This window comes from Hemiscyllium ocellatum, chromosome 2 (genome assembly GCF_020745735.1).
Source record: "Hemiscyllium ocellatum isolate sHemOce1 chromosome 2, sHemOce1.pat.X.cur, whole genome shotgun sequence".
Classification (NCBI taxonomy): Eukaryota; Metazoa; Chordata; class Chondrichthyes; order Orectolobiformes; family Hemiscylliidae; genus Hemiscyllium; species Hemiscyllium ocellatum.
In genome coordinates, this window is record NC_083402.1 from 5,366,303 (window position 1) to 5,496,658 (window position 130,356).

General features: G+C 47.0%; 2 protein-coding genes across 5 annotated transcripts; both read left to right on the forward strand.

The window, feature by feature from the left end:
• The first annotated feature begins 10,858 nt into the window (after positions 1-10,858).
• Positions 10,859-56,148, forward strand: dab2 (DAB adaptor protein 2). Of its 4 annotated transcripts, XM_060834252.1 has the most exons (16): positions 10,890-10,915; positions 29,181-29,265; positions 33,878-34,050; positions 42,518-42,657; positions 43,530-43,628; positions 44,037-44,168; positions 45,327-45,413; positions 46,079-46,096; positions 46,859-46,909; positions 47,902-47,964; positions 49,927-50,487; positions 50,891-50,999; positions 52,172-52,813; positions 53,470-53,537; positions 54,599-54,672; positions 55,578-56,148. In XM_060834252.1, exons 3-15 carry the CDS (start codon positions 33,954-33,956, stop codon positions 54,653-54,655), a joined length of 2,124 nt encoding a protein of 707 aa, XP_060690235.1. In that variant the 5' UTR covers positions 10,890-10,915; positions 29,181-29,265; positions 33,878-33,953; the 3' UTR covers positions 54,656-54,672; positions 55,578-56,148. The 4 variants fall into 4 exon arrangements, with proteins under 4 accessions (XP_060690219.1, XP_060690243.1, XP_060690235.1 ...); XM_060834236.1 differs by lacking the exon at positions 29,181-29,265 and having other exon boundaries at positions 10,859-10,915; XM_060834243.1 differs by lacking the exons at positions 10,890-10,915; positions 29,181-29,265 and adding an exon at positions 18,021-18,118.
• An 11,494-nt stretch (positions 56,149-67,642) lies between these two features.
• c9 (complement component 9) lies at positions 67,643-115,174 on the forward strand. The gene is made up of 13 exons (XM_060842339.1): positions 67,643-67,728; positions 73,303-73,429; positions 76,148-76,292; positions 80,939-81,080; positions 85,828-85,966; positions 86,556-86,762; positions 89,835-90,075; positions 102,471-102,623; positions 104,651-104,829; positions 111,370-111,601; positions 112,467-112,487; positions 113,553-113,674; positions 115,093-115,174. The coding sequence occupies exons 1-13, from the start codon at positions 67,643-67,645 to the stop codon at positions 115,120-115,122; spliced, it is 1,824 nt and encodes a 607-aa protein (XP_060698322.1). The 3' UTR covers positions 115,123-115,174.
• The last annotated feature ends 15,182 nt before the right edge of the window (positions 115,175-130,356 follow it).

Genomic DNA, 130,356 nt, shown 5'->3' on the forward strand with positions numbered 1-130,356 from the left:
TATTACCCCTCTGTTGGAATATTGCATACAATTCTGGTCTCCTTCCTATCGGAAAGATGTTGTGAAACTTGAAAGGGTTCAGAAAAGATTTACAAGGATGTTGCCAGGGTTGGAGGATTTGAGTTACAGGGAGAGGCTGAACAGGCTGGGGCTGTTTTCCCTGGAGCGTCGGAGGCTGAGGGGTGACCTTATAGAGGTTTACAAAATTATGAGGGGCATGGCTAGGATAAATAGACAAAGTCTTTTCCCTGGGGTTGGGGAGTCCAGAACTAGAGGGGCATAGGTTTAGGGTGAGAGGGGAAAGATATAAAAGAGACCTAAGGGGCAACTTTTACACACAGAGGGTGGTACGTGTATGGAATGAGCTGCCAGAGGATGTGGTGGAGGCTGGTACAATTGCAACATTTAAGACACATTTGGATGGGTATATGAATAGGAAGGGTTTGGAGGGATATAGGCTGGGCACTGGCAGGTGGGACTGAATTGGGTTGGGATATCTGGTTGGCATGGACGGGTTGGACCGAAGGGTCTGTTTCTATGACTCTGAAAATGGTCAAGGATAGAGTCTCCTTGAGTCATGGAACAGCTTTTAGAAAAAAAGGGACTAGTTTTGTGACAAAACAAAGGACGTGGAGGCTTTGGAGAGGATCCAGAAGATGTTTACCAGGATGTTTTAGCTAGAAGGAGAGGTTGGACAAAGTTGGATTGTATTCGTGGGAATGTTAGGGACTAAGGGGTGACCTGATAAAAGCATATAAAATTATGAGAGGTATGCCCCTATTCTTACTTTCTCTCCATAACCTTTGATCCCTTTAGTTCTAAGAAGTATATCTATATCTTTCTTTGGCTTCAACGGCTTCCTTGGGCAGAGAATTCCACAGATTCCCCACTCTCTGAGTGAAGACATTTCACCTCATAGAGTCATGGAATTATAGAGATGTACAGCACGGAAAACAGACCCTTTGGTCCAACTTGTCCATGTCCATCACTTTTCCTAAATTAATCGAGTCCCCTTGCTGTCCACTACACCTCCAATTTTGATGTAATCTGCAAACTTACTAACTGTACCTCCTATGTTCACATCTAAATCCTTTATATAAATGACAAAAAGCAGTAGACCCAGCACCGATTCTTGTAGCACTCCACAGGTCACAGGCTTCCAGTCTGAAAAGCAACCCTCCCTCACTACCCTCTGTCTTCTACCTTTGAGCCAGTTGGCTAGTTTGGCAGCATTATGTAAAGAAAGAACATAGAATAGTACAGCACAGTACAGGCCCTTCGGCCCTCGATATTGTGCTGGCCTTTTATCCTACTCTAAGAACTGACTAACCTACATACCCTACATTTTACTATCATCCATGCACCTGTCCAAGAGTCACTTAAATGTCCCTAATGTCTCTGACTCTACTTCCATTGCTGGCAGAGCATTCCACATACCCACCACCCTCTGTGTAAAGAACTTACCTTCCTTCAATCACCTTAAAATTATGCCCCTTCGTGATAGTCTCTAGCTATCCACTCTATCTATGCCTCTCAACATCTTGTACACCTCAATTGAGTCACTTCTCCCTGGATTCCATGAGATCTAACCTTGCTAACCAGTCTCCCATGGGGAACCTTGTCGAATGCCTTACTGAAGTCCATACAGATCACGTCCACTGCACTGCCCTCATCAATCCACTTCATTACTTCTTCAAAAAACACAATCAAGTTAGGGAGACATGATTTAGATGCATTAACCATGTTGACTATCCCTAATCAGTTCTTGCCTATCTAAATATATGTAAATCCTGTCTCTCAAGTTTCCCTCCAACAACTGTGGGCGGCACGGTGGCACAGTGGTTAGCACTGCTGCCTCACAGCGCCTGTAGATCCGGGTTCAATTCCCGACTCAGGCGACTGACTGTGTGGAGTTTGCATGTTCTCCCCGTGTCTGTGTGGGTTTCCTCCGGGTGCTCCGGTTTCCTCCCACAGTCACAAAGATGTGCGGGTCAGGTGAATTGGCCAAGCTAAATTGCCCGTAGTGTTAGGTAAGGGGTAAATGTAGGGGTATGGGTGGGTTGCGCTTCGGCGGGTCGGTGTGGACTTGTTGGGCCGAAGGGCCTGTTTCCACACTGTAAGTCTAATCTAATCTAAAACTCACCCACCACTGATGTCAGGCTCAGCTGACATAGTGGTCTATAGTTCCCAGGCTTGTCCTTACCGCCCTTCTTAAACAGTGGCACCACATTAGCCAACCTCCAGTCTTCTGGCACCTCACCTGTGACTATCTCAGCAAGAGGCCCAGCAATCACTTCTCTAGCTACCTACAGAGTTCTGGGGTACACCTGATCAGGTCCTGGGGATTTATCCACCTTTAACCGTTTCAAGACATCCAGCACTTCCTCCTCTGTAATCTGGACATTTTGCAAGATGTCACCATCTATTTCCCTACAGTCTATATCGTCCATATCCTTTTCCACAGTAAATACTAATGCAAAATACTCGTTTAGTATCTCCTCCAGTTTCTGTGGCTCTACACAAAGGCTGCCTTGCTGATCTCCCCCTAGTTACCCTTTTGTCCTTAATGTATTTGTAAAAACCCTTTGGATTCTCCTTAATTCTATTTGCCAAAATTATCTCATGCCCCCTTTTTGCCCTCCTGATTTCCCTCTTAAGTATACTCCCACTGCCTTTATACTCTTCGAAGGATTCACTCGATCTATCCTGTCTATACCTGACATATGCTTCCTTCTTTTTCTTAACCAAAATCTCAATTTCTTTAGTCATCCAGCATTCCCTATACCTACCAGCCTTCCCTTTCACCCTGACATGAATATACTTTCTCTGGATTCTTGTTATCTCATTTCTGAAGGCTTCCCATTTTCCTGCCGTCCCTTTACCTGCGAACATCTGCCCCCAATCAGCTTTTGAAAGTTCTTGCCTAATATTGTCAAAATCAGCCTTCCTCCAATTTAGAATTTCAACTTTTGGATCTGGTCTATCCTTTTCCATCACTATTTTAAAACTAATAGAACTATAGTCACTGGCCCCAAAGTGCTCCCCCACTGACACCTCAGTCACCTGCCCTGCCTTATTTCCCAAGAGTAGGTTAAGTTTTCTACCTTCTCTAGTAGGTACATCCACATACTGAATCAGAAAATTGTCTTGTACACAATTAACAAATTCCTCTCCAACTAAAGCCTTAACACTATGGCAGTCCCAGTCTATGTTTGGAAAGTTAAAATCCCCTACAATAACCACCCTATTATTCTTACAGATAGCTGAGATCGCCTTACAAATTTGTTTCTCAATTTCAATCTGATTATTAGGGGATCCATAATACAATCCCAATTAAGATGATCATCTTTTCTTATTTCCCAGTTTCACCCAAATAACTTCCCTGGATGTATTCCTAGGAATATCCTCCCTCAGCACAGCTGTAATGCTATCCCTTATCAAAAACACCACTCCCCCTCCTCTCTTGCCTCCCTTTCTATCCTTCCTGTAGCAGTTGTATCCTAGAACATTAAGTTGCCAGTCCTGCCCATCCCTGAGCCATGTTACTGTAATTGCTATGATATCCCAGTCCAATGTCCCTAACCATGCCCTGAGTTCATCTGCCTTCCCTGTTAGGCCCCTTGCATTGAAATAAATGCAGTTTAATTTATTAGTCCTACCTTGTCCCTGCCTGCCCTGGCTGTTTGACTCACTTCTGTTCTCAGCTGCACCAGTCTCAGATTGATCTCTTCCCTCACTATCTCCCTGGGTCCCACCCCCCCACCTTACTAGTTTAAATCCTCCCTGAGCAGCTCAGGCAAATCTCCTGAATCCCCTTCCAATTTAGGTGCAATCTGTCCTTCTTGTACAGGTCACTTCTACCCCAGAAGAGATTCCAATGATCCAAAAATGTGAATCCTTCTCCCATACACCAGCTCCTCAGCCATGCATTCATCTGCTCTATCCTCCTATTCCTGCCCTCTCTAGCTCGTAGCACTGGGAGTAATCCAGACATTACTACCCTTGAGGACCTCCTTTTTAAATTCCTGCCTAACTCTCTGTAATCTCCCTTCAGAATCTTAACCTTACTTACTATCTGAAATGGTACCCTTGAACTGTGACCTCTGGACTTGGGAAGATGGCAGCGATTCAGTAGAACTACTGGGGATGGCTCTGCCTAACATACTGGTGTTTTTTTTTAACCATGGAGGAATTATATGGAGGAATTGTCCATTTAAAAACTTGGAGAACACATATTTGTCGATAATCTGGAGTGGGAAGGATGCCCAAAGGAAAAGGAGCAAGAAAATTGCAGCATGGAGTGGCTGGAGCAGGTGGAGGGTCAAACCAAGGCCTTGGAAGCGGTGATGGAGCCCTCATCCGGTCGGACCCAGGTACTGGAGTGGGAAGCGCGGGCCTTGCGAGATCAGGTCGACGACCCCCTCGAAAACCGAGGCCGGAAGACAAATCTTCGGGTTGTCGGAGGGTGAAGAAGGTGGCCAGCCAGTCGGCTTCTTTGAACGCTGGCTGCCGCAGTACTTGGGCCCTCCAATCGAGTCTGGCAGGTTGCACATTGAAAGGCCCTATCGGGTCGCTGTGCACAGGTCTGGGCCGGTACAGCACTCCCCCCCGGTCCTAGTGCACTTCCACACATACAGGGGCAAGCAAAGAGTGATGTAGCCTCCAGATCCCTGGGAAAAGATCCACAGGCACTGCTGTGCAAGGGGTCAAAAATCATGTTTTTCCAGCATTTCTTGGCTGAAGTTAAAAAGAGGCTGAGGAACCTGGGCATCCAGTACTCCATGAGATACTCCGCAGTGCTCCATTTCAGACACAAGGATTCAGTTTATATGTTTGACTCAGCAGATAAAGAAAGCAAAAAACTTTGTGAACACTTTAAAATAGACCAATTGGTCTGAAGAATATGGTTAATGTTCATCCTTTACTCCTTCATTCCCTGTGTTTTCCTTTTCCCTTTTTTTCTTCTTTCCTAAATAATTTTTTAATACATCTTAGAATATGTAGTTCCGATTATATTTTGGAACTGGATTTGGTCATGGGAAACTTTTTTAAGGGTTCCCTTTTTTAATTTGTTCTTTTTCTGTTTTAGTCACTAGGAGGGGCTGGGCAGAGTGCTTATCCTGACTTTGTTAAAAATCACACAACACCAGGTTATAGTCCAACAGGTTTAACTGGAAGCACACTAGCTTTCGGAGCGACGCTCCTTCATCAGGTGATATCGCTCCGAAAGCTAGTGTGCTTCCAATTAAACCTGTTGGACTATAACGTGGCGTTGTCTGATTTTTAACTTTGTACACCCCAGTCCAAATCATATCCTGACTTTGTCTTCTTTAGTTGACTGAAGGATCATCTCCTCGTTTATTTACATTGTTTTTGCCTCAGGCAGTCCAGGCCTGAAGGAGCTGCACAGAAGGGGATGGGTAGGGTGAGTTCATCTATGGACAGAGGGGGTAAGAGTCTCCCATTCAAGGTTTTATAGTTGGTTTTCTTCGTAGCTTTTTGGTAACAATAGTCATTTGTAGTTATGATAGAGTAGTTTTTGTACACATAATTCTGCGACTCTATGAGTCTCCAGTTAACTTGTGCTCGGCGCATTACAGGCAGGATTCTCCCTCCAGCGGGTTCAGGGGTCTCTGGAAGAGGATATGGCTAAGTGTCTTGTTAAATGGTGCACCTGCAACATCATCTTGACACCAAGAACAGCTACGTAAGAATCCTACTCATTGACCCCAGTTCAGTCTTCAACACCATTATCCCCTCGAGGCTGATTACTAAACTTAGTGATCTCGGACTAAGCCCCACTCTCTGCAACTGGATCCTCAGTTTTCTAACCCACAGGCCACAATCAGTGAATATTGGGCTCAATATTTCATCCTCACTAACACTCAACACTGGAGCCCCCCAGGGGTGCGTACTCAGCCCCCTACTGTGCTCACTGTATACCCATGGCTGTGTCACCAAATACCAGACTAATGCCATTTACAAGTTCGCTGACGACATCACCATAGTTGGTCGAATCTCAGATGGTGATGAAACAAACTAAAGGAGGGAGGTGGAAGACCTGGAAAAATGGTACACTGAGAACAACCTAGCTCTCAATGTCGGCAAAACCAGGGAACTCATTATTGACTTTCAGCGGGATGTTACTCATGCCTCCATCCACATTAAGAGCACAGAGGTGGGACGAGTGGAGAGTGTGAAGCTCCTGGGAGTGGTCATCCACAACAAGCTTTCTTGGACTCTTCATGTGGACGCACTGGTTACAAAGGCCCAACAACATCTCTTCTTCCCCAGGCAGCTGAGGAAATTTGGCATGATGGTGAATATCCTTGCCAACTTTTATAGGTGCGCCATCGAGAGCATTCTGTCTGGATGTATCACTACCTGGTATGGCAACTGTAACATTCAAGATCGGAGATGGTTACAGAGAGTGGGGAACTCAGCCCAGACAATCACAAAGGCCAACCTCCCGTCTACAGAATCCATCCACCAGGCCCGCTGTCAGGGAAAGGCCGCCAGCATTCTCAAAGATCCATCCCACCCTGGCAATGTTTTTCTACAACCTCTACCATTGGGGAGAAGGTACAGAAACCTGAACACACACACCAGCCGGTTTCAAAACAGTTTCTACCCGACTGTTGTTAGAATACTGAATGGACTCACAAACTCTTAACATTCACCTGTGTTTTTGTGTTTGCTGCTGTTTACCTATTATTTACTATCGATGCTCCTTAACTCTGTGATCTGCCTGTATTGCTCACAAGACAAAACTTTTCACTGTGCCTCGGTACATGTGACAATAAATTCAATTCAATTCAAGGGAAGTCATTAGTCTGTTTAAAAAGGAAAAAAGTGCTCTCTGGCCTTAAGAGGGAAAGGGTTGATATCGCTTTGTTGCAGGAAACCCATCTTGATGATGGGTTACAATTAGGGGGTTATGACTGGGTATTCTTTTCATCCTTTATGACTAAAAGTAGGGGAGTGGCGGTACTTATCCAGAAAAATCTGCCATTCATATTATTAGAGCAGGTGAAAGATGAGCAGGGACAGTTTGTGATACTTAAAGCCCTGATACATGGGGAGGAATATGGCATTTTAAATGTCTACTGTCCTCAGGCACATCCCCTCAAATTTTTGATTAGTGCCTTTTCTAAGTTGAGTACTTTTGGAACACGGCACATTATTATAGGGGGGGAATTTTAATTGTCTTTTGGATCTGACAGTGGACAGGGTGAGCTGAAAATGCGTTGCTGGTTAAAGCACAGCAGGTCAGGCAGCATCCAAGGAACAGGAAATTCGACGTTTCAGGCCAGAGCCCTTCATCAGGAATGCCTAGGATGCCTAGTGGGCCCTCACTATCTCTTCGCAGGCCAAGCAGGTGACTGACTGATGTGAGCAGTTGGGGCTGGTGGATGTTTGGAGATGTCTTCACCCTACTGGCAGGGACTTCACTTTTTTTTCAAACCCACATAAATGTCACACGAGGATTGACCTCTTTCTGACTCCCTTGGCCCTTCTGGATTCGATTATGGGTTGTAAAATTGGGAATATAGCTATCTCTGATCACGCAGCAGTATAGTTGGAGGTTAAGGCCAAGAGTGAGAGGCTGGGTTTGCGGCATTGGCATTTGGACCCTTTTCTCCTTAAGGATTCCAAATTTGTGGAATATATTTTGAAGGAGTTTCAGGAATTCTTGACAATCAACTCAACGGCTAGTAGTCCATCCATGCTATGGGAGACCGCTAAGGCCTTTGCTTGGGGATTAGCTATTTCGTATCTGCCTAGCTGGAGACGACAGAAGGAGAAACAGCAGCGTCTACTTGAGACGCGGTTGAAAGCCGCTGTGGTGGCACATTTTGCGCGGCCTTCGGTGACAAAGCTACAGTGGATCACTGCCCTCCGGGCTGCCTTGAATTCAATACTGACACAAAACGCAAAGAAAACACTTGCTTTTGCTCGACTAAGGCTGTTCGAATATGGGGATAGGCCAGGGAAGTATTTAGCGTACCTGACTAGGAAAAAACGTGCTCCCCAATCCATTACTGCAATCAGAGACAGCGCTGGGGTCCTTACATACGATGCTTTTATGATGATTAATGAGGCTTTTTGAAGCTTTTACTCTGAATTTTATCGGTCTGAAGGTTACGAAGACAGGAGGGCTAAAGTGGAGACCTTTGTTAAGAACCTGGACCTCCCAGGGGTAAACTTGGAACAGGCCTCTCTCCTTAATGCCCCCTTGACAGTTCAGGAAATACAGGAGGCAGCTGGGCAACTTCAGAGTGGGGAAGCTCTTGGCCCTGACGGTCTCTCGGGTGAGTTTTATAAGGAGTTTATAGGGATTCTGTCAGGGCTGATGTTGAAGATGTACAATCACTCCTATATGCATGAATGCCTACCACCTTTGAGAGAAGCTAATATTTCCTTAATTCTTAAGAAGGGGAAGGTTCCTGAGGATTATGCCTCATACAGGCCCATCTCTCTATTAAATTCAGACTTCAAGATTCTGTCTAAGATCCCAGCGCTGAGGTTGGAAAGGGTGTTTATAAGGGGCCATAGGTCCTCTAATAATATTAGAAGGTTGCTGAATATGGTCCAAGTTTGTCAGCAATGATCGATTCAGGGGTTGGTGATTTCCTTAGATGCAGAGAAAGCATTTGACCGGGTGGAATGGCCGTATCTTTTTTATGTCTTAGAACAATTTGGGTTGGGTGGAGTCTTTGCTAGGTGGGTGGAGGTTTTATATCGCCACTCTCTGGCCGCGGTCATCACCAATGAGGTGAAGTCGGGAATTTTAGGATTGGTAAGGGTGGTCAGTAAGGCAGCCCCCTCTCACCTGGGTAAAAACAAGGACTGCAGATGCTGGAAACCAGAGTCTAGATTAGAGTGGTGCTGGAAAAGCACAGCAGGTCAGGTAGCATCCTGCTCCTCGGATGCTGCCTGACCTGCTGTGCTTTTCTGAAAGTCAATAATGAGTTCCTTGGTTTTGCCAGCATTGAGAGCTAGGTTGTTCTCAGTGTACCATTTTTCCAGGTCTTCCACCTCCCATCTGTAGTCTGTTTCATCGCCATCTGAGATTTGACCAATTATGGTGGTATCATCAGCGAACTTGTAAATGGCATTAGTCTGGTACTTGGCAATGCAGTCATGGGTATACAGCGAGTACAGTAGGGGGCTGTGTACACACTCCTGAGGGGCTCCAGTGTTGAGTGTTAGTGAGGATGAAATATTGTCCCCAATCCTCACTGATTGTGGCCTGTGGGTCAGGAAACTGAGGGTCCAGTTGCAGAGAGTGGGGCTTAGTCCGAGATCACAAAGCTTAGTGATCAGTCTCGAGGGGATAATGGTGTTGAAGGCTGAACTGTAGTCAATGAGTAGGATTTTTACATAGCTGTACTTGGTGTCAAGATGTTCTAGGGAGGAGTGAAGGACAAGTGATACGGCATCTGATGTGGATCTGTTGGTCTGATAGGCAAATTGGAATGGGCCAAGAGTAATGGGGAAATGTCTTTACCCAGAGAGTGGGGAGCCTCTGGGAATCTCTGCTACAGAACGTATTTCAGGTCAAACCATTAAACCATTAGTGGACGGCACGGTGGCACAGTGGTTAGCTGCCTCACAGCGCCAGAGACCCGGGTTCAATTCCTGCCTCAGGCGACTGACTGTGTGGAGTTTGCACATTCTCCCCGTGTCTGCGTGGGTTTCCTCCGGGTGCTCCGGTTTCCTCCCACAGTCCAAAGATGTGCAGGTTAGGTGAATTGGCCACGCTAAATTGCCTGTAGTGTTAGGTGTAGGGGAATGGGTCTGAGTGGGTGCGCTTCGGCGGGTCGGTGTGGACTTGTTGGGCCGAAGGGCCTGTTTCCACACTGTAAGTAATCTAATCTAATCTAAACATTTCCACGAAAAAGTTAGATCCAATTCATAAGGATAAAAGGATCAAAGGCCATGGGGAAAAAGCAGGAACAGATAAGGTGTCAGGAACAGGAGTAGGGCATTCATTCCTCTAGCCTGTTCCATCATTCAAATAAATCATGGCCAATCCGTGGCCTAACTCTATATATGCTTAACACCTTTGCTTAACAAAAGCTTCTCTCTCTCTCTCTCTCTCTCTCTCTAGGGTTTAAAATTAACAACCGATCCAGCATTCACTGTTGTTTTGGAAGAGAGTCCCAAACTCCTCCCACACTTTCTGTGGAAGTGATTCCTAACATCTGGACCTCATTGTCAGACTATTCCTCTATTTCTGGAATCCCCAACCAGTAGGAATAGTTTATTACTCTGTCTTCGTCTCCTGTTAATTGGACAGTTAGTCATGACAGGGGAGGATCAGAGAATGGAATGGCCTATTCCTATTTTCTAACATTTGTTCTCGATTTGTCCGTTGACACTGTGGATCGTTTTAAAACAGTACTATAGACTTGAACAAGAGGATCATTTGTGATCAGGAGCAGGAACCCTGGCTAATTTCCCTTAATTAAATGCCCCCTTAGCTGCCATAGACAAACTGTAATATTCACTAACTGTGGGTGCGGACCAGGGAACATGGTCAGTGGATACCATGTGACTGTACAATGCACTCTTGGTATTGACAGAGATTTCTTGAGGTAACATTGTGACTTAAAAAGACGTCAATCGGAAGGGAAATCACACACGAGCAAAACAGAAAGGACAGACATGTTGCGTTGGTGATAAGGTAGAAAAGAATTGTGGAAGCCTAATGCTGACAGGGAGATAACACTCTGGGCCTCACTGCAGGATACAAATCAATGAAGGAAAGGAAGTGGTACTTGCTGACACTGCAGTCATGTGACCTCTCATAGGAAATGGAGTTGATTGGTCACCTGACTCAATTGGACCAAGACAGGATTTAGAGGCAGCTGTGGGCATTGTGAGGTATGGTCAGTTGGACAAGGGTCTGGTAAGTTGTGCTTCTCTGAGCTGAAGGCTGTGCTATCTTGTTGGGTCACTGATGTAGGAATGTGTTTTTGTCTTGTATCTTAAGAAAGGATTCCTCTCTTTCCCCCTCCCCTCCCCTATGCTGTAGTTAACCCATTAGCTGTAGGAATGAAATTTAGTTACTGACTTGTGAGCTAATATGGTGAGTAGTTTTCTGACTGTTGTATCACTCTGATACTCCAACTGCAGTCTACTCCATATCTTTTCAATGACTCATCCTGTTGTTTCCAAAGCACTTAAATGACTTGTCTTACACAAGCTAAAGTAGCAAATGCCATCTTTTCACATGGTGGTCTATGGTAGTAGACTGACCTTGTAATTAATAACTTTCCTCTCTCTCTCTATGCATCTGAGTGCACTTTACAAATGACTTGATGTAGTCCTCCCAGTATGGCTTTTTCTTTTACACTTTAAAGAGCCTAACTCTTATTCCTAATCTTACCTAAATATGGTGGGATTCTGCTAGTGACCACCTGTTTAAGAATGTAAAACCACTGAACTCCTGTCTCTTTCTATCACAAGAGATGGGTAGTGAATGTATCAACAGAAGATGTGGTTGAGAGTTTAGAAGGCCGGGGCTCTGTGTCAATAATCAGCATTGAGGCCTAGATAATCTCTCTATGGAGAGGCTTTTCTCTCCTTTTAGAGAAACCAGTTATAGCTATTTGCCAGAAGATAGTGAATCTAGGACTTTCCATGGAGGAACACATCATTGTGTCCCAAGGCAGGCTCTTGACTTATGGGTGTCAAGCCTTCTGGGAAGCAGGTAACTCAATGGAGTGGAATAACATCTGCCATGACTGAATGGTAGAGCAGACTTATGGGTTGAAAACACTACCAGGACAAGGAAATATCATCCAAATGAAATGGTACTCTCTCTGTAACCTTCCCTGAGGATGTTCCTTGCATCCCTGATGGTCAGATATGCATAAATTCTTAGTACTCTAATACTAACAAATTTAGCTTGAGCTGGCTTCCATTGGAAGGACTGTCGATTTTGCCTTATCTTATCACTCAGGAATGTGAACTTTATGAAGCTTTCTTTATAAAATTGGATTGTTAGTCTTTCCAATCTCCTCCTGTTTAAAAATACTGAAGTGTTTTGTCTGGAGTTCAGCAAAGTCAACTGTTCACTTGACACTCAGCTAAGATTTTGTAAGTAGTTTTGTTCACTTTGAATCTTGGTCAAGTGCTACATTAAGAGGCTAAGATTAAAGACTGGATAGTTAATCACTCCTTCAGGCTGACAGACTGAAGTGGTTTTAGTTTGAACTTTGTAATATTTTAGTCCAGTGTTCTGTCACTAGCCAGAATCTAATTTGATTAGACTTAGTGTGGAAACAGGCCCTCCGGCCCAACAAGTCCACACCGACCCGCCGAAGCGCAACCCACCCATACCCCTACATTTACCCCTTACCTAACACTACGGGCAATTTAGCATGGCCAATTCACCTGAGCCGCACATCTTTGGACTGTGGGAGGAAACCAGAGCACCCGGAGGAAACCCACGCAGACACGGGGAGAACGTGCAAACTCCACACAGTCAGTCGCCTGAGTCGGGAATTGAACCCGGGTCTGCAGGCGCTGTGAGGCAGCAGTGCTAACCACTGTGCCACCGTGCCACCATTATTTCAATAATGAACTCTTTAAATCACTTGAAAATTGAGCTAAAGGTTGGCCACTTGATCCCAATCAGTTGAGAATCACTGTTCACGAGTCTCTCTCCAAAATTTAGATCTGGCCAAGAAAGCATAACTTCATTGACCTTCTCCCACCTAATCTAGTTAGAGGTAGGGCAGTGAATTCTGGCCTAGACAATGACATATGTTTATGAACTAAGTTATTAATCTCTCTCCTAGAGCCCTATCACATGCAGCTCGTGTCCTGACTTCACTTTGCAGGCACCCTTCTGTCCAAACAGACACTAGGCCACCCTCCTAGGACCTGCAATAGGCCTAACTTGCTTATTGAAGTTAAATTAACTCCTCACCTATCTCTAGGTTGGTTTCAAGTGTACTTAACACCAATGTTTGAATATACTAACTCCAGTCTTATGAAGTTTGAATACAATTGACTTTAGCTAGCTAGCATCCCTAGTTTTGCACAGGATCTCAACTTGACAAAATTCTAGATCCCCTCCTTTCTGATTCTAGCTGTTGCCTGGATACTAGTCAATCTTGACCAGATCCTCTTTTTTTTTTTCCCCCCCCCCTCCCTTCCATGGTGCAAGCTAGTATAGATCACTGAATAAAGTAACCTGCAGCCAATGGCTATAGAAAAATAGATCTGTTGCTCCAGCTTTCCTTGCCTCTTTGCCTGAGGCAATAGCAATTCATCAATCTAAGGGGCATTGTCAAAGGACTGTCCACTTCTAGTGAAACTAGATCTAGACTCCTCCCCTCCCTGGGGGATGTTCACTCATGAATTGCTAACTTATTACAATTTGCCAGCTTTTATGGTCATACTTTGAACTTGAAGTCTGAGTTTTGGTATCCATTTCACAACCCTCTTAAGAGATTTGAATAATCACGCTGGATAGTCTGTCATTAGACTTGTTTATTGCCCCTTTGGGTTTTAACCCACCTGAAATGTCCTCGTTACAAGAGAACCTATCTGTTAGGGCCAACAGCATTTTTGCTGTTCTTTACACTCCTGAAGTGCAGCCTAACATTGGGGTTATAAGTCAGCACACTCATAATCCTGAATATCTTCAGGCATGGGAAAATGTGCATTCCTAACACTGAACTGTAAGCACTGTTAAAGACAGTGGAGCCAGTAGTCTCTATTTGCTTTTTTGCCAAATCATGTCTTACCCCCCCCCCCCCCCCCCTCAATTCTCAAGGGGTATGGACCCACAATATTTTTACATAAGTCTTTACTGGGGACCCCTTCAGAATGTGTGGTGATAGAAACCACTTCCTATCATCTCAACTAGATACTGCTAGAACATCCAACTCTGTCAGTTTAACAAAGAATTCTCAATGTCAAACCATCCCATGGTCCTAGGCACTGACCCTCACCTGCACGGATTGTACCACTGCTGAGGAGTAGACTTTGGCCTGTGATTTATCAACTGCAAATACAATCAGCCCACTATTGCTGCATCTCAAAGATATAACTTGTCAGATTTCCAGCATGGAAACAGACCCTCTGGTCCAATATGTCCATGCTGACCAAATCTAGTCCCACCTGCCAGCCCCTGCCCATATCCCTCCAAATGCTTCCCATTCATATACCCTTCCAGATGTCTCAAATGTTGCAATTGCTTCATCTAGTTTAAAACTGCAACTTTAAAAGGCATCTGGAAGGGTATATGTACTAGAGGGATACAGGCTGGGTACTGGCAAATGGGACTAGATTAGGTAGGGATATCACATCAGCATGATGTGGTGGACTGAAGGGTTTGTTTGTGCTGTAAGTGCCTGACACTCTGACTCTGCTAGCACAATGGTTTCCATCTCCCTTCTGAGGAGACAACACTAAGTGGTGTATTGGTTGGGTGCATCTCATTCGTCTCTCTATATTCCAGTGTTCTATACAATAGGCTGTTGCATCTTTCAAACTGAAGTGTCCATAAGTGTTTCCTGGTCATGCTGTACCACAGCAAATGTGGCTGTTATTTCTTATACAATCGCTTGGCATGCTGCTATTTAATCTGAACACTGCAAATTAAAGTGGTAACTTGATCTCCTATTGAATGGGTAATCTGCAATTTGAATTCTAGTCTTGCTGCCTCACACCTTTTGGATATATGGTGTGACTTTCCTGTCTCTTTGCCAGGTTCTCAATTCAAACCAGATCTTCATATTTCAGAAAGACATCAACTTCCCTCTCCAGGTGCTCCAGCTCCTGAAGGGGCTGACCAGGTCTAGGCACAAATCGTCCATCTCAGTTCCCCACCTGGAAGTGATGGTGACACTGTGATCTGCCCCAGATGAATACTGCATGGCTGCTGAGCTCAAGTGAGCTTCGTAGCAGGATTTCTCATCTGGCTGGAGACAGTTACCTTGACCGAGGTTAACTCTGGGTAGCCACCAGAACCCCATTCTCCCCACCCCAGCACACAAGGATCTTTTGAATCTGGATGTTTTAATGGGTGACTTAACCTAAGGTGAGCCTTCAGTAATGTGGGTCAGTCAGAATTAACTGATTTGAGATCACACGACTTGATGTAACCTCTAAAGACAATCCTGCAAGTGGCTTTTGTCCAGTTATCTGCCTCTCGCCAACACTCCTTTCCTCATCATAACTGAACAGGCACTACCCCCATTCAGTCCTATAACTTACCCCACCCTCAATGATCATGTCAGTCCCTGGTTCTAATTTATTCCCATGCTCTTGAGCCCTTGGCCCCAAGTTAATCTAACTAAAACAGCTAATGTTTCTTTCATCCTATCACCTTGCGGAATTCCAAGTTCACTTCTCCCCAGGTGAATGAACTTGTCCTAAATAGCCTGCTCAAGATCATTAAACTGAGCTTGACTAATACTTGCCAACATGTTACTGACAGGGTTAACATAACTTTACAGTAACTCATTCCTTTGAATAATTCAAAGCAAGGAATGCTGGGGGAAGGGCCTCACTACTGCATTCCCCTGTTCTGTCAAAAGTACAAATAGTTATGAAACCAGACCATGCTAGGCCCCACTTAATTAGTTTCCAGATGAAAGCTGGAGCTGATACCAGTGTCAAAAGCACAGCACACCATGGCATGTGCTACAAGGCTTGCACTGTGTGCTTGTGGCTGCACTCCAGTTTCCTGTACCTATTCTGCAGGAACAGGATACAAACCCTCCTTTGTAAAGACTTAGTTTCTGTAACTGGAAACTGGAGTCTGGGCTGTTTAAAACAGCCATCCATGCTCAAATTCTTCTGGGAGAATCCCTGAGTTCCTACAGCTATCGGGACAGATCGGGAAGTCTTTGTTCATCCAGCTCCAGTTTTAAATTGAAGCAGGGGCTGCAGGCTTAGCTTCTCCAAGCTAACCTTCACTTAAGGGCAAGTCTCCAGTGCATGGCTAGTGTAGTCTCTTCTCCTTCCCCACCCCCCCTCGCCCATTCCTAAAACAAGAGTCCAACAGGATCTGAGGGATGACCACTCTTGATACACAAAGAGCCCATATCCCATTCTCTATCCACAATGGGCGGCACGGTGGCACAGTGGTTAGCACTGCTGCCTCACAGCGCCTGTAGACCTGGGTTCAATTCCCGACTCAGGTGACTGACTGTGTGGAGTTTGCACGTTCTCCCCGTGTCAGCGTGGGTTTCCTCCAGGTGCTCCGGTTTCCTCCCACAGTCACAAAGACGTGCGGGTCAGGTGAATTGGCCAAGCTAAATTGCCCATAGTGTTAGGTAAAGGGGTAAATGTAGGGGTATGGGTGGGTTGCGCTTCGGCGGGTCGGTGTGGACTTGTTGGGCTGAAGGGCCTGTTTCCACACTGTAAGTCTAATCTAATCTAATGTGGATACTAGTGCCCAGGGCAAAATTACTTCTCATTCCTAATCTCAGACAGCTGAGGCCAGTCCATTACAATGGGTCTGGAGTTGCATCTCTTCCCAGACCAGAAGGATGGCAGATTTTTCTTAGATATGCCAGTCATTGACATGTTAGTGACACATTGTCACTGCAGTTTTTTTCACTTCAGTGAAATCAACCTCTTTCCAGAATAGGATTTAACCTGGCATTCTAGGATACTAGGAGAAAGTGAGGACTGCAGATGCTAGAGATCAGGGCTGAAAATGTGTTGCTAGAAAAACACAGCAGGTCAGGCAGCATCCAAGGAACAGGAGAATCGACATTTTGGGCAGAAGCCCTTCAGGAAGATGAACAGGCTTATGCCTGAAATGTTGATTCTCCTGTTCCTTGGATGCTGTCTGACCTGTGCTTTTCCAGCAACACTTTACATTCTAGGATACTAGTCTAATGACAACCAATACCCTTGCTAAGTAAACATCCCCTGGATATAGCCAGTGAGTGACAGGTCACATTCCAATTTGGAAACTTCTCCAGGGAGGGATTCTGTCATCAGTCTGCCACTTAAGCTGAAAGCTCTTTCAGGAATTCCCCTTGGGACTGAAGTTACCCCCTGGAAATGTTGACTCTTTCGTTCACTAATGTCTGTCCTGCTGTTTTTTTTGTCCAGCACCCCACTGAACTGACTCTGCAGTACTCACCTTCTCCCAGTCTGCACCCTGACTATAGAAACAGTGGTAGGAGCTAGAGTAAACCATTAGACCTTCACCTGCTTTCTCCTCTTCCCTTCCTTTCTTCCCCGAACAATTGTCCCCAGTATGACCCTGTAACATCCTTGCTCAAGGTCACCTGAGCTGTATCAGTGTCATCTGCTGTTTAGATTCCAGTTGGGTGTGGACACTGGCAAGAACTCTGCCAGGTAAGAAATCCCAGCTGAAGTTGGGATATATTGGAGTTGGCAGGACCCCTCCCTGCAAAGGGAGATGCTGTTTCTGGTCTACTCCACCTTGCTTCTACACCTTAAACACAAACTGATCATAGCAATGGAGGGTTGGAATGTACTGCCTGGAAATAGGGAGGCAGGTTGAACTCTTACATTAGATGGAAATGTGCAGGATATGGGGATGGCAGGAGTGGCACTGGATGGAACAGGTACTGGCATTATGGGCTGAATGGCCTCTGCTGTAACAATTCCTTCAGGGAACCGGGGGGTATGCTAGCTGGACAGTTTCCAGAATCGGCTAGTTATAACCATCTCCTCCCCCCTTTCCCCCCCCATCCCCCCCCATAGACCAGCTCCCAGCCTGACTCCCCTCCCTCCCAGCTGAACTAAGTCACCCCTTGCCTTGTTGTGACTTAAACCGAGCTGCATGGGAGGAGAGCAGAGCACATACCAGCTGTTTTAATCCTGAAATCCCCGAGAGTTGAGGGTCCCTGTTACCCAGGGGGTTCCCTCCTCCAGGAGTGGGGGTACTCGGGCTGCACTGGCAGTGCAGGGGTTAATGCTGAAGGCAGGGTTAACACAGGAGGGATGTTCCTGCTCGGACTCTAGTACATCCTCCTGAGCTGCTGGAGCCCTTCTGGGGGCTCAGTAATCTCTCTCACCCCCTTCCCTCCTGCAAACCTCCCGGAGCTGTCTGTTTCTCCCACCCCCTGGGAGATGGGGGTCATTCCCAGGGACTCGGGGCTGGCTGGTAAGATCTGTTCTCTGACCCTCTTCCCGATGCATTAGCCGGAGGAGTTTGACCCCCTCTCTTGTGTCTCCGAGCTGTGTCGACGTGGGGGTTTTGGCTAGTGCTTACACTCTAGAAAGTGTTTGCTGCTGTCGCTAAGTGCGTGGAGGAGTTGGAGCGGTTCCTAGTGCCCGGCCAGTCAGTGCCTGGCTGCAGTAACTGTGTTCCTGCTTTTACATTCAGCTTTAGGACTTGTGCTCAGTGGGGTGGTCCCCCTTGGTGTGACCTGTCCCCCCTCTGGGCGGGGGAAGGATGTGAAGGACAGTCGCCCCCCCCCCCCCCCCCCAGTTTTAAGGGTTGTCTCTCTATTGAGCATTGCTGTTCCCCCTCTGCACTACTGGGTCCAGGCACCTCAGTCAATGCAGCTCTCCTCGAACTGTAAAACTCTGGCTGCTGTTATGAAATCATCCACTCGGTCCTTCAGGAATTTTCAAGCCTTCTCCTCACAATCGGGGAGGGGGAGAAACGTGAGGGCTGCAGGGTAGTCGTGTGGTGCTGGAAAAGCACAGCAGGTCAGGCAGCATCTGAGGGAGGTTAGGTGTTTTGAGCAAAACTCCATGTTTTCCACTGCCCAGAATGTTCCTACATCCATCCTATGGATGAATGAACGTTCCATTTTTCCCTTTAAGATTCTGCTGTTTTGTCTGACTTTTCTAACTAAGTGACAGACTTGGCTAGTCCACTTCCCCTGGTGTAGGTGTTAACTTCTAGTCTAGGCAGCAACTTCAACACCTGTTAAATCTTCTGAACCCCTCCAAGTTTACAAGTGTGCTAGAACTGGAGGGTTTGAGCTAGAGGGATAGCCTAAGGCATTTTGCCACCTCCATTGGAGGTTGAATGGGTGACCTTTTTAGTCTAGATAAAATCATGAGGGGCATGTATGGGACAAATACCCAGGTCTTTCCCCTGGGGTGGGAAACCAGTCTAGAGAAGAGGGTCTAAATTTAGGGGGAGGGCAAAGATGAGACCTCACTCTGGCTCATGCATGGAATGAGCTGCCAGAGGAAGTAGAGGCTGGTACAACTACATTCAAAAATTCATGTTCATTCAAATGAACAGGAAGAGTTGAGGGATATGGGCCACATGATGGCAAATGGGATTAGGTTAGGATAACTGGCATGGGTGAGTTGGACTGAATCTCTGTGCTATGTGATTCCATAAAAACCAGCCACAACAATCCAATGGGGGGCATAACACCTAACCCTGTTCTAGGCTCAATGTTAGGTTTAAAAAAAGTTATACTTGACTTCAAATGCTGGTATTACTAAGCAGGCAGCAATATTTAAATTAATCTGAAGACTAACTGGACTCCTAACTTTGCTTTCTCTCCTTGGAAGCTCAGACCTGAGTATCTTCAGTTAATGAGCTGAAAATGTGCTGCTGGTAAAAGCACAGCAGGTCAGGCAGCATCCATGGAACAGGAAATTTGATGTTTTGGGCAAAAGCCCTTCATCAGGAATGAGGAAAGTGTCCAGCAGGCTAAGATAAAAGGTAGGGGGGGGGGGGGGGTGATGGAGATGTGATAGGTGGGAGGAGGTCAAGGTGATGGTGATAGGCCAGTGTGGGGGCAGAGGTCAGGAAGAAAATTGCAGGTTAGGAGGGCAGTGCTCGATTTGAGGGAATCGACTGAGACAAGGTGGGGGGAGGGGAAATGAGGAAACTGGAGAAATGAGTTCATCTTGTGGTTGGAGGGTTCCCAGGTGGAAGATGAGGCACTCTTCCTCCGACCATCGTGTTATGTTCTGTTAATGCAAGCCCTATAATGGGTTCAACTCAAAGTTGAATCTTGTGGGATTCAAGCTGAGCTTGCCAAGTTCCTACAAATGTTTCCCAGTAGGAGACAGAGCAGGGTGGTGGAGGGATGTTTGCCAGACTGAAGGCCTATGACCAGTGGTGTTCCACAGGGATCAGTGCTGGGTCCATCTGTCACTTGTATTGTCAAATCGCTATTAGTTTGCAGATGACCTTGATTGGTGTAGGGGGCAGTGAAGGTTAGCCCTGATTTTTAAAAACACTGATCAATGGGCTGAGTGACAGATGGAGTTTGGGTTAATGTGAGGCATTGCACTCTCCTCTCCTCCTTTTTAAAAAAAGGACTTCTACAGTTAGTGGTAGGGTCCCAGGTCGTGTTGTACCTGAAACCCCAGGTCTCTGTTCCTGCCCTAGTGAACCTTCCTGCCCATGTTATCAAAACGGAGGCATAAGCTCCCACTTCAAGCCATGCCAACTATTCCGAATCAAACCCTAACTTTCTAAATGCATCTATCTCCATCTAGAGTAACTCCCCACAAATGTTACACTTACTGGTCTATAGTTCCCAGGGTTTTCTTTGCAGCCCTTGATGGCACAGCATTCACTACCACCACCTCTGTCTGGGACCTCCCTTGTGGTTAATGATCCATAAATTATGGGGCCTAGCTAATTTTTTGCCTGTTGATGTTATCTGGTCAGGATCAAGGGACCTCTCCACCTTCATGTATTTTAATATATCCAATACCTGTGGACTGTTCACACTTACAATTAACTTCCCAGTTATCTTTCACATGAGAAATTTATTGAGAACTTCATATCTCCTGTTTCTATACATGTCTATTGTGGTCCAGAGGGGTCCTTTTTCTCAAGTTTTTCCTCTTTTAATATACTTGAACCACTTTGAACTTGCTCTTCTCAACCAAGGCTCTAATGTCCCTTTCACCATCTTGATTTCCTTCGATGAACACTTTCCCCTACACCTCCAGGGATTCCCTTGATCCCAGCTCCCTATACTGAGCCATGCCCCTCTTGTGGTCAAAGCCTCACTACCATCAAAGGATCCCTACTCCTGTCAACTTTGCCCTTCACCCCCTCAGGAACATCTAAAGTGAGATGCTAGAGTTAAGGTCTAGAAGGCCTCCCATTGGTGGAGATTTCTAAGAATTCACATGGGGTAGGATCAGGTGTTGCCAAAGATTCCTCTAATGGCACAAGGGGTAGTCCCCAGGGAAGCTACTGGAGTGAGTTCAGAGCTCTATTACTTGAGGCTGATACAGCTTCATGTTAATTTGTTGGATCTGCTTGGATTCACACTGCTCCCATGGGTACTTCTACTGGGCTTGCACTCTTGTGAATCAAATTCTCAGCCTGGTCAGGTCAGCAGTGCTGAGCTGAACTTCAACACCCCAATCTCCAGTGCTGTTCCACTGTGCTCCAGTATGCTTATTTATAGCAGTCCCCCTCATTTTGACTATCTGCAAATTAGTCATGGACTAAAATAGTTTGTCTTAAAAATAGGTTAAGATGTCAGCAGTAACTGTGGTTAAATGATGTCATTGGAACAAATCCTTGTCCTGCCCCTCCCTTCCTTCTGAACTAACACAAACCTGGAAAGTCAAAATACAAATCCATTCACTGTATCCCTGTTTCAGAAAGGAGCTAAATATCCTTCTAAATGTCCATGGTAGCTTTACCCTACTTTGCAAGACTGACCACCTCAGCCACCTGTTAACAATCACCTGGTTTACATTCCACTCCACACTATGGTGCTGGTCTCTACAATGTACTTCCAGTCCTTCACCAACTTTTAATCCTGTTGACTGGTGGTTAGTCTTTAGAGGCTTAGTCTAGCCATAACCAGACTAGGGCAAATTTCTGATCATGGGTTCTAGTTGGCACCTGGCCTCCTGATACAAAGGAGGGATGATGTAATACGCCACTTCTGGAGAGCAACAGATTCTAAGCCCTTACTCCAATATTATCAGATTGTTTCACTGCAGATACTTTAGTTGAGGTGATAGTATCTGCTTTCTCAGTCGGAAATCTTTAACTACCAACTTAGTCACCACCTGTGCAGAGGTCAGTCCTGGCTCCAGGAGTTCCCAAAGATTCTGCTACAGCTGATCATTCAGCTATTTGATATTTTTTCTTTTTTTTCTTCCCCCCCCCCCCCCCACCTGAACTGCAGATTGCACTCAGTGCAACGTGACAATTCTGACACTGAAGCAATAAATGTCTGAATGCAGCACGACCCAGAATTAATGCTTGGGGTTGAAGTAGAGGAAAAGGCCACAAAATGGCTGTAAGCATCTAACCACGTCCCTTGGCATTAACATCACTGAATTCCCCTGTCAACATCCCAGGGTTGTCACCTTTTCCACAAACTCAACTGGTCCCAAGAGCAGGTCAGAAGTTAAGAATATTGCAGTAAATAACTTGCACTCGCCTCTGAAGGTGTTTGGTATGCTTTCCTTTATTGGTCAGTGAGTACAGGAGTTGGGAGGTCATGTTGCAGCTGTACAAGAAATCAGTTAGGCCACTGTTGGAATATTGCATGCAATTCTAGTCTCCTTCCTATTGGAAAGATGTTGTGAAACTTAAGTCTTTTCTGAATCCTCTCAAGGATGTTGCCAGGGTTGGAGGATTTGGGCTATAGGGAGAGGCTGAACAGGCTGGGGCTGTTTTTTCCCTGGAGTCAGGCTGAGGGGTGACCTCTATGAGGCTTACAAAAGTGAGAGGTATGGATAGGATAAATAGGCAGTCTTTTTCCCTGGGGCCAGGGAGTCCAGAGCTAGAGGGCATAGGTTTAGGGTGAGAAGATGAGACCAACAGGGCAACTTGTTCAGAGGGTTGTGCATGTATGGAATGAGCTGCCAGAGGATGTGGTGGAGGCTGGTACTATGGCAACATTATAGCCATTTGGATTCCTCCAAACCCTTCCTATTCCTATAGGGATATCTGGACAGGTTGGACCAAAAAGTCTGTTTCCGTGCTGTACACTACTCTCCAAGCCTGTCCACTATCTACAAGCACCTACCAGGAGTGTGATAGAATATGGCCAACCTGTCTGGATGGGTGCAGCTTTAAGCACCATACAAAGTAGCCCAATTGAATAGCATTAATTTTCTGTTCAGTAGCAAAGTTGCATCTCCAAGATACACTAAAGGAATCCAAAGATCTTTGGACAGACCATTTCCCAACTCCTGAAATGCCATCTAGAATAGCATGTGGGAACACTACCTGCATTATGCCTCCTTGAAGGTAGCTAGGATTGGAATAGTTGCTGAAACAACCAGTAGTGCCTGACATTTCCATGAATTGGTTTAACTAAGTTGGCTCAAGACTTCAAGCTGAATGACTCTTGTGCCCATCTTTAAGGCTTGATTCTCACTAGATATATTGGATCATTCTGATAGTTCACAATGTGAACTGCTGGTCCTGTTAACTTCAATGACTAGACATTAGTGAAACAGGACTGATGGAAGAGATTTAAACTTTGAATTGTTGAAAAGGGACAGTTTTCCTATCACAAGATGTGGTTAAAGTGAATAGCCTACATTAACTGAAGGGGGAGACTAAATTGAGCCAGTTACAATGGTCTCCTCCCTCCCTCTCTCCAGTAGAGCTGAATGACCTGCCACCAGACAGGCCTTCAGCTATTTCCCCCACTTCCCACAATGCAGTAAAACTAGTTTTAATTCCATCTTTGTCCAGTCCAGATAGCGGACATTCACATGTTGGAGTGTGAACTCCCTTTAACATGAAAGGATAGGGTCAGTCTTTGCTCTAGATCAGTGGTGCTGGAAAAGCAGCAAAATCAACGTTTCAGGCACAACCCCTTTATTCTGAATCAGATGCTGCCTGACCTGTGCTTTTCTAGCACCACTCTAATCTAACTGATCTGCAGCCCTCCCTTTTTGCTCAGTCTGTACCTTAACTGGTCCTTGCATGAACAATCATCCCCTGTATCACAGGCACTGTTACACTTCGTGTTTCTCCCCTAAATCGATCCCTGCTGGGGTGAATGCTAGGAGTAATGCAAACCACTGGCACTAAAGGCCTCTAGTTTTCCAGATGTCAATCCCCTCCAGTGTCCTATCCCTCTGATAGGGATTCCAGGATCTGGAATTTGATGGGTTGACAGATGGAGTCAACCAGCTTGTGGCTGAACTAGCCATTCATAAATCAGTGGGGTCAGACTGACAAACAAATTTGACATGCTAGTTTAGTGACAAACATGGAATAAATAACCTGTGCTTGTTACTAGCTTCAACTTACTGGTCCTTGACCTGGAAACCTGGCCTAACCTCGGTGCTATCAACTTGCTTTAAGTCTGTACTTTACTCACTTGCCTGCATTTTGAAAAATGCACTGACATTGAGCCATTATCTTTTCATAGTCAGTGTTTTGACTCCCTAATATGCTGGTTGATTTGAAAGGGTTATAGCCAGCATCACTTGCAGTACGCTTTTTGGAACTTTCTGGAGTGTGGTTTCTCAAAGCTATTAAGTGGGACTTTCTGATCAATATCAAGGGACTAGTGATGCAGAATCCCCAACCCTGGAGACATCGCCTTGGTGGGTTCAAACCAGAAACTTCCAGTCTTAATAGAAGTTCACCTTTTTTCTAATCACTAGTTTGAAGTAGATGGTGTCATAGTCCCTTCCCCATAAACTGCCCTTGCAAGTCTGGAGCCAGATCTGGGCCTAGCCAGGGGGGCCCATTACCATGGCTATAAATCATAAATGGATGGGATTGTACCCCATCCTGGTTTCTCTAGTTGGCAATACTGAATTGGACACCAGGTGAGTTGTTTAACTTCCTTTCCCTAAAACTTTCATGACTCAAGATCTAATCTAGTGATTAGTACTACAGACCTAAGACTCCACTACTGGAGGCACAAGATGGACACTTCCTAGTCCACCTGAACAGGCTGACATTACCCAGCCTCCTGCCCCTGCTTGGAGCATGGCCAGGATGCACAAGCTGACAGTTCCTCATGTTCCTATCCCAACCATCCCCATGCTTCAGTCTTGAGGTCTGAAATAGGGATGTCCACCAAAACAGTCACTTTGCAACTCCTAGTGAAGTAGCACATGTCCCAATACAAGTGGCCAGCTTATTAGATGTACAGCATGAACAGACCCTTCAGTCCAAGTGGCCAGGCCTCTGCCACTTTAAAACTGGGACAATAACACATGCCCCACAAATACCAATGCATGCTGGCTAGATTATCTACAGACACTGGCATTACTGCCACTACTGACATTCAGTTACCACTGATTAAAACTAGACTCACCACTGCTACAAGAGCAGTTAAGAATACAGCAAGTAGCTCTCCATCTGGCTCCCCAGAGTCTGGCCACCTACCTGGCACAAGTCAAGGAGTGTCATAGAATACTCTCTGCTTATTGACTTGAGTGCCACTTCAAGAAATTAGGACAAAGCAGTCTGCTTGATTGTAACACATCCTGAAGGACTTATGCCCAAAATGTCAATTTTCCAGCTCCTTTGCTGCCTGACCTGCTGCACTTTTCCAGCATCACATTTTTAAAATCCACTCTTTCCCCACTACTGTGGTAGCAATACCATCTGCAAAATACAATGCAGGAATTCATCCCCTATCTCTGCAGATGTCCTCACCATGACTGATCTCCAGTCCATCTCCCAGCTAGGATTCTAGTCAGATTCCAACTTTTCAGGGCTCCTTTGTCTGACTGTCATATGTTGCCATCATATCAAAGGGAACACAATGAACACTCACCCCTCATACTGGCTCAATCAGCCCTGAATATCAAATGTGCTGACAAATAACAGCCAGTGAAGTGTTTGCTATCTTCTCTGGGTGAAGGTGTATGCAGTCAGCACCATAAGATCTGTACTTTCAGGACAGGGCTGTTCAACCCTCTTAACCAGCAACTTTTGAAATCCGATCTGACTGTATGTCCCACTTTTCCCACCAAGATTCTAATCTTGTAGCTTTCATGCATCTGTTTGCCTTGCTGCCATCTTTATCCAGGCAAAATTCTTCTAGTTTCTGTTGCAGTTAATTTGACTGACTGGAAGGGCTGAAATGGTGTTCAAATCAGGTGCTAAAGCAATCCTAGGGTCTGGCAGTTTGAAGAGTCCTCCCTCCCTGATTAAAATCTCAACAGTATTTGAAAATTCAAATACTGTTTAAGCTTGCAACCCCCTCAGTGCAACATTGCAGTAAATTTCTATTGTAGAGCAGGGTTGTCTATGGGATGTGGCTGGAGCTGCTGAAACTCCATGTTATCTAAATCTGATTAGCAGGACTTCCATTACCTTGTCTTCAAGTCCTCAACACTAATCTCTTGGCAGAATAGATCTGGTTAGCACTGCCTCAGCACCAGGGATCTGGGGTCAGGTCAAGTGTTGGATGACTGCAGACTGATGGATTGACCATGCTAAACTGCCTATTTGACTTGCCAGACCTGTTGGGGAAAGGTCAGTTTAGAATTTTCACCCTCACAGCCAATGCCAACTCACTAAACATGCAAGAAGACTAGCTGTTTAATGTGGTCAGTCCACCTGCACTCAGCGGTGGTGATCTTTGTGTCCATGAATCTATAATGGCGTTCTCCTCCTGATCCAGTAATCTCTCTGGGGTGAGTCAGTGCTGGTCAGATTAGCTGCATTCCTTGGGCTCCCTATACCTAGGCAGTCTAGCCTGAATCAATGATTCAGCTCACCATTCCCCTCCTAGTTAATGTATAACCAGCATCATTGTTACTTTTCCTAGCACTATTAACCAAGTGATTTCAAATCACTGTCCTTCGTCAGCTCTTATAATTTAAAGTCTGAGTGAGTGTCTGTACAAAGTCCACCCCTCAAGAGGCATGTACTATACCATTAAATGGTCTATTCCTAGCTGCTACACTTGAGGGATATGTGCCAAGTGCTAGCAGATAGGACTAATTAGGTTTGGATATCTCATCAGGTAAGGATTAGTTAATCCAAAGGATCTGTCTCTTTGGCTCTAGTTTGTAGAGTAACTCCCTCCTTAGACCCAGCTCAGTCTAGCATATTAAGATCTCACTCACAGGATGACTTTGCCAAACCTGCAAGCAGTCACCCTTGGTGTAAAACCACCAGCCCTCTTTCCAATCTCATATCTTGAAAGGTATGTCTACAGTTCCCATGTTCCTGGGTGTGCTGATCCTGGTGATTGTCAAGATGACTGTAAATTGAGTCTGGCATTCTCCTCCTGCAGTCAGTGTGGTGCTGGAAAAGCACAGCAGGTCAGGCAGCATCTGGAGCAGGAGAATCAATGCTTCAGGCATGAGCCCTTCATTCTCACTAACTTTTGGCAAACACGAGTACTTCTAGTCTGTTCTGTGACAAGTCAATTCAATATCCTTTTTTTTACCCTGGTTACTCAATCCACTCTATTGAAATGTAATTGAGGTTCATTAGTCTAGACCATGTCAATTCTTGGCTGTAAACATTCTCCAAGAGCTGCTCCATGCCTCCATCTCAGCCACTTGAGATGATGGCTGATCAGGGTTGGTCTTGCCTCTCCACTCCTGTATCTACACTTCCCCCAATTAGATCATCCTTTCTCAGTGTTCCAACTGAGTAAGTGGACAAAATCTTAAATGGGAGATTTGATTTACAACTTCCTAGGGGACCTAAGCAAGATGCTCATTTAGCACAAGGTATTACCCATTGAGTCTTCACTTGACTGATTTCAAGTGAACCTCCAAAGGACTGATTCAGGAGGCCAAGTGGACAATGACAAATCTGGCCTTGATGCTCAAACATCACTATCTCTCAGCAATAACCAGTCCTGGGAAGGCAGTGGTGCTGTTACTGGACTATAATCCCAGACACTCTCTTTTTGTGTAGGGTCTTGGATAAGAATTGAACATCGCTAGGGAGACTAATGCCAGAATTGAATTTGTCACTAGCCTAAGTCTAGTTGCATCTGGCTCCTTGAAGGAAATCTGCAGTCCCCACCTGGTTTGACTTGCATGTGACTCTAGCCCCATAGTAATGGGCAAAAGTGAGGACTGCAGATGCTGGAAGCCAGAGTTGAGTGGTACTAGAAAAGCATAGCAGGTCAGGCAGCATCTGAGGAGCAGAAACATCCCCATTTTGGACCAAACCCCTTTTTGGGGTTGACTTTGTTAACCCTCTAGCTATTCACTGCTCGCTCTCTCCATCACATAGCCAACAATGGCCAAATCCCAAGCCTCACTGACTAGGCCTGGGTTAACTGTAATCAAAAAATTCATCCTCTTATACTTCAGTTCAAGAACTACAATTTGTTACTTTTCTGTTCTCATTCTATCTGCCAATTCTCTACACCAATTGGTGTATTCCCATTAAGTGCTTTAGATAGTGACAATCTAGTAGTAGTGTTGAATGACAACTAACATTGTCCCATGTGCTTATATTAAAGTAACATCTGAGCCATCGTAAAGGTGGATAATGGTACACTAGGATTAACTTTTTCAAATACTGTGCAACTTGGTCTCCCTTCTATCAGGATGCTCTGACCCTTGAAAGGGTTCAGAAAACACTTGAAAGGATGTTGCTGGACTTGAGCTCTAGGGAGAGGCTGGGGCTGCTTTCCCTGGGGTAAGGGGTGACCTTTTATAGAGGTCTATAAAAATCATTAGATGGCATGGATAGGATAAATAGACCAAGGCCTTCCCCTTGGGATGGGAGTGTAGACCTAGAGGGCATAGCTTTAGGGTGAGGAGAACAATGAGACCCAAAGGGCAACCTTTTCTTGCAGAAGGTGGTGTAGGAATGAATAAGCTACCAGAGGAAAGGCTGGAACTGGTACAATTACAGCATTTAAAAAGACCTCTCAATAGGTACATGGATAGGAAGGACTTAGACATATGGGCCAAGTGCTGGTAAGTTTCCCTACATTGAGTTGGGATATCTGATTTGGCATGGATAAGTTGGACCAAAGGGCCTGTTTCCATGCTGTATGAGTGAAACACTTCCTTTTAACATCAGTCTTCAATGAAACTTTAAAACATTCTGTTACTGTGGTTTGTGGGGATCAGTAGAATCACTGACTAATTTCCTGCTTCTGTATCCTCGCCTTCCCCCCCCCCCCCCCCCCCCCCCCCCCCCCAGCTGCTTGTCAGCCCTTACTGCCCTTATCTCCAGGTGCTGTCTATGCACTTTCCCCTCTCTCAGCAGCTATTAATCAGAACTACTCAACAAAGTTAATGTTTTTTAACTTTAGAAGCTATTGGCTTAAACTTCATGGTTTAACCTTTGAACACAGCCTCATCCACTTGCTCTGCCTCAGTTTCTATCCTCTGCAGAAGAAACAGGAGCTTTACCAGGAGCAGCTAGTTTTGAGACTTGAGGTAAGTAAGTGAATTAGACTTTATTTCTGTGCCTGCAGGCTACTTGACTACCCTGATCAGCTTGTGGTGATTTCTCTTCCCACAGCAGTTCCTACTCAAAGGTCACAAAGACCTGGTTAGCTTTGGGTTTCCAAATGTCTTGACTTTTGCCAGCAGCTTCTATTGCCCTCAGGTGAATGGAAGTTGTAATAACCTGGGAGCTGCTCCTAGCTGTGGGTAGCATTGATCAGATACCTGCCCTGCATTTAGCTTCGTCCAAGGCTCCACTGTAGTGGTCACTGGGTGGCTCACACTCTGTCCCTAGTTCACCTTGAAGGTGGGATGAGCTGCTATCTTGAACCACCGTAGTCCAGGGGCTGTAAGTAGACCCACAATGCCCTTGGGGTATTTAGGGATTTGACCCAGAAATAGTGAGGAATGGCAGTTATTGCAAGTTCCCCTCACCCTGACTTGCAGGTGAGGGCATTCTCTACCTGCTGCACCCTAGATGGAAGTGGTCATGGGTTTGGAAGGTGCTGTGTAAGGATCTTTGAATTTTCTGCAGTTCACCTTGTAGTTGGTACACTGCTCAGCAATGGTAGATGTTGTCAGCAAGCAGGCTGCTTTGTCCTGGATGCAGTTAGTGCTGCATCTAAGCAAGTGGGAGGAGTTTCACCAACTTCTGCCATAGATTTTGGGCTATTCCTCACTTCTGACCTTTGAAAGGTGTCCTACTTTCAACCTTTCCAAGCAGAAGATACTGGAAAAGCTCGGGTCTGGCACTGTGTGGGGTGAGTTAATGCTTCAGGTCCACAGATGCTGCTGATCTTTTCCAGCAGTTAGTGCAAATCAAAACAAGCAGAATCTACAACTTGCATTCTTTTGAGTCATTAAGCATGCAGACTCTTTCTGGTGTCCATGACTTCCTGTTTCTCCTTGGCACATGCTACCCAAGACCCTATAACTCCAGGCAAGTTTTCTGACTCTCACTGGCTAGTGTTGCTCTGGCTCCTTTCTCTGTCTACCATGGTCAAAATAACACTTAGTAATTACTGTCTCTTCCCTTCAGTCCTAGTGCTGAACACCAATGCAGCTCCTTCCTGACCATCTCCAGGCCTGGAGACAGTTGCCTTCAGGAATGCAGAACTAGGACATAACCAGGAAAGGTGTCTACAGCAATACACTCCAGAGTCAGACCTCACTAGGCTGACCACCAATCTATGGTTAGCCAGGTCCCCATTTGTCCCCAGATCCTAAGAAAGAACACTCCAAAGATCAATGGAACAATCCTTTGTTGACACCAATTCCATCCAGGACAGGTTCTGTCTGGTTTCATACTTCCTGAAACTGGATTTCTAATCCACTTCAGTTTAGTTGGAGCACTAACTGAACTCATTGGTTCCCAACTGACCATGGTCCTTAACCATTAGTGTACATATCTAGCATTAACTTCTAATCACTGAGGTATTCAAACCAGCTCCCCAGTCATGCTTGGCTTTAGGTAGCCCTGTTGCCTGACAATACTAGAATCCACTCCCAGTAGGATGTGGCAGTATTGGGAAGGGAGTAGAGATTCTAACAGATACTGTATGGACTGAAGATTCAGCAAAACTATCACCTTGCCATAGAGGTGATATCATGAACCATTAAGGGTTATTGACAGGAAAATATCCCCCCCCCCCTCAGAATTGATGACTGGGGCATACAGTGAAGAACAGGAATGTTTGGAAGGTGGGAATCACTCATTGAGAGGCAGGAACCATTTTCTATGTACTTGGATCTACATTTGTGAAGCTAACATAGACAATGAAGTGTTACAGAATGGCATTAGAATCAACTGGCTTTTGACCAGTATGGATCTTGGAGGCTATTCAGAGCATGTAGAGCTGAGTCATCAGCTGATTGTAGGTAGTCAGCTGTTGACTGACATATCTTGGGATTAAATTTTTTTTCCTTTTGAAAGGAAAAGCACTATGGCAAAAGATTGCCAATGTCATGATGTGGCACCCCTTCCTCCTTTCTCCTCTCTTCTCCTCCCACCCTCCCCCCTCCCCACCCCCATCCTTTTCCAATCCCATGCCTTTGTACTAAGAACAAAACATGACCCATCTGGATGGGTTTCAATGAACACCTATGTACTACTCAGATCTGTCCCTCAAGGATGGGATTGGATTCAATGACAACTGGGGCACAGCACAAAGTCAAAGCTTCAAATTTGACTTGAATCTAATAGTCAGACTTGAGGCACCCAATTTACTAACTTCACCTGATCTTCAAGCAATGATGCTTTGTGACCAACTTTGTTCCTTAACTTGCAATCCTAATTGCTAAGTCTTCACCTTAGATGCTGAGCGTGAGACAGCCCATGCCCTAACTAGGGCGGGGACTACATCTGCTCAGATGATCACTGGGTCCATCAGTTTGGTCCTGCCTGGCCCTCTGTCTTGCAAACCAGTATAAGCTGCCATGCTGAGACTTTGCACTGACCTGTGCAAATTGTAGTACAGATCAGACATGTGTTCTGCTGATTACATTGAAAGCTTGTTTTCTAAAGTTCTGATCTTTATCACTGACAATCCTGGTGTCTTGATCAGCTTATGTACTGGAAGTGGGTTTATAACTAACTGCTGATTTCTCCGATACTAAGTTCTTGCTGCTTAATAGCTTTTTCCACTTACTGAGGCCAGGCAGTAATAAGGCTTCAGCACCGGAGTTGGACTCTGGTCTCTGACCCCTATCAGATTGTCTGTAAACAGACTGCCCTCAATACTGCTATTGCTAGGCATTCTGACATGGAACAGAAGGCTCTCTGCCAAGGTGCACTCATGCACCTAATTGGCAAACTAGGCTAACAAAGCCAGGTACAATGCTAATGAATCTACAAATTTGTTTTATTGCAATTTTCCACCTGGTGTGTAATAGCCAAGGCCTGACTCTAGACTATTAGCCAGAGTCCTTGTTCCTTTTATCAGCTTTGCTAATGATGTCTACAGCAGGTGGAATCTCAACACCCCCTCCCCCAAAGGTAGAGACACTACCTCTATTCCTTTAAATTTCCTTGCACAATGGATTTCTATCTGGAACATCAGGCTCACTAATCTCTTTAGTGAGGAAACATCTGCAGCTTTGTGGTCTGGCCTGTATGACTTAGTCCTATCCTTTATTGCATAATCGCAATAAAGATGTGACTAAGGTCTCATGCATCCCATAATTTAACAAACTCCACCAATCAACATTATCTCTTATCTTGACCCCCCCCCCTCTGCTTGACCACTATACAGCACTTTGCTTACCTCTAGCAAAAAACCAGGGTGATTGTACCCTGGCCAACATCAGATTTCCCCAAGTGACACCTTCACTTTAGACACCAGTCCTATTTCCATCTTGCTGCATAATACCAGCTGATGGCACACCTGGGCACATCCCCCCGATGAAATTTGACTTCCATTAGTTAATGGAAGAAGATGAGACACCAGTATAAATATATACCTTAGCATCAACAATCAGGACTGCAAATGTGTTGCTGGTCAAAGCACAGCAGGCCAGGCAGCATCTCAGGAATAGAGAATTCAACGATTCGAGCATAAGCCCTTCATCAGGAAAGTTAGGGTACTCGAAGATTTCAACAATCAGGAAGCCAGCTAACTTGTGGTTTGTTTTTAAAATCTTGCTCCTGTTAAATTGAATTATCCTGATTTGTTCTCTAGTGCTCTTAAACTTCTCTGGCCTGAAGACTTTAGAATCCTTGCACCTGAATGGGTGGCATGGTAGCTAGCATTGCTGCCTCAACACCCTAGACCCAGGCTTGATTCCAGTCTCTGCCTGTCTGGGTTTCCTCCTACAATCCAAGGAGATGCAGGTCAGGTGAATTGGCTGTGCTAAATAGCCCATATTGGGTGCATTAGTTAGGATAAATATAGGGTGTGGGTGGGTTAGTCTTCAGAGGGTCAGTGTGGACTTATTGGGCCAAAGGGCCTGTTTTTGCACTAAGGAATCTAATCTAAATGAACACCATCACTCAACTTACAGATGTCCACCCAAATTTAAAGTTAAAGCTTCAGGAGTTTGAAGCCATTGGACAGAATAATACTTTGAGCCATGCCAAATTTAGAATAAAGCAATTAAGTTCTTAACTGAGCATTAAGATGTGTTTACTGTTAACAGTACAACATTTTTCCACTGAATACTCATGCCTAAATTTAAAATGCTAGATTTGAAGTTAGTCCCTCCAGATGTAATAAACACCTACCCTAACTTGAAATCCAAGTCAAAATTGCAAATATTTACAAGTTAAAAAATGAGGTCTGCAGATGCTGGAGATAACAGCTGCAAATGTGTTGCTGGTCAAAGCACAGCAGGTTAGGCAGCATCTCAGGAATAGAGAATTCGACATTTTGAGCATAAGCCCTTCAGGAATAGTATTCCTGAAGGGCTTATGCTCGAAATGTCAAATTCTCTATTCCTGAGATGCTGCCTAACCTGCTGTGCTTTGACCAGCAACACATTTGCAAATATTTACAAGTGGCATACCTAATCTCAGTCTTAATGGTGTCTAAAATAGTTGAGCTCTAGCTATCCAATTAGCCCTGTGCTACCAGCCCAGTTTCTAAAACACTCTGCTCTCTCTCTCCAGGCTGAACTGACATGTCTTGATTGACTCAACCACTTCAGGACACCTTTTTATCAAAGGTGAAGGAACTTGGATTTGAATGCAGATGGCAGCCATGTCTGAAACAGCTGAGATCAACAGTCCCAGCCAATTGGAGACTTCACCTACAAAGGGATCAAAGAAGGATAAAAAGAAAGGTAACCTGAACTGAGCTTAAACATTCTACAAAACTAAATCTGGCAGAACCTTCAACCAAAATGGTTGGTTGAGTCATCCAGTGACCTGGATGATCTGAAATGCTTCATGGTGATTGAGTTGTTGCTCAGCCCTGTAACTTTAGTCTAAATTGGAACAACATTTTGAAGAAAAACAAGCTACACTACTAGCAAGTAGTACAATAAAGCATCATCCTGGAGTGTTAAACTTGTCCCCAGTCTGTGCTGTTGCTAATGAGGATTTATTTGATTACATCTGGCACTAACTTGTACCTCTTCACTTTAAAGCTTCCATCAGTCACCTTTTTTTCTTCCAAGGAAACCAGCCTACCTTCTGACCTTTCAATTGTCCAACCTCCCAAATTACCAACTGGACCCAGGCTAATATGGGTCACTTCTGAGTCCTAGAGATGTACAGCATGGATACAGGCCCTTTAGTCCAACTCATCTATGCTAACTACATATCCCAATCTAGTCCCACCTGCCATCACCTAGCCCATATCCTCCCAACCCTTCCTATTCATATACCCATCCAGATGCCTCTTAAATGTTGCAATTGTACCAGCCCCCACCACATCCTCTGACAGCTCATTCCATACATGTACCACCCTGTACATGGCAGAAGTTGCCCCTTGGGTCTCTTGTATATCTTCCCCTCTCATCATAAACCTGTGCCCTCTAGTTCTTTCCCTGGTGTGGGAAGTCCAGACTGTCTGTCTACCCTATCCATGCCCCTCATGATTTTACAAGCCTTGACAAGGTTACCCCTCAGCCTCTGATGCTCCAGGGAAAACAGCCCCAGCCTGTTCAGCCTCCCTGTAGCTCAAATTCTCCAACCCTGGTAACATCCTTGAAAGGGTTCAGAAAAGATTTAAGTTTCACAACATCCTGCTGATAGGAAGGAGACCAGAATTGCACACAATATTCCAACAGTGGCTTAACCAATGTCCTGTCCAGCCACAACATAACCTCCCAACTCCTGTACTCCGTACTCTGACCAATAAAGGAAAGCATACCAAACATCTACCTGCAACTCCTCTGTCAAGGAGCTATGATCTTGCACTCTAAGGTCTTTGTTCAGCAACACTCTAGGACCTTACCATTAAGTGTATAAGTCCTGCTAAGATTTGATTTTCCCAAAATGCAGCACCTCACATTTATCTGAATTAAACTCATCTGCTACTTCTCAGCCCATTGGCCCATCTGGTGAAGATCTCATTGTAATCTTCACTGTCCTCTAAACCTTCAATTGTGGTGTCTTGCAAAATTGTCACATTTTAGCCATACTCCTAACTTAATATTTTAACTTTTAAAGAGTTCATCCTCTCAAAGCACCTGAACATACAGACTCACAGGCAAGACATCAGCTATAAATTGAGAATGAAACTGCAGGGATTCAATGATCTGTTACAGGATCAGCTCAGCTAATCCTAAGACTTGCCATTCCCCTCTGCAGTGTTTATAGATCTTGACCCAACCATCAGCTGCTTCATTGACACCTTTCTGGGTCCCAACTGATCTGCTGTAATCTGTTTAGCACAATTTGCAAGAGCTAATACTGATCAGGCTGTCCAAATAGCAAAGTATAGACTCAAATTCCAGTGCAAATATTACAAGTGACTACTGTCCATACTGACCCCAGGAGATCTGGGTTCAAGCCCCAAATACTCCAGGAATGTTACAATACATTCCTGAACAGCTTTTGGAGGGTCTTGCCCAATTAACAGAATGCCAACAAACCACTAACTATCAATCCTGGGGCTGCCACTGAACTCTACACCAGGGCAAGTCAAAGATCACAAATCCTAGAGCAAATAGCTCTCCACCTGACTCTTCCAAAGCCTGCCCAAGATCTAAAACAAGTGATTTGAATAATCTACCGCTCAATGAAATACCTTGAGGACAAAGCAGCCCATTTTATTGCAGTATGACCACCAATTCAGTCCTACTCCAACACCCGGTGTAGCTTAGCTAGCAGCGTACAAGAAGCACCTTCCAAGTCCACACCCTCCCCTTCCCAGAGGACAAGCAAGGTGTGGTTCTCATTCTCTCCCCCCCCCCCCCCCCCCCCCCTTTACCACCCGGACTTGGGAATGTGTTGCCAGATCAATCCTGGGGTTCCCTTCCTAAGGCTCCTCTAGCTGTTGGAAGGTTCTGGTCTCCATTGAAAGTTTGATATTACTTAACCATTGACCTCTAAGCAGGCTGGTTATTCTAATATGGGTAGAATTGTCATGCAATCATTTAAATTTTTGATCTGGATTAAATCAAGTGACTGGACTGAACCAGAGGACAGTAAAAGGAATGTATAATTTAAGAAATGCTGCTTTGAAGAATTATCTACCTGCAAGGGTTCTTAATTTCACTGGACATTCACATTGTCCTGTAGCTGCAGCGTACCACCTGGGTCAGTTAGAACTTTGTAATCAGGTTTTTCAAAACTGTTGTCCATTTTCCCCCTAGGATTGTGAGGGAGGAATGGGTGGATTTGAAATGTTCCAGTTTAACTCTTATCAATTTTTGCACTTAGCATTTAACCATTTGGAGGAATAATAAGTCCAACTTCCAATTAACTTGAAACTAAAACCGTATGCTGACTGGCCTGTTTATGTCCACCCAGTGGACACATGGAGAGTTGCAGTGAATAACTTTTTTTATATATATCTGGGACTGCTCCAGTGCACAGACCAATCCTTGTCTCAAAGGGTTCCACTTCCAGGGGGATGTGAATGGTGCTTGGGATGCAATAGCTTAATGACCCAGGCTTGGCTAATCGACCAGATTTTTGACAGATCTGGTTCAAAGTAACCACTCTATGCCCTAAAGAATAGGGCAGGCATGAAACCAGGATTTGACTGGTAAGGTGGTTCATTTCCTGGATCACCCTTTCAGGTTTGAATCAGAATTCATTCCTGTAGGAGCATGCCACAATATGGAAAATGAAGGCCCATCTGGCCTCTATGGTGACTAGTAGAGCTGCAGCTAGACAGTGTATATCTTTGACTCTTAGAGCTGTGGATGAAGCCCTTATCCAGCATCCATGAGGCAGGGGATGTCTGTTTTAGAAAGCTGGTACCTCTGAGGGTGACCACAGGACAAGCGCAGCAGTCCACGATCACTTCTAATCAGTATCTATACTTAGATACTGGAGGAGGGGGGGACTGAAAATGCTGCCATCTATCTACCCCAGCCAAAGATTTATTTGCTCCTCCTCCTCCTCCTCCTGTATAAGGAGAGTTGAAGTGTAGGTGAACCAGTCATGGCAGGGGCCCTAAAATAGGCAGGTATTTCTGTGGCTGCAAGTTCAGAATGGTGTTAAACATCCTTGGCACCAGGGAGGCTGCTGAGCAGGTACAGGATATTCTGAAGGGGATCATGAGCAGCCAGAGACTGGTCCATATTGGTGGTACTCCTCAAAGGATGAGGTCCCAGAGTTGTCCCAAGCAGGATCTTGAGGGTTGTAAGTCCCACAAACACCTTTGTTTCAACTCAACCACCCCCCCCGCCCCAAACCAAACAATCTGACCTGTCCCACTTGCCAGCATTTGGCCCATGCCCCTAACTCTATTGTAAAAACCAAAAGAGCTGCTGATGCTATGGATGAAATGAGTCAAAGCTCAGCAGGTCTAGCAGCATCTGGGGTAACATCAGTTAGTCTAGTCTAGTGATCTCCCCAGAAGGAAGGTTAACAGAGATGCTAACTCATCTTGGATGCTGCTTGGCCTGAGCTCTTTTGGTAAATTGTTTTTGCTGTCTAAATGTGTGGTACCTGTATCCAACTCTTCTGATGCATTCCACATGCAATCCTATGTGTAATGTTCCCCTTAGTCACTTTTTAAAATCTTTCCTCCTTTGCCTAAACCTATGCCTTCTGGTTGTAGAATCTCCCACCCTGGGCATTGGCAGACCTTAGCTAATCATTTTATCCATGACCCTCTGGTTACACTGTCATCTCCACTCTAGGAGCAGTGGGAGAATAACTCCAAGCTAAGCCTCCCTACAGCTCAAACACGAGTCTCAGCAACAAACTAAATCTTTTTGCATCCCCATAACCCCTTACCTGTAGAAGGGTGACCAAGTGGCCATGCCAGTGTCCTGTACAGCCACAACATCCTGCTCCATGGTCCATTCACTGACTAATGAAGGCAAGCATACAAAATACCCCCTTAACCACTGTCTACCTGTGATTTCACTAAGTAACTATAGATCTGTCCACTTACCATTTTCCTGAGGGTCTACCATTAAGTGTATAAGTCCTGCCTTGGTTCAAATATAAATCTCTATCTAAATGATGACAGTCTACTGTCTCAGCTCAAGTCATGTTATGCTCTTGGATAACTTTCACTCCAACAGCACCTAGTAAGTATGCAGACAACACCATTAAAACTGATCCTGATGTGCATGGATTCATGACTATAGCCCCAGTGCTGCTCCTTGTGGGCTTTTTTAACAAGGGGCTCAGCTACTGAGGCTTTCCAGATCAGTTGGATCATTCCTTGGGACAGTAATTGCTTTAAGTTTTACTTAATGGTAAACTTAAAACCACTTCCTGTGCCCCACATCACTGGAGCTGAGTTGGAAGATACACTTGCTTTTCACAATAAAAGCATGAAGAGGGAGGGCTTCTGGTATGGGATCACTGGGTTGCCTTCAGGGCAGATGGAACTGGTCTTGTACAGAGCCCATCTAAAATAGCTAGGCTTCCATATCCTAGCAGGAAGATGGCTAAAACTAGTATGGCAGGGTGGTGGGACCCTGAGCAGTTGGTCAGCAAGTGAAATGACTAGGAAAAAGCCACTAAGGCAGAGGCTGATTACACATGGCAGGGCTGGTCTGAGGCCCAATTTTGAGTATGATGGGTAAGGCAGATGAACTTTGTCACATGCATTAACCCCCAACTCTGATGCAGATATTGCTGAGACTTGGTTGAGAGGGACAAAACTGGCAGCCTGGGATTGTCCTGGGATTTGAATTTCAGCTCTCCAGTTGGGGTAGAGTCCCTTACCAATCTCTTAGCACCAGGGGCTTGGTGTGGGGCCCAGAGACAGTTTAGAAACAATATCTAACTATTTCAACTAAATGATTAGAGCTGGTAATGGGAATGAGACCAGCCAAGTGATCGCCCCAGTGAGGGAGCACTTTTTTTAACAGTAATTCTGTTATGTTCTTGGAAAACTTAAGTCTCCAGTTGAAGGTAACAAACCAACACCAGGCAGGACTGGGTGCAGCTGTTTTGGAGGGTAAAGCCACATATGGGAATCTTCCAACTGGTAGTGTTCAGCACCAGCACTCTGTCAGGGGAGGGTGAATACAGGGTAGGGAGCCTTCATTTTTCTCCCCAAGGGGAACTTAATTTTAAAAAGCTTACATGGGGCTTAGAAACTGAAGAGATAGCAGGGAAGAATCTAACTAGTGAAGGATTAAAAAGGTATGAAATGTCTTTGGCAAACAGGATTAACAAATTAGGGAAGGGTAGGGCCACTCAAGGGCAAGAGGAATTTACATATGGGGCTTAGACTATACCTGTGGACACAGCATTAGAATTAGAGGGTAAATTCAGAACAGAAATGCAGAGACATTTCTTCCAGAGTGGTGGGCCTGTGGAATTCATTGCCACAGAGTGCAGTGGAAGCCAGGACGCTAAATGTCTTCAAGGCAGGGATTGAGAATTCCTTGTGACATCAAGAATTTAAGGGCTATGGGGAGAATGCAGGTAAGTGGAGTTGGAATGCCCATCTGCCATGATTAAATGGTGGCGTGGACTCAATGGGCTGAATGGCCTTACTTCCACTCTTATGGTCTTGATTTGCATTAAAGGACTTCTCAGCAAATATTGATAAATGGGTGAAAGATATAATGGGCAGGGAGTCTCCAAATGGGTGTATTAGGTAATGGGCAACACAGTGGCAGTGGTTAGCACTGCTGCTTCACAGTGCCTGAGACCTGGGTTCAATTCCTGACTCAGGCGACTGACTGGAGTTTGCACGTTCTCTCCGTGTCTGCATGGGTTTCCTCCGGGTGCTCAGGTTTCCTCCCCACAGTCCAAAGATGTGCAGGTGAATTGGCCATGCTAAATTGCCCGTAGTTAGGTGAAGGGGTAAACGTATGGGTGGGTTGTGCTTTGGCAGGTCGGTGTGGACTTGTTGGGCTGAAGGGCCTGTTTCCACACGAAGTCTTTTTTTTTTTCTTAAGCATTAAGATAAGATTATCTTCCCTGCCCCCCCCCCCCCATCTCCTAGAATGCTGAGGGAGCCAGGTGAGGAAATTGATTTTGGAATGTCACTAGAGGATGCAGCAGGCTAGAGTAGCCAAAGGAACAGGAATGACAGACCGGTGAGGTTTGCACTATTAGTAGGGAAATTACCCAAGCAAATATCTTAGCATGTTCCCAGATAGATCTATTAGCAATAAGGTTTTTCTCAATCTGATTTTATGCAATAAAGGACCAGGTGGTAGATATTTCCTAAATGGATTTCAGCAAGGCCTTTTTTATTAAAATTAAAAAGTGAGGCCACTTGAGACCAGTGAGCTGTTCAGATGTTTACACTGCCTAGTAGCAGTGGAAGGGTCTCTTTCTGCCTAGAGATGACCTGTGATCAACAGGATCAGTTGAGACCCTAGCTTCCAAATGTGTACATGGGTAGTCTGAACCTGATTGGGAAGGTACAGCAAGGTAGGGGCTGGAAACTCTGCCAGAGAAATGGCAGATGGAGCTTTCTCTGGGCAAACTTGGGTGATCTCTCTTTCTTCCAATGCAGAGGAAAGTGTACAGTAAATAGCAAAACACTTGGAAGCATTTAATAGAGGGATCTGTGTATACAAGTCCACACCAGTGGAAGTGGCAACATTGGGTAAGGTGGTTGAGTATGGCTGGCATGCTTTTAGACAGGTATAATTTGATTCAGTCTATTTAAAGGTCACTTTTGGAATACTTGTTCCAGTTGACACTGCACCTGTTTTGTTTTCACTAAACTCTGGCTGTTCCTTTCAAGATTTCCAAGTGAGGAATGAAGTCTGTTTCCAAGGTAGAAACATCCAATACTATGATCTAATTAAGAGGATGAGGTAGTTGTAAGCTGGGTGTTTGGAATGTGTTGCTCGAAGGTGAAGCAGATCCAGAATGTCAGTGACTGGCCCATGTCTCACCCTTGGGGTGAAGGGCCTGTTTCTGTGCTGTATTTGATTCTTGACTGAAGTTGGTGGAAAGCAGCGGAGGCAAACTGTGGAATCCAATTGGAGGTGGATTTTCATCCTGTCCTGCATTCTGACGGGATCAGTGAATTGCTCAACTCTTTTGAAGTAAGAGTAATGGTTTTGCCTCTGGCTGGAGGGTGACCAAATCTGAACTGGCTACTTAAGTGGCCTTTCATTGAGACGGGCAAAATGGACTGCCATTACTGAGGATCTAGGAGTGTTTGACCAACCAGCACATTTTGTCAAGAAACAAGTGAAGCAATATTCACTTTGAAAAGCTCCCCATGGGACAGTGACAGTAAACAAAATTGCCTGCAATTCCATGCACTCCAATATACTGTCATGGATGGGCTACAAAGTGGGGTATGGTGAAGAGACTCACTCTCTCAATTTGCCTGCCTTACCTATGGGCAACAAAGGATCAGTGCTTGGGTTCCCAGTTTGTAATTTTAACAATTGGCTCGGACATCCCAACTTATTCCAGCCAATATTAAAAATAGTACTCTAAAGGGACTTGGACTCCACAAAAGCTGAGGTTGTTTGTAGGGTCATCCACCTTTTTTTTTCTAGGTATGAAGGGGAAGTAAATGTCATTGAGTCAGCTCTTAGTCACTGAGCCAATGCCAGGAACAGAACATATAGCCTCTTTCAAATGTTCTGTACAAACTGAAGCCACCTGCTAGTAATTCTCCAAGGCTTAATCTTATAGCTGTTTTCTTTTAAAAACAGGTTGTAAAGAAATGTTATCCCTCTAAGTCACTTTGCTGGACATTCACTAGCATTTTTCCTCCTGTGGATCTTGCTAGCAAGATGACTAATTGCCCAACTTCCCTACCCAAACCCTGACCCAGGGAGGGGAAGTGGCAGGTAACTCGGATATGCTTGCCTTTTGAGTGTAGAGGTCGCTGCAGTGCATCTTGGTCAATCATGTCCTTTAAATTTTGGCCCAGACAATGTCCAGCTACTTGTGTTCTTGGGAACTGCACACTCCATGTCTTTCGAGAGCGTGTCTCACTACCCACTGTAGTGTTCGAGCTTTGGGACCTGGAGATTGTAGTGAGTGAGTGACTATATATTGGATATGATTATGGCTTGGTCTAATGACCTGAGCAGACTGAGGCTCTTAATATCATTGAACTGCCATCTCTGGGGGGGGGGGGGGGGAGGTGGGGAGAGAGAAAGAGGGAGGGAAGGAGAAAAGAGAGAAGGAAAAAGTAATACGTGCTGAAGTTAATGACTTGATGTCTTCACCCAGGATCAGAGAAGACTGAAGAATATCTATTAGCAAGATTTAAAGCTGATGGAGTTCGCTATAAAGCCAAGATAATTGGTGTTGACGATGTTCCAGATGCCAGAGGAGATCAGATGTGCCAGGATTCAATGATGAAACTGAAGGTAATGCCTAGGCTTTGGCACTTCCTAGACCCTGTATCACCAAGTTACTCCAAGGTAACCCTGAGCTGGAGCAATCTTAGTTTCCTTAGTCTTGACCCAGGGTTTATTCTAGTAATTCTCTCCCCCTGAGATCCTTTCCAATGTCCACTCTTGTCTTGGTATAAACATCAAATCTTGACACTCTCTAACCCCAATTCACCAGGTCTCTAGCCTAATCTCAGTACAATGGACTTTATGAACATCGAGAGCTTACTGTAATTCTGTGGGGATATGGCTTCAGAAAGCAAAACAAATTATCCAGGTTTTACAGCATTGGGCATGAAGTCCTCCAGGCCACTCTCTCAATCATTAAGAGTCTGATCTAATTGGCCAATAGCCTTGTAAATACTACCACATGTTCATCTCCATACAATGTCTTGGTGGTTCCTACTTCTGCCACCCTGTAATCTGGGTTCCTGATACCCCATGGAAAAATTCCTTTAATCCTCATGCTCCTTGCCTAAAATGGCACCAGCTTACCCAGGGGCATCCCCCCCCCCCCCCCCCCCCCCCCCCCAAATCTGTCCTTAAACTCTGCACCTCAATTGGCACCCCCTCTAGGAAAACACTCAGCCTGTCTACACCCCCTCCAATAGCCAAACCAGTTTAATGCGATCTGTTCATATGCATGCACCTCACTAAGCAGGAACTGTACACGCTGTCTAACTGCCTATATTGCATCTTGTTGCTGAATTCACTTCCAAATAACCTGGTCCTTAGTCAATCTTGAACAGAATTGAACCATTAAACTCTAGAGCAGAGTCCTCCATCCAGTTTTTTTGAACTAGTTCTTGTGTGCATGTCTAACAGAATTGTTCTAATCCCTTTTTTAGGGTATAGCAATAGCTGCCCGTGCACAGGGTCAACACAAGCAGAGGATTTGGGTCACCATCTCTCTATCAGGAATCAAGCTAATTGATGAGAAGACAGGAGTAAGTAACAACACTGTAGACCCAGTGGAATGGGAGTCTCTCCAGCTTAAGCTGGGCATAGACCAGAAAGCTTCCCTTAAAGTTTAAACCCAGATGATCCCATTTGAGATACTTTGGTCAGTCTGCCATAGCAAAGCCTTTCCTCAAGTAAGGAACCCAGCTGTTCTGTCAACAGATCTTTCATACCCTAAAAGTATTTGTGGCTGAATTTATATTGTCAAACAGCACTTTGCAATGTAAATGATAACAACATTCCTACAAAAACCTTTATCTTCTGAACTGACAGTTCCCATTTGGGACATTGGTTTGAACTGAATTGTAGCTAATCTGGTTAAACTTCCCACAGATCCCTATTCCTTCCAACCAGCGGGTAATTTTAACTTGCACTTTGGGTTTTTTCCTCTTCAGGTGATTGAGTATGAGCATACAGTCAACAGGATCTCCTTCATTGCCAGAGATGTCACAGATAACCGAGCATTTGGATATGTCTGTGGTGCAGAAGGACAGCATCAATTCTTTGCCATCAAGACTGCCCAGCAGGTAGGGCAACCGAACCCAAGAGTGCTAGACACCCAAAACCCAGTTGCCATGGCCCAGTCAGCTGGCTCGGATGTCAACACCATGGTTCAGTCACTAGCCTTGTTCACTTGCTTGTGGCAGTCTCTACAAACTGTTTTGTAGCAATCCCATTGAAATGGGGAACAATGTCAGCTGTCCACATTCTCTTCCTGGAGATAACAGGAATGACATTTCCATAGCCCTGGTTGAGTTTGAGGTTTAAAACTTGATTAGACTGATGCCCCTTCAATGAGGGGCAGACCTCCTTACTATTATGGGATTGGACCACGTATGTTCTGGTTCCCATGTGACCAACCCACTGGCTGGGAGTGTTGCATTAAACTACATTATAATTCCTGAGATTGGGTGACTTGATGTCACTAGGTATATTTAACCAGGACTTTATGGTCCCATGTGGAAAATGGGGTGAAGACATGGAATGCTGTGTAACCAACAAGTGAGATCCAAAACTGGTGCTCAGTGCACCATGGAGTCAGTCCCTCCATCTGACAAATCACTGATTCATATTGGTTTACTGGTGAGGAGCAAGGTCCTTACAAGAATATGAAAGGGCTGGACAGATCAGTGACAGAATTTCTCGGCTGAAGTGATTCCCTCAGCCTAATCAATGGCACCCTGGGGGCTGAAGGATAGGGTTCTCGGGTGTTGTCACCCTATAAACTGCTGCCCAAAAGGTAACTAAGGAATAAGATGCTTGCTTTTACCAGTCTAAGGATTATCAGAGCAAGATCTATTGGAGCTGGATTGACTTTGGCTAGCTCACAGTTGGAGTGCTGTAGTTCTGTTTGCAGTGGGGAGGAGATTCTCACCTCTCCAGTTAGAACACCTTCTCAGAGGGTAGGAAAGCTCCTGATCTAGAGTAGATCACTGAGGTGGCCAGAGATGTAAGATCGAAAGAGCATGGGTAGGGTGACTAGAATGCAGCTGCTTCCCTTTTATCAAGGGGACACTTCCAAGTGAGGCAGAGGGCAGTGGGATTCTTTACCAGGAGGGTAATTAAGGTAGCAAACACCTAGTACTTAATTTTATGACCAGGTCTCCTATTCCTAACACCAGAGTTGCGATCAACTTCCTTGGAATCTGACTGCAGTCAGAAATGTGATTTTCTTCTGTCCATAGGCTGAGGCACTAGTTGTGGATCTGAAGGATCTCTTTCAATTGATCTACAATCTGAAGAAAAAGGAAGAAGCTGAGAATCAGTCTAAGGTGAGGAATATGCATCTTCCTTTGAAGACTATCCTTTGCTCCAATGACTAATGTGGGGCCTGCATAGAATGTGCTTGGGGAAGGGAACAAGTGAGGTGGTTCAGGCAGTGAGGCACCTCCAGACCTATTGGCCTGGTGGATTAGGGAGATCTAACTTGGACTAATCAGTAAGTGCTAGATCACATTGAATTTAATGAGGTGCATTGATCACTGGTCTCCCCCAATCCTCTTCCTATGAAGTTCCTAAATTGTCACAACAGCATCCAGACCACAGGTTTTTTCAGCAAACTTCACTTCAGGAGCTGGCTGCTTTAAACCTTGCTGGTTCTTGTGGGCTGACTCCTAGCAGGATAGCCCTGAGGCTGTACAAATTCCACTGGCTCAAGCTACTACCTAATATCCAATGGGATCAACTCAGCAAATCACTTCCACTTCTGTAATTCAAAGCCATTCAGCTCCTCAAAGCTGCTCTGTCCCTAATCTATAACTAAACCTGTTCCTGCCTGCCCATGAACTGTTGCTGATAAATTATCCTCCTATGCAAGGTGTAAGTAAATGTATTCTCCCCTCACTCCTCCACCTGTTTGTTCCCTCTCTTGCCAAATATTTAACAGGCCACATACTGACTCCAGCATAAGTCTAATTGTTTTTTTTGCCTCTTGCAGGAGGGCCAACCCACAGAGGTAAGATCACTGGCAGGTAGTACTGCTCTTCCTCCCCAGAGGAAGCTTATCCCCTTGGTAGAGGGATACCTAGTGGTATCGGTGTTTAATCCAGAGACTGCAATAGTCTGGAGACTCTGGTTCAAATCTGGCAAATGGTGGGTGTTTTAATCTAATGAATCTACTAAGCCTAATCCAACCTTTGCTTAAAACCCACCTAGTTCACTCATCTCCTCAGTCTGTCGATACCAGACCCCACCATGAGTGACTCTGCCCAGTCTTGCCCAGGTTATTGGTAGGGGTAATAAAAGCTGGCCTACCTGGTGATGCTCCATTTCCCTATTTGATATCTAGCTCATTCTGCAGCAGGCCTGTGAATGGTCAACTCTGCAAGTGACTGCAGATGCTGGCAGAAGTCTAGATTAGTGGTGCTAGAAAAACATAGCAGCAGCAGGTCAGGCAGCATCAGAAGAGCAAATTTAACTAGGCTTCTGCCCAAAATGTCAATTTTTCCTGCTCCTTGGATGTTGTCTGACCTGTTTTCCTACCACTCTAATCTAGACCGAGGTGGTGGTCACCCACCCTCTCTGCTGCTTAAAGGTATGAGTTAAAAGTGCAATACTGGCTCTTCCCATATCTTGGGGGGTGAGTTGATTTGTCTGATCCAATTGCACCACCTGAAATTCCAGTAAACTCCCAGGTTTTGGATCACTGTCTTGTTTAACTGGGAAACTCTAGCTAACCTAGAGCTTGTGTCTAATGCTTGTTCCTTGTTTCAACCAGAATGGGAGTCCACTGCTGAACTTTGATGACCAGGTATCTCAAATTAAAAGTGTAAGTATTCAGCTTAAACAGAACTGTTGCTAGGGTGGGTGACGAGAGTTAATATAATTGAAACCCCCAATGTAATTTAATACAACTGCATGGATGGTAAAGGCAAAGAGCCCTTCGTATCTACTCTAAGCTGACCATACCCTTACCTGAGGGCTTACCTTTTGGTGCAGCACTTAAATGAAAGAGCTGAGGTGTTTAATTGATGCCAGTACTGGCATGATCTGACTAATCTTGAATATACTTAATGGTCTAATTCTGTTCCTGCAAGTGCTTTTTGAAATAGCAACAAAGGGCTACAGGGCAGAGACAGTGAAGATTCAGATTGCTCATGATTTTACTGACAGGAGCGTTCCTGAGACTGGAAACTCCACAATGTAACTGGTAGTGTTTTGAAACCTGGAGGGTCAATACTTGGTCAAGGTCAAGAGGGTGGGATCTTTGTGGGTGGTCTTAGCTGGTACATGAATCAGTCATTCTGCCATATAAACACAGGCTGCCAGCTAAGCTGACCAACTCTTCTTGAACATGTGGGTTGAAAGGCCTACCTCCCTTTAATGCACCTATTGGGATTCATCTCCGCTTTTTGATAGCTAAAGCTGGGTGGGCAGCAACTGGCAATCATACTGTAGCTAGGTTGATCTGTTTTGTTTAGCAGGTCGAGTAGAGACTCCAGTGCAACAGTTTGAACAATAAGCATGGTCTGTATTTGAGATGTAGTAGTCACTGGATACTATTCAGCCAGTAGCTGCAATACTTCCCTCTACTTGAGGGAAACATCTCAGGTCTCCCTGGATTTTTTTCTGACCTTTAGCCACTTCTGGAATCAGTTGTGGTTATATGTTGAATGTTCCCACTGACTTAGCCCAGCCCCTCTCCTCATCTTTTACTAGCATTAAAGTAAAAGTCCAATTCCTGAGGGTGGCTGAAATCTCCCTCTTAGAGAATCTTTCTAACTCACATCTTTTTGAAACTGTCTTTCTGCTTTTAAACAGGATATTGATCAGATGCAGCTGTTTGGAGACATGTCAACACCTCCTGACATCACTTCCCCAGCAGTAAGTTAACTTGTTTAGATCATCTCTACCACTAGCAGACAAGACTGTCTCAATAGAAACATATATTTTACCAAGCTGCGAATCTGTTTTAGATCTCCAAAGCAGACTGAAGAACTGACTTAGATATTTCCAGGGTCTACATCTGATCCCTTGCAGACTTAATGGAGTTTGGGTTGCTGACATCTCATGTTTCCAGTGAGGCTGTATTAGCCCTCTAATGCCAATTCTAACAATGCTGGCAGTACTTGGAAGTTAGCTTTTAGTAAAATCTCTTGTGCAAGTAGCTAGCCAGCAGGTCTCTTTCTGGCCTCCCCACTTGTTTTTAAACCTCTTCACCCTGAGACATTTGGATTACATTGAAGAGTGTACTTGTGGTTTATGTTCCTAGGTTAGTGCTGTTTAAAGTGGGAAATAGTCCAGTTTTGGCAGTCACCAAATATATTTACCTGTTCTTGGCTCTTGCCCAACCCAACTTGAGAATTACTAAATGATTAACTGGAGCAATGTCTGTAGTTTGGTTTTCCTCTTAATCCAATGTGACCTGCAGCAGCTAAACCTGTAACTGTTGCATCAGGTCCCTAACCTTGCAAGGCTTAATGGATTAAAATCACTACCAAGATCATGGTGGGTCAACCTACAGCACTTGGCTGCAGTAGCTCAAGGTGATAAACTGCCTTAAGGGCACAGTGGCTCATGGTTAGCACTGTTGCCTCACAGCACCAGGGACCCAGGTTCAATTCCCACCTTCTGCAAACTCCAGAGTTGACCATTCTGGTGTCTGAATGGGTCACCTCCCACAGTCCAATGATATGCAGGTTAGATAAATTGGCCATGCCAAATTGTTCAGGGATATATAGGTTAGGTGCATTTACAGGGTGAAATGTAGGGGAATAGGTTTGGGTGGGTCCCTCTTTGGAGGGTTGGTGTGGACTTGTTGGGCTGAAGGGCCTGTTATTCTACACTGTAGGAATCTAAACTAACTACCAGCAATAAATGCTAGTTCAGTCATAACACTTTCCTGAAAGTGAATCCAACCCTAAACCTGGGGGTTTTAGCTTGTACGAAGCTGCATTCTCTGGTGCAGAAGAGACTTATCAGGATGCTGCCTAGACTGCAGGGAATGTCTTTAAAGGCTGAGGGAACAAAAGGCTTTCCTTGCTCTCCAAGGCTGAGATGTACAAAATAGGGATAGCTTTTTCCACTGAGGAAAGTCTGACTATCAAAGGATAGGATATGTGGTTTAAGGCAGATGTCAGGTTTTCTCCTCACTGCCAATGGTAGTCAGATACACTAGGGATGCTGACTCTTGGATAGGCACATGGAAGCTAGTACAAAAGTTAGCACCTGAGGGCTGAAGGGCCTGTGCTATTCTGTTCTATTCATGGCTACAAAGATTCAGGATATTCAGCTATCTGCAACATTTGGTGTAAATGGCATGTTTGACATCTGGCAAGTCTTCAACTTTGGCTTTCATACACTCAGTTAGGAGTTTGAAGATATCACTTCACTGATCACTAATTGGGTGCATGTCATCTAAGTGGAGTCTTTCAAATGGCCTGAGGCCTGGTCAATTATGGCCTGGCTCTTCAATCACTTTCTGGGTGCCAACCAATCACTAATTGCAGCACCCTACACTTGTTTGCTTTAATAGCTTAACTTTCAAAACCTCAATCTATTTCTAAATCCATGGCATCTAAAGAATATTTAGCTGATGCTCCAAGTTTTAAGTTCTAAATTCCACAATTGCAGGAATTGTGGCTAGACTGACCAGGCTGAGATGTGAGGGCAAACTCTCTCGCTTGCCAGCATTTACCAGTTTCAGGGTTGACATTAAAATCAGCAAAGAATTTTCTTTCCAAGAGTATTGTTCACTAGGAAAAGATGGTATTCTTATCCTGCTAACTGTCAAATAATTCACTTTTTTGTATTGATTAAAATTTTTCTTTTCTGTCAATGATTTAGGAATCAAATGGCTGTTTGCTAGACTTGTCTTCTCCTGAAATGGATCCTTTGAACACCTGCATGAAAGATCATCTCCAGGAAGTGACTCCTGCTTCCTCACTTCACTTCTTCCCTGCACCTGATCCTAACCCTTTTGGGAATGACCCCTTTTCTGAACTTAACCAATCAGCACCACCTAAACCAGTTGATTCTGTAAAACCTGCTGATCAGAAAGATGGAGCTCTCCCCTTCCTAGCCGATCAGGGTGGAGCCCACCTTGGCCATGACTCTGACCAGCCCCCTAGCCAGGTTGCCACTGGTGTGAAGGTTGATGCTCCATCCTGGGGACTGAATGGAGCAGTGGGGCAGGACCAAGCTGAATTGGGTGTCAAAGTGACCACTGACCCCTTTGCTGAGATCTCAGGGGCCACACCTCCAGCACAGAATGGGTTAAAACCAGACTCCCTGGGTGCTGCAAACATCAAGCAAGTGGACTCCCTCCTGATGCAGAACTTTGATGCAGTGACCTTGTCCCCTCCACCACAAAATGTAAAAGGAGCCCGAGGCAGGAGGAATAATCAGGTGACCAGCATGATCTCTCTCCCCCTTTTCTAACAGGCTTCTTTTATACTTGCCCTCTTGCTGAACAACTAGATCCCAATTTTCCAGCTTTGGGGATTCTTGAGGCATGGCTTTTTTCAACAGTCCGGTCAGCATGGCATCAACTAACCAGGCTGATGCTATGCTGTCAACTTCCATTGGCATGTACCTTGGATACTCCTGGGGGAGTTTTGGGAGGCCTTTAATGAATCATGAGGTGAGGTACCAGCTCCTGCTATTAATAGAGAACGTAGAGTGAGGTTACTAACTCCAGATTTAAAGGCATCCTGAGCAAGACCCTTGTGCACTAAGCCAGGAGGAGTTGGGTTATCTGGTGTCACTTCGAATGAAATGACTTTTTTTTTCTCTTGGCTTTTCTCTTCAGCTGGCCGGTGAGAACTTTGGACCCAGCCCACCTGCTTCCAGTATTCCACCTTCAGGCCAGATCCCTCTGGATCTGTTCAATGTGCCAAGTTCATCTCACGTCCACCCAGGTAACTCTCTTTTCTAGAACTGAACTACAATATTTGCAAATTGGAGAGCTTGTTTGAACCAGTACACTTGTAAAAGCTGATACTTGATTTAATTGCAGTCTGTTCATGCTCAATAGCTATTAACCCCATGCTGTTAATGGTTTTTTTTTCTGTTCTAACATCCATTGTACCTTCAGTTCATCAATTCTTCTACTCTCATTTATCTAGCACTCCAGTCTGTAGACTTACTCTGATTTCAAAGTGTCACTTAATGTTGAGCCCTGTCCCTCGAGTAGATTATTTTCTCTCCCTGCTCTGAACTTCTCATTCCTGGCAACCTCCTGATCCACCTATTCCCTTCCAAGGGAAATGTGTCCATGCTCTTTTCTCATCCTGCCCTATCTCAAACACCTGGCTGACTTACCTCTCTCCCCACAGCTGAGCCACTGGCCCTGGTCAATCCACCCTGCAGTTTTGGTTCCCTTCATCTGACTGTTATGAGGGCTTACCAGATTGAGTCCTGATGAGACTCCATCAGTTTTACTGTAATCCAGCAGATACTAGATCTGACATTGCTTTCTGCCCACAGTCTACAGTACTGGCACCAAGTCCAGTGACTCTTCAGAGCTGAAAGTGTTGCTGGTTAAAGCACAGCAGGTTAGGCAGCATCCAAGGAACAGGAAAGTTGATGTTTCGGGCCAGAGCCCTTCATCAGGCCTGAAACGTCGAATTTCCTGTTCCTTGGATGCTGCCTAACCTGTGCTTTAACCAGCAACACTTTCGGCTCTGATCTCCAGCATCTGCAGACCTCACTTTTTACTCAGTGACTCTTCAGAACTAAAGTGATCTAGTAGAAGCACTTACTGTTGAGCCTATTGAAGTTTTTCCAAAGCTATTGGAAATACGAAGTCCATTCAAGAATACAGCATAGGCCATTTTTAGAACTTTTGTTTTGTCAATTCTCTGCATAAAAGCATTGTGGGTTTGCACCTGATCCCAGCAGGTGGACAACAGTTCAAAGCAGCTCCACTCAAGCAACTAAAGACCACTAGTCCAGCCTATAAACACCTAGAGGCTACAAACAAATGTTACTATTGTACTTGAGCTAAGCTCTTGCTTCCAGATTGTCCACTGTTGCTTGTCACCACTGAGCTGCTAATTTCAGCATCACTGAATGTCACTTTTTTTTCTAGGTTTATCTGGACCACCTCCTGCTGGACCTTCTCACCCAACGCCATGGGGACAGCAGCCTCCAGTTCTTCCTCAGTCTGGCTCCATGCCCCCAAGACCTATCCTTGGCCCACAACCTCCCTTTGGACAGCCCAATGTCTTTGGACAGCCAGCTGCAGCCTGGAGCCAGCCAGCTCCATTTGGAGCCCCACCTGTACCCTCCACTTGGGGGCAACGTGGCCTAGCCCCACCCAATGTCTGGGGTCAGCCTGTTCTGCAGACCACTCCTTTTGGCACCAACCCTTTTGCTGCCTCCCTTTCTATGGTGCCACCCACTGTAGGCCTGGTCCCTTCTGCTGGGACCTCACTGTCCCCACCTCCCCCACCACCAAGACCCAGCCTGCAAGAATCCTCCAAGCCTCATTCCAGTGCCTTCACTGCCTTGGACCCACTAGGAGAGAAGGAAGAGAAAAGTGTCAAGGAACTGTTTAAAGACTTCCAGATCGCCAAGCCCCCAACTATTCCTGCTCGGAAAAGCGAGCAGCCAACTGTTGCTGGGGTATCAGGAGCATTTGGCCAATATTTCACCAGCAAAGTAGGTGTTCCCCAGGAAACTGCTGACCATGATGACTTTGACATCAATCAACTCTCATCTACAACAAATGGTAAGTTTGTTTTTGTAGGGAGGGGTGAATAGTTCTCCATGAAGGCTTTAATGTTAACTCCATTCCAGCAGTCAATCTCCCCTGCCTATTTCACTTACCTTACTACAGCCTGTCAGAACAAAGACATGCATTTCCCATTCTCCCTCTAATCTGGTAAACTACATGTTGCTACTTTAGCTCCCAGAAAGAGTAATCCTGGTCCATGTCTAGCCTAGAGTTGGCCAATGTAGCTCAAGGATGAGCTGCCAGAGAGGTAAGACTTGAACCAACAGCTAAAGAGCAATGGAGGTTCTTAGATTGTGGCAGATTGGAATTGTCATCTGCACTTCCTGTCTTGCTGCTTAATAGTGGTTGAACAGACTCAATGGGCTGAATGACTTCAGCTCCTTTTTATGGTCCTGACCAGAAGGAAGGAGTAATTGAGGTTAAATGCAGATCGGCATGGTGGCCAGAGGCCTGAGTGGTTATGAATTTCCTCAATTCTGAAGCTGCTCAAGATACTGCAGGCTGCAAGTGTACTTCTGCCCTGAGTTGATGGGTATTGTTTGAGACCGATCCCTTCCTGGTGAGGGAACAATAGTCTCCATGTGCCTCTCCAAATCTACTAATACACTGACCTATGTCAAAGGGCACTAATTCTGACCCTTTGCTTTCAGAAGCTCCAGCAGCACCTAGCCAGAGTTCGACACTGAATCCTTTTAATGCCAGTGGAGATTCAGCACCAGTGAGTACAAATTGTTAACTTGTGGAATGATCTTGGTAAATCACCTGCAGTGACATCAAATGTACGTACTAGCACAGGCAATGGGCCAATGGAAACCCCATGCTGTATAAACTCCTTTGAACAACTCCCTGACTGCCCATCCAATGCTAGGTGGACTTTAAGCCTGGCATATTCCCCTCCAGTCTGGGTAGTCAATTGAATTGTAAAGCATTCATTTCTTTCCTATACTACTGACCCAAATACTTGGCCCTGAGATGGCACTAAAGACTGTTCACTTCTGTTCTGCCCCCCCTCAGTCCAATGACTGAAGATTTTGGACTTGCTGTTGAATCTAATATCCCCATCACCTATGACCTGCCTGCATCATGCTCTTCATTACCAAGAGCACCGTGTCTCCAGCTCTCACTGTTCAGCATTCTCTCATCCCTTACCCCTGACATCCTACAGACCTTAGTCTCTAATTCCTGTTTCATGTATATTCATGACTGAGCAATGCTGGCCACACCTTACCTAAACCCCCAAGTCTGCTCGTTCTCCCTGCCTCCCCACATCCATCAGATGGGGCTAGAAGCCACCAGGTGAACAGTGCAGGGAAGAATTGTCTATCTGTGGACTCTGGGTAGTGTTTTGTGTGCATTCTTATTGCCTGATCACAGCAACTTCTCCAAGAATGCCACCTGGTGCCTATTGTAGAACTTAACTCTCTCCTTTAGACTAGTGAAGCACTCTTGGCACCTCTCCATCTCACTCCCAGGACAGGGTTAGAGTAAACTTTCCTGTCTCAATCATACATATCAGGTCCACTAACTACAAATGTAAAAACAGGAAGCAATTTACCTGAGCTGAAAGCAGTTGACCAGTGCTATTTTTTAATGTAAAAGCATCACTGCTACACCTCCCCTGAAGGTTTCTTTGGTAGATGGAGTAGGTCATAATCAATGTTCACTAAAGTGGAGCATCTAGTGCCTTGCTAGTCTTGTCTCCATTATTCTAAACAATCTCTACTCATGCCAACTGGAATTGAATGCTTTGTTCTAACTACAAACTGCCTCTTATTTAAGGCTGTTCCTGTTCCATCTGACCCATTTGGAGATCCCTTTGGAAACCCATTTGTGTAACATTCTCTACATGGTCTGTAAGTATCGCTGCTAATACTGACTTTCAACCCTGTCACTTCTCTGGATCTCTGCACGCAGAATCTTCAGTCATGACCAACCCTGGAAAGAGTTGGTATAAACTGTTCAGCTATTCAATAGGATCACAGCTGACCATAAACTCAGTCCCCTGTTCCTGCTTTCTCTAGGTCCTTTGAACTCTAGGCATTTGAAGTCTGTATGGCCCTATTCCCTGCCTGGTCTATACTTTAAGTGACCCTCCAGTATCTTGTGGCAGAATTCCATAGACTCACCACTCTGAAGAAATGGCCTACCCTGTGTCCATAACAACAGGGTCTAAGTCCTAGTGTGACCAGCTGATGCCTGATCAGCAGTAAATGCAGTCTATAAAAATGTTGGAATCCTTCACTAGGTTAATGAAAATGTTTTACTCAGCAATTAGTTGGCTCAATTGCTTGATGTCTCTGCCAGAAACTCCCAATTCTGATTACCTGATGCTGCTACTTGAGTTATAATTGGGCAGAACACACAGATTCCATTTTGGATCAGCCTATACAGGATTCCTCAATCTAAAACTTCTGTTCAGCATTAGCTATCGTAACCATCTAGTTCAGTAGCACCTAGAGAAAGATGCCCACTGATTCTTGATTCATATCAGACCTGGTGTGACTTGCTGCATTACTGAATCAGCAACATTGTGCTTTAATCCATTAACTAACTAGTTTAATATGATCAAACTGGCTTGCTTTGATTCACCTAACTAACTGGATTTTCTCCATTAAACTAGTTTGACCTGGTCAAAGGATCTGACCAATGGGTTTCCTGACTGAGCTGGGACTAGGAGATCACTAACCAGTGTCTGTGGTATCTAACCTGGCAGTAGATTTAACCTCCTTTTAAAATGGCAAACTTTTTTCCTTCTCAGGTATTCCAAATTTGATCATCTGGCTTTGACTACCAGCAGCCTTTGCACACAGAACGGAAGGGTTAATGATTGTACCAGGTTTCCAATAAGTGGGCCTTTGTCTTCAAGGTTTTCTGACTTGCTACAGTGTCATTGAATTTTAATCCTGTGACCAGGAAGCAAAACTCAAATGTTTCTGTAAAGGCAGCTCTACTGTCTAGTTTCTACAAGCCTGTGAATCCTTCCCTTGAAGCCAATGCTTGTGACTGGTGTTTAAGTTTTTTAGGCAGTTTAATTCTCACTTGTCTTGCTGTTGTAACTGGGTGATCTTTCATTTTTGACTCCCATCCTGGACCGGTCTGGTCACCCTCTTTTATACACCAGTGCCTTGATTAGACAGTGTCTAATCCCTGTTTTGAGGGATCAGTATAACATGAGTAAAGTCTGATTTCTAAATGTCAGATACTAGTTTTTTACTGACTTGTGACTGTATGCTGGCACTTTTTTTTTTCAGGAGTGTTAAGGTATCTTACAGTGGCATCCTAGAATTGCAGCTCCTGGGAAAACCAACACTTTTTTTTGGGGGGGGGGGGGGGGGGAGAGCTCTTTGAAACCAAGAAATGTAATTTTGCACATTATACCAAACCTTCCATTTGAAGGAAGCTTAATGAATTCCTAAGCTGAATGAGTACTTGTACTCTTGGCTTCATCAATGTCACTATGTAATTGGGATAAAACTCTCTGGCTCCTGAAATCTCCTGTCCTCCAGATGGAGCAGTATTCCTGTGCCAGTTAGATCCTCTGCAATGCACTTGCCCCCCACAGGCCACTAGTTAATGTAGCACACTGCACTAAATATTTTTAATGTTTTTATAGTTCACAATGACACTAACAGCATGGTTTAGTCAGCTCCTGCAATGTTTTGTCCTTGTGATCTTTTTATCCTGAAGCATACACCACCCTGAGCTGGCCACTGAGTGCACTAAGTATTATCTTGCATCTCAATACAGATCACATGTCAGCCTTTAAGGCGTAAAGGCTTTGAGATGATCTTTAATTGTATTAGACAATGTTTCAACAATCCTTGTCAAATCACCAGCAAAAGAGCATTGTAAGTTACTGCAGGTCCTTTATTACCTGATCTCATTAATCCCCTCCTCTGTCCATCTAAATAGTAGCTCACCTGGAAAGTTAAGCTGTAACTATTTCAAATGTAATCTCTGTACTGTGGTCTTTTAATAAACCATTAATGCATTATTCTGACTTCACATTCAATTGTGATCACCTGTACAACTCCATTGAACTAGTTGAATGGAGAATCCAATGCTATTGGACACTGCTCTTTCAGAGCAGGTGAGAAGGGACAAATTCTGTCACTGCTATACCTGAAGTGAATACAGACCAAGAGCACAAAGGAACAAGAAACTTCTAAGAACTGGGCAATTCTTTACAGATCAGTGAATACAAAGCCAAAACCTGGTTACCTTGATATTCAGGGTAGTGAGATTGAACTTCCAGATTGGAGATTCTGGAAGTGGATTGGAATCTGGTAAATAACTGCTTCCAGGCTGGCCAGTGTATCAGCCCAATCCATGTAAGTACCAGTCCAAATAACCTGTCAAAAGGGCAGCATTAGTTCCTTAACTGAGGCTGTCATCCATACAATGGACTGGGAAGTTTTACAGCCACTAAATCTCCCACTCAAATGGGGAGAAAATTCACATTGCTCATGTGGAAGCAGGCCACTTAGCCTGTCGTTCTGTATCCACTCCAAGCATCCTAACCAAATCCACTCCCACATCTGGGAAATAAGGCAGGGCAGGTGACAGGTCAGTGGGGGAGCACTCTAGAGCCAGTGACCATAATTCTAAGTGATTTGGAAAAACATCAGCTCAAAATTGAAAGGCAACTTAGGTTCTGACAGTATTAGGAAAGAACTCCGATTGGGGGCATCCCTTTGCAGGTAAAAGCATGGCTAGAATATGGAAACCCCTCAGATTGAGCCCAGAGACACTTAGTGACAAAGGCTGGTAAGTGTAGGGAATGCTGGATGTGTAGAGGAATCTTCCCTTAAAGGATGCAGATCTTAGACCAGATCAAGTGAATTTCTAAAGGTAGGAGTAGACTGAAGAGTGGGGGCAAAAAGTGCTGTTTTATAGTACAGGATTAAGGAGAATCAAAGTATTAAATCCAGAAGGGTAACCAGATAATAGGACCCCCTCTAAGACACTGCAGTTCCCCACAGGCTGCAGGAACTGGGAGATATTGAAGTTTTTTTTTGGCATCAGTTTAATATGGGGCAACCGTATCAGCTTAGACTATAGAGGTGGTGCTGCTGGATGTCTTGAGGCACTTCTGGAATACTGCATGTAACTTTTCATCTCTTATTAGAAAGATGTTGTGAAACCTGAAAGGGTTCACAACAGGCTTGCAAGGATGTTACCAGGGTTGGAGGCTGAGCTATAGGGAGAGATGGAATAGGCTGGAGCTGGCCTCCCTAGAGCACTGGAGGCTGAAGGGGTGACCTTTGATTTACAAAATCAGGAGGGGCATGGATGGGGTAAATGAGTCTTTCCCTGGGGTGGGGGATCCAGAACTAAAGGCTTACCCTTTTTTTTAAAAAGGGTAAGGGGCTGAGGGAGAAGGGAAACCATTTGACTGGAAGCTATCCTCTTAAAGGAGCTAAACCAGCTGGCTGTCCAGCCAACTCCTGGGAATGGCTTTGGTTGAGCAGGGTTGATGGGAAAGACTTTAAAGGATCTAAAGCATTGCTTTCTGTGCAGTGAGCTAACAGGAAGTGATTGTGCCTTTAAAAGGCAGCTAGATGGGTATATGAATACAAAGGGTTGAGGGATGAGCTGGGTGTTGGTAAATGAGGCTAGATTTAGGTTGAGGCATCTCATTGGCAAGAATGAGTTGGACTGAAGAGTCTATTTTCCACATTGTGCATCCGAGACCATCTCTTCTCTGATCTAGCCCTTCTGCATCCCAAACCAGCACATCTCTGGACTGTGGGAGGGAGCCAGGTTAAATAGACTCCTCCCCACAGACAGGGAAAATGTGTAGAGCTGGTTTGGTTTCCTGAGGCTGGAATCTAGCCTAGGTCTCTGGTGCTGTGAGGCAACAGCTAACCACAGCCTTCATACTGCTATTATAGATTCAGTCATTGCCACCTACTGTATCCATTGCACCTGATGTGGTCTCATCTACAGTGGAGATGGCACCAACTTGCAGATCTTTTCAGAACATCTCTGGGGCACCCAAAGAAACAAATTCCTTTGCCCTGTGGCTGAACACTTTAACTTCCCCTCCCCCACCCAAAGGGCATGCCAGTCCTAGGCTGCCACCTCTGCCAAACCTGTCAGTTGGTCAGGAGAACATCATCTCGTGCCTTGATGCCATGTGGTTGAAGGGCTCCAATGTGGATTTCAGTTTCCTCATTTCTAATCCCAGATCCAACCTTCCCAGTGAGGACTGCTGATGCTGGATCAGTTGTGCTGGAAAAGCATAGCAGGTCAGGCAGCTTCTGAGGAGCTGGAAAATCAACATTTTGGGCATAAGCTAGTCAGGAATTCCTGACAAAGGACTTGTGCCTAAAATGTTGCATCCCTGTTTCTTGGGTGATACCTGACACTGTGCTTGTCCAGCACTACTCTTGACTTCCCAATCAACAGCCCCTTTGTGACCTATCTGCTCCACTCTGACTTAGACTCTTTCTCATTCCCAGCTACCTTCCCCACTGTCTCTCATTTACCCCTCAGCCCCCTTGGCTCACAGCCTCATTCCTGATTGCAGAGGAATCAACTATTGTCCTCCTTGGATGTTGCCAGACTGGCTGTTTCGTTCCAACTACACTCTTCGATTCTGCTCTCCAGTCCTTGCCTCCTATTATTGGTAAAGGATTGGTGAGGGCCAAGTGTAGAGTGAGGTTAAACCTGAATTGATTGACATGTTTTTTTTTGGGGGTGCTACAACGGTCTGTGTCAAGCATAGGTCATACCTACCTCAGCATCACTCTATTCAATATCTGGTTCAAACTAGCTGAGTGTAATTCAGGAGACTGAGTGAGTAAGGTGCCAGTTAACTCACTCTCCTACATACTTGGTTCTTTTTAACCAAGAATAGAATTCTTTCCAGTGGCAGCTCTGAATGACCAGGATGTGGTCAGTGCTTGTAAGAGTTAACGCCCTGCCATGCAGTTACAGCTTTTATGTTGGAATAGATAACGAGCATCTGTTCAAGGTCTGGTTGTGAGGTAGTGTTGGCTATTGGGTGAAGCAGAATACACTGGGCACCAGTGTCTAGGGGTTAATGGGGAGGGTATGGAATGGAAAGACCAAATTCTATCCCTGCCAAAGCATTTTGGAATTAAAGGCCAATCTGATTAGAATAGGGAAGCTTTATCAAAAAGGGGCAGAGTTGGAGTTCTGCTGAGGGTGGAGGCTGCCTTTTTGGTTGGATCATGGTGGAAGTGAGGGATATACTATTGGCTGTTTGTTTGAGTAGGCTTGACTTGGCCGTACACCATGCTCTCCCTTTGGAAGGAAGAATTAAGACAAACTGTGAAGAGACCAGAAGGATGCATGGTTGAAGACATTGCAATGAACTGCCAGTTATGGGCCGATCAGCCTGAAAGGCCTTCAAAAAGGCTTTTAACCAAAGTATAAGCCCTATTAGAAACCTGTGCCTTTGAACGGTTTAAGGTTACAGGTACAAAATTGCAACCCTGATGATGGGCCATAACTGGCTATGACTTTCAGTGCACTATTATCTTTAACTGGAAAAACATACAACATTGACCAGAAACTCAACTGGACTTGCCCCACATAGAGGCTATAAAAGTAAATCAAGTTAGGAATACTGCAGCAAGTAACTTCCTCTCCTGCCTCCCTGGATATCATCTCCAGGACACAGGTCAGGAGTGTGATGGAATACTCCCCACTTGCCCTGGATGGGTGCAGCTCCAACAACACTCTCAGCTTGACATGATTCAGCCCACTTGATGTGCACTGCCTCTGTCCTCTCCTCCAATGTTCAGTAGCAGCAGTGTGTACCATCTGCAAGATGCATTATTGAAATTCAATAAGGCTCCTTTAGCCAACCCCTTTTACATGTACACCTGCTACCATATAAGGGCTGAGTGACCTGCTCATCTGACTCTAACCTATTCCTGCTGTTCCCCATATCCTTTGAGTGCTTTAGCCCCAAGTGCTGCATCCAATTTAATCTTTCAATGTTTTGACCTCAACGTTTTGATGGAAATTCCACAGCCTCACCACTCTCCAGGTGAAGAAATTTCTCCTCATCTCAGTCAGATGCAGCCTACCTGGATCATTAGATTGTGACCCTGGTGCTAGTCTCCTTGGTCATTGGGGAAAACTCTCCCTCCATCTGCCCTGGATCATCCTGTTAAAAGGACAAGCCATGCAGTTTCACTCCAAGACACTTTCAGAATCCCAGGATGGTCACCTGCTGGAGGTCATTCCGTCCTCGGTGTTAGTATTGGTTCTATTCCCTAAACATGGTCGCTGGTTTTGCAGATGTCATCAATTTAGGTGAGATGGGATGAGAGGTTGTGAAGGAAATGGGTTTGCACGTTAATTTGATTTCTAGATCAGTTGAGTGAACGAACAGAAATCTGGCAGGTGAGGTATAATGTGGGATAAATGTAAAGTTGTTCACTTTGACAGGAAAATGAAAAGGCACTATTTAAATGGAGAACAACTGCAGAATTCTGATGTGCGGGGAGATTTTGATGTTCCAGTGCATGACTCACACCATGTTAGTCTACAGTTCTTGAAAAGGAAGGTTAGGCTTTTGGACAGAACAGCCCTGAGAGACAATGGTGGTTCAAGTCCCAGTCTGACTGTGTTTCTTGTGGGGCTGTGGAATGGATGTTAGTTGGAGGTGGCTGAAGCCGTTGTTGGTGGGTCAAAGAAATTGCTTGTTGTTCTTTTGGCTGTGTATTAGTCCCATGCAGGGTGGGCAGCTAAGTGGGTTAGAGGAGCAGGGCCTGGTGAAAGGGCCATGGAGAGGTCCAGGTATTGGGCTGTGAAGGTGGGTCTCGCTCTCGCGCTCGCTCTCGCTCTCACTCGCTCGCTCTCTCTAGTTTCCTCCCCCCCCACCATCCAGCAATGTCCATGCCTGGGTGCCCTTGGAGAGGGCACAGGTGGTCTCCTTAAAGCATTGAGAGACAGGTGACCACCACTGGGACTGACATTCATTATCTCTTTCCTCCAACACAATTTTGATGTAACTCCCTGCCTTGTGTTGTTATTGCACAGCTCCTGGTGGGCTGGATTTTTTGTTACTTGTTTTACTGGTTTAATGGGTGATTTTGGTGGTTGCTTTCACAAAAAAAAACTCACTTCCTGAGTTCTTGTCTCAGGATAATGTCCACATTTCTGAGCCAGGAGGCCAGCAGCTCCAGTGAACAGGTTGGTTCAAAAGTGACTGAGCTTGGGTTTTAGTTAATTGAGTGATTTGACAGTAGGATCTCCAAAATAAAAACAGCTTGCTGGTTCCTCCTCCAACACTAAAGAAAACGTTCATGCACCAACATGATGTCTCGAGCTGGATATCAATGTGCTTTCTGTTGTTACTGTGTGGTGTAGCCACACTGTCTCGGTTTCCCCTCGCTCTGTTCATTCAGCTCCTCTGTGTAGACTCCGGACCTGAACTCCTCAAAGGTCAGATTTGTTAAATATTTAGGCTGTGTTGACTCGTACAAAAGGTAAACATTGCAGGCAATGCTTGAACAAATCAAATTTTCCCAATCCAATATTTAATCTGTTAAATTCTGATCTTCCCGGAAACCATCTGCTTTTTGGGAGGTGAGTACAATGCTGTTGTCACTGGGTATTTATCAGGAGACCAGCTGATGCTTTGGGCAATTATATGGTGGATTTTAATTGAAAACAAAATATCCTGAATTAATCAACTTAATGGTTTTTCACAATCATCATTTAGGGAGCGAATCTGTCATCCTTACCTGGTCTGGCCTACATGTGACTGTGGACCAACAGAGATCTGACTGACTTTCAACTGCTCTGTGAAATGGTCTATCAAGTCACTTAGCAATTGATCTAATTATGAAGTCTGCGCAACAAAATGAAACCAAACAGACCATCTGTTATGGACCAAGGCACTGGAAAAAGATGACAACAGAAACAGTCCTATCGCCCCTGCAAAGTTCCCCTCACTAACACCTGGGGCCAGTGCCAAGATTGGGAGAGCTGTCACTATATTCAATTCTGGTCTCCCTGCTATACAAGAGAGGTTTATAAAAGACTTACTTACAAAGGTGTTGAGTTAAAGGGAGAGGCTGAATAGGCTGGGCTGTTTTCCCTGGAGCATTGGAGGTTGAGGGTTGACCTTCTAGAGGTTTATAAAATCATGAGAGGCAAAGGGTGGATAGGCAATGTACTTTCCCCTGGGTAGGGTTGTCCAGAACTAGAGGGCATTGGTTTAGGGTGAGATGAAAAATTTAAGAGAGACCTAAGGGGCAACTTTTTCTCACAGAGGGTGGTGAGTGTATGGAATGAGCTGCCAGAGGGAGTGGTGGAGGTTGGTACAATTGTAGCATTTAAAAGGCATCTGGTTGGGTACATGGAAAGGAAGCGTTCAGAGAGATATTGACCAAGTGTTGGCAAATGGGACTAGGTTAGGTTAGGATATCTAGTAAATATGGACAAGTTGGACCAAAGGTTCTGTTTACATGCCGTACAGCGCTGACTAGTCAAACAAAAACCAAGCGTGGTCATTCTCACAGAATCACACCTTACAGATAATGTCTCAGACCCCACCATCACCGTCCCTGGGTATGTCCCGAGCCACCAGCAGAACAGACCCAGCAGAGTGGGATACAGTGGGATACAGTCAGGAGGGAGTTACCCTGAGAGGCCTCAACATTGACTTCGGACCCCGTGAAGTCTCATGTCCTCAGGTTAAGTATGGGCAAGGAAACATCCTGCTGATTACCACATATCGTCCTCCCTCAGTTGATGTACAGTACTTGGAGGAGGCACTGAGGGTGGGAAGGACACGGCACGGCAACTCAGTGGTTAGCACTGCTGCCTCACAGTGCCAGGGTCCCAGGTTCGATTCCAGCCTTGGGCGACTGTCTGTGTGGAGTTTGCACATTCTCCCCGTGTCTGCGTGGGTTTCCTCCGGGTGCTCCGGTTTCCTCCCACGGTCCAAAGATGTACAGGTCAGGTGAATTGGCCATGCTAAATTGCCCGTAATGTTCGGTGCGTTAGAGGGAAATGGGTCCGGGTGGGTTACTCTTCAGAGGGTCAGTGCAGACTGGTTGGGCCAAATCTAATGTATCTGGGTGGGAGATTAGAAAACGTGCAGACTCCACATAGACAGTCGCCTGAGGCTGGAATCGAACCTGGGACCCTGGTGCTGTGAGGCAGCAGTGCTAACCACTGAGCCACCATGCCACCCACAAAAATGAAACATTGACTTTTGATGCAGCAAGCAGGCACCACTGTCCATTACCAAGAGGGGCTCGGCAGCAGCACTACTGATTGAGCTGGTCAGGTCCTAAAGGACATAGTTACTCGACTGGGTCTGCAGCAAGTGGTGAGGGAACCAACAAATGGGAAAATACATACCTTACCTCATCCTTACTAATCTGCTGACTACAGATGTATCTGTCTGTGACAGTTTCAGTCAGAGTGTCAACCGCACAGTCCTTGTGGAGATGAAATTCTGCCTTCACATTGAGAATACCCTCCATCATGGTGTGTGGCACTATCACCGTGCTAAATGGGACAGACTTCGAACAGGTTTAGCAACTGAAGACTGGGCATCCATGAGGCACTGTGGGCCATCAACAGCAGCAGAATTGTAGTACACAGACAAAAAAAGTTAGGAGTAGGCCAGGGGGTTGAGAAAGATTTTAAACTCAGCAAAGATGACAAAATAATAGATAGAGAAAATGAACTAAGGATAAACTTGCAAGTAGTATCAAGGCAAACAATGTGATGTCATTCCTGATGAAGGGCTTTTGCCCGAAACGTTGATTTCGCTGCACTTTGGATGCTGCCTGAACTGCTGTGCTCTTCCAGCACCACTAATCCAGAGTCTGGTTTCCAGCATCTGCAGTCATCGTTTTTACCAATGTGATGGACTAGGCCAGAGCGCTCAAAACACTCTTAAGCAGGCAGCCCAGACCATAACTTTGCCTCTGCCAATCCAGATCCTCTACCTATACCTGTTGCCTATTTTCTAAGGATGCGAATCCCTCTGCTCCCTGCCCATTCTTGCATCTGTCTAGATCTTAAATGACACTATCATGCCCACATCTGCCACTTCCGCTGGCAATGTGTTCCAGGCATCCACCACCCTCTGCAGAAAGATCTTTCTACGTTTCTCCTGCCACTCTGAACTGGTGACCCCCGAGTAATTGAGTCCCTCACTTTAGAACATAGAACATAGAACAGTACAGCACAGAACAGGCCCTTCAGCCCACGATGTTGTGCCGACCACTGATCCTCATGAATACACCCTCACATTTCTGTGACCATATGCATGTCCAGGAGTCTCTTAAACATCCCCAATGACCCTGCCTCCACAACTGCTGCTGGCAATGCATTCCATGCTCCCACAACTCTCTGTGTAAAGAACCCGCCTCTGACATCCCCTCTATACTTTCCTCCAAACACCTTAAAACCATGACCCCTCGTGTTAGCCATTTCTGCCCTGGGAAATAGTCTCTGGCTATCGACTCTATCTATGCCTCTCATGGGCAAAAGCTTCTCGCTACACACCATGTCTATACCTCTCATGATTTTGTAGACCTTAATCAGGTTCCCCACCCCCACCCCCCACCCTCAGTCTCCAACTTTCTAAAGAAAATAATCCTAATCTACACAACCTCTCTTCACAGCAGTTTGTATTTTTTTAAATACAAGAGAACAAACAAATTGATATTCCTTATGAGGCCAGGCCTGGAAGTTAATTGCAGGTTGATTCTTGTTTAAAAAGTACTCTATAGACATTTCAACTCGAGAAAGGGCAATTGCTGAAAGTTAAGTTGGGGCCTCCTAATGAGACCGCCAGTCTAACAATGAGAATCATACAGTCACAGCATCGTCGAGATGTACAGCACAGAAACAGACCCTTCAGAACAACTCGTCCATGCCAACCAGATATCCTAAATGAATCTAGTTCCATTTACCAGCACTTGACCCATATCCCTCTAAACCCTTCCTATTCATATACCCATCCAGATGCCTTTTAAATGCTGTAATTGTACCAGCCTCCACCATTTCCTCAGTCCAGGCACACACCACCCTCTCTGTTGCCCCTTAGATTAGAGTTTGAACTGGTTTTTGATCTGTGTTTAGGTCAGGAGGAGTTTGGCTCCCCAAGCGACAGGGTGGAGGTTCGATTGCTCCCTGGTTGTTGACTTATCAATTCAAAGAATAGGCTGTCAGTTGTAAGAATTAAATGAATATTCCTTAGAGTTGACTAGAAGCTATCTGTATTCATTGGTGGCTTCAGGAACCAGGTAAAATACAATCCCATGTGCCTGTGAGATTACAGATTGTGATGACTGCTTCAGTGAACTGTCCAGTTACAGCTCACTGATGTTTTTCCTTTGGATTTATCCTTTCCTTTTGTCTATTTGTCTGTCTGACTGTGTGAGAGTGGAGGGCGGTGCCATAGTCAAAGATTGGGGTTTAAATCAGACATTAATTAGATCAGCATGTGATTTAACTTGGCTCTGCAAAAGTACTGCATTATTCATAAATTGTTAAATCTTTTGTTTAAACTATAAACCTGGAGTCTGGTATCTGTTGTTCACAAAATCTGGTACCAGTTGGTCAAAAGGTCTGGTCAGGAACCATTGTGGTCAATTTTGAAGTTCACGACTGTTTGAATTTTGCCATGTTAGCAAATACAGATGTAGAGACGTTGTTTTGGCTTTGTTGTCTGTCTCTGTATCATAGCAACTTACACTTTCAGACATTGCATCTTAGACTCTCATGACTCCATGATTAAATAATACATTCACTTCCTCCTCACTTTTCTAATTCTTTGCGAATATGTTTCTCCCTGGTTAGTAACTGTCCCACTGTGTGCTTCCTCCACTATTTGGTACACAGAGCTAAGTGATCCCACAAGCAATGGGTCAGATCTAAGCTCCGCAGTCCTGCCACATCCACCTGTGAATGGTGGTGGACAATGACAATATTGGTTAGGCCACTGTTGGAATATTGCATGCGATTCTGGTCTCCTTCCTATCGGAAAGATGTTGTGAAACTTGAAAGGGTTCAGAAAAGATTTACAAGGATGTTGCCAGGATTGGAGGATCTGAGCTACAGGGAGAGGCTGAACAGGCTGGGGCTGTTTTCCCTGGAGCGTCAGAGGTTGAGGGGTGACCTTAATAAAATCATGAGGGGCATGGATAGGATAAATAGACAAAGTCCTGTCGCTGGGGTTGGAGAGTCCAGAACTAGAGGGCAAAGGTTTAGGGTGGGAGGAGAAAGAGACCTAAGAGGTGAGGAAGTGGTGGAAGCTGGTATAATTCCAACATTTAAAAGGCACCTGGATGGGTATATGAATAGGAAGGGTTTGGAGGGATATGGGCCGGGTACTGGCAGGTGGGACTAGATTGGGTTGAGATTTCTGGTCAGCATGGACGGGTTGGACTGAAGGGTCTGTTTCTGTGAGAGAGGACTGCAGATGCTGGAGATCAGAGCTGAAAATGTGTTGCTGGGAAAGCGCAGCAGGTCAGGCAGCATCCAAGGAACAGGAGAGTCGACGTTTTGGGCATGAGCCCTTCTTCAGGCCTGCTGGGTCTGCTTCTGTGCTCTACATCTCTATGATTCTATAACTCACTGGAGAAGGGGACTCCGCAAATATCCCCAAGTTGCTGATTGATTCTGTGTCCACAGAGCTGCTCCTTGGTGGAAGCTGATCTTTATTTTTTTTGGGAACTGCGTGGATAACACTGAGTTAATGACCTCAGTGGAGTGTTCTGTCAATGATTGATCGACATGTCCTATTTAAATCTTCTTGCTGTAAGTTTTCTGGAGATGTGACAATCCAACATCAGCAGAGTTTAGGAGAAAATGACTGGAATTCATACCTTTATTCCCCTCTACGCTTTCCTGGTCTCCTCTGTGACACTCCTGTCTACCTCAGAGGGCAACGAAAGGTAAGTGCATGTGTGTAGCAACTGGTATCAGAATTCTCAAAACCCCTTGCGTTGGCGGATTTTAAACCAGAGTAACAGAAAGGCAAACTTGCATTTGCATAGCACCCATCACAGCATCCTGAAGTGCCATAAAGCCAATGAAATATTTTTGAATGTAGTCTTTTTTGGAAACTTGGCATTCCAGCTGTCAAGCCCGGAATATTGGCCAGGTCATGATGGAGCGTTCCACTGCTATTCCTCAACATATCCCTCATTGTGGAGCCTTGACCGACTATCCAGGGGCAGGCAGGATCTGGGTTTAAAGTTTCTCTGGAAATCGATATCCCTGACAGAGCAGCTCTCCCTCAGTGCCACTGGGAATGTTGCATTGGGAATGCTGCATTGGAAAAGTTGGCCCCTAGTGTGTGCGCTCAGGTCTCCGAGATGAGAATGCTGCCCCTTGAGGTGGGGCTGGGAGATAGCAGGAGGGTGATCAGGTTCATTCAGAGATTGACACAGGTCTCATGCTGGGTATGGAAGGTGTACCGATCAGCAACTGATCGCTATCCTGTGGCCCCCTGCTCCCCTCCCTACCTCCCTCACTCATTCCTGATTCCAAAACTGTGGGATCGATTCCAGAGACCCCTACAATGATGACATTTATAAACATATACTTGAGCGCAATGAAAGGCAGACTCATTATAGTCCCAGAGAACCACTTTCCCGTTCGAGAGAGAGAGACAACAGTCAGTGGGTTTAACCTGAGGGTCACCATGCTCCAGGCAAGAGGAGAGATTGAGAAGGAAATCCCATCACAGTAACCTCAGCCCGTACAGGAATTGAACCGACACTGTTGGCATCACTCTGCATCACAAACCAGCTTTCCAGAGCTCAGTACCGGGATTGTGCTGAAGGGGTTTAATTATGTTGACACCAATCCTGAGCAACGGGAGATCACCAAACCTGTGCCAGATTCAGCCAGGCACAAACAAAATCAGACATCCAGCTGCTCCCAAAACCTCCCATCCTTCTAAATACCCTGACCCACTTAATTTCTCCACCTTTATACACCATCAACAACAGTTTTTAAAATCACTCATGGGACATACATGTCAGTCACTGGCCAGTATTTATTACTCGTCCCTAGTTGCCCCCTTGTGAAGGTGGGGGTGAGCTGCCTTCCTGACCCACTGCAGTCCATGTGCTGTAGGGTGACCCACAATGCCCTGAGGGAGGGAATTCCAGGATTCTGACCCAGCGACACTGAAGGAATGGTGATATATTTCCAAGTCAGGATGGTGAGGGGCTTGGAGGGGAATTTGCAGGGGGTGGTGTCCCACGTACCTGCTACCCTTGTCCTTCCGGCTGGAAGTGGTGGTGGGTTTGGAAGGTGCTGCCTGAGGATCTTTGATGAATATCTGCAGCGCATCTTGTAGACAGTACACACTGCTGCTACTGAGTGTCGGTGGGGGAGGGAGGGGATGGTACACACTGCTGCTACTGAGCGTCAGTGTGGGGGGGAGGGGATGGTACACACTGCTGCTACTGAGCGTCGGTGGGGGAGGGAGGGGCTGGTACACACTGCTGCTACTGAGCGTCGGTGGGGGAGGGAGGGGATGGTACACACTGCTGCTACTGAGCGTCGGTGGGGGAGGGAGGGGATGGTACACACTGCTGTTACTGAGCGTCGGTGGGGGAGGGAGGGGATGGTACACACTGCTGTTACTGAGCGTCGGTGGGGGAGGGAGGGGATGGTACACACTGCTGTTACTGAGCGTCGGTGGGTGAGGGAGGGGATGGTACACACTGCTGCTACTGAGCGTCGGTGGGTGAGGAAGGGGATGTTTGTGGATGTGGTGCCAATCAAGCGGCTGCTTTGTTCTGGATGGTGTCAAGCTTTTTAAGTGTTGTTGGAGCTGCCCCCATCCAGAGCAAGGGGGGGAGTATTCCATCACACTCCTGACTTGTGCCCTGTAGATGGTGGACAGGCTTTTGGGAGTTACTCGCTGCAGTATTCCTAATGTCTGACCTGCTCTCGGAGCTGCTGTGCTTATGTGGTCAGTGCAGTTGAGTTTCTGGTCAATGTTCAGCACCAGTTTGTTGATTCTAAGGGATTCAATGATAGAAACACGATCTAATGTCAAGGGTTAGTGGTTGGATTGTCTCTTACTGGGGATGGTCATAAGCCTGGCATGAATGCTCTTGCCACCTGTTAGCCCACGCCTGGATATTGTCCAGATCTTGTTCCATTTGAACACGGACTGCTTCAGTCTGTGAGGAGTTGTGAATGATGCTGAACATTGAGCAATCATTGGTGAACATCCCCCACTTCAGACCTTGTGATGGAGGGAAGGTCATTGATGAAGCAACTGAAGATGGTTGGGTCTAGGACACTACCCTGAGGGACTCCTACAGAGCTGTCCTGGAGCTGGGATGACTGACCTCCAACAACCACAACCATCTTCCTCTGTGCCAGGGATGACTCTAACCAGCGGAGAGTTTGCCCCCAATACCCATTGATTCCAGTTTTGCCAGGGCCCCTTGATGCCACACTCGGTCGAATACAGCCTTGATGTCAAGGGCTGTCCCTGTCCCCTCCCCTCTGGAATTCAGCTCTTTTGTCCATGTTTGACCCAAGGCTGGAATGAGGTCAGGAGCTGAGTGACCCTGGGGGAACCCAAACTGGGCGTCACTGAGCAGGTTATTGCTGAGCAGCTGCTGCTTGACAGCTCTGTTACTGACCCCTTCCATCACGTTACTGAGGATGGAGAGTAGACTGATGGGGCGGGAATGGGCTGGGTTGGATTTCTCCTGCTTTTTGTGTACAGGACGTACCTGGGCAATTTTCCACATTGTCGGGCAGATGCCAGTGATGTAACTGGACTGGAACAGCTTGGCAAGGGGAGTGGCAAGTTCTGGAGCACAGGCCTTCAGTACTATGGCCAGAATGTTCTCAGGGCCTGTAGCTCTTTGCAATGTCCAGTGTCTCCAACAATTTCTTGCTTTCACGTGAAGCGAATTGAATTGGTTGAAGACTGGTTCCCTCTGACCCAGTTCTGCCTTTGAATAGCATCATACCCTCTGCATTACCCCCTTAAATACCCTCACTACTTTAAAAAATTCCTGTCCTTCCCCAGATAAATATCCTCCACATTCTCACGTTTACTTCAACACTTACCCTGGTAGACAGAAACATAGGTTTTTACAGTACAGGAGGTGGCCATTCAGCCCAGCTCCTGAAAGCCACACTCTCCACCCCAACCACATAGCCCCCAGTTAGCCCCACTCTCCACCCCTAACCCCATAGTCCCCCAGTTAGCCCCACTCTCCTTCCCTAACCCCATAGTCCCCCAGTTAGCCCCACTCTACTTCCCTAACCCCATAGTCCCCCAGTTAGCCCCACTCTCCACCCCTAACCTGATTGCCCTGCCCAGTTAGCCCCACTCTCCACTCCTAGCCCCATAGCCTCCAGTTATCCCCACTCTCCACCCCTAACCCCATAGCCCTTGGATAGCCACACAATCCACCCCTAACGCCATCGCACCCAGTTAGCCCCAGTCTCCACCCCTAACCCCATAGACCCCCCAGTTAGTCCCACTCTCCATCCCCAACTCCATAGCCCACCCACTTAGACCCACTCTCCACCTCTAACCCCATAGTCCCCAGTTAACCCCACTCTCCACCCCTAACCCCATAGTCCCCAGTTAGCCCCACTCTCCACCACGAACCCCATAGCACCCAGTTAACCCCACTCTCCACCCCTAACCCCATAATCCCCCAGTTAGCCCCACTCTCCTTCCCTAACCCCATAGTCCCCCAGTTAGCCCCACTCTCCTTCCCTAACCCCATAGTCCCCCAGTTAGCCCCACTCTCCACCCCTAACCTGATTGCCCCGCCCAGTTAGCCCCACTCTCCACTCCTAGCCCCATAGCCTCCAGTTATCCCCACTCTCCACCCCTAACCCCATAGCCCTTGGATAGCCACACAATCCACCCCTAACGCCATCGCACCCAGTTAGCCCCAGTCTCCACCCCTAACCCCATAGACCCCCCAGTTAGTCCCACTCTCCATCCCCAACTCCATAGCCCACCCACTTAGACCCACTCTCCACCTCTAACCCCATAGTCCCCAGTTAACCCCACTCTCCACCACGAACCCCATAGCACCCAGTTAACCCCACTCTCCACCCCTAACCCCATAATCCCCCAGTTAGCCCCACTCTCCTTCCCTAACCCCATAGTCCCCCAGTTAGCCCCACTCTCCTTCCCTAACCCCATAGTCCCCCAGTTAGCCCCACTCTCCACCCCTAACCTGATTGCCCCGCCCAGTTAGCCCCACTCTCCACTCCTAGCCCCATAGCCTCCAGTTATCCCCACTCTCCACCCCTAACCCCATAGCCCTTGGATAGCCACACAATCCACCCCTAACGCCATCGCACCCAGTTAGCCCCAGTCTCCACCCCTAACCCCATAGACCCCCCAGTTAGTCCCACTCTCCATCCCCAACTCCATAGCCCACCCACTTAGACCCACTCTCCACCTCTAACCCCATAGTCCCCAGTTAACCCCACTCTCCACCCCTAACCCCATAGTCCCCAGTTAGCCCCACTCTCCACCACGAACCCCATAGCACCCAGTTAACCCCACTCTCCACCCCTAACCCCATAATCCCCCCACTTATCCTACTCTCCACCCCACCCCCATCGCCTCCAGTTAGTCCCACTCTCCACCCCTCACCCCATATCCCCCAGTTAGTCCCACTCTCCACCCCACCCCCATCGCCTCCAGTTAGCCCCACTCTCCACCCCTCACCCCATATCCCCCAGTTAGCCCCACTCTCTAGCCCTAACCCCATCGCCTGCTTAATTAATCACTTTCAAATGACATTTCCAGCTCTCTGTTGAAACCCCGTATGGATTTGCCTCCACCACTCTCCTAGACAGCACATTCCCAACAACTCTAAGTAAGGAGGTTTGCGCTACTCTCGCTCTCTAGCTCTCTTACTGACAGTCTTGAAGCTCTTAAAACATTTCTGCTATCAGGCAAATAAGCCCAATTTCTCTAATCTTTTCCTGCATCTAAAATCCCTCATTCCTCCTGTCAATCCTGCAAGTCTCCTTTGCATTCTGCCCAGGGCTTTAACATCCCTCAATAAGATGTCCAGAACTGAGCACAGTACTCCCAATGCGCCTTCTCTTTTAGGATCCCCTCACTGATTCCTCCCTCCAGATTGGCCAGTTCACCCTCTTTAATGATATTCATATGCCTCCTCTTTAAAAAAATGCTCCAGAGACATCTTATAAACCCCACGGCTACACTCTCCTCTCATCCCCTGGCTCTGTAACCACACTGTGCTGATCTTCCCTGGACCACTGGGTGTTCCCAATCAATCCATTCTTGGAAGTTAATCTTGATTATTTCCTCACATCTTTGGTAACTCACTGCTCTGCCGGGGTATCTGGGATCTGCCCCTGCATCTTGTTTCCTCAGTCAGTGCAATGATCGCCCCGGTACAGGTTTCTGAAGTCTCTGATGGCCCGATAGGGGAGATTCCAACAGACGCTTGATGGACCTTTCCTTTCTTTAAATTATTCAGGGCTACGGTGGACAATGACCTCCCTTGGAGCAGAGCCAAGAGAGCTGTGAATACTCCCGCTGCAATCGCCTGTGAACTCTCACCTTGGGGTCAATGGTCATCCTGTCAGCCATGCCAAGGCCTGAGGGTAAGAAAGAGCCATTGCCTTTTCAATGAGGTAAAAACAATGACTGCAGATGCTGGAAACCAGATTCTGGATCAGTGGTGTTGGAAGAGCACAGCAGTTCAGGCAGCATCCAAAGTGCAGCGAAATCAACGTTTTGGGCAAAAGCCCTTCATCAGGAATAAAGGCAGAGAGCCTGAAGGGTGGAGAGATAATCTAGAGGGGGGTGGGGGTGGGGAGAGAGTAGCATAGAGTACAATGGGTGAGTGGGGGAGGGGATGAAGATGATAGGTCAGGGAGGAGAGGGTGGAGTGGATAGGTGGAAAAGGAGATAGGCAGGTAGGACAAGTCTGGACAAGTCATGGGGACAGTGCTGAGCTGGAAGTTTGGAACTAGGGTGAGGTGGGCGAAGGGGAAATGAGGAAACTGTTGAAGTCCACATTGATGCCCTGGGGTTGAAGTGTTCCAAGGCGGAAGATGAGGCGTTCTTCCTCCAGGCGTCTGGTGGTGAGGGAGCGGCGGTGAAGGAGGCCCAGGACCTCCATGTCCTCGGCAGAGTGGGAGGGGGAGTTGAAATGTTGGGCCACGGGGCGGTGTGGTTGATTGGTGCGGGTGTCCTGGAGATGTTCCCTAAAGCGCTCTGCTAGGAGGTGCCCAATCTACCCAATGTAGAGGAGACTGCATCGGGAGCAACAGATACAATAAATTATATTAGTGGATGTGCTGGTAAAACTTTGATGGATGTGGAAGGCTCCTTTAGGGCCTTGGATAGAGGTGAGGGAGGAGGTGTGGGCACAGGTTTTACAGTTCCTGCGGTGGCAGGGGAAAGTGCCAGGATGAGAGGGTGGGTTGTAGGGGGGGGCGTGGACCTGACCAGGTAGTCACAGAGGGAACGGTCTTTGCGGAAGGCGGGAAGGGGTGGGGAGGGAAATATATCCCTGGTGGTGGGGTCTGTTTGGAGGTGGAGGAAATTTCGGCGGATGATTTGGTTTATATGAAGGTTGGTAGGGTGGAAGGTGTGCACCAGGGGGTTCTGTCCTTGTTATGGTTGGAGGGGTGGGGTCTGAGGGCGGAGGTGCGCTTGCGGACGAGATGCATTGGAGGGCATCTTTAACCACGTGGGAAGGGAAATTGCGATCTCTAAAGAAGGAGTCCATCTGGTGTGTTCTGTGGTGGAATTGGATTACACCTGGATTACACCTCTTCCCACCCTACCCCTTGCAAAAATGCCATCCCGTATTCCCAATTCCTCCGCCTCCGCCGTATCTGCTCCCAGGAGGACCAGTTCCACCACAGAACACACCAGATGGCCTCCTTCTTTAGAGACCGCAATTTCCCTTCCCACGTGGTTAAAGATGCCCTCCAACGCATCTCGTCCGCATTCCGCACCTCCGCCCTCACACCCCAACCCTCCAACCGTCACAAGGACAGAACCCCCCTGGTGCTCACCTTCCACTCTACCAAGCTGCAAATGTGTTGCTGGTCAAAGCACAGCAGGCCAGGCAGCATCTCAGGATTGTAAAAACCAAATCATCCGCCTGGAGGAAGAACGCCTCATCTTCTGCCTCGGAACACTTCAACCCCAGGGCATCAATGTGGACTTCAACAGTTTCCTCATTTCCCCTTCCCCCACCTCACCCTAGTTCCAAACTTCCAGCTCAGCACTGTCCCCATGACTTGTCCGGATTTGTCCTACCTGCCTAGCTCATTTTCCACCTATCCACTCCACCCTCTCCTCCTTGACCTATCACCTTCATCCCCTCCGCCACTCACCCATTGTACTCTATGCTACTTTCTCCCCACCCACACCCTCCTCTAGCTTATCTCTCCACAGTTCAGGCTCACTGCCTTTATTCCTGATGAAGGGCTTTTGCCCGAAATGTCGATTTCGCTGCTCCTTGGATGCTGCCTGAACTGCTGTGCTCTTCCAGCACCACTGATCCAGAATCCATTGCCTTTTCAACCTGACTGCAGCACCAGGGGCCCGGGTTCGATTCCCATGTCGGGCGACTGTGTGGAGTTTCCACATTCTCCCCATGTCCAAAGATGTGTAGGTTAGGTGAATTGGCCATGCTAAATTGCCCATAGTGTTCAGGGATGTGTAGGTTAGGTGCATTAGTCAGGGGTAAATGTAGTGTAATAGGGTAGGGGGAATGGGTCTGGGTGGGTTACTCTTCCGAGGGTCAGTGTGGATTTGTTGGGCTGAAGGGCCTATTTCCACACTGTGGGGATTCTATACCAATCTATAAATAATCGCTGATACCTACATGAATCTGGACCTCACATTGGATTTGTGTATAAATTCATTCTCAAGCTGTGGGTGTCATTGCTTCATGTTACATTTACTGCCTGTCCCTAGTTGCCCCTTGAGAAGGTGGGGGTGAGCTACCTTCCTGACCCGCTGCAGTCCATATGCTGTAGGGTGACCCACAATGCCCTGAGGGAAGGAATTCCAGGATTCTGACCCAGTGACACTGAAGGAACGGTGATATATTTCCAAGTCAGGATGGTGAGGGGCTTGGAGGGGAACTTGCAGGGGGTGGTGTTCCCATGTATTCATCGTCATAGTCCTTCCAGATAGAAGTGGCTTATAATGTGCTGTGAAATAACCCAAAGCAATTCACTCCTGTGCCTTGGTGCTAGTGTTTATAACAACAACTTGCATTCATGCAGCACTTTTAATGTGGAGAATATCCCTGAAGTACATTCAGACGATCTGAACATTCTCTGTTTCCTGTACAGTATCAATCCAGGAAGATTGTTCGGTTCGGGCAGTTTGGGGGCAGGACGTGTACAGATATATTGTCCAAAGAGGAAGCCTGCCCACTCACTGGGAACTGTGAAGAGCCACCAGTCAACTGTGGAAACAAGTTCCAGTGTGAAAACGGTAATTGGCTTGATTCTCCATGTCTGTGTTAGTGTGTGTGGGACAGAGAGAAGGAGGGAGGGAGAGAGAGTGAGGGAGGGAGGGAGAGAGGGGAGGAGAGAGAGAAAGGAGGAGGAGGAGAGAGAGGGAGGGGTAGTGAGAAAGTGGAATAAAGGGAGGGTGGGCAGAAGGGAGACAGAGATGGTGGGAGAGAGAGAGGGAGAGAGAACATGTTTAGAGTTTGTGCGTGTGTGTGTGGGCGGTATTTATGTGGGTGTGTTTGGGTGGGGGTGTGTGTGTGTGTTGTGTGTGTGTGTGCGTGTGGTTGTGTGTGTGGTTGTGTGTGTGGGTTTGGTTCAGGTTTCCAGCATCTGCAAGATTACCCCATAACCCTCGATCCCCTTCCTGATTAAAACTCTCTCTGTCTCAGCCTTGAATGACCCAGCCCCGACAGCCCTCAGTCTCCCACAGACTCACTCCCCTCGGAGGGAAGACATTCCTCCTCATCTCTGTCTTCAATGGGTGAGCCCTTATTCTGAGATGATTCCCTCTGGTCCTAGTCTCTCCCTCACAAGGGGAACAACCTTCCCACATCTCCCCCTGTCACATCCCCTGAGAATCCTGTACGTTTCAATAAGGTCACCTCTAGTCCTTCTAAACCCCAATGAGTACAAACCCAACCTCCTCAATCTCTCCTCATAGAACACTCCCTCTATCCCTGGGATCAGTCTAATAAAGGTAAAGGTACCCTAACAGTGATTCCCAATCATGGCCAGTAATCTAATGAGCCTGTTTTAGATCTCCTTCTCTTTGTGAATAAGGGGCATTGCATTTATTGGTTTTCAGATCCTCTGAGTCAACTCCAGTATCGAAAGATTCTTGGCAAATTGTCCATTATAGCCATGGTCTCTGCAGCTAATCTTTTATATCTGAGGTTGCACATCATCAGCTGAAGTGGAGTTATTGACTTTAACCCCATTAGTGATAATTATTGTATTTAAAGTATTTATTCAATTCCATCGCCATTTCCTGGCTTCCCTGTCAGTATTCATCCAGCCTCATTTCAATAGCCTAAATTCATTGCAGCCTCATACTTCCATTTCATTTTTTTTTCCTTCTTCTTAGGTGTGAGACACAGTGACAGACACAAAGTGCACAAATCTTTATTCAATTTCCACCACCAGGAAGATAGGAAAACACCCGAGTGGCCTGTGACAAGCAGTGCCCCTCACAAAGGGCAATGCTGTGTGATCAAACAGTGAAGGGGAGGGCAGGGGCTAAATCAAAATAGAGTTGGAGGGGGAAATGATGCACTCCACTCCCTGCGGCGCCCACCTGTCCCTGAACAACTCCAGGGTGTTGGTGGACACCGCGTGCTCCCTCTCCAAGGACACCAGGGCTCGAACGTAACCGCTGAAGAGGGGCAGGCAGTCGGCCCTAACGACCCCCTCCACGGCCCGCTGCCTGTTTGGCCAGGCCCAGGAGCAGACCCACCAGGAGGTCTTCAGACCTGCCCTCCCTCCTCCGCACCGGGTGCCCGAAGATCAGGAGCGTGGGACTGAAGTGCAACCAAAAGCACAGGAGGAGGTTTTTCAGAAAATCAAAGAGGGAGTGCAAACGCCCACACCCAATATACACATGGTCCACGGACTCCACAGCACCACAGAACAAGCAATTGGGCTCACATTTCCATTTCATATATTTAAAGAAGCTCTTACCGTCTGCTTTGGTGTTACTTGTAAGTTTGCCCTCAAAGTTCATTCTCTCCCTCCATATTATTTTTTGTTTGTTTTTTTGCTGGTTATTAAATCCCCCAATCCTCTGGCTTAACACTTGCAGTTGGCACATTGGTGTATATATTTTTTTTCAATTTGCCATATCCATTGGTTGGTTTATCCCCTTCCTAAGATCCTTCTTCCTCACTGGGATGTATTTTAGTTTCGAATCATAAACTTTATTTTTCAAAGGTTTGCCTTGGCTCCTTAACCATTTTTTTTTCGATAATGTCCTTTCCCTGTCTATTTCAGCCAGCTGTGGTCTCATTTCTATTTATTTACTCATATTTGGGTTTAGCACAGTTGTTTCTGACAAACGTTTGTCACTCTCAAACTGAATACTAAGTTCCACCCTGTTATGGTCAGTGTTTTCTATGGGAGATTTTGCTTTTATTAAACTGGCCTCATTACATATTAAGAATCAGCAGCGTCACTATGGAATTGTCAGTGCTGTGATTGGCCATTGGAGATTTAAAGAGGTGTGACCTTAACTATTATTTCTGTTGAGTGTGGGACCCACAAACAGCTGTGTTGGTGTCACATCCTGAGTCTTCAGTTTCCTGTCACATTGATGTAAAATCTGGGCTGTGAAACAGTCAATTACAGCCTTAATGAACTTCATAAGTACACAAAATAATGAAACACAGCAAAGTTTTTATTAACTGGCCTGTGGGGCCAGGAGCATGCCAATGATCAAATATTCCGGATCATCAAGAGGTAGACATAACGGCAGTAAACACTGACCAAGCAAAGCTTCAAGACATCGACAGCCTCACAGCATCAACAGTAAGCAATAGAAATGTAATGCAGGGGATATACACATCACTGTTATATTTGATTTACAGCATAAATACTCAGATCTCATGGTATTTGAGGGATTTTTTTTGTTGGTTTATCAAGAGTGCTGTTGATAAAACAATTTCTACTGTAGTAAGACTGCCTCACTGTTTACAGGAATAATTTCTTACTATAACATAGAAACATAGAAAATAGGAGCAGGAGGAGGCCATTTAGCCCCTCGAGGCTGTTCTGCCATTCATTATGATCATGGCTGATCACCCAACTCAGTCTGCTGTTCCTGCTTTCTCCCTCAGAGGCTTCCATCCCTTTAGCCCTGAGAACCGTGTCTAACTCCTTGAGAACATTCAATGTCTCGCCCTCAAACATTTCCTGTAGAATCCCACAGGCTCCCCAGTCTCTGGGGGAAAACATTTCTCCTCAGCTGGCCTACCCTGTATCCTTCGACTGCGGCCCCTGGTTAGACATTGTGCCACCACGGTCTGTGGAGGAAGGACAACAAAGCTGCTAACAGCTGACCGAGATACAAGAATAATTTGGTGCTTACTTTAGACTGACAGACTCCATTGGCTGTTTTCTGTGTGGTAGACTTCAATGACTCTTTGACTCTATAACTAAGACACACCAAGTTAAAAATCCCACAACACCAGCTTATAGTCCAACAGGTTTATTTGGAAGCACTAGCTTTCGGAGCGTCGCTCCTTCATCAGGTGGCTGATGGACCTATGCTTCCAAATAAACCCGGAGAAAGTGAGCACTGCAGATGCTGGAGATCAGAACCTAGATTAGAGTGGTGCTGGAAAAGCACAGCAGGTCAGGCAGCATCCGAGGAGCAGGAGAATCGATGTTTTGGGCATGAGCCCTTCATCAGGAATGAATGTCTTTCCTGATGAAGGGCTTTGTATGAAAGGTTGATTCTCCTGTTCCAAATGAACCTGTTGGAATATAACCTGGTGTTGTATGATTTTTAACTTTGTCCACCTCAGTCCAACACCAGCTCCTCCACGTTAAGGCACACCTGACACCTAGAGGTGGATTCTGAGATTGCAACCAGACTTTTCTCCATAGAGCCATAAACATTCCTGAAGAAGGGCTTAAGCCCGAAACGTTGATTCTCCTGCTCCTTGGATGCTGCCTGACCTGCTGTGCTTTTCCAGCAACACATTTTTCAGCTCCATAGAGCCATAGACATGTATAGGAAATAGACCCTTTGGTCCAACTCGTCCATGCCAACCAAGTATCCTAAGTTAATCTAGTCCCATTTGCCAGCACTTTGCCCATATCCCTCCAAACCCTTCTTAATCTATACCCATCCAGATGCCTTCTAAATGTTATAATTGTACCAGCCTCCACCACTTCCTCTGGCAGCTCATTCCATGCACACACCACCCTCTGTGTGAAAAAGTTGCCCTTTAGGTCCTTTTTGTATGTTTCCCTTCTTACCCTCAACCTATGTCCTCTAATTCTGGACTCCCCAACTCTATTTACCCTATCCATGTCACTCTATAACATCACCCCTCAGCCTCCGACACTCCAGGGAAAACAGCCCCAGCCTGTTCAGCCTCTCCCTATAGCTCAAATCCTCCAACCCCGGCAACAATCTTTTCTGAGCCCTTTCAAATTTCACAACATCCTTCCTATAGCAGGGATACTAGAATTGAATGCAGTATTCCAAAAGTGGCCTAACCAATGTCCTGTACAGCCGCAACATGACCTCCCAACTCCTGTACTCAATACTCTGACCAATAAAGGAAAGCATACCAAACACCTTCTTCACTATCCTATCGACCTGCGACTCCACTTTCAAGGAGCTATGACCCTGCACTCCAAGGTCACTTTGTTCAGTAACACTCCCTGGAACCTTACCCTTAAATGTATAAGACCTGCCCTGATTTGCCTTTCCAAAATGCAGCCCCTCGCATTTATCTAAATGAAACTCCATCTGCCACTCCTCAGCCCATTGGCCCATCTGATCAAGATCCCATTTTACTCTGAGAGAGCCAAATTATAAAGAAGCTGTTGCATTCTGAATCAGTCTCCTGTTGGTTTGGCTGAGCCAATGGAGCAGTGATTTGTGTTTTGTTCTGTCTGCAGGACGCTGCATCCAGATGAGGTTGAAGTGTAATGAAGATAACGATTGTGGTGATTTCAGTGATGAGGATGACTGTGAGACGTTCAGATCCCCCTGTACCAAAGTCTTGGAGCCTTTGGAAATAGGGCACACTGCAGGATCAGGGTGAGGAACAACACTGTGTCCATACACCAGGGCTGATGACAGAGAGAGAGAGAGGCAGGCATAAACAGCCAGGCTACTGCGAGCGACACACAGAAAGGCAGACAGTCCTGACAGAGAGAGATGGAGAGCGATGGAGAAAGACAGAGAGACAGAGAGAGAGATGGAGAGAGACAGAGAGAGATGGAGAGACAGAGAGAGACAGAGAGAGAGAAGAGAGAGAGAGAGAGAGACAGGGAGAGACACAGGGAGAGACACAGAAAGAGAGAGAGAAGTCAAACATAGAGTCATGCAGTACAGAGGAGGCCCTTCCACCCATTTAATCTGTGCTAAACTATCTACACGAGTCCCACTTGCCCAGACTTGGCACAAAGCCATGGATGTTGTGCTTATTAAATACTGTGAGCTCCCCACCCAGGCAGTGTGTTCCAGACCCTCACCACCTCTGGGTGAAAATGTCTTTCCTCAAATCCCTTCTAAATCTCCTGCCTTTCACTTGACAATGATGTCCTTTGTTATTAGAAAACAGAACACAGAATAGAACAGAACAGGAACGGGCCCTTTGATCCACGACGTTGTGCTTAATATGATGCCATATTAAACTAATCCCTTCTGCCTGCCCTTGGTTCATATCCCTCCATTCCCTGCATACTCATGGGCTTATCTAGAAGTCCCTTAAAAGTCCCTATCATAACTGCTTCCACCACCACCTCTAGCATCGCGTTCCAGACTCTTACCACCCTCTGGGTAAAAAACTTGCCCCTCACATCTCCTTTGCATTTTCCCCCTCTCATCTTAAATGTGTGCCTCCTTGTGTTAGACATTTCAAATCAGGGGGCAAAGATTCTATGCCTCTCATAATTTGATAGACTTCTATCAGGTCTCCCCCCAGCCTCCGCTGCTCCAGGGAAGACAACCCGTGTTATTCCAGCCTCTCCTTACAGCTCATACCCTCAATCCGGGCAGCATCCTGGTAAACCTCTTCTGCACCCTCTCCATAGCCTCCACATCCTTCCTGTAATGTGGCGACAGAACTGAACGCAATACTTCAAGTGTGCCCTAACCAGAGTCTTATAAAGCTGCAACATGACATCCTGACTCTTGTACTCAATTCCCCAACCAATAAAGGCAAGCATGCCATATACCTTCTGTACCGCCCTAGCTACTTGTGAGGCCACTTTTAGGGAGCTATGGACTTGGACCTCAAGATCCCTTTGTACATCAATGCTGTTCAGGGTCCTGCCATTAACTGTATACTTTTCCCTTACATTTGATCTCCCAAAGTGCAGCACCTCACACTTTCCCGAATTAAACTCCATCTGTCATTTCTTTGCCCATATTGCAACTGATCGACATCCCATTGAATCCTCTGACAACCTCTTACACTACCCACCACCCCACTGATCTTTGTATCATCTACAAACTTACTAATCCACCCAACTACACTTTCATTCAAGTCATTTATATATTATTGACACTTTACATTCTCCATGGCCCTCAGAATCATAAACACCTCTACCTGGTCCCCCCTCAGCCTCCTCTGTTCCAAAGAAAACAACCTGAACTTATCCAGCCTCTCTTCATCACTAACCTGCTCCATCCCAGGCAACAACCTGGTGAATCTCCTCTGCACCCGCTCAAGTGCAATCTGAAGACAAAGAGAGAGAGAGAGAGACAGAGGGACATAAATCATTAGGTGTAATTAGTAAATCTGTGGATGACACACAGATTGGCGGAGATGTGGACAGTGAGGAGGATTGTCAGAGGATACAGCAGCGTATGGATGGGCTGGACATTGGGCAGAGAAATGGCAGATGGAGTTTAACCGGAAAAATGCGAGTTGATGCATTTTGGAAGGTCAAATGCAGGAGGAAAGTACACAGCAAATGGCAGAACCTTTGTAGCATTAACATACAGAGGGATCTGAGCATACAGGTCTACACTTCCCCGAAAGTGGCCACACATGTGGCTAAGTTGGTCAAGAATACATGTGGCACGCTGGTCTTCATCTGTCAGGGCATTAAGTAGAAGACTTGGCAAGGGATGTTGCAGCTGTAGAGAACTTTATTGAGGCCACATGTGGAATATTATATGCGGTCTGGTTGCCCCATGAGCAGAATGATGTGTAGGCTCTGGCGAAGGTACAGAGACAGTTTACCAGGATGTAACCTGGTTTGAAGGGTATTAGCTATGAGGAGAGTTTGGACAAACGTTTTGCTTAAATGTTGAAGGCTGAGGGGAGACCTGATCGATGTTTACAAAATTATGAGAGGTATGAGTAGAACAGATAGTCAGAGACTTTTCCCCAGGGTAGAAATGTCAATTACTTGGGGACATAGTTTTAAGGTAAATGGTGGGGGGGAGTTTAAGGGAGATGCGTGAGGCAAATGTTTTTTCACAGAGGGTAGTTAGTGCCTGGAACACTCTGCCAGAGGAGGTGAGAGAGGCAGATACATCTACAACAGCTATCTATAAGAGACATCGTGACTGATATATGAAAAGGCTGGGAATAGAGGGATATGGACAGGCTTTTAGTTTCAAAAGGCATCACATGTCAGTGCAATCTTGATGGGCTGAAGGGTCTGCTCCTGTTTTTGTAATGTATTTTGTCCTTTGAGTGAGAGAGAGAGAGAGTCAACAGGATGAGGACAGAGGGAGAGAAATAGTCTGGAGAGAGAGAGAAAGGGAGAGAAAGATGGCAGACAAGTAGCCTGCAAAGATACAGGCAGACAGGCAGAGAGACAGACAGGCGGACAGGCAGGCGGACAGGCAGGCGGACAGATGGGCGAGTGGACAGGCAGGCGGGCGGATGGGCAGGTGGACAGGCAGGCGGGCAGATGGGTGAGTGGACAGGCAGGCGGGCGGATGGGCAGGTGGACAGGCAGGTGGGCGGGCAGACAGGCGGGCGGACAGGTGGGCAGACAGGCAGGCGGGATAGGCGGGAGAACAGGCAGACAGGCAGGTGGGTGGACAGGCAGGCGGACAGGCGGGTGGGGGAACGGGCAGGCGGATAGGCGGGCGGGGGGACGGGCAGGTAGGCGGGAGAACAGGCAGACGGACAGGCGGGCGGGGGGACGGTCAGGCGGATAGGCGGGATAACAGGCAGACGGACAGGCGGTTGGACATGCAGGTGGACAGGCGGGCGGGGGGACGGGCAGGTAGGCGGGAGAACAGGCAGACGGACAGGCGGGCAGGGGGACGGTCAGGCGGATAGGCGGGAGAACAGGCAGACGGAAAGGCGGGTGGACAGGCGGGCGGACAGGCGGGCGGGGGGACGGGCAGGCGGATAGGCGGGAGAACAGGCAGACGGACGGAGAAAGATGATGGCTGAGTAATGTTGCAATCCAGAGACCCAGGAAATTCTCTGGAAACTTGGGCTCAAATGCGAAACAGTAAATGTTGCAATCTGAATTCCTACAGACACAGTAATTAAAAAGTCTAATGATGACAATTGTCAATTGTCATAAAAACCCGTCTGATTCACTAATATCCTTTAGGGGTGGAAATCTGCTGTCCTTACCTGGCCTGGCCTACACGTGACTCCAGACCCACAGCAATGTGGGTGATTCTGAGACCGACGACACTCCATTGTAAAAACTCCTGAGAAAGACCTGAAACCGGCCGGATTGACCTGGCATCGACCTTGGCACAGGAAAAGACAGCGGCAGATACAGCCCTGTCGACCCTGCAGGGTCCTCCTGGGGGCTGGTGCCAACATTGGGGGAGCTGTCTCACAGACTCACCAAGCACCAGCCTGACACAGTCACACTCACAGGGTCACGCCTTACAGACAGTGTCCCAGCCCCCACCATCACCGTCCTGACACAGTCACACTCACAGGGTCACACCTTACAGACAGTGTCCCATACCCCACCATCACCGTCCCTGGGTATGTCCCATCCCACAGGCAGGACAGACCCAGTGGAGAGAGGGGGGGTGGCACAGTGGGATACAGTCAGGAGGGAGTTACCCTGAGAGGCCTCAACATTGACTCCGGACCCCGTGTAGTCTCATGGCTTCAGGTTAAACATGGGTAAGGAAACCTCCTGATGACCACAGACTGTCCTCCCTCGGCCGACGATTCAGTATCCTCCATATTGCTCAAGACTTGGAGGAAGCACTGAGTGTGGCAAGGACACAGGATTTCAATGTCCACCTGTCTTGGCAACCAATGAATTAGATGGCAGCTTTGAGTCCTGTCACATCCAGTGGGGAGTGGTAGCATACAGGACAGTTTGGAAAGAGAGGGTGACACTGAGGGATGTTCTTTCAGGAAAAGAGACTGCAACAATCTGAATAGAGAGAGGACTTCATGTGAAGGGGATGGTGAGTGGACGGGAGGAAGGACACAGAGAGAGAGAGAGAGAGAGAGACAGCGGGAAAGGTGGAGTGGATCGGGGGAGGGATGAATGGACCACAGAGGGAGTGAGGGAGGAGACAGAAGGAGAGGAGAGTCAAGATTAGAGTGTTGCTGGAAAAGCACAGCAGGCCATGCAGCTTCCAAGCTGCAGGAAATCGACGTTCTGAGCAAAAGCCCTTCATCAGAAATTCCTGATGCTGCTCGGATGCTGCCTGACCTGCTGTGCTTTTTCAGCGCCACTCTCATCTTGACTCTAATCTCCAGCATCTGGAGTACCCACTTCCACGTGGAAGAAGGAGAGGTGAGACAAGAATGGAGGAGAGCCAGCCTTTATCACCCAGGGAGGGGCTGATTGGTGCTGAATGATCAAGTTGGGCCTTGCCTTTTTAGGCTGATCATCTTCGGGATGGAGCCGCGGAAAAGCCCGTTCAACAACAAATTCTACAATGGCCAATGTGAAAATGTCTTTGACGGCAACAGGAGGACTCGTTTTCGTATCCCGTGGAATATTGGCTTTTTCTCCTTCCAGGCAAGGGTCACCTGTTTCTTTTATTCCTTCACAGGACGAGGGTGTCACTGGCTAGGCCAACATTTACTCCCCATCCCTAATTTCCCAGGGGGCAGTTAACAGTCAACCACATTGCTGTGGGTCTGGAGTCTCATGTAGGCCAGACCAGGTAAGGATGGTAGAGTCCTTCCCTAAAGAGCATTAGTGAACCTGCGAGGAAGGCCGTGCTAAAAATGAGGAACGGCTTTATCCTCAGTGGGATTGCGGTGTGTCTATCATGTGAAAGGGATTAATGGAGTCTCCCTGCAGGGTGAGGGGTCCACGTGGACGCTGACAGGGGAGGGGGGAGGGTGCCTTTGTGAAGCCGTCTGTCCTTGGTGATGTTGGACTACGGAGTGGGGTTTGAGGGCTTTGTGAAGCAGGGGCCGAGTGTAGGGGAAGAAAATCCCCTCGTGTTTTCTCAACGCGGATTTGATCTTTACCTGAATTGATCTTTGCTGGGTTTTCAGGGAGACACTGGGGAATGGGACAAGGTGAATAATCTTGTTATGAGTTAGTGACACACATCCATGCAATGGTATTCTTGAGTTGTTTGATTCTATTCACTTAGACACAAGCTACACAAGCCTTCATGACTGAGGTATACGAGAGTTCAACTGAAGTTGTCACAAAGATCATGGAAGAGACCACAAGCAGTTTCAACGTTGGACTCTCTCTGACCACCAAGTCTTGTATTGTTGATGTTACTGCTGGCGTTGGCTTCAATCTCAACAAGTCGAGAAATCTTGAAGTCCTACTAAGTCACAATCAGTCCCAGGTAGAGTCCCTGATCAGTCTGCCACATGGAATGGGGAGACAGAACCAAACCAAGAGAATTGGGAACAGCACACACAGAGAGAGAGAGAGAGAGAGATGGTGACCTCCTTAGCTAAGGAAGGTGGGTCTAGTGATGGAGGGTGTGCAACAAAGATTTGGTTCCTGGAGTGGGAGGACTAACATCTGACTGATCAGTTTGGACCGTATTGATCGGAGTTTAACAGATGGAGGGCATCTCATAGTAAGCTATAAAATTCCAACAGGACTACAGAGGTTGGATGCTGGAAGGATGTTCCTAATGACAAGAGGAGTCCAGAACCAGGGGGTCACAGTCCAAGGATACAGGGTAGGCCATTTTGGACTAAGATAAGGAGAAATGTCTTCACCCAGAGAGTGGGGAGCCTGTGGAATTCTTTGTCCCAGAAAGCAGTTGATAGCAAAATATGGAATGGTCTCAAGAAGGAGTTGGATGGAATTCTTAATGACAAAGGGATGAAAGAAAATGGGGAGAAAGCAAGGACATAGAATGGTCAGCCATGATCATTTTGAATGACAGAGCCGACTCAAAGGGCTGAATGGCCTGTTCTTGCTAGAAGCAAAGGATTTGGAAAATTGGAGAGAGACGGGGGTGGTGGGGGAACTGAATGGAGGGTAGAGACAGGGCAAAAAAATATAGATAAAGTAGGGGAATAGAACATGGGCAGCATACTGGCTAAGGGTGGCACGATGGCTCAGTGGCTAGCACTATTGCCTCACAGCGCCAGGGACCCGGGTTTGATTCCACCCTTGGGTGGCTGACTGTTTAGAGTTTGGACGTTCTCCCTGTGTCTTGACAGGTTTCCTCCAGTTTACACCTCCAGTCTAAATATGCACAGGTTAGGTGAATTGGCCATGCTCAGTTGCCCATAGTGTTCAGGGATGTGCGGGTTAGCCGTGGGAAATGCAGGGTTACAGGGATAGTTGGGGATTGGTGGGATGCTGTTGGGAGGGTCAGCGTTGAGTTGATAGGCTGAATTATCTGCTTCCACACTGCAGGGATTCTATGAACAAATGGGGGGGGAGAGAGAAAGTAAGCACGGAGATTAGATGGAGCGAACATGGGATAAGGAGAGAGCACAATGAAAGCAAAAGTGCCTGGGAGAGAGAGACGATAACAGAGATAGAGAGAGGGATAGCCAGAATAGTAGGAGGAAGGGCACGAGAGAAAGAGCACTTGGCACAGGGGAAAGAGAGAGGGAGAGTGGGAGCAAGGTGTGGATGCAGAGAACAAATAGATAGGGAGATAGAGAGAGACAGAGAGCGTGTGGGAGAGGGATTAGGAGTATTACATGCAGGGAGAAGATGGTAGCACAGACAGACGCACTGTTGTGGACATGTGAATGGTGGGAATCGTTGTACTGGCTGGAGAGCCAGGAAAGGGTGGATGAGAGGGAGAGAGAGACAGACAGACAGACAAAGCCCGTTGAAATGAGAGAAAATGGGTGGAGAAAAAGCAATTGGTGAAGTTAGAAACGGAGGCGGGGAGAGTTAGGGAGTGTGGAACAGGGGAGAGTGGGAAAGTGTGAGGGGAAACGGCTGCTCCAGACAGACTGACAACACACTGATCAATCAGGAGGAACTGACAGAGGAAACGAGAGTGAGGGAGCCCACCGAGAGAGGACCTAGCAATGCAGCCAAAGAAGGGGTAGGTCGAGTCTTGGGACCGTGGAGGGAGAGGGGTGGATGGGAATAGATGAACGATTAACATTATGACAATTACTGAATCACAGAGCTGTTATGAAGCAGACAAAGGCCATTTGGCCCCTTGATGTCTGTCCAGGTTCTATCCCCTAATGCCAATCTCCTGGGTTTTTTTCCACATCCCTGTACACTATTTATATCCAAAAAAAATCCAGTTTTCCCTTGGATGCCTCAGTTGAACCTGTCCCCACCACATTTTCATTCCACACCCTAACTACTCACTGAGTGATAAAGATTTTCCCTTGGCTTTGTTTGCACATCACTTTGAATCAACGCACCTCTCATTCTTGATCCTTTTATGAGCTGGAGCAGTGTCTTATGATCTATTCAGTCCAGCCTCCACTCATGACATTGAAACCTCTATCGGATCCCCTCTCAGCCTCATCTCTCCAAGGAGAACAGCCCCCACCCCTTCAATCTACCCTCATTGCTGATGTTTCTGAACTGCTCGAACCATTCCTGTCGGTCTCTCCTGCAGTTGTGTTCACATCCCTGCGATAAGAGGGGCTGGTGAGCTGGCCTCCTTCTGCTGCTGAAAGTTGGTTACAGAATCTGCTCAGTCGGGGAAAATACTAACTTTGTTTCCAGACCCTCTCCCTGTGCCTTCATCTTAACACCAGGCTGCACAAACTTCGTGAGGTCACCCTGTGAGTAAGGTCACTCATTAGAAACATAAAGAGTTGATTAGTACGAATTTAGGGACGAGACAGTGAGGAGTGCAGAGTGGAAGACTTTGTTGCTGGAAAAGCGCAGCCGGTCAGGCAGCATCCGAGGAGCAGGAGAATCGACGTTTCGAGCATAAGTCTGATGAACAGCTTATGCCCAAAATGTTAACTCTTCTGCTCCTCGGATGCTGCCTGACTGGCTGTGCTTTTCCAGCATCACAGTTTTTTTTTGACACTGGTTGGCAATTTCAGCGGAGGGTGACCACACCTCAGTTGAATCTTTATGATAATCCCAGCCCCTGTAGGAATTGAACCCGTGTTGTTGGCATCACTGTGTAATGGAAGCCAGCCATTCAGCTAACTGAGCTTACCGACCCTGCCCACATATCAGAGCAAGAAATAACCTCTCGTACTACCCCTTTGAGCGGGGATAGGGTGCGTGTGAGTTGGGGAAGAATAGCTGAATGGTCTGGAGGAGTAGAGGTGAGTATGTAGTTTGGATGAGGCAGGCATTGTGAGGGTCAGGGCATAGACGGGGAATACAATGTAGACATGTCAATGTGCAGGAACAGAGTGAGACTGACCCCAGGCTCCTTATTTCTTGTGATAAGATGTAATTTTCATTCAGAAATAGATAACTCATTTTTACAAATGTATCCAAAATCTAGGCGAATGAATACTTCCGGGTAAAGGGTCAAATACAGCTGGCAAAATTCCACATGCGAAACACACGCTATATGCTTGATGACGATTTTATCATTGACCTGAAGAATCTGCCAAGGGAATATGACAAAGGGGTGTATTTTAAATTCCTGGAAAGCTACGGTACACATTACAGTTCCACTGGAATACTCGGCGGCGATTATCAAATGGTTTACGTGTTGGACAAATCAGAAATGATGAAGGATCGTAAGTCAAGTTGTTTCACAGTCCAAACTTCATGATGTAATTTCCTCCTCTTCACCCAATTCAAACAAGAGCAAAATACTGCAGATGCTGGATTCTTTATTTGTTCAGGGTCAGCATTTAGTACCCATCCCTAATTACCCGGGGGGGGGGAAATGAGGGGTCACTCTCATTGCTGTGGATCTGCAGACAAGTGTAGATAAGGATGGTAGATTAGGGCAGTAAGTGAACCAGATGGGTATCCCCCCAATTATAGTTCTGTGTTGTCATTAGACGGCACGGTGGCACAGTGGTTAGCACGGCTGCCTCACAGCGACTGAGACCCAGGTTCAATTCCCGACTCAGGCGACTGACTGTGTGGAGTTTGCACGTTCTCCCCGTGTCTGCGTGGGTTTCCTCCAGGTGCTCCGGTTTCCTCCCACAGTCCAAAGATGTGCGGGTCAGGTGAATCGGCCATGCTAAATTGCCCGTAGTGTTAGGTAAGGGGTATGGGTGGGTTATGGGTCGGTGTGGACTTGTTGGGCCGAAGGGCCTGTTTCCACATTGTAAGTCTAATCTTAATTCCAGATTTTTATATTGAATTCAAATTCCACCATTTGCCGAGGCAGCATTGAAACTCAGGTCCCCAGAACATTAGCTGGGTCTCTGGATTAACAGCCCAGTGGTAACGCCACGAGATCATCACCTCCCCTTGAAATCGGCAACTAAAACTGACATTGCTGGAAAAACTCAGCAGGTCTGGCAGCACCTGTGGAGAGAAATTAAGTGTTAACATCCCGAGTCTGATATGACTGTCAGAATACTGAAGGAGGGTCACTGGGATCGAAGCATTGACTCTGTGTCTCTCTCCACAGGTGCTGCCAGACCTGCTGAGTTTCTGCAGCAATTTCAGTTTTTGTTTTAGATCTCCAGCATCTGTGGGTTTTTAAAAAAAAATTATCTTGGCTCTCCTTTCAATCTCAGGTGACACTTTGTTTGGTTCAGGTTTTAATTTTACTGAAAAGGCACATGTTGAAACTTTCTGTCTTGCTCACTTCAGAACAATTGAAAGGTGAAATCTGCATTTATATGCGTTCCATTTGCCTTGCCCATTACCCATTGAACTTGGATGCTAACTTTCTGTGATTCAAGGTCAAGTGTTCCCAAATCCTACTATGGTTTAACTTTCTTTTTTTCAAACGCTTATTTACTCATGGGATGTGCGGGGTCACTGACTGGGTCCAGCATTTATTACCCGTGCCTAGTTGCCCCTTGTGAAGCTGCCTTCCTGACCCGCTGCAGTCCATGTGCTGTAGGGTGACCCACAATGCCCTGAGACGGGGAATTCCAGGATTCTGACCCAGGGGCACTGAAGGAACGGTGATATATTTCCAAGTCAGGATGGGGAGGGGCTTGGAGCTGAACTTGAGGGGGTGGTGTTCCCAAGTAGTTACTGCCCTTGTCCTTCTAGATGGAAGTTCACTTAAATTGTCTATGTCCCATTGTGCTTTCCTCACCAGTTACCTTCCTAACTATCTTTGTGTCATTCCCAAACTTGGCTGCAATCCATTCATTTCCCTCCTTGAAGTCATTAATATCTATTGTAAATAATTGTAGCCCCAGCACTGATCCACTAGTTACAGGCTACTGTCCTGACAATACCCACCCGTCCCCCTTCTCACAACTCTCCATGAGTCTTCTATTACTTAGCCAATCCCTCAGCCATGCGAAGGTGCTCCTCCCAACACCATGGGCTCTTACCTTACTGCACGGCCCAATGTGTGGTATCTTATCAAATACCTTCCTTCCCTGAGCACTGCCAGGTTGGCATCAGAGAGTGGGCACACACAGTGCATGGAGAATTCATAGCACCAGGTGGGATAATAAGGGACAGGGTCAGTGAGCAGGGCAGGAAGGAAGAATCTAGGGGAATGAAAGGATCTGAGAGTTTTTCAAGCTTACCTTCTGAGCAGCTGATTGGAAGACAGGGGATTGTTTAGCTAAAATAGCAATTAACACAAAGTTTCAAATTGAGCAGGGACCAAGCATGGAATGGGAGAGAGAGAGGCAGAGAGTGTGAGCGAGGTGGTGATGGAGGGAGGGGTTTGGGGTGTGAGTGAGGTGATGATGGAGGGAGGGGTTTGGAGTGTGAATGAGGTGATGATGGAGGGAGGGGTTTGGAGTGTGAATGAGGTGATGATGGAGGGAGGGGTTTGGGGTGTGATTGAGGTGGTGATGGAGGGAGGGGTTTGGAGTGTGAATGAGGTGATGATGGAGGGAGGGGTTTGGGGTGTGATTGAGGTGGTGATGGAGGGAGGGGTTTGGGGTGTGATTGAGGTGGTGATGGAATGAGGGGTTTGGAATGTGAATGAGGTGATGATGGAATGAGGGGTTTGGAGTGTGAGTGAGGTGATGGTGGAGAGAGGGGTGGGAGTTTGAATGAGGTGGTGAGGGAGGGAGGGGATTGGACTGTGAACAAGGAGGGGTTTGGAGAGGTGGTGTTGGAGGAAGGGGTTTGGAAAGGTGATAATGGAGGGAGGAATTTGGAGTCTGAGCAAGGTGATAATGGAGGGAGAGGAAGAGGGAGAGGGTGAGGGTTGGGGTGTGAGCGAGGTGGTGAGGGAGGGAGGGGTTTGGAGTGTGAATGAGATGGTGATGGAGTGAGGGGTTTGGAGTGTGAACGAGGTGATGATGGAGGGAGGGGTTTGAAGTGTGAGTGAGGTGATGGTGGAGAGAGGGGTTGGGAGTTTGAATGAGGTGGTGAGGGAGGGAGGGAATTGGAGTCTGAGCAAGGTGATAATGGAGGGAGAGGGAGAGGGAGTGGGTAACGGTTGGGGTGTGAACGAGGTGGGCGGGGAGGGAGGGAGGGGGTTGGGGTGTGAACGAGGTGGGTGGGGAGGGAGGGAGGGGGTTGGGGTGTGAATGAGGTGAGTGGAGAGGGAGGGAGGGAGGGGGTTGGGGTAAAAACGAGGTGGGGAGGGAGGAGGTTGGGGTGTGAATGAGGTTGTGAGGGAGGGAAGGGTTTGGGGTGTGAGGTGGTGAGGGAGGGAGTCGTCTGGGTGTAAACGAGGTGGTGAGGGAGGGGTTTGGGTGTGAACAAGGTGGGGAGGGAGGGAGGGGTTTGGGGTGTGAATGAGGTGGTGAGGGAGGGAGGGGTTTGGAGGATGAACGAGGTGGTGAGGGAGGGAGGGGTTTGGGGTGTGAATGAGGTGGTGAAGGAGGGAGGGGTTTGGAGGATGAACGAGGTGGTGAGAGAGGGAGGGGTTTGGGGTGTGAATGAGGTGGTGAGAGAGGAAGAGGTTTTGAGTGTGACTGAGATGGTGATGGAGGGAGGGGGTTGGGGTGTGAACGAGGTGGTGAGGGAGGGAGGGGTTTGGGGTGTGAACGAGGTGGTGAGGGAGGGAGGGGTTTGGGGTGTGAACGAGGTGGTGAGGGAGGGAGGGGTTTGGGGTGTGAACGAGGTGGTGAGGGAGGGAAGGTTTGGGATGTCAACGAGGTGGTGAGGGAGGGAAGGTTTGGGGTGTGAACGAGGTGCTGAGGGTGGGAGAGGTTTGGGGTGTGAACGAGGTGGTGAGGGAGGGAGAGGTTTGGGGTGTGAATGAGGTGGTGAGGGAGGGAGGGGTTTGGGGTGTGAACGAGGTGGTGAGGGAGGGAGGGGTTTGGGGTGTGAACGAGGCGGTGAGGGAGGGAGAGGTTTGGGGTGTGAACGAGGTGGTGAGGGAGAGAGGGGTTTGGGGTGTGAACGAGGTGGTGAGGGAGGGAGAGGTTTGGGGTGTGAATGAGGTGGTGAGGGAGGGAGGGGTTTGGGGTGTGATTGAGGTGGTAATGGAGTGAGGGGTTTGGAGTGTGACCGAGATGGTGATGGAGGGAGTGGTTTGGGGTGTGAACGAGGTGGTGATGGAGGGAGGGGTTTGGGGTGTGAACGAGATGTTGAGGGAGGGAGGGGTTTGGGGTGTGAACGAGGTGGTGGGGAGGGAGGGAGGGGGTTGGGGTGTGAACGAGATGTTGAGGGAGGGAGGGGTTTGGGGTTTGAATGAGGTGGTGAGGGAGGGAGGGGCTTGGGGTGTGAACGAGGTGGTGAGGGAGAGAGGGTTTGGGGTGCGACCGAGGTGGTGGGGAGGGAGGGGTTTGGGGTGTGAACGAGGTGGTGAGGGAGGGAAGGTTTGGGGTGTGAACGAGGTGGTGAGGGAGGGAGGAGTTTGGGGTTTGAACGAGGTGTGAGGGAGGGAGGGGCTTGGGGTGTGAACGAGGTAGTGAGGGAGGGAGGGGTTTGGGGTGTGAACGAGGTGGTGAGGGAGGGAGGGGTTTGGGGTGTGAACGAGGTAGTGAGAGAGGGAGGGGCTTGGGGTGTGAACGAGGTGGTGAGGGAGGGAGGGGTTTGGGGTGTGAACGAGGTGGTGAGGGAGGGAGGGGTTTGGGGTGTGAACGAGGTGGTGAGGGAGGGAGGGGTTTGGGGTGTGAACGAGGTAGTGAGAGAGGGAGGGGCTTGGGGTGTGAACGAGGTGGTGAGGGAGGGAGGGGTTTGGGGTGTGAACGAGGTGGTGAGGGAGGGAGGGGTTTGGGGTGTGAACGAGGTGGTGAGGGAGAGAGGGGCTTGGGGTGTGAACGAGGTGGTGAGGGAGGGAGGGGTTTGGGGTGTGAACGAGGTGGTGAGGGAGGGAGGGGTTTGGGGTGTGAACGAGGTGGTGAGGGAGGGAGAGGTTTGGGGTGTGAACGAGGTGGTGAGGGAGGGAGAGGTTTGGGGTGTGAACGAGGTGGTGAGGGAGGGAGGGGTTTGGGGTGTGAACGAGGTGGTGAGGGAGGGAGGGGTTTGGGGTGTGAACGAGGTGGTGGGGAGGGAGGGAGGGAGGGGTTTGGGGTGTGAACGAGGTGGTGAGGGAGGGAGGGGCTTGGGGTGTGAACGAGGTGGTGAGGGAGGGAGGGGTTTGGGGTGTGAACGAGGTGGTGAGGGAGGGAGGGAGGGAGGGGTTTGGAGTGTGGACCGATCCAGGATTGCTTTGAAATCTGAGGGATGAATTGCAGTTGGAGTATGTACAGGGTAATGCAAAGCCTAGACCATCACTGAGGAAGGAGTTTTGTTCAAGTGAGTTTTCGCAAATACTTTGTGGAACAATAGAGGGAAATAGAAAACAAGGAAAGACAAGGAGTCAAGTGTTTAAAATGAAACTCCTCCCTCCTCCCTGTCCCAGGTCCCAGTTCCTCCTTCCAGGTGAAGCAGTGTTTTACTTGGGCTTCTTACAATCGAGGTGCCTGTGTTCACAGCTCCTGATGCAGCCTCCTTTCCAATGGGGAGACCCAGCACTGGCTGGGAGACCACTTTGTGGACACCCCTCCGCTCTGTCTGTGAGAATGAGCCCACCCTTCCAGTGACTCATCATTCCAACCAACCACCTTAGTCTCCTGTGCACCTTCCTTCCTGCCCTGGGCTTGCTGCAGTGTTCCAACAAAGCCCCCAAACACTAAGGGGACAGCACCATATTTTCTATGTGGACACTGCACTTTCTCGAGTGATCGATTTTGAGATTCAAACCCATAGGGTGAGCCCTCTGGCCTCTATTGTTCTTACATCCCTCTCCCTGCTGTGTCTGTGTCTTCGTAGAATATAGAACAGTACAACACACTGCAGGCTCTTCTGCCCTCAATGTTGTGCCCCCCTTCCATCCTACTCTAAGATCAGACTAACCTACAAACCTTCATTTTACTATCATCCATGTGCCTATCCAACAGTTTTTAAAATGTCCCTAATGTCTCTGACTCTACTCCCACTATTGGCAGTGCATTCCACACACCCACCACCCTCTGGTCTCTGACATCTCCCCTAAACCTTCCTTCAATCACCTTAAAATTATGCCCCCTCGTGATAGAGATTTCCGCCCTGGGAAAAAGTCTCTGGCTATCCACTCTATCTATGCCTCTCATCATCTTGTACACCTCTATCAAGTCACCTCTCATCCTTCTTCACTCCAATGAAGATGGCACGGTGGCACAGTGGTTAGCACTGCTGCCGCACGGGACCTGGGTTCGATTCCAGCCTCGGATGACTGTGTGGAGTTTGCACGTTCTCCCCGTGTCTGCGTGGGTTTCCTCCGGGTACTCCAGTTTCCTCCCACAGTCACAAAGATGTGCAGGTGAATTGGCCATGCTAAATTGCCTGTAGTGTTAGGTGCATTATTTAGAGGCGAATGGGTCTGGGTGTTTTACTCTTTGGAGAATCAGTGTGGATGTGTTGGGCTGAAGGTTCTGTTTCTACACTGTAGGGAATCTAATTTCAACCTTTCTTCGTAAGACATGCCCTCACCCAGAAATAGCTGGAGCAGATCTGGCAGCATCTGTGCACAGAAAGCAGAGTTAACATTTTGGGTCCAGTGACCCTTCTTCAGGTTCACTTCCTCCTCCTCCTTGTCTGCTCACAGCATGAAATCCAACATTTTCCAGCTCCTTATACTCCTGTAGAGTCACTGGGCTCGAAATGTTAACTCTGTTAACATTTGGCGTGATCAACCAATGTGAGTGTTAAGTGCATTCAACCATTCAGCTTGCTTATCCCTTGCTCAGCCATTCCAACAATGTTTTCCATCTTGAAGTTATTTCATGCTTGCCATTGCTTCTTGTGTCTTTGGTTCTTCTAACTTCGATTTGTCTACCTTCTTCATACACATGGTTCATCTCTGGATACAGCATTGACAAGCCCGTCTTAATCTCAACATTCCTGAGATCATCCAGTTCACATTCAGCTCTTCAGCATGTCTGAGTTACTCATACCGCTTTCAGGATTCCATCCTTTTTAACTCAATCCTAGACCACTTGTGATGGCTCAATGGTTAGCACTGCTGCCTCCCAGCACCAGGGTCCCAGGTTCAATTCTAGCCTCAGGCAACTGTCTGTGTGGAGTTTGGGCATTCTCCATGTGTCTGTGTGGGTTTCCTCCCACAATCCAAAGGCGTGTACGCTAGGTGGTTTGGCAATGCATAATTACGCCATTTGGATAGATATATGGGTTGCAAAGGTTTGGAGAGATATCGTCCAGGCCAATGGGTCTGCTTCTGCGCTGTATGATTCTATGACTATAAATTGTCCCTAGTTTGTAGGCTAGATAGGTTAGGCAGCATCCAAGGAACAGGAAATTCGACGTTTCGGGCATAAGCCCTTCATCAGGATTCCTGATGAAGGGCTTATTGCCCGAAACGTCGAATTTCCTGCTCCTTGGATGCTGCCTCCTGCTGCGCTTTTCCAGCAACACATTTTCAGCTCTGATCTCCAGCATCTGCAGACTTCACTTTCTCCTCCGGCTAGATAGGTTAGCCATGGGAAATGCAGGGTTACAGGGATTGGGTAGGATGCTCACTGAAGGGATGGAGTGGACTTGATGGGCCGAATAGCCTTCTTCTCCCCTGTAAGGGTTCTATGAGTCACTTGCTGGAGTGCTATTTTAATTCTTGCTGCTGTTTGTGTGGGGAGATTTGCTTCCTTCTCCAGTAACTGTGCGCTCCTTCTCCAGCTCCAAGCCAACCAGCTTTCATCAAGTATTTTTGCTTTTAGTTTTCATCCCCATGGCAATCTCAGCCACAGTCTAACTTCTCAGAACTGTTGCCGCGTTGAACAAGTCCAATTCTATACCATCCAGAAAACTCTTCATTTTCACTTTGGATTTGGACCTCCATGAAACTCTCTGCCAAGTTTGGACAGAGCTAATCACTTCACTTTATTGAAAGGCGCTACATCAATGCATTTTCCTTCTTTCAGAGTTTACACTCTGGTTCCCCTCCCACCATTATCAAATCACCTGAATGTAGGAATGAGGAATGCCAGTATAGTTGCCATGCTGGTTGAGTGTGTGTATGAGAGCTCTCAGCTCATGACCTCCCACCTTATACCACCTTTCCCCACACTCAGTTGGCTTCCTCACTCGCTAATAGATTACCAGTTAGATTGTTCCTGGCTGCACGCCAACACTTTTCCTCAATTTGTAATATTGCATCCCCCTCCAGAGGATCATTAGCTGCCATTTTCAGCAGCTCCAGCAAGAAGAACCCCCCCAAACAACATATTCCCCACCCTTCCCCTACTAGCCGCCCACAGGGACCGTTCCCTCTGGGACACCCTGGTCCACCGACCGACTCCCACAGCTACCTAGACTACACCTCCTCCCACTCTGCCCCCTGTAAAAACGCCATCCCATACTCCCAATTCCTTCGTCTCCGCCGCATCTGCTCCCAGAAGGACCAGTTCAACCCAGATGGCCTCCTTTTTCAAAGACCGCAATTTCCCCCCAGACGTGATCGATGATGCCCTCCACCACATCTCCTCCACTTCCCGCTCCTCCGCCCTTGAGCCCCGCCCCTCCAATCGCCACCAGGACAGAACCCCACTGGTCCTCACCTACCACCCCACCAACCTCCATATGCATCACATCATCCGTCGTCATTTCTGCCACCTCCAAACGGACCCCACCACCAGGGATATATTTCCCTCCCCTCCCCCATCAACATTCCAAAAAGACCACTCCCTCCGTGACTCCCTCGTCAGGTCCACACTCCCCACCAACTCAACCTCCATTCCCGGCACCTTCCCCTGCAACCGCAAGAAATGCAAAACTTGCGCCCACACCTCCTCCCTCACTTCCCTCCAAGGCCCCAAGGGATCCTTCCATATCCGCCACAAATTCACCTGCACCTCCACACACATCATTTCCTGCATCCGCTGCACCCGATGTGGTCTCCTCTACATTGGGGAGACAGGCCGCCTACAGAGAACACCTCTGGGACACCCGACCAACCAACCCAACCACCCCGTGGCTCAACACTTCAGCTCCCCCTCCCACTCCACCAAGGACATGCAGGTCCTTGGACTCCTCCATCACCATAGCAACACGACGGCTGGAGGAAGAGCGCCTCATCTTCCGCCTGGGAACCCTCCAACCACAAGGGATGAACTCAGATTTCTCCAGTTTCCTCATTTCCCCTCCCCCCACCTTATCTCAGTCCCAACCCTCGAACTCAGCACCACCTTCCTAATCTGCAATCATCTTCCTGACCTCTCCGTCCCCACCCCCACTCCGGCCTATCACCCTCACCTTGACCTCCTTCCACCTATTGCGTCTCCAACGCCCCTCCCCCAAGTCCCTCCTCCCTACCTTTTATCTTAGCCTGCTGGACACACTTTCCTCATTCCTGAAGAAGGGCTCATGCCCAAAACGTCGACTCTCCTGTTCCTTGGATGCTGCCTGACCTGCTGCGCTTTTCCAGCAACACATTTTCAGCTCTGATCTCCAGCATCTGCAGTCCTCACTTTCTCCTGCACACAGTCTAGTCTACAGCATTCGCTGCTCACAATGTGATCTCCTCTCCATTGGGGAAACGAAGCATAGACTGGGTGACCACTTCACAGACATCTACCACAAGAGACACCCAGAGCTTCCAGTTGCCTGCCAGTTTAACACCTCCCCCTGTTCCCTGGCCAACATCTCTGTCCCAGGCTTGCTACTGTGCTCCAGTGAAGCTCAGCGTAAGCTATAAGAACAGCACCTCGTTTTCCGCGTGGGTACCCTGCAACCTTCAGGACTCAGTTTGGAGTTCAACAATGTTCAGGCCTAAGCACCTTCTCCTGTAACCTTACACCCACACCTCACACACCAGACCTTGACATGACATGGTCTGCTATCACACAACCCATTGTCAGTGACAAACAGTCCCCATCAGCAGCTATCGACTCTCCCAGACTGGCCTTTAACTATTCCTTTGTCTATCCAACTGGTTTTGTGTGTCTCTCTCTCTCTCTTCGGACTCTATCTCCACTTACTGATTACACACTCCCCCTCCCCACCATTCTTCAGCATAGATACCAACCTTTTCCTGGCTACAATCAGTTCTGAGGAAGGGTCACCAGACCCAGATTGTTAACTCTGCCTTCTTACCAAATGTGCTGCCAGACCTGCTGAGTTTTTCCAGCAAATTCTGTATTGTTTCCGACTTCCAGCATCTGCTGTCCTTTCAGTTTTGTCAAGAAATTGATGGCCTTCTCACACAAAGGCACCCGAGATATCGTCAACCATTCAGCCAGGGAATAGCTGAGCTGAAAGCACACACATCAGCGGTGGAGGTAATGCTGGTGCTGATCTATAGCTTTATAATGACATAAACATATTGTAAAAGTGATGCTGCAAGAAGCCAGAACTAGAGGCATCCCTAGTTATTTTGGGACGCTGTAGGGATAAACATGAAGGGACTTGAAGACGCAAGGCTGAGAATTTAAAAGGTGATCTGTAGCCTGACAGGGAGCCAGTAGGGGGCACAAGGGACCTTATCTAGCCAAATTAGAACAGGACGGATTGGGCCCACTGTATCTATGCCAACCAACAAAAAATACACTAATCCCGTTTATCTGCATTTGGTCCACAGCCTACAATGAGCTTGCATTTTATGTGCTCCTCAAAAAGTGTCTCAAATGTTGTGAGGGTTACCTACCCCCACACCACCCCCTCAGGGAGCATATTCCATATTTCTACTGCCCTCTGGGGAAATAATTCTTTCTTAGATCTCCCCCAACTTACCTACTCCTCCTCATAAGCTTATACGTTCTGCTCTTAGACTCACCTGCCATGAGAAAGACATTCTCACAATCTACTCATAGAACATTACAGCGCAGTACAGGCCATTCGGCCCTCGATGTTGCACCAACCAGTGAAACCAACCTGAAGCCCATCTAACCTACACTGTTCCATTCTCATCCATATGCCTATCCAATTACCATGTAAACGTCCTTAAAGTTGGCGAGTCTACTACTGTTGCAGGCAGGGTGTTCGACACCCATACTATTCTCTGAGTAAAGAAACTACCTCGGACATCTGTTCTATATCTATCACCCCTCAGTTTAAAGCTATGCACCCTCATGCTAGCTATCAACATCCAAGGAAAAAGGTTCTCACTGTCTAACCTATCTAACCCTCTGATTATCTTATGTGTCTCAATTAAGTCTTTCTCAACCTTCTTCTCTCTGACGAAAACAGCCTCAAGTCCCTCAGTCTTTCCTCATAAGACCTTCCCTCCATACCAGGCAACATCCGAGTAAATATCATTTGAACCCTTTCCATAGCTCCTACATCCTTTCTATAATGCGGTGATCAGAACTGTACACAATATTCCAAGTGCGGCCACACCAGACCTGCAACATTACCTCGTGGCTCCGAAACTCAATCCCTCTACCAATAAAGCTAACATACCACACACCTTCTTAATAATCTTATCAACCTGGGTGGCAACTTTCAGGGATCTATGTACCTGGACACAATGCTACTAAGAATCTTAGCATGAACCTAGTACTGTTTATTCCTGTTGCTCCTTCCAAAGTGAACCACCTCACACCTGTCCACATTAAACTCCATTTGCCACATCTCATCCCAGCTCTGCAGCTTATCTATGTAACTCTGTAACCTGCAACACCCTTCTGCACTATCCATAAAACCACCAACCTTACTGTCATCTGCAAATTTACCAACCCATCCTTCTATGCCCTCATCCAGGTCACTTATAAAAATGACAAGCAGCAGTCATAGAGTCATAGAGATGTACAGCACGGAAACAAACCCTTCAGTCCAACCTGTCCGTGCCGACCAGATATCCCAACCCAATCTAGTCCCACCTGCCAGCGCCCGGCCCATAATCTTCCAAACTCTACCTATTCATATACCCATCCAAATGCCTCTTAAATGTTGCAATTGTACTAGCCTCACCACTTCCTCTGGCAGCTCATTCCATACACGCACCACCCTCTGCGTGAAAAAGTTGCCCCTTAGGTCTCTTTTATATCTTTCTCCTCTCACCCTAAACCTATGCCCTCTAGTTCTGGACTCCCCCACCCCAGGGAAAAGACTTTGTCTATTTATCCTGTCCGTGTCTCTCATAATTTTATAAATCTCTATCAGGTCACCCCTCAGCCTCCGACGCTCCAGGGAAAACAGTCCCAGCCTGTTCAGCCTCTCCCTGTAGCTCAAATCCTCCAACCCTGGCAACATCCTTGTAAATCCTTTCTGAACCCTTTGGCTTACATAAGGAGGGAACAGGAACGTTATGATGGAATTGTATGAAATGCTGGCTAGGCTCCCAGTTGACCCAAAACAGATCCTTGTGGTACACCACTAGTAACTGAACTCCAGGATGAACATTTCCCATCAACCACCACCCTCTGTCTTCTCTCAGCTAACCAATTTTAGATCCAAACCGCTATCTCACCCTTAATCCGTATTTTGTGCAATCACTTATCCTGGGGAAGCTTATCAAATTTCTTGCTGAAATAAAGGCATCTATCATATACCCCTCCCCCTCCCTCCATCAGATACCCCTCCCCCTGCCGCCTCAGACTCCTGGGCATTTGTCAGGACCATTGATTGCCCAATGGAAATGCCTGCTGTTCTCTGTTCACAGGTATCACCAATGAACAAGTGAAGAGATGCCTGGGATTTGATGCAAACTTCAACATCCAACAGAGCCTGATAGAAGGACATGACTCCGCCAAGGTGGAAGTTGATCTCAATCTCAACACTGACACCTGTAGGAAGATCACGAAAGGAAGCTACAGTACGTATGAGTGTTCCAGCTATAAGCAGATACTTTCTTCGTCATTAAATCAAAAGCTAAGCAGCAGCAGGACGTTCTCCTGTCAGGTTATTGGGTGGTCAATCAACCTGTGCTCCCAAACAGGGACAGCACAGGGTTAGATACAGAGTAAAGCTCCCTCTACACTGTCCCCCATCAAACACTCCCAGCACAGGGACAGCATGGGGTTAGATACAGAGTAAAGCTTCCTCTACACTGTCCCCATCAAACACTCCCAGGACAGGGACAGCACAGGGTTAGATACAGAGTAAAGCTTCCTCTACACTATCCCCATCAAACACTCCCAGGACAGGGACAGCACAGGGTTAGATACAGAGTAAAGCTCCCTCTACACTGTCCACATCAAATACTCCCAGCACAGGGACAGCACAGGGTTAGATACAGAGTAAAGCTTCCTCTACACTGTCCCCATCAAATACTCCCAGCACAGGGACAGCACAGGGTTAGATACAGAATAAAGCTTCCTCTACACTGTCCCCATCAAATACTCCCAGGACAGGGACAGCACAGGGTTAGATACAGAGTAAAGCTCCCTCTACACTGTCCACATCAAATACTCCCAGGACAGGGACAGCATGGGGTTAGATACAGAGTAAAGCTCCCTCTACACTGTCCCCATCAAATACTCCCAGCACAAGGACAGCATGGGGTTAGATACAGAGTAAAGCTTCCTCTACACTGTCCCCATCAAATACTCCCAGCACAGGGACAGCATGGGGTTAGATACAGAGTAAAGCTCCCTCTACACTGTCCCCATCAAATACTCCCAGCACAGGGACAGCATGGGGTTAGATACAGAGTAAAGCTCGCTCTACACTGTCCCCCATCAAACACTCCCAGCACAGGACAGCATGGGGTTAGATACAGAGTAAAGCTCCCTCTACACTGTCCCCCATCAAACACTCCCAGGACAGGGATAGCACAGGGTTAGATACAGACGAAAGCACCCTCTACACTGTCCCCATCAAACACTCCCAAGACAGGGACAGTGTGGGGTTTGATACAGAGTAAAGCTCCATCTACACTGTCCCATCAAACACTCCCAGGACAGGGACAGCATGGGGTTAGATACAGAATAAAGCTTCATCTACACTGTCCCCATCAAACACTCCCAAGACAGGGACAGCGTGGGGTTAGGTACAGAGTAAAGCTCCATCTACACTGTCCCATCAAACACTCTCAGGACAGGGACAGCACGGGGTTAGATACAGAGTAAAGCTCCCTCTACACTGTCCCCCATCAAACACTCCCAGGACAGGGACAGCACGGGGTTAGATACAGAGTAAAGCTCCCTCTACACTGTCCCCATCAAACACTCCCAGGACAGGGACAGCACGGGGTTAGATACAGAGTAAAGCTCCCTCTAAACTGTCCCCATCAAACACTCCCAGGACATGGACAGTACTACAGTCAAACACCCAGGTCCTGTGCAGGGAGCTACTTCCCACATGGTCTGTCCTTGTGTTGAACGAATACAGGTATAGGAAGGGAATAGAGGGATACGGATCATGTCAGGTAAGACAGTTTTACTAGGGGAAGGGCAAAATATGTCGGCGCAGGCTTGGAGGGTCGGAGAGCGTGTTCCTGTGCTGTGTTGCTCTTTCTTTGGTGTTAGTTGGTGGGATGTGGGTGTGACTGGCTGGAGCAGTCGTGAATTGTCCCTAAGAGTGGTGTTGCTGAGCTGTTTGGTCCATACACAGTGCTTTTGGGGATTGGGTTCCAGGCCTGTGTCTCCGTGAAGGAATGGTGAGAATGCCATGGTTGAGAAGGTGAGAGTGCTGACACTGTTCCCATCCTGCTGCTGCCCTTCGCATAGCCACTGCAGCCTCTGGGAGCCTTGCTACAGTTATCCCTGTGAGGCACAGAGCAGGATTATCGAATCCCATAGTGACTCACCAGTACTCAGGAATGGTACACAGGAGGGGTCAGCTGCTCCACCAGCACTTCTAGCCAAATTCCCGTTGATTTTAAAAGTTTTTGTTTTCCAGCTTCGAAAACGGAAAAGCCCATCATCAAGGACGTGCTGGCCTTTGTATCTGGTGGTGACACGGTGTTTCTGACCAAGCTGAATGTGCTGCTGTCTGAGAAAAGGCAGCCTCTCGATGTCTCTGTCTACATGGACTGGGCCAGGTCACTCATCAATGCTGCAGTGTTAGTGAGGCAGCAGGTCAGCATACCGAGCGCGGGTATATCGAGTCAGAGGTTCAAACAACATTGCAAGATGTTCTAAAAGGCAAAACCGTTCTAAAGGGGCTGCAGGAGCAGAGGGAGCGAGCATATGTGTGTGAGATTATTAAAGGACACAGAACAGATGGAGAGAGCGGTGAATAAAGCACACAGTGTGCTCAGCTTTATTAATAGGGACAGAGAGTACAAGGGGTGAGGAGGTGATGGTGAACTTGTACAAGACCCTTGTTCAACCCCAGCTGGAGCTTGTAGACAGTTTTAGAAACACATTATAAGAAAGATTTACAAGGTTGGTGCCAGGGTTGGAGGACTTGAGCTAAGGTTGTTTTCCCTGGAGCGTCAGAGGCTGAGGGGTGACCCTATTGAGGTTTATAAAATCATGAGGGACATGGATAGGGTAAAGAGACAAAGTCTTTTCCCTGGGGTCGGGGAGTCCAGAACTAGAGGGCATAGGTTTAGGGTGAGAGGGGAAAGATATAAAAGGGACCTAAGGGGCAACTTTTTCACGCAGAGGGTGGTACGTGTATGGAAAGAGAGGCCAGAGGAAGTGGTGGAGGCTGGTACAATTGTAACATTTAAGAGGCATTTGGATGGGTATATGAATAGGAAGGGTTTGGAGGGATATGGGCTGCGCACTGGCAGGCGGGACTAGATTGGGCTGGGATATCTGGTTGGCATGGACGGGTTGGACTGAAGGGTCTGTTTCCGTGCTGTACATCTCTATGACTCGCATTGGAGCGAGTCTGAGGGCAATTTACAAGGATGGTTCCAGGAATGTGAAACGTCAGTGATAAGAATAGATTGAAGACACTGGGACTGTCCTTCCTGGAGAGAGGAGGCGGACAGCGGGTCTGATAGAGGTTTTCAACATCATGACGGGGGGCTGGACACAGTAAATAGGGAGAAGCTGTTCCCAATTGTAAAAGTAACAAGAAGCAGAGGGGCAGAGATATAAAATGATGTGCAAACAAAGCCAGGGGGTTGTGAGAAGATAAACTCCTCACACAGCACGTGGTGAAGAAATGGAACCAGTTCTCTGGAAACTTGGGGAAGGCACGGTGAACTGAGGCATTCATACAATCACAGAGATCTACATCACATGCTCATCATCATCTTCAGCCCTTTGAATCTGTACCTGTCAGAAACAAGCATCTAACTACTCTAACTACTCTAACCCTATTTCCAGCTCTTGTCCCACAATCTTGGCGTCACAAGTGCACATCCAAATGCTTCTTTGATGTGATGAGATTGCTCTACAGACAGCAAGTTCCCAGATTCCCACCACCCTCTGGGTGATGGGTGGCATGGTGGCTCAGCGGTTAGCACTGCTGCCTCACAGCACCAGGGACCTGGGTTCGATTCCAGCCTCGGGTGACTGTGTGGAGTTTGCACATTCTCCCCGTGTCTGTGTGGGTTTCCTCCGGGTGCTCCAGTTTCCTCCCACAGTCCAAAAATGTGTAGGTTAGGTGAATGCTAAATTGCCCATAGTGTTCAGGGATGTGTAGGTTAGGTGCATAAGTTAGGGGTAAGTATAGAGTAATAGTGTAGGGGAATGGTTTTGGGTGGGTTACTCTTCAGAGGATCAGTGTGGACTTGTTGGGCCAAATGGCTTGTTTCCACAGCAGAGGAATCCTATGAATCTATAAAACACTTTCCTCACATTCCCCTCTAAACCTGCTGTCACTCAATTTAAATCAACACTGTCACCTCCCCCATCCCCCCAGCCCTCAAACCCTTCCCCCACACCCCCGGTCATTCGTCCCTCCATCAATGGGAGACGTGCCTTCCTGTTTATGCCCCTCAGCATTTTATCCATCTCAGTCAGGACCCCCCTCAGTCTCCCTGCTCGCATGGAAAACAACTCCAAACTGTCCAATCTCTCTTCATAACTAAAACTCTACAGCCCAGGCAATATCCTGGTAAATATCTTCTGAACCCAGTGCTATCACATCCCTCCTATAATTTGGATTCCAATTCCAATATTCCAATGCAATACTCTCTCCATGGCCTAACCAATGTTTATACGTTCTAACATTAACCATTCTACACGTTAACTCTGCGCCTCAGTTAATAAGAGCAGGTAAACCCCTTCAACCACATAAGCTCAGTGGCTCAGTAGATAAGCATGGTGGCTCAGTGGTTAGCACTGCTGCCTCACAGCACCAGGGTCCCAGGTTTGATTCCAGACTAGGATGACTGTCTGTATGGAGTTTGCACAGCCAGAGATTGGTTAAGGAGGAAGCGCCAGATCTTCGTAAACCATATATCCGCGAAGGTGAAGTTTGTTTGCATAGGCACAATTTAGCATGGCAATTCACCTGACCGGCACATCTTTGGTATGTGGGAGGAAACCGGTGCACCTGGAGGAAACCCACGCAGACAAGGGGAGAACCAGGTTTTACATTCTAGCCTCCATAAGCTTATCCTGTTTTCCTACATCCTGCTTCCCAGTGCTTTCCCTAACCCACCAACACTGTGATTTCATGTGGCCAACTTTATTGCAGTGAAAACACGGAACTTCTTAACTTCCCTTTCCCACCCCAAGGGTTTCCATTTTACTCTGTGGTAAGTTCTCCTTATGATCTTCACCGAGATCTACCATTCCCTCTCCACGTGAGGATTCCTCTTTTCCCCAGTTTCTATCCCTAAAGGATTGAAATCGATTTTGGAAGCCTAACTTTGATTTTATGAACTAACTCATAACCATCAGCCATTTTAACTCTCTGCTCTTCCACATGAGTTCTCAATACTTCAGGAAGTGAATGTTTGAACTCCTCCAAAATAATTGATCTCTGAGTGTCATAGGTTTGCTCTATTTTTAATGCCCTCTATCAAAATTACTTTGTTTGACCCTTTCAAACTCCTGTAGGTTTGACCAGGATCCCTCCTTAGATTCCTGAAACGTTGTCTATCGGCTTCTGGTATTAGCTCAGGTGCACTTAAGATAGCTTTCTTCACCTCCTCATACTCCCAGGTATCTCCTTGGACAATGATGTGAAGGCCTCACTAGCTGTACCTCCAAGTTTCGTTTGGATCAACAAAGCCGTCAAGATCATTGGCAACAGCAATTGTTTTGCCACCTTTTCAAATAGTCATAGATTCATAGAGATGTACAGCACGGAAACAGAATCCTTCGGTCCAACTCATCCATGCCAACCAAATATTTTAACCTAATATAGTCCTGTTTGCCAGCACTTGGCCCATATCCCTCCAAACCCTTCCTATTCATATACCCATCCAAATGCCTCTTAAGTGTTGCAATTGTACTAGCCTCCACCACTTCCTCTGGCAGCTCATTCCATACACGTACCACCCTCTGTGTGAAAAAGTTGCCCCTTGGTCCCTTTTAAATATTTTCCCCTCCCACCTTAAACCTATGCCCTCTAGTTCTGGACTCCCCAACCCCAGGGAAAAGAGTTTGTCTATTTATCCATGCCCCTCATGATTTTATAAACCTCTATAAGGTCACCCCTCAGCCTCTGACGCTCCAGGGAAAACAGCCCCAGCCTGTTCAGCCTCTCCCTATAGCTCAAACCCTCCAAACTTGGCACCATCCTTGTAAATCTTTTCTGAAACCTTTCAATTTTCACAACATTCTTCCTATAGCAGAGAGACCAGAATTGCACGCAACATTCCAAAAGTGGCCTAACCAATGTCCTGTACAGTAACAACATAACCTCCCCACTTCTGTACTCAATACTCTGACCAATAAAGGAAAGCATAGCAGACACCTTCTTCACTATCCTATTTACCTGTGACTCTTCTTTCAAGGAGCTATGAACCTGCACTCCAAGGTCTCTTTGTTCAGCAACATTCCCCAGGACCTTACCATTAAGTGTATAAGTCCTGCCCTGATTTGCCTTTCCAAAAATGCAACACCTCACATTTATCTAAATTAAACTCCATCTGCCCCTCCTCACCCCATTAGCCCATCTGATCAAGATCCTATTGTAATCTGAGGTAACCTTCTTCACTGTACACTGCACCTCCAATGTTTGTGTCATCTGCAAACTTACTAACTATACCTCCTATGCTCACATCCAAATCATTTATATAAATGATGAAAAGCAGTGGACCCAGCACCGATCCTTGTGGCACTCCACTGGTCACAGGCCTCCAGTCTGAAAAACAACCCTCTACCACCACCCTCTGTCTTCTACCTTTGAACCAGTTCTGTATCCAAATGGCTAGTTCTCCCTGTATACCATGAGACCTAACTGTGCTAACCAGTCTCCCATGGGGAACCTTGTCGAATGTCTTGCTGAAGTCCATTTAGGTCACATCTACCATCCTGTCCTCATCAATCCTCTTTGTTACTTCTTCAAAAAAACTCAATTAAGTTAGTGTGATATGATTTCCCATACATCAAGCCATGTTGACTATCCCTAATCAATCTTTGCCTGTCCAAATTCAGCCTGTCCCTCAGGATTCAGTGAGATGAGAAAGGCTTCCACACCCTTATCCTCAAATTTCGGCAATGCTTGAATATATTTCAACAGATTCTCACCAGGCCTTTGGCTACCATGGGTTTGCTCATCTTCACTCTCTTCCTCACTAAGCCTACCTTCAGCCTTCTTCGCCATCCTTTTAAGCTGACTTTCTTGTCCAAGTGCCAATTTCTGAAGTTGAAACTCCCTCACTTTCTTCCTCTCTTCCCTCTCTCTCTCTCCTTCTCTCTTTCCTCTGCTTTCAATCGTAATTCAAACCGCTTTATTTCTGTTGCTCTTTCCTCATCTTTTGCCGCTAACTCACGTTGCTTCATTTTCGATTGAATTTTAGCCAACTCTAAAGTTTCTGAAGGCATCTCCAGCTGAGCCATTGCTGTCTCTCGTTTCCTGGTGAAAGGAGGCAGCTCCAACTCCAGCTTGACTGCTAATTCCAGCAGCTTGGCCTTAATCACCTTTTTTGTAAAACCTCCAAAGTCACTTCTTCCATACCCAGAAAACTTCTGGTGACTGAAAAAGCCATTGCTATCCTACACACTGTTTAAACCAACCGAATTCAACACTAGCAACAAAAGATACTTCCCACTCGCTGCCTTCTGGTCCAACAACCTGCATCCCGATTCGGAACTCTAGAACAAATCCTGCAAAGAGCCCCCAATCTGTTATGGACCAGGGCAGACCCTCTCAGCACATTTCAAGAAATTAACTCGGGCCCTAACTTTGCTCGTTGTTTTAAGCTGGTGGAAATGGGATACTCCAGGATGGATGCAGCTGGCCCAAGCAATCAATTTTAAACAAAACGGAATTTATTTGCAAGATCACCGAATGAAACACAAACAAAAGAGAATAGAATATAGAATAACCTATCCAAAAACCCGACAATTCATCCCAACTTAATGATGCTTTTCCAAGTAGTGGGAACAATCCCTATAGACACCCCTTTGGAAAATAAAAGATACAATCAAACACAGGGTGTTACAGGAGAGAGAGATGGTGGAGAGATTCAGCATGCAGCACCTTCTTCCATGCAGCTGTTACTTGGTCCAGTAGCCTCCTAACGGACTGATCGCTTTCAGTGAACAATCAGACCGCTCAAACCAAACCAGAGAAAAGCTGAGCTGGGGGAACTGGCCACTCCCCTTTCATCGTACAAAGTTTCTTTTTAAGTTTAAAAGTCTTTCGCCTGAGGCAGTATCTGTTAGCTATAATCAAACCAGCCCTAAAACCCTTCAAACCTAGACTTTTCGGAACTGCTGCTCTTATGACCTCTCTGAAAAACAAACAAGGATAGCGTTACCTTGTTAAAGGAGCAGCTACATCACAGCTCGGACCGATCCAGAATCCAGAAACTATCTCTGGGAAATTACCATCAATGCATTCCAAAATCTCTGCAGCCAAAGCTTCCACATTCAGTTTGAGGATGGGAAATTTGGATCTGGGACTGAAGTCTCAAACTTAAATGAAGATTTTTAAAAGATTATGGAGACCGAGAGAGAGAGAGAGAGAGAGAGTGCTGGTGAGATGGGCAAGTTGGTTAAAAGTTGGTTTGTGTGTGGAGTGAATACTAAATGTCAATTCATAAAATCCTGCCATTCCAATTGTGTGAGGACAAGCTGGATTGCCTAGCTGATGAAGAGAGGCTGGATTAGCTCAGAATGCTTTCTCTGGAACACAGAAGTGGGTGTAGAGGGGATGGGGGAGAGGTACTTGGTGGAAGTGTATAAGATTATAAGGAGCATGGACAGGGTGACGAGAAAGCTGTTCCCCTCATTTGGATGATCAACAACAGCAGTATATCATTTTAAGGTGAGGATCAGGAGGTCTAGAGGAGAGATGAAACCTTTTCACCCAGAGGGCAGTGGGAGTCTGCAATGGGAGGGTAGTTGATACAGGAGGCAGTACTTGGATGACCACTTGAACTGTCAGAATATTCAAGGTCATGGGTCAAGTGGGGCTTCTGTGGATTGAACGTAGTTTTAGTGGGACAGCCTTGAAGGATCTCGTGTGCACTGTATGATTTCTATGATCTGTTCTAGCCACATGTTGGGCACTGACTGCAATGTTGCCTCTGCCAGGTGGTGCCAGTCTACAGCTTGGTCCCAGTCACGATGAGAAATGCCACAGTGATCAGGCAGAACCTGGAGCAAGCTATCTCTGACTATGAGGCAGAGTTCAGCGTGTGCAAGTGTGCCCCGTGCATGAACGGTGGCACGGTGATCCAGCTGGATGGCCAGTGTCGGTGCCTGTGCAGTATGATGTTCCAGGGCCTAGCCTGCGAAACCCCCAAACTGCAAAACAAAGACAAAGGTAGGTCTGGGCCTGCCACCTCACCCAGCTTCCCAACACTCTCAAGTGGTTGGCACACTCTCCGAACCTCTCGCTGAAACTCCTGCCCCTCCCTTCCCCCTTCCACAGGGTCCAGCTACCTTGGGGTCACACCCCCTGGAAATCCAATCACTTACTCCAAAGCTATATTCCACTCGGTCTATTGAAGGGGTTTGTTCAGGGGTGGGGGAGGTGTTGCACGTTAACAAGTAGGTCTGCAGACACTAGGTAAACCTCTCAATAACTGGAGGGTTACTGAGCTGGGAGCAGTGTCTGGGAGACCACCCTGTCACTGTAAGAGGGAATGAGAGAATGGGGGGGAGGGGGGGTGGGGCCAGAGCTGCTCCACCAACCCCCAAACCTGTCACCAAACCCAGTGAGGTACAAACCCTCCAACATTACCCCATCACCACCGAAGCAACACCTGGAATTAGCCCAGCGACCAGTATATGCCATAGCCAGTTTTTCCCAATATGTTGTCAGGTCCCAGAGTGCCCTGGGTGGATTCAGGATGTAGGGGAGTGGTGCTTGAGTTCTGGATCAGAAAGTGATGAAAGGGGACATTGGTGCAGCGATAAAGTCTCCAGGTTCCTGAAAGGTTAGTAGCGAGTGTGGGATAGTTCCTGTGGGCGAATGCGGAGTTCGGATAAACAGGTCTATGATTGTGCATAGATGTAGGAGCTTTGTGTCTACAAACCCACCTCCAATGGGGTGGCAGGAATGCCAGCTCACCGGACAGTTACCTTTGGAAAGTAGTCCCAGCAGAAGGTAGGCGCTTGGGTATTTGGGTGGGGGAGGGGAGTGGGGAGGGGGGTGTTCATGGGGGTCAGTAAGAGCAGGGTGAGAGAAGGCTCTCCCTTGGGGATGGGTGAAAGTCTCACAGTAGACTGAGGGATGGTATCCCATGGATGTGAAAGTTGGTTGGGTTGGGTGCAGGGATTTGCGTTGGTGTTTGAGGATTGGGATTGGGAATGAGGTGGAGTTAGGGTTTGGGGTTGGGTGTTGGGGGTTGGGATTGGGGTTGAGTTAGCATTGGTATTGGTGTTGGAGTTGGGGGTCATGTTTGGGGGTGGATTTGGGATTGGAATTGGAGGTTGGATTGGGATTAGGGTTGGGGTTTGGGATTGGGATTGGGGCTGGGAGTTGGAGTTTGGGATTGTGGATTGGGATTAGCATTGGGGATGGGGTTGGTTTTGGTGTTGGGGTTTGGGGTTGGAAGTTGGGATTGGGATTAAAGTTGGCATTGGGGTTGGTTTTAGGTTTGGGGTTGGAATTGAGATTAAGGTTGGGGTTTGGGATTGGGTTTGGGGGTTGGGGTTGGTTTTGGGGTTGGAGTTGGAGGCTGGGATTGAGATTTGGGTTGGGGTTGGGGTTTGGCATTGGGATTGGGGTTTGGGGTTGGGATTAGGAGTTGGAGGTTGGGATTGGGATTAGGATTGGGGTTTGGGTTGGGATTAGGATTGGGAATGGGGTTGGGGTTTGGGGTTAGGATTGGGGATGGGGTTGGGGCTGGGGTTTGGGGTTGGAGGTTGGGATTGGGATTGGGGTTGGGGTTGGGTTTGGGATTGGGGTTTGGGTTGGGATAAGGATTGGGAATGGGGTTGGGGTTTGGGATTAGGATTGGGGATGGGGTTGGGGCTGGGGTTTGGGGTTGGAGATTGGGATTGGGGTTGGGATTGGGAATGGGGTTGGGGTTGCGGTTTGGGATTAGGATTGGGGATGGGTTGGGGTTGGGATTAGGATTGGGAACGGGTTTGGGGTTTGGGATTAGGATTGGGGATGGGGTTAGGGTTGGAGGTTGGGATTGGGATTGGGATGGGGGTTGGGATTGAGACTGTGATTGGGGGTGGTGTTGGTGGATTGTATGAAGCAGCAATGAACTGCATCTTTCCTCTCCTCACTGAGCAGCAGGTTACACCAATGGGCAGTGGAGCTGCTGGTCAGAGTGGTCCTCCTGTAGCAACAACCAACAAGTGCGTAGCCGACAGTGCGTGGGCACACAGGGTGAAGGTGCCCCATGTACGGGGGAGAACCAGGGCACCCGTCACTGCTGAGGTAAAGAACTGAGTGCGGCACTGAGTCCACGGGAAAAGTGAAAACTCACTGACCCTGTATGATAAAGACACGCTGTCGATTGAGAGATAAAGATTTGCAGGGACAATGGGGAGATATCCCCAGTCTACATTGATAACCCCTACTATCCATTGATATAGCACTGTCAGATTCTCTGTGTCTTCCTGAGAGAGAGATGAGGCCTCGGTTTGATGAACATTTCTCATCAATATTCACACTGGCAAAAGACAATGTTATTGAGGAGAATATTGGGACACAGGCTTTTAGACTGGACGGGATTGAAGTTCTTGGGGAGCGGGGTGGGGGCTGATGCTGCATTAGTTTGGAATGAGTTAGCGTCATTTAGTATCACTGTTTAATGACGTTAAGGTCCTAACAGTTTTTTGAGACAGAAATGTTCGGAATTACAGAATTACCGTTATGTTGATGAATTTGGAGTCAGATCAGCAATGGTCCAACTGAAAGCCAGAAGAGGCTGAGGGGCAGAGCGGCCTCCTCCAATGTTTAGTTTCTCCGACTCCGGGTTTTTACCACACCTCCCCTTGTCATGAATGCATCTTATCTAGAAATGGAGATCTGATTCCCCACCTCTCTTCCCCCTTTTTCTCTTTCTCTCTCTGTCAGTTTATTTTCTCTCTCTCTCAGTCTCTCTCTCTCTCTCTCTGTCAGTCTATCTCTGTCACTCTCTTTTTCTGTCAGTCTGTCTTCCTTTCCATCAGTTTCTGAATCTCTCTCTCTCTCTCTCTCACTCTCCCTGTGTCAGTCTCTCTCTGTCAGCCTACCTCTAACAATCTCTCATTCTGTCAGTTTGAGAATCTCTCTCTTTATCAGTCTCCATCTCTCTCTGTCAGTCTCTCTCTGTCAGTGTCTCTCTGGTCTCTCTATCTCTCTTCTTCTGCCAGTCTCTCTCTCTCTCTCTCTCTCTCTCTCTCTCTGGCTCTCTCTTTGTCTCTCTGTCAGTCTCTCTCTCTGTCAGTCTCTCTCTCTCAGTCAGTCTCTCTCTCTAACTCTCTCTTTGTCAGATTCTCTCTCTCTCTCTCTCTCTGTCAATCTCTCTCTGTCTATCTCTCTCTGTCAGTCTCTCTATCTCCTTGTTTATTTCCCAACTACTTTGTGAAAATGGTCCTCACTCAGTGTAAAGTGTAAAACTCTATTATTCAGATGACAGGATTCTTACATTTCATAATCGTTATTTCAGCCAGGTTTGATCTGTGCTTTGCATTCTCTGGGACAAATTGGAAACTCCATGGTGTGGTTTTGATTTTGGGTGAGACTGATTGAGGTGCTCACGCAGCTTTCCCACTGCATTCAATGAGACTAGAAATGCAGCTCACCCGAACCAACCATCCAGTTTGCTCTGACAGTGAATCCAAATGACAGCAATCCCTTTTCCATTTCAGACCCAAGACCACATGGAGGAGGCAAAGTGAGCTCAAGTCCAGCGGCTCATCGCCCAGCGGGCATCGCTGCCAACTTCCATCAGAGGCACAGCTATTCGAAACCCATAATAAATGATTCCAAAAATATTATATGTTCTCATTGTTGGCATCAAACACTCCCAGGACACGGACAGCACGGGGTTAGATACAGAGTAAAGCTTCCTCTACACTGTCCCCCATCAAACACTCCCAGGGTAGGGATAGCACAGTGTTAGATACAGAGTAACGCTCCCTCTACACTGTCCCTTACAAACACTCCCAGGACAGGGACAGCACGAGGTTAGATACAGAGTAAACCTCCCTCTACACTGGCCCCCAATAAAAAACACTCCCAGGACAGGGACAGCACAAGGTTAGATACAGAGTAAAGCTCCTTCTACACTGTCCCCCATCAAACACTCCCAGGACAGGGACAGCACAGGGTTAGATCCAGAGTAAAGCTCTCTCTACACTGTCCCCATCAAACACTCCCAGGACAGGGACAGCATGGGGTTAGATACAGAGTAAAACTCCCTCTACACTGTCCCCATCAAACACTCCCAGGACAGGGACAGCACGGGGTTAGATACAGAGTAAAGCTCTCTCTACACTGGTCAGACATTGCCTTAGGAGAGTTGCAGCGAGTGTGTGGGTTAAGGACAGTATACTCAGAGCATGGTTTGGGTTCTATGATATCACTGTGGAGGGGTTGAGTTATGGACTGAGTACTGGGGTTAGCAGTGTAATGGTCAGGGAGTTGGTGCTCAAAGTCACAGCTAGACCTTGAGCTGTGAGCATCACAGTCAACACGTGCACTCAGCATTTCTGGCTGAAGGTTGCTGCTAAAACTTCAGCCTTACCTTTTGCCCTGATGTGCTGGGCTCTTCTATCGTTGAGGATGGGGATACTTGTGGAGCCTCCTCCTCCACTGAGTTGTTTAATTGTCCATCACCGTTCACCACTGGATGTGGCAGGACTGCAGAGCTTAGATCTGACCCATTGGTTGTGGGATTGCTTGGTTCTGCCTATCATTTGCTGCTCATGCTGTTTGACAATCAGGTAATCCTGTTTGGTGGCTTCACTAGGCTGGCACTTCATCCTCAGGTCTGCCCGGTGCTGCTCCTGGTATGCCCTCCTGTCCTCCCCACTGAACCAGGGTTGATCCCCTGGTTTTGATGGTAATGGTTGAGTGGGGGATATGCTGAGCCATGAGGTTACAGATTGTGCTGGAGTGCGGTTCTGCTGCTGTTGATGGCCCACAGCGCCTCAGGGATGCCCAGCCTTGAGTTGCTGGATCGGTTTGAAGTCTGTCCCATTTAGCACGGTGACGGTGCCACACAACATGGTGGGGGATATTCTCAATGTGAAGGTGGGACTTTGTCTCCACAAGGACTGTGCAGTGGTCACTCTGACCGATACTGTCATGGACAGGTACATCTGCAGCTGGCAGTTTGGGGAGGATGGGGTCAGGTATGTGTTTCCCCCTTGTTGGTTCCCTCCCCACCTGCCCCAGACCCAGTCTAGCAGCGATGTCCTTTAGGACCTGACCAGCTCGATCAGTAATCCTGCTATGGAGCCACTCTTGGTGGTGGGCATTGTAATCCCCCACCCAGAGGGCATTCTGTGTCCTCCCCACCCTCACTGCTTCCTCCAAGTGTTGTTTAATATGATGGAGTACTGATTCATCAGCCGAGGGAGGACGGTCTGTGGTAATCAGCGGGAGGTTTCCTTACCCATGTTTAACCTGAAGCCATGAGACTTCACGGGGTCCGGAGTCAATGTTGAGGCCTCTCAGGGTAACTCCCCTACCCCAGTGTGACTCTGAATGTGGTTGAGAGATGTTACATTTTGAGAGTGGATTGGGGATATCGTTCGGAATGTGAGAGGTGTCAGAGTTGGTATGTGGTTTCAGGCATATTGTAGACAGAGTGTGACTGAGTGATGTGTGAGAATGGAAGAAGTGTGCTGACTATTGGAACATGTCAAGATTAAACTGGTGAAAATATTGCACAATGTGCAGAGAAGATTTTCAAAGAGGAATTGAGAGCAGATTCAGATATGAAGAGGGAAGTGAAAATTGATAAATTGGAGATTGTCAGCAAGAATGTCATTGAAGATTTCTCTCCAGATGGATTAATTGTGGTACGGTGGTTAGCACTGCTGCCTCACAGCGCCAGGGTCCCAGGTTCAATGCCAGCCTCGGGCAACTGTCTGTGCAGAGTTTGCACATTCTCCCAGTGTCTGTGTGGGTTTCCTCCGGGTGCTCCGGTTTCCTCCCACAATCCAAATCCAATCCAATCCAAAGATATGCAGGCCAGGTGAATTGGCCATGCTAAATTAGATTACATTACTTACAGTGTGGAAACAGGCCCTTTGGCCCAACAAGTCCACACCGACCCGCAACCCACCCATACCCCTACATTTACCCCTTACCTAACACCACGGGCAATTTTAGCATGGCCAATTCACCTGACCCGCATATCTTTGGAGTTGCCCATAATGTTGGGTGCCTAGTCAGGGTTAAATATAGGGGTCTGGGTGGGTTGCTCTTTGGAGGGTTGGTGGGGACTTGTTGGGCCGAAGGGCCTGTTTCCACGCTGTAGGTAATCTAACCTAAGGGAATCTAATCTAATTTCCAGTCCCACACACTCATTTCACAGCCAGAAACAATAACCATGTTTTTATATTGACAGAAATATTTAACAGAATGAAATGTTCACAGGCGTGTAATGGTCCTGATGAAGAGATACTAGTCCCAACAGACAATCCACAGAGCATTTTACAGCCCATAAAGGAGAAGTAGAGAGTTAGAGGGGTAGAGCAATTTCCAAGGTTTTGAGCCTGAAAAATTCTGACGATGTGGCACCATAGAAACGTTGAGAGTAGGAGCAGGACTGGGGCCTTTGGTTATTCAAGCATGATTGAATTTTATGGATTTTTATAAGATCCTCCTGAGATTTCTAATTCCAGTGAATAGTCCTAACCGATCCATGCTGTCTTTGTATGTCAGTCCTGACATCCCAGGAATCAGCTTTGTAAACCTTTGTTCCATTCCTCCATAGCTAGGACATCCTTCTTCAGATAAGGAGACCAAAACTGCGCACAGTATTCCAGGTGTGGTCTCTCCAAGGCCTTGGACAGTTGCAGCAAGACATCCCAGCTCCTGGACACCAATCCTCTCACTATGAAGGTCAACATCCCATTTCCCTTCTTCACTGCCTGCTGCCCCTGCCTGGTTACTTCCAGCGACTGGGGTACAAGGACACCCAGATCTCTGTACAACTCCCTATTTCCCAATCTATCGCCATTTCGATAATAATCTTCTTCCTGTTTGTGCTTCCAAAGTGGATCACCTCACATTTACCCACATCTGGCTTGCATTTTCCCCTTCACTCAGTCTGTCCAAATTGCACGGAAGTATCTCTGCATCCTCCTCACAACTCACCCTCCCACCCAGCTCTGTCTCTTGTGTAAAATTGGAAATGTTAGAACATAGAACATAGAAAAGTACAACACAGAACAGGCCCTTTGGCCCACAATGTTATGCCGAGGTTTAATCCTAATGTAAAATTAATGCATCCCTCAACTCACTACTATCCATGTGCATGTCCAGCAGTCGCTTAAATGTCCCCAATACTCTACTTCCACCACCACCACTGCAACGCATTCCATGCATTAACAACTCTCTGTGTAAAGAACCTTCCTCTGACGTCTCCTTTATACCTTCCTCCTAATATCTTAAAATAGTGACCCCTCATACCAGTCAATCCTGCCCTGGGGAAAAGTCTATTGACTCTATCTATTCCTCTCATTATTTTGTACCTCGATCAGGTCTCCTCTCTTCCTCCTTCTCTCCAGAGAGAAAAGTCTGAGCTTCGTCAACCTCTCTTTATAAGACAAGCCCTCCAGTCCAGGCAGCATCCTGGTAAACCTTCTTTGCGCCCTCTCCAAAGCCTCTGTAATTTTCCTATAGTTGGGCGACCAGAACTGGACACAATATTCCAAGTGTGGTCTCACTAGGGACTTGTAGAGCTGCAGCAAAACCTCGCGGCTCTTAAACTCAATCCCCCTGCTAATGAAAGCCAAAACACCATATGCTTTCTTAACAGCCCTATCCACTTGGGTGGCAACTTTGAGGGATCTATGCACTTGAACACCCAGATCCCTCTGTTCCTCCACACTGGGAAGAATCCTGTCTTTAATCTTATGTTCAGCATTTGAGTTTGACCTTCCAAAATGCATCACTTTGCATTTATCCAGGTTGAACTCCGTTTACTATTTCTCAGCCCAGCTCTGCATCCTGTCTATGTCTCACTGCAGCCTGCAGTAGCCCTCTATACTATCGATGACATCTCCAATCTTTGTGTCATCTGCAAATTTACTAACCCACCCCTCAACCTCCTCATCCAAGTCATTTATAAAATGACTGAATCCAGATAGCCAAATCTCCCAGTATCCTATGCAGGGGAACCTCAATTATCCGAACGAGATGGGCGGGAACTATGTTGTTCGGATAATTGGTTATTCGGTAAATCGATTTAAATACCTTTCCCCTGGGGCTCGGAGTTATTGAAGTCTGCTCTCGGTTCAGGACACTACAGCAGCACACAGCGTACAGGACCTGCCACCAACACACACCCCCAAACCCCGTCCAATCACTCCCCTGCTCCTGTCCAACCCCACACCCTGCCTCCAAACCCCATCCATCCCTGCCCCCTGTCCCTGTCCAACCCCGCCCACTATCCCCAAACCCTGTCCAAACCCATCCCCTGCCCCCAAACCTCATTCATCCCTGCCCCCTGCCCCTGTCCAACCCCGCCCACTGCCCCCAAACCCTGTCCAACCCCACCCTGCCCCGTCCAACCCCACCCCCTGCCCCCAAACACCGTACAACCCCACCCCCTGCCTCCCAAACCCCATCCAACTCCACACCCTGCCCCCAAACCCCGTCCAACTCCACCCCGTGCCCCCAAACCCCGTCCAACCCCGCCCCCTTCCCCCTGCCCCCAAACCCCATCCAACCCCACCTCCCACCTCCCAAACCCCATTCAACCCCACCTCCTGCCCCCAAACCCCGTTCAACCCCACCCCCTGCCCCCAAACCCTGTCCAACCCCATCCCCCATCTCCCAAACCCCATCCAACAGGAATAGATGAAGGGCTTTTGCCCGAAATGTCGATTTTCCTGCTCCTCAGATGCTGCCTGAACTGCTGTGCTTTTCCAGCACCATTCTAATGCTGATCCCTGTGGTCTTCCATTGGTCACTGCCTGCGGTCAGAAAGTGACCCACTTATTCCAAATCTTCACTTCCTGTCTGCCAACCAGTTTTCTCTCCATGTCAGTACATTAACCCCAATCCCAAACACTTAATTTCACAAGATGTGGCACCATCTCAGTAGAGCAGGCTTCAGGGGTCAGATAGGCTACTCCTGCTCTTATTTCTTATGTTCTTATCTTCTTATGTTCTTATCTTACATACAAGATAATACATGGCTTGGAACGGGTGGACGCTAGGAAATTGTTTCCATTAGGCGAGGAGACTAGGACCCGTGGACACAGCCTTAGAATTAGAGGGGGTCAATTCAGAACAGAAATGCAGAGACATTTCTTCAGCCAGAGGGTGGTGGGCCTGTGGAATTCATTGCAGCAGAGTGCAGTGGAGGCCGGGACGCTAAATGTCTTCAAGGCAGAGATTGATAGATTCTTGTTGTCTCGAGTAATTAAGGGCTACGGGGAGAACGCTGGTAAGTGGAGTTGAAATGCCCATCAGCCATGATTGAATGGCGGAGTGGACTCGATGGGCCGAATGGCCTTACTTCCACTCCTATGTCTTATGGTCTTATGTTCTTATGGTGTTATCTTCTTATGTTATGTTCTTATCAAAAGCCTTCTGTAAGTCTAAATAAACCATGTCCAATGGCTCCTCCTCTGATCAACTCGACCAATTACACCCTCAAAAACTTGCTGTGGATTTGGCAGGTATAACATCGCCATCATTAATCCAAACTGACACTCAACGGAGAGACAATTGAACTTAAGAATGCTCAAAGGCCAGAAATAGAGGAATGCAGATTCCAGTGAGATTGTAGGGCCTGAGGAGATTCCAGAGGTTGGGATGGACAAGAAAACAGAAGCGTTTGTAAATCAGGACCCGATGTTGCTGAAGTCAAAGTCAGGAAGCATGGGATGGGAATAGAGAGGTGGGAGGAAGTTAGGCATGCATTCAAATCAAGAAGTCTCCAGGGAACATCAGCAGAGATGAGAGCTTCAGCAATGCATGGCCTTCGGTGAAGGGGATCTCATTTCCTGATGAAGAGATTTTGCCCGAAACATCGATTCTCCAGCTCCTCGGATGCTGCCTGAACAGATGTGCTTTTCCAGGACCACGCTAATCTTGACTCGGATCTCCAGCATCTGCAGTATGCACGTCGCCCACAGGAGAAATCAAGCAATGCAACATTTTCCAAATAATTAGAGCAATGAACTCAATCTCTTCAATTCCTAAAAGGTTTGCTTAGCGGTTTTCTCACTGGTATTTGGTTTTAGTAAAAGGCATGTGGCCTCCAATACACATTGATCAGTCTGTGATCCCCAGGACACATTGATCACTCTGTGATCTCCAACACACATTGATCAGTCTGTGATATCCAGCACACATTGATCAGTCTGTGATCCCCAGGACACATTGATCACTCTGTGATCCCCAACACACATTGATCAGTCTGTGATCTCCAACACGTAGTAAAAAATGAGGTCTGCAGATGCTGGAGATCACAGCTGCAAATGTGTTGCTGGTCAAAGCACAGCAGGCCAGGCAGCATCTCAGGAATAGAGAATTCGACGTTTCGAGCATAAGCCCTTCATCAGGAATAAGAGAGAGAGCCAAGCAGGCTGAGATAAAAGGTAGGGAGGAGGGACTAGGGGGAGGGGCGATGGAGGTGGGATAGGTGGAAGGAGGTCAAGGTGAGGGTGATAGGCCGGAGTGGGGTGGGGGCGGAGAGGTCAGGAAGAGGATTGCAGGTTAGGAGGGCGGTGCTGAGTTGAGGGAACCGACTGAGACAAGGTGGGGGGAGGGGAAATGAGGCCTGGTTGGGTCCAAATTTTGTTGGTTGGAATGTAGTTCGGAGTCCGTGTGGGATCAGTCGGTTCCTTAGGCAGGTGCTGAGGAAGGAGATGTGGCTGTGGTAACGAGTCTGTTTGAGAACGTGGCTGAAGAGCTTCTGTGCAGAGGAGATGACCTGGGGGGTGCAGTGAGAGAGGGACTCACTGAAATCCTTGTAGAGGGAGGAAGAGAGCTTCTTCAAGGAAGGCATCCTTGTAAGAGGATTCGCAGTAGGTTAAAATCTTCGAGTAAAAAATGAGGTCTGCAGATGCTGGAGATCACAGGAACCTGCAATCCTCTTCCTGACCTCTCCGCCCCCCCCCCCCTCCGGCCTATCACCCTCACCTTGACCTCCTTCCACCTATCCCACCTCCATCGCCCCTCCCCCTAGTCCCTCCTCCCTACCTTTTATCTCAGCCGGCTTGGCTCTCTCTCTCTTATTCCTGATGAAGGGCTTATGCTCGAAACGTCGAATTCTCTATTCCTGAGATGCTGCCTAACCTGCTGTGCTTTGACCAGCAACACATTTGCAGGGGTATGGGTGGGTTGCGCTTCGGCGGGTCGGTGTGGACTTGTTGGGCCGAAGGGCCTGTTTCCACACTGTAAGTCTAATCTAATCTAATCTAAACACACATTGATCAGTCTGATGTCCAAGACACATTGAATTCTCTCTGATTTCCAACACACATTGTTCAGTCTGTGATCCCCAACACACATTGATCAGTCTGTGATCACTAACACACATTGATCAGTCTGTGGTCTCTAACACACATCGATCAGTCTGTGATCTCCAACACACATTCATCAGTCTGTGATCCCCAGGACACATTCATCAATCTGTGATCTCCAATACACATTGATCAGTCTGTGATCTGCAACACACATTGATCAGTCTGTGATCTCCAACACACATTGATCAGTCTGTGATTCCCAATACACATTGATCAGTCTGTGATGTCCAACACACATTGAATTCTCTGTGACCTCCAACACACATTGATCAGTCTGTGATCTCCAGCACACATTGATCAGTCTGTGATCTCGAACACACATTGATTAGTCTGTGATCTCCATTACACATTGATCAGTCTGGGATCTCCAACACACATCGATCAGTCTGTGGTCTCCAACACACATTGATCACTCTGTGATCTCCAACACACATTGATGACTCTGTGATCTCCAACACACATTGATCAGTCTGTGATCTCCAACATACATTGATCAGTCTGTGATCTCGAACGCACCTTGATCAGTCTGTGATCCCCAACACACACTGATCAGTCTGTGATCTCCAACACACATTGATCAGTCTGTGATCTCCAACTCACATTGATCACTCTGTGATCTCTGACTCACATTGAAAGTCTGTGAATCCCAACACACTTTGATCAGTCTGTGATCCCCAACACACATTAATCAGTCGGTGATCCCCAGCACACATTGATCAGTCTGTGATCTCCAACACACATTGATCACTCTGTGATCCCCAACACAAATTGATCAGTCTGTGATCTCCAACACACATTGATCAGTTTGTGGTCTCTAACACACATTGATCAGTCTGTGATGTCTAACACACATTGATCAGTCTGTGATCTCAACACACATTGTTCAGTCTGTGTTCCCCAGGACACATTGAACAATTTGTGATCTCCAGCACGCATTGATCCGTCTGTGATCTCCAACGCACATTGATCAGTCTGTGATCCCAAACACACATTGATCCGTCTGTGATCTCCAACACACATTGATCACACTGTGATCTCCAACACACATTGATCAGTCTGTGATCTCCAACACACATTGATCAATCTGTGATCCCGAACACGTATTGATCAGTCTGTGATCCACACATACATTGATCAGTCTGTGGTCCCCAATACACATTGATCAGTCTGTGATGTCCAACACACATTGAATTCTCTGTGATCTCCAACTCACATTGCTCACTCTGTGATCTCCGACACACATTGATCTGTCTGTGATCTCCAACACACATTGATCATTGTGTGATCTCCAATACACATTGATTGTCTTTGATCCCCAACACACTTTGATCAGTCTGTGATCCCCAACACACATTGGTCAGTCTGTTATCTCCAACACACATTGATCAGTCTGTGATCCGCAAAACACATTGATCGGTCGGTGATCCCCAGCACACATTGATGCGTCTGTGATCGCCAACACACATTGATCAGTCGGTGATCCCCAACACATATTGATCAGTCTGTGATCCCCAGGACACATTGATCAGTCTGTGGTTTCTAACACACATTCATCAGTCTGTGATCTCTAACACACATTGATCAGTCTGTGATCCCCAACACACATTGATCAGTCTGTGATTCCCAGGACACATTGATCAGTCTGTGATCCCCAACACACATTGATCAGTCTGTGATTCCCAGGACACATTGATCAGTCGGTGATCCCCAACACACATTGATCAGTCTGTGATCTCTAACACACATTAATCAGTCTGGGATCTCCAACACACATTGATCAGTCTGTGATCTCAAACACACCTTGATCAGTCTGTGTTCGGCAACACACATTGATCAGTCTGTGATCCACAACACACATTGATCAGTCTGTGATCCCCAATACACATTGATCAGTCTGTGATGTCCAACACACATTGAATTCTCTGTGATCTCCAACACACATTGATCATTCTGTGATCTGCAACACACATTGATCACTCTGTGATCTCGAACACACATTGATCAGTCTGTGATCTCCGACTCACATTGATCACTCTGTGATCTCCAACACACATTGATCTGTCTGTGATCTCCAAAACACATTGATCAGTGTGTGATCTCCAACGCACATTGATAGTCGGCGATCCCCAACACACTTTGATCAGTCTGTGATCCCCAACACACATTGTTCAGTCTGTTTTCTCCAACACACATTGATCAGTCTGTGATCTCCAACACACATTCATCAGTCTGTGATCCCCAGGACACATTGATCAATCTGTGATCTCCAATACACATTGATCAGTCTGTGATCTGCAACACACATTGATCAGTCTGTGATCTCCAACACACATTGATCAGTCTGTGATTCCCAATACACATTGATCAGTCTGTGATGTCCAACACACATTGAATTCTCTGTGACCTCCAACACACATTGATCAGTCTGTGATCTCCAGCACACATTGATCAGTCTGTGATCTCGAACACATATTGATTAGTCTGTGATCTCCATTACACATTGATCAGTCTGGGATCTCCAACACACATCGATCAGTCTGTGGTCTCCAACACACATTGATCACTCTGTGATCTCCAACACACATTGATGACTCTGTGATCTCCAACACACATTGATCAGTCTGTGATCTCCAACATACATTGATCAGTCTGTGATCTCGAACACACCTTGATCAGTCTGTGATCCCCAACACACACTGATCAGTCTGTGATCTCCAACACACATTGATCAGTCTGTGATCTCCAACTCACATTGATCACTCTGTGATCTCTGACTCACATTGAAAGTCTGTGAATCCCAACACACTTTGATCAGTCTGTGATCCCCAACACACATTAATCAGTCGGTGATCCCCAGCACACATTGATCAGTCTGGGATCTCCAACACACATTGATCAGTCTGTGATCTCCAACACACATTGATCAGTCTGTGATCTCCAACTCACATTGATCACTCTGTGATCTCTGACTCACATTGAAAGTCTGTGAATCCCAACACACTTTGATCAGTCTGTGATCCCCAACACACATTAATCAGTCGGTGATCCCCAGCACACATTGATCAGTCTGTGATCTCCAACACACATTGATCAGTTTGTGGTCTCTAACACACATTGATCAGTCTGTGATGTCTAACACACATTGATCAGTCTGTGATCTCAACACACATTGTTCAGTCTGTGTTCCCCAGGACACATTGAACAATTTGTGATCTCCAGCACGCATTGATCCGTCTGTGATCTCCAACGCACATTGATCAGTCTGTGATCCCAAACACACATTGATCCGTCTGTGATCTCCAACACACATTGATCAATCTGTGATCCCGAACACGTATTGATCAGTCTGTGATCCACACATACATTGATCAGTCTGTGGTCCCCAATACACATTGATCAGTCTGTGATGTCCAACACACATTGAATTCTCTGTGATCTCCAACTCACATTGCTCACTCTGTGATCTCCGACACACATTGATCAGTCTGTGATCTCCAACACACATTGATCAATCTGTGATCCCGAACACGTATTGATCAGTCTGTGATCCACACATACATTGATCAGTCTGTGGTCCCCAATACACATTGATCAGTCTGTGATGTCCAACACACATTGAATTCTCTGTGATCTCCAACTCACATTGCTCACTCTGTGATCTCCGACACACATTGATCTGTCTGTGATCTCCAACACACATTGATCATTGTGTGATCTCCAATACACATTGATTGTCTTTGATCCCCAACACACTTTGATCAGTCTGTGATCCCCAACACACATTGGTCAGTCTGTTATCTCCAACACACATTGATCAGTCTGTGATCCGCAAAACACATTGATCGGTCGGTGATCCCCAGCACACATTGATGCGTCTGTGATCGCCAACACACATTGATCAGTCTGTGATCCCCAACACATATTGATCAGTCTGTGATGTCCAACACACATTGAATTCTCTGTGATCTCCAACTCACATTGCTCACTCTGTGATCTCCAATACACATTGATTGTCTTTGATCCCCAACACACTTTGATCAGTCTGTGATCCCCAACACACATTGGTCAGTCTGTTATCTCCAACACACATTGATCAGTCTGTGATCCGCAAAACACATTGATCGGTCGGTGATCCCCAGCACACATTGATGCGTCTGTGATCGCCAACACACATTGATCAGTCTGTGATCCCCAACACATATTGATCAGTCTGTGATGTCCAACACACATTGAATTCTCTGTGATCTCCAACTCACATTGCTCACTCTGTGATCTCCAATACACATTGATTGTCTTTGATCCCCAACACACTTTGATCAGTCTGTGATCCCCAACACACATTGGTCAGTCTGTTATCTCCAACACACATTGATCAGTCTGTGATCCGCAAAACACATTGATCGGTCGGTGATCCCCAGCACACATTGATGCGTCTGTGATCGCCAACACACATTGATCAGTCTGTGATCCCCAACACATATTGATCAGTCTGTGATCCCCAGGACACATTGATCAGTCTGTGGTTTCTAACACACATTCATCAGTCTGTGATCTCTAACACACATTGATCAGTCTGTGATCCCCAACACACATTGATCAGTCTGTGATTCCCAGGACACATTGATCAGTCGGTGATCCCCAACACACATTGATCAGTCTGTGATTCCCAGGACACATTGATCAGTCGGTGATCCCCAACACACATTGATCAGTCTGTGATCTCTAACACACATTAATCAGTCTGGGATCTCCAACACACATTGATCAGTCTGTGATCTCAAACACACCTTGATCAGTCTGTGTTCGGCAACACACATTGATCAGTCTGTAATCCACAACACACATTGATCAGTCTGTGATCCCCAATACACATTGATCAGTCTGTGATGTCCAACACACATTGAATTCTCTGTGATCTCCAACACACATTGATCATTCTGTGATCTGCAACACACATTGATCACTCTGTGATCTCGAACACACTTTGATCAGTCTGTGATCTCCGACTCACATTGATCACTCTGTGATCTCCAACACACATTGATCTGTCTGTGATCTCCAAAACACATTGATCAGTGTGTGATCTCCAACGCACATTGATAGTCGGCGATCCCCAACACACTTTGATCAGTCTGTGATCCCCAACACACATTGTTCAGTCTGTTTTCTCCAACACACATTGATCAGTCTGTGATCCACAACACACATTGATCAGTCGGTGATCCCCAACACACATTGAATTCTCTGTGATCTCCAACACACATTGATCAGTCTGTGATCTCGAACACACCTTGATCAGTCTGTGATCCCCAACACACACTGATCAGTCTGTGATCTCCAACACACATTGATCAGTCTGTGATCTCCAACTCACATTGATCACTCTGTGATCTCTGACTCACATTGAAAGTCTGTGAATCCCAACACACTTTGATCAGTCTGTGATCCCTAACACACATTAATCAGTCGGTGATCCCCAGCACACATTGATCAGTCTGTGATCTCCAACACACATTGATCACTCTGTGGTCCCCAACACAAATTGATCAGTCTGTGATCTCCAACACACATTGATCAGTCTGTGGTCTCTAACACACATTGATCAGTCTGTGATGTCTAACACACATTGATCAGTCTGTGATCTCCAACACACATTGTTCAGTCTGTGGTCCCCAGGACACATTGAACAATTTGTGATCTCCAGCACGCATTGATCCGTCTGTGATCTCCAACGCACATTGATCAATCTGTGATCCCGAACACGTATTGATCAGTCTGTGATCCACAACACACATTGATCAGTCTGTGATCCCCAATACACATTGATCAGTCTGTGATGTCCAACACACATTGAATTCTCTGTGATCTCTAACACACATTGATCATTCTGTGATCTATAACACAATTCGTTCAATATGTGATCTCCAGCACACATTGATCAGTCTTTGATCTGCAACACACACTGATCAATCTGTGATGTCCAACATACATTGATCAGTCTGTGATCTCGAACACACATTAATCAGTCTGTGATCCCCAACACTCATTGATCAGTCTGTGATCCCGAACACGTATTGATCAGTCTGTGATCCAAAACACACATTGATCAGTCTGTGATCCCCAATGCACATTGATCAGTCTGTGATGTCCAACACACATTGAATTCTCTGAGATCTCCAACACACATTGATCATTCTGTGATCTCTAACACAATTTGTTCAATATGTGATGTCCAACACACATTGATCAGTCTTTGATATGCAACACACACTGATCAATCTGTGATGTCCAACATACATTGATCAGTCTGTGATCTCCAACTCACATTGCTCACTCTGTGATCTCCGACACACATTGATCTGTCTGTGATCTCCAACACACATTGATCATTGTGTGATCTCCAATACACATCGATTGTCTTTGATCCCCAACACACTTTGATCAGTCTGTGATCCCCAACACACATTGTTCAGTCTGTTATCTCCAACACACATTGATCAGTCTGTGATCCGCAAAACATATTGATTGGTCGGTGATCCCCAGCACACATTGATGCGTCTGTGATCGCCAACACACATTGATCAGTCTGTGATCCCCAACACATATTGATCAGTCTGTGATCCCCAGGACACATTGATCAGTCTGTGGTTTCTAACACACATTCATCAGTCTGTGATCTCTAACACACATTGATCAGTCTGTGAATCCCAACACACTTTGATCAGTCTGTGATCCCCAACACACATTAATCAGTCGGTGATCCCCAGCACACATTGATCAGTCTGTGATCTCCAACACACATTGATCACTCTGTGGTCCCCAACACAAATTGATCAGTCTGTGATCTCCAACACACATTGATCAGTCTGTGGTCTCTAACACACATTGATCAGTCTGTGATGTCTAACACACATTGATCAGTCTGTGATCTCCAACACACATTGTTCAGTCTGTGGTCCCCAGGACACATTGAAAAATTTGTGATCTCCAGCACGCATTGATCCGTCTGTGATCAACAACGCACATTGATCAGTCTGTGATCCCCAACACACATTGATCCATCTGTGATCTCCAACACACATTGATCACACTGTGATCTCCAACACACATTGATCAGTCTGTGATCTCCAACACACATTGATCAGTCTGTGATCTGCAACACACATTGATCAGTCTGTGATCTCCAACACACATTGATCAGTCTGTGATCCCCAATACACATTGATCAGTCTGTGATGTCCAACACACATTGAATTCTCTGTGATCTCTAACACACATTGATCATTCTGTGATCTCTAACACAATTCGTTCAATATGTGATCTCCAGCACACATTGATCAGTCTTTGATCTGCAACACACACTGATCAATCTGTGATGTCCAACATACATTGATCAGTCTGTGATCTCGCAAC

Coding starts and splice junctions, on each gene's coding strand:
- dab2 (XM_060834236.1), top strand. CDS start 33,954: ATGCAGATGGCAGCCATGTCTGAAACAGCTGAGATCAACAGTCCCAGC. Junction 34,051..42,517: donor AAAGAAGGATAAAAAGAAAG/GTAACCTGAACT, acceptor GTCTTCACCCAG/GATCAGAGAAGACTGAAGAA. Junction 50,488..50,890: donor GAGGCAGGAGGAATAATCAG/GTGACCAGCATG, acceptor TTTTCTCTTCAG/CTGGCCGGTGAGAACTTTGG.
- c9 (XM_060842339.1), top strand. CDS start 67,643: ATGACTGGAATTCATACCTTTATTCCCCTCTACGCTTTCCTGGTCTCC. Junction 86,763..89,834: donor TAAGTCACAATCAGTCCCAG/GTAGAGTCCCTG, acceptor TCCAAAATCTAG/GCGAATGAATACTTCCGGGT. Junction 111,602..112,466: donor ACTGCAAAACAAAGACAAAG/GTAGGTCTGGGC, acceptor GCAGGGTGAGAG/AAGGCTCTCCCTTGGGGATG.